This window comes from Haemaphysalis longicornis, unplaced genomic scaffold, assembly GCF_048455015.1.
Source record: "Haemaphysalis longicornis isolate Haplotype H1 unplaced genomic scaffold, Haemaphysalis longicornis Haplotype H1 scaffold_9, whole genome shotgun sequence".
NCBI lineage: Eukaryota > Metazoa > Arthropoda > Arachnida > Ixodida > Ixodidae > Haemaphysalis > Haemaphysalis longicornis.
The window spans coordinates 107,912,506-108,056,684 of NW_027526460.1; the positions used below are offsets into that span (position 1 = coordinate 107,912,506).

The following is a 144,179-nucleotide window of genomic DNA, read 5'->3' on the forward strand; positions in this document are numbered from 1 at the left end:
GGCCATGTCTGCCCGCACGACCCACGAAGCTGCTCGAACTTCGCAGGCCGCGGCTACAACAGCTTGACGCCGCTTTTCAAACTCACTGACCCCTACAAAGAAGTTCCACGTGCGCTAAAGTGGATTTTCGTGTGTTGAAAATTTGTTGTAGGGTATTTCATCGGAAATGATTTTGAAAGCGGCGATAAATACCTCCCTCAACGCTCAGCCTAGATTTCTCTACGCCGGTTCCTCACGGAGGCTGCAGAGCTAATCGGCACCGCCGACACTAGCACCTGACCCTCATTATTGAGGAATGGGCATCCCCATTTCATTCTCATTGCATTCCGAAAAATCTAGAAATTGTCGCGATGCCATTCCTTTCAATTCCTCTGAATGACAGAAGTTAACATTCCCACTCATCGAATAGACGGGAAGTTCAATTCCATTCATTTGATTCCTCAAGGTAAAAACTGCCTAACGGGCTATATCAAGTTACTGAGGAACGCATCATGCATCGAATGTTATAATACGCATTGAAAATGGCAAAAGTATGCAAAATGTGCCACTTGTCACCGAAGTTGAAAGGTGGTAGTAGCTTGACTGCATATCTTCCGCTGAACCACCACCCTTCTCATCCAAAAATGTGCCATCCCTTCGTAACGAAGATTAAGAGATGCACCAAAGCTAAAAATGCGTCGAACTTTCTCTGAAAATGCGTCCAACCGATCGTCAAACCTTGAAACGCCGAAATCGCAAGCGCAGAACAAACCCATATGCGACAATTTTCTAGCACTAAGTTATTAATGCATCTACTAAAGATCTAAATGTAGACCGTGGCGTTGTTTATGGATTAAAGGCTATGGTCTGCACTTCACAATATGCGTAACCCATGAATTCCGCAAGGCATGCAATCATACACACTGGGAGGTACAACCGTCGGCTAGTCAAGCATGTCCACGGTTAAGCCTAGTTAGGCCTAGTTAATCAGGCTTTCGAGCTAGTTGAGCACGCTCACGAGACTGAAACGCCACCGCGCCAACTGAACACCACCTGTATTGGGAAGGTGGAGTAGGGGTGGCAAAGAAATATGCCCAGGGTACAGAGCGAAGACGTCAAGTGCACGCCAACCTCCCGATTACATTAGTGACATGTATGTACAGAGGAGCAAAATTTTTACACTAAATGTGCAAGAGCTCCTCTAACAATTATTAAGCAGTTTACTAATTTTTTTCTAATACGGAATCTTTTCAGATAGACCAAGTACAATTCTCAGTTGTGGGTTGGAATCAACTAATTCACCCAAACGACAACGAGTACAACGTGCACGTTATTGATGCTTACAAAGGTTTGATACTGACGATTGCCATGTTTATACGACCAGAAATGAGTACATCCAAGATACGCGAACTGGCCGACACGCTAGTCGACTTCGAAGGACAGCTGGCTAACGTGAGAAAACCAGTTTTTCTTGCCACGGCTCTGTTGTTTGTTGTTTAGTGTCGTGTAGTGTTTCACTTACAGAGAAAGCTGTTCCTGAAATATGATATTTGAATATGCATGAGTGTGTTTTTACAACTGATGGGCATCGCTTCATAGCGGCTGTCTTGTAGACAGCCGCCAATGTAATTACTACCACCTGGAGATAAACGCACTTTCCCAACACCACATTTTTCTGTAAACTATAAAATATATCTATCGCTTGTGATAGTAATTCTGGGATAAGCTAACATTTATCAGGCCTCTCTAGACTCACCAATATCATCTTGGAGCTTCTATAATAAACCGCATGCTCAAACACCACAGTATCTATAGCTGTGCTGCAGATTCACTAGGCGATACCGAGGTTTTTTACCGCGCGGAATAATTTCACTTCCGCGCTTCCAAAAAGAATCGTGTTCACTTCTCTAATAAAAGATCTCGTTCATTCGTCCCGAAGCGGACTCCTGTGACACAAAACTTTACTGCCGCTTAGCAACTAGCCTGAGCGAGCGCAGCAAAAAGTACCCGTTTCATTTGAGTATCCGTCTTCTCACCCCCGTTGGATCCCACTTTACTAAAACAATGCAATTTGTATAGTTGTTACTTGGTGGCGGAACCTGCGTGTTTAAAAATTACCGTGATCAATTTAGGTGAAATGATTTCTCTGTCAACTGCGGTACAAGTGTGTCAAGAATACTTGTAGGGGACATCGTTATTTTGGGAATTGCTACGCAGGTTACACAAAATAATTATGTTATGACAAGTTACTCATCACAAGCATTATTGCATTTCTTTTTCTTTTTTTGCAAACCCCCGGCGCTGGTTTGGCACACGGTACACCAGCGTTGAAGAGAATCAACTTACTATAGCCCGCGTTGTCATAAATTCCAGGTTCATCTACATTTACTGTCTTCTTTAAACGAGTATTGCAATTTGACCCCTGCCAATGCGTGCGATAGGAAGAAGTCGGGACAGGAAGAGGGGGAGAGGATAATTGGAAGCAAAGAACCGGTGCGAAGAGGATTTGGTTGTTTCTCCCCAGCAACGATGAAGCCGACACGTGCTAGGAATGTCACCTGCGAATAATCATACCCCTTCAAACACCCCATTCCTTCACAGTTTGTATATGTCATTTCCAAATTCATGGAAGGTGCAATTGAGAAGTAGTAAAGTACAAATAAAACCAGGATGGGTGAAGTCCTACTAGAGCTCCATAATCAGCAGCAGTAAACAACTCCTCGCTCAATCACGCATGAGATCACAGTCACACCTCACCACTGCCTTTACAGCTCCCAGCGTGTGATATCTGCGCAAGATTATATGAACAAGACTCGGGGGCGTCAAAGACGAAGGCGTTACAGCAGCGAGGTGCATCGTCATGAGAACAAATAGTAAAGAAATGCCCACCACCCACCTAATCCTCACTGTTGACTGCGCACACTCGCCGAACACATTCATGCAGGTTTAATTCCTTTTTCTGCCCGACCTCATATCCCGACCCCGCGCCGTTTGAAGTCCCAAAGGTTCGGACATGGCACCAGCTCCTGTCCGGGAAGAACATGTCCCAATCCTATTACTGTGATCATATAACCAAAACCTTTAATGCAATTATTTCACATCCCCACACTGCAGGGACCACAGCAGGAATACTCTCACGTTTGTGGCACGTTCCATGTTCAGAAAAAGTCGTAAACTAAAGGTAACAGAGAACATCTCCTTCCAGGAAGAGTGGGAGAGGTTCGCCACTTTTTCCCAGGAAATGTACGCCGAAGCATCTCGCAGGAGGGAAGAATGGCGTCTTGTCTCAGCAGCGACCGTGCCACGTGGCCGAACCGCATAGCTGAACCGGCGGTAGCTGAACCTTGTAGCTAAACCGGCGGTAAACGAGAGGAGCAGAATACACAGTGCGTGCCAGCAGACGGCGATAGCTCATCTATACCATTCAAACCATTTCTTTTAACCGGGCTTCGAGCGTTGTGAGGAGAACACTGGGCTCGGTGATGGCGCTGATAGCAGAGGAGCTCCTCGGAACACTTCAAGCACACTCGAGCTGCCATAGAAGCGGAGCGCTATCTGAGCAGTGTGCAGTGACAGCTTTGTTTTAGGTGCGGAGTACTTTAGGACCGCGCAATGTCCGTCCGCGTTCGTGCGCATAGCACTTATAATCGCAAAAAATCACGCAGGCACCGGCACGATTCGAGCCTGTGTCAGGTAGACCAGACAGAGTTAGTGTCAGTCGTCTTACCCATTGGGCTACGACCGTGAGTTAGCATCCTAGAGTCAAGCGGCTAACTCCCTCGCCTGTAACGGTGCGTAGTACCTTAGGAGCTCCATATATCCGTCCGCGTACATCCGTGCGCACGCCACCATCAAGCGAAAACCTAGCGAAATTCGATTCCAAAATGCAGACATTCCAAAATGCAGAACCGGAACTCAAAGTAACCGAAACCTGAACCGAGCCGGTAGTTTTAACAGCCCAGCTGTTTAAGCTCTTCGTTGCCATGTCAATGAACAAAAAAACTACCCCCACCTCCCCGAAGGGGATCGTGCGGAAATGCGAATGCATTGGGTGCACCGATGAGTGCGCTGCGGCAAGCAGTCACGGAGAGAGGTGCGCGCTCCACTGCATTTATATATTTTTTTCCGAGCGCAGCGAGCGGAGAGAGGGTACGCGGAGAGGAGAGAGAGACCCGCGCAACACGCCTGCCCCACGCGCGAGCTCTCTCCGCCGAGCTCCGCGATGCGAGCGCCCTCACACGCCGAGCGCGCTCCTCCTCTCCTCTTGCCCTCCGCTACTCCCGCCCGAGCTACCATGTGCTCCGGTTGCTAGGCGCTCCACAGCTGTTGCTAGGCGCACGCCGGCCAACGCACGACAACCTCCGACTAAGAAATGCATTCGCATTTAAAAAATGCCAAGAAAATGCCGAGCCCACGTGAACGTGCGTCTCGTGACAGCGCCTTGCGGCACGGGGCCGCGCGGGGATTGGCCAGGAATTGGGCATAAGGAGGGCTAATGCACCCACTACAAACAATTGTAAATATAAAAATTATAAATTTTACTGAAGGAAGAGCATATAATCACCAACGAGCAGTGGCGAAAAATTCGGACGTACAAATTTGAACAAAGGAATGAGCTTTGGGTCTCGCAAGAAGGCCTTCCCACACGTACGCACGTGGGGGATTGGCAAGAAATCGGGCGTATGGAGGGTTTGTGCACTGGTTACACAAAACTGTAAATTAAAAACTTAAGCCTTTGAATGAAGAAAAAGCATATAGTCACAAGCGAGAATTCGTCAGAAATTGGAAGTAGAGTTTGAAACACAAGAATTTAGGTAGGTTAACTGGTTGATTCATTGGAGAGGCTGGAAGTGAATATGCCCCGGCTACTCTATTTCACCGAATAAAGGTACCTAGACCTGGTGAAACAAATCCCAAGTTCACGACAACGTTCGTGATATCTAGATGGTGTCCATAAAATGTCCTCCTGGGTTAATATTGTTACGGAGAGGAATACGTGAAAATGAAGGTGTATTTCACACACGCATGCACAGGGCAGCAAGCACCGCGTAGGACCTAGCCCGAACCTCTTCTTCTTCCCAACTGAGACCTAGCACATGTCCGCAATGCTTAGGGCTATGTACTGACATTTCGTTCTTTGGCTACTGACACACTGTAACATAACCCCCGCGGCAAAAAGCGCCGTCTCGGTGCTTCCTAGGGGGATGTTGTGCGAGGGCGATGGTACGGCTTGAGGCGGGAAACATGGACAATGTCTGTTTTGCCGGTGCCAAGGTGGTAAGTTGGCGAAGGGGCGGCTTGGGAGATTTCGTAGTTGACTGGGGTCACTTGACGGACCACATAATAGGGTCCCGTGTAAGGGAACAGCAGTTTTTCTGAGAGCTACCCGCGGCGGGACGGTGACCACAGAAGAACAAGAGACCCATGTGAGAACTGGAGGTCTCGGTGGCGGGAATCGTAAAGCGCCTTTTGGGAAAACTGCGATGAGCATAGGCGAGAGCGGGCAACTTGTCGAGCATGGTCGGCACGGTCAACTGTGGCTCGGGCATATTCGGAAGTTGGAACTGAAGGCGGCAAGAGAGTGTCCAATGGCAAAAAAACAGGCTCGCCACCGTAGAGCAGGTAAAAGGGAGAATACCCAGCGGTGTCGTGACGGGACGACTTGTACGCAAATGTAACTTACGGTAACGCCACGTCCCAATCACGATGGTCGTCGGAGACATACATTGAGAGCATGTCGGTAAGTGTTCTATTGAGTCTCTTAGTGAGACCATTCGTGTGAGGATGGTAAGAAGTCGCGATGTTGTGTTGCGTTGAGGAAGCACGAAGAATATCGGCGACAACGCGAGACAAGAAATAGCGGCCCCGATCAGTAAGGAGCTGATGAAGAGCGCCATGATGAAGAGTGACGTCGTGGAGAAGAAAATCGGCAACGTCAGAGGCACAGCTGGTGGGGAGAGCGCGTGTAATTGCGTAACGTGTGACGTAATCAGTGTCGACCGCGATCCGCTTGTTGCCCGAAGTGGATACCGCGAAAGGACCAAGGAGATCGACGCCTACGCGAAAATATGGTTCGGTGGGTATGTCCACCGGTTGGAGAAGCCTGCTGGGGATGTCGTAGGCTTTTTACGGCGTTGGCAGAGGTTGCAAGAGGCCACATAACGCCATACAGGACGATAAAGGCCTGGCCAGAAGTAGCGACGACGCACACGGACGTAGGTGCGGGAAACTCCGAGGTGGCCTGCAGTGGGTTCGTCGTGGAGTTGCTGGAGAACGTCCGAGCGCAGACGTTCAGGAAGGACCGGAAGCAACTCTGGACCCTCGGGGCGGATGTTGTAGCGATAGAGGACCCCATTGCGTAACTTAAAGAGGTGCAGTGATGGGTCATGGGAGCCAGAGTTGAGACGGTTCATTATTGCGCTGAGAGATGGATCGCGGCGCTGCTCGTCCCCAAGGCGTAAAAAATCCGTTATTTCGAGCACACTACTTGAATTTCTCGAAACAGCAAGGTCGGGGTTGTCAACCGGGTAACGGGACAGGCAATCGGCGTCTTGATGCAAGCGGCCGGACTTATAAACTATGGTGTACGAATACTCCTGCAGACGCAGAGCCCAGCCGGCCCAGTGACCTAGGCGTCCTGTAGGATCTTTCAGAGAAGAAAGCCAACAGAGCGCGCGGTGCTCTGTTATCACCAAAAAGGGAAGTCCATACAGGTACAGGCGAAATTTTGCTATAGCTCACACCAGTGTGAAGCACTCCCTCTCCGTGATTGAGTAGTTCTGCTCAGCGGACGCCAGGAGGCGGCTGGCGTATGCAATAACACGGACTCTACCGGTCTGTCGCTGAGCGAGGATAGCGCCAATGCCATGTCCGCTAGCGTCAGTCCGGACTTCGGTGGCGGCAGTGGGATCGAAGTGGGCCAGGATAGGTGAAGTGGTGAGAGCGGATATCAATTTAGCAAACGCTTCTGCTTGAGATGCACCACAATGGAACTCAGCGTCCTTTTTAAGAAGGTCTGTCAGAGGGCGCGCAATGTCAGCAAACCCCTGTATAAAACGCCGGAAGTAAGAGCATAGGCCAATAAAACTGCGGAGGTCCTTGGATGAGCGAGGCTCGGGGAATTGCTTGACTGCGCGTACTTTGTCAGGGTCGGGTTGAGGAGGAGGAGGAGGAACAACTTTATTGGAATCACCGGCACTAGGACGTGGCCGCTACGTCGCGGAAGCCTGCCTGGTGCCCGGGCCTACTCACGCTTCCGAGGTGGGGTTGCGTTTTCGGGCCGCTGGCGTGCCAGGGAAGCCTTCGCCTGCTGGACGGCCTGGATTTGTGCACTGTAGTCTTTAGCGTTCATGGCTTCTGTGATATGAGAGGGCAGACTTCCTTGCGCTGCCTCGGCAGGCTGTGTCCTGCAGTTCCAGAGTATATGGCTGAGTGTCGCACGCGCACTATCACATACACGGCACATTTCACTTTCGTATACACCGGGGCACAGATGTTTTCCAAGCACTGGGGTAAGGAGCGATTCGTTCTGTAATTGTCTGCAGAGAACTGCTTCTTCCCGATTTAAATTTGGGTGAGGTGGCGGACGTCGCCTTCGGATCTGCCGGTACCACTCCAAGATGTCCCCGTATGTGGTTAGGGGGTCGGGCAGCTCTATGTCGCCGGACGGGTCCGGTGAGGCATAAAGATAATATACTGACTCTAAAGGGAAAGCGCGCCGCTGAGCCAATGCATTGGAACCGTACGACACACGGTGGCAGACATGATACAACGATTTGAACGTCGCCAGCTGAGCTTTTGCTTACTAAAAACGGCGAAAGTGATGGGTTGTAATCTGGCAACGTGCTACTGTGGCGTTTCCGCGTCCGGTTAGCGAAGCATGCCGGGATTATTTGTAACATGGGGGACCGCTGGCCACGCGGCTTTTCTGTAGGCGGCGTCGACAGCATTGCGTAGTTTATCTCCGGTGGGTAGGTAACCGACGTGTTTTCGGTTGAGCGTGTGACTTATATGTACTGAGACTATTTGAGCAGGATGTGGCAACGCTCACACAACACTTGCGCGCAAGCTCGAATGCGACTGATCGAATGCGCGAGGACGCCAAGGAATCAGCTGGTCCGTACAGGGGCGTACAGAAAAATGAATCTCCGTCATGATCTCCGTGATTTTTGTGATGTGCCGCTTTATTTGCCATTCTGTGACATTTTGCGAGTCGCTCAATGCTTTTCAAACGAAGTGAAGTGAACTGTAGCTTTAGCTGAATGTAAAACCTTTATTGACGCACACAAAAAAAAATTCGTTATCGCTGGGCCAACGATGATATTGGCGGTGAGTCACAGCCCTTTGAAGCGCAGGAATGAAACAGCGCGGTCGATCGCACGCCAACGGAGTGGCAGACTGCCTGCCAAAGGAGTATGCGAAATACAGTCAGCTGCGTGTCTCGTTTTTTTTTCTGTCTGTATTCGTCAAGTTCTAGATGCTTTCCACCACTTCAAAGAGAAAGCTTGCGGGACTGAATGGGCAGGAATTTGCCGCACAGAGCGCGTGAGGAAAGAACATTGACTTATTGACTTATTGTGAATGATTAAAAAATAAAACGCATTTCGTTACCTATATTTTCGTTCTACCTTCACGAACGTTTGCGCGAAAGTTCGAAGCACGGAGAGCTGTAAGAAGTTCCATCAATAAAACAACTGGAACCGAACGATTATAAAAGCTCCTTTTATTTCTCTTCCAACGGGAACGGTCGCTGGCTGCCACTCCGTAGCCTGTAGTGAAATTGCGGTAGTCAAGGTCAGATCGGAATCGCTGTTCCGGCGTCAGTTCAGGGGCAATAGATAAGGTGCGTAACGTGAAGAAACGAATTACACCCTCGCAAGCGCCCGGGGAGGCACTTGCTCAGCGCGTGCATCCGAGTTGTACCAGTTGTACACGTTTTGCACGCACGCAGATCTGAGCTGGAGACTGCCCACACACACACTGCGCAAGTCAGGCGCAAGGACCTGGCCACTTCATAGCACATAAAGAAAATCGAAACCAAAGCTGAACTACGCACTTACTCTTTGCTCGCTAATTAGAGCCTAATTACCATAAATGTTTTTTTATAGCTAGTTTTAATTACTGAGGCAAATATTTGTAACTATTTTGCTTCAGTTCTTTATTTTAGTTAAATAATTACGAAACGACTTTTTAGAGGGCTGAATACAATTGATCTGGCAACCATGGGAATTGTATCATGTCAGCGCCCACGATTCGTACGGTCTCGGAGCTCGCTTTACCCCCCTGCGGTGAGGAGGCCAGACTCGTGGACGCCGCGCATCTGGTGAGCTCGCGCGCGGCGGAGTCTGCCTCCTCGTTCCGGTTCGTCAGTCCGCCGCGGAGGTCCAAGGGACCCACGTGGGCGGGGAACCATCTGAGTGCCACCGGCAGCCCGTTAGTACGCGCGCTGCACAGCACTTTAACAGTGTTTGGGTTCACTTGGTTGTTGCGTATGCCAGCATTGCCAACTTGGAGTCACTTAGTACCGTGGTTGTTTGCGGGTCCACGATGGCCAAGGCTATAGCCATCTCTTCGGCTTGCTTCACATTCTGCGCGTTGAAGCTGCTTTCTGACTTTACTGTACCGTCCGTGGCCGCCATCGCCACGGCAACGTAAGTATTGGGTCTTCCCGGATAGGCCGCCACGTCCACGTAGAAAGCGCCAGTGTCTGCGGCGTACGTAGATGTGAGGGCCCTGGACCGAGCCAAGAAAATCGCCAAGATCACCCGCGAGATCGAGAAGCACTGCGCCGTTCGTGTCGGCAGCAGTGGCACGCGGTCTGCCAGGAAGCGCACGGACAGATGCATAAGAGCCGCACCTGGAACCTCCTACGCTACCTACTTGACGAGACTAAATCCAAGGGTACGCAACGCCACAATTTGGCACGAACCCTGCACCGAGCCACGAAAGAGCTCGGAGAAGTCGAAGTCCGAAAACGCTTAGATGCACGTTACCTGCCTGCCACCCAACCCGAGGCGTTACCGGGATACGCGGAGGACGTAAACGCCCTCCTCGATCTGGACATTGAGGAGTGGTAGGTACGAGCGGTGTTACAAACTATCAACTGCAAATTGGCGGCTGGTCTCGACATCACAAACAAGATCCTGTGAAACCTGCTGGACTCGGGCGTTACAGCGCACACTCGCTGCTTCAATGAGTGCTGGCGTTCGGGCAGGCTACCTAGACAATGGAAAGAAGCAAAGACAGTCCTGATCCCCAAACCGGGCAGACCCCCGCACGTCGACAATCTTCGTCCGATATCGCTCACGTCCTGCGTGGGCAAAGTGCTCGAACACGTGTTACTGAACAGATGGCAGCTATACCTAGAAACGGCAGAACTGTACCCCAACACCCTTGTGGGCTTCAGAGCAAAGCTAGGCACGCAAGACGCGATGCTACTGCTCAAACACGAGCTAGTCGACTCCCCGACCCTCTACAATCGAACGGTGCTGGGGTTAGATCTACAAAGCACCTTCGACAGGGTCCGCCACGCGGCGATACTGACCCAGGTCTCGCGGCTAAACATGGGTGAAAATATATTTAATTACATCAAAGACTTCCTGTCAAACCGCACCCCAACCATCCATGCCGGACACTCAACTATCACCTAAGACCTTAGGCAGTGTTGGGACCCCGCAAGGCGCGGTGATCTCCCCCATTTTGTTCAACTAAGTAATGATCGACGTGGCCAACCACCTCGCACGCATCACGGACCATGGTCATACCAACTATGCCTACGATATTACGCTCTGGGTAGCGAAGGGAAGCGACGGCCACACCGAAGAAACCCTGCAACGTGCCATCGAAGTAGTGGAGACCCGCCTAGAAGGCACGGGTCTGGTCTGTTCGCCGGCCAAATCAGAGTTGCTAGTTCTACCGCATCGAGAACGCACGCCATGCGCTTGGAAGGCTGACAACATAAGGCTACACACAAGAGACGGTACCACCATCCCACGGGTCCAGACCCTCCGCATCCTAGGCCTCTACCTCGACGCCCATCGACGGAACGGTCTGACGATCCACAAGCTGGAGGCGAAGGCCACGGCGGCCATTCGTCTCATGCGCAAAATCTCCAACCGCCACACCGGAATAAAAGAAGCAAACCTGCTGCGCCTGGTTCAATCGTTCGTCGTCAGTCACATTGCGTACGTCGCGGCCTTCCACAACTGGCAAGCCACCGAGCGAAGTAAGATTGCGGCGCTCATCCACAAAGCATACAAGGCAGCCCTAGGGCTATATGCTTGTACTCGCACAGACAAGATCCTAGAACTACGGGTGCACAACACCCTAGAGGAGATTGCCGAAGCCCAGCAAACAGCACAACTCGAGAGGCTGACGACCACCCAGACAGGCCATTACATCCTACAGCGCCTGGGCTTGCGCCCACAGCAGCAACCAAGGCAGCTCCAGTCTGACCACGAAGCTTCCCTGCCTAAGGGCACGCTCGAGAGGCTGCACGTGCACCCACTTCCCAAGCATATGCACTCGGAACACAACAAAGGGTCGGGTGTAACCCCGTTATTGCCAAATCTGATGGCCAAGGATGGTTATCTGGCGGCGGCCAAAGCGACATTTTTTTTAGTTCAGCTGGAGGCCCGCACGTCGAAATATTATGAGGATGTCTGAAAGGTACTGAAGATGCGTTTCAAAAGAGGGTGAAAACACTATCACATCGTCCAGGTAGCATAACCATGTTGACCATTCGAAACCGCGAAGAAGAGAGTCCATCACGCTCGAACGTTGCGGGAGCATTCAATAGTCCGAACGCCATTACTTTGAACTGGTAAAGGCCATCTGGTGTGACGAAAGCGGTCTTCTCTCGGTCCAACTCATCAACAGCTATCTGCCAGTAGCCAGATCGAAGGTCAATAGAAGAGAAATATTTAGCACCGTGTAAAGAGTCGAGAGCATCGTCAATCCTGGGTAGGGGGTAGACGTCTTTTTTGTAATATGATTAAGATGCCGGTAATCAGCGCAGAATGGCCAGGTGCCGTCTTTCTTTTTTACCAGCACCACTGGTGAGACCTAGGGGCTGCACGAAGGCTCGATAATATCGTTGGAGAACATCTTGTCAACTTCGGCTTGGATGACGTCCCGTTCAACGCAAAATACCCTACACGGGCGCCTGCGGATGGGGATGGCGTCAGCGGTGTCGATTCGATTAGTCACGAGGCTATTTCGACCCACCACTGGATTGTCAGTCGAAAATGTCACCATACGAAGCCAAGAGCTCACGCAGAAGGTGTACCTGATCTGGGGAAAGGTCAGGGCTAATCATAGCGTCGAATTGAGTAGTGGGCGGAGGTGTAGCAGGCGAAGTGGGCGAATGGGATATGGGGTCTACGTAAGAGCAGAAATATGAAAATCGGAGACCGGACAAAGAGTAGCGACAGTCATTCCTTGAGGAAGAACCTCGGTGTGGAAAGCGAAGTTCAGGAAAGGCAAGGAGACGTGGTTCTGCTGTATGGAGACAATAGTATGCGGAAGGGCGACGTTTCGGGTGAGTGGAACGTCAAGGACGGGCGCAACGACGTAGTCTCCATTTGGGACGGGCATGCTTGAAGAGAGGACATAAGTAGCGGCTTGAGGCGGCGGGCGAACGTGCTCATCAGTGCGTAAGTGGAGGGAAGGTGGGGCGTGGTCGTCGGAGGAAAGCGGGAGCTCGAGTCGAAGCAGACCCGTCAAACAGTCGATTAGTGCGGAATGGTCTGAGAGGAAATCACGGCCGAGAATGACGTCATGAGGGCATTTGTCCAGAACAAAGAACATAACAGTGACGGGGTGGTCAGCTATGCTCACTCGGGCGGTGCACATACCCGCGACAGCCGAAATTCCCCCGTCAGCAACGCGAACGTGCGAAAAGGCAGGGGTGAGTACCTTGTGGAGACGAGAGCGCAGCTGTGCACTCATGACGGAGATGTGGGCACCAGAGTCGATTAGGGCATTAACAGGGATGCCATCAATTTCAACTGCTAGCAAATTGTCTTTAGTCGACAACGTCAAGAGAGGGTTTGCGTGGTCGGTCGTTGATGCAGCGTCACCTCCGGGAGCTGCATCAGCTAGTTTCCCGGAGATGAACGGCGAGAGTGGTGCGGCGAAAGTCGATGAGGTTCCGGAGAGCGAGACGGGCGATGGCGTTGGGAGGTTGTACTCTCCGGTGAAGCATCTACTGGTAATTGGGTCTCAAGGTGGGGCTGCGAGCGATAGTAGGCTGGGCGCGGTGTCCATCGTTGCGGCGAGAGTCGTGCCAAAAGGTACTCCTGGAGGACTAGCGGTGCCGAGAGTAGCGCGCGACGTGCCCAACACGCGTGCACGTGAAACAAATCGGCCTGTCATCCGGAGTTCGCCATGCAGCGGGGTTTCGATAGCGCGTAGGGCCGTACACATTGCGTGGTCCGGGTGGGGCATAACTGCGGCGGAGAGCAGGAGTTACGGCGCATACTGGCTGCAAGCCCATGTTGGTAATTTCGTCGCGAACGACAGCTTGAATGAGCGAAATGGCTGGAACAGGACTGGTGACGGCATGGGGCATAGTTTCGGCAGGAGCTGTCGCTTCAAGTTTTCTCGGCGTACTATCTTTTGGACGGTGTGCTCTAGGGCGTCGCGGTAAGATGGCGCGGGCGAAAACGACTGAGGGGCTGGTGCGTCGCAAGAAGAAGTAGCAGCGGTGTTGGGCAGCCGTTGGAACTGCTGCGTGATGCGCCAGCTCTTCGCTTGCTCGAAGCGCCGGCATTCTTTCAGGATAGTATCGACTGTAGTACAGTCCTTGCATATTAGCAAGGAAAAGGCGTCGTCAGCTATTCCTTTGAGCACACGTCCGACCTTGTCCTGCTCGTTCATGCTCGCATCGACCTTACGGCAGAGAGCTAGAACGTCGTAGGTGTAGGCGACGTACGGCTCGGTCGACGTTTGGACACGGGAGGCAAGTGCACTTTTTGCGCGTAGCTGGCGGGCGACAGGGTTGCCGAACTCTCGCAAAAGCTTGGCTTTACAATCGTCCCAGCTGGTGAGCGTGGATTCATTGGTCTCATACCAAGTGATGTCCGTACCTCTGAAGCAGCAAGGGAGGTTGGCGAGCATGATAGTGGGGTCCCAACGGTTGTGGGTGCTGATCCGCTCGTAGTGCTAGATCCAATCTTCGACGTCGACGGTGTCAGTGTCGGTGAAGAAACCAGGCTCGCGGGGCTGAGTAACGACGACCAGCGGAGTCGCCAAGTCGCTGGGCGGAGCCATGGTGGCAGGGTAAATATGACGCCCGCTGCGGAGTAACGTGATGAAGGGCCACGAAGCCTCGAGGATTTGAGCGCCAAGACGAGAGGTAAGGGATGTCGGGCAACCTCCAACAAGATGTTACGGAGAGGAATACGTGAAAATGAAAGTGTATTTCACACATGCATGCACAGGGAAGCGAGCACCGCGTTGGACCTAGCCCGAACCTCTTCTTCCCAGCTTAGACCCAGCGCATGTCCGCAATGCTTGGGGCTATGTACTGACATTTCGTTCTTTGGCTACTGACACACTGTAACAATATTCCCGGATTCATGGTGAAAGTCCTATTACGTAAGTTAATACTTTGCCGCGAGACCTGTCGAGGTAAAGAACGTATTCAAAGCACGAACAACCTTTTTTGAAGACCAGCGTCTGGCCATGGAATGAGCTTTCCGTCTCGTGAGAGCGCTCGGAAGTACCTACCCACGTGTACAATTGTCCAGAGACTACGCGTAAGGAGGGTTGTGCCCACTCAACAAACCTCTAAGTCCGAACCTTAAGCAATTTAAAGAAGAAAGAGCATATAATCACAAGCAAGAATCGGTAAAAAATTTTGAAGTTGAGGTTGGAAAAAAGAGATCTTTCTGAACTGGAAAAGAATAACACCTATCAGGGCCGGCGCCTAATCTTAGATGCGGCTTCAGGACTGCAGCTGGGCTTCCGCGACATCGGAAGCTCGCAAAAAGAAAATAAAAAATTCAGAGTGCACAGGTCAGTCAGTGTTGGTGCAAACAGCGTCACCTACCAAACAACTTTATTCTGCTCCTGACGTCACTCAGTCCGCGTTGCTAGAAACCATAACCTGTGCAGTCATAACACTTCGACCCGCGCGGAGGTTGCGGGAAAACTCTCTCCTAGTCTGTGTTTCGCACATCGCGTATGGCGGACCTAAGAAGATCTAGACGCCTTTCAGGCGAGAATGTAATCGCCTAGAAGAAGAAGAAGAAGAAGAAGAAGAAGAAGAAAAGAAGAAGAAGAAGAAGAAGAAGAAGAAGAAGAAGAAGAAGACATAGGAGGAGGAGTAGCAGGAGGAGGAGGAGGACGTGGAGGAGGAGGGGGAGGAGGAGAAGGAGGAGCAGGAAGAAGAAACAAGAAGAAAAAGAAAAAGAAGACGACGAAGACGAAGAAGAAGAAGAAGAAGAATGAGAAGAAGAGAAAGCTTTCAACGGGAAGAGAGCACTCGACGCAGACAAGGCTCAGTAAACTAAATTCCACCCTCTTGGCAGCCTTGGCGCGATATAAAACATCAGGCTCCCCCTTACCTCGTTGCGACTATGTAGATGCAATAAGGCCGCATGATTGCTGCACTGCGCAGCGGCAATGGCCCGCACGGAAATATTCTTGCTTGTTACATTTCGTACCTTGCCTAAATGGGTCACACTCTAGAAAGTGTGGATACTAAACAAGTGTGACTCGCAGGAATTATTTACTGGCTAAGCCTTTGGCTGATTACTACAATGAAGGGGTTACTGTCGCGGCCCCGTGAGCGTTTTTTTTTGCATGCCAGGAAAAACAAAAAACGTCACTTAGGCAGATTTCGCCACACGTTAAAGGTACTCGGGTGTTCTGAATTAATTGGTCACGCGGCGCTTCGTAACACAATTGTAACTTTATGGCGACAAACGCGACAACATTTTTGCACACGTGTTTACACGGGCATGACATCCTATATTTTAGGGGCGAAGCTCCTAAAGCCATGGGTCTGTCCATCCCTTGTGTCTCGTGGTACGTGACCGCCGCATGCTTTCGGAGATGTCGCAAAGTGGGCCGCGTTGCACGCGCAAGAACCGGCTGCAACCGGCAGCGCAAACTCGGCACCGGGAGCGCGAGCTTGTCTGTGTCCGCCAACGGAGGCGCGAGCGCACGTACACTGCGAGGGGGAGATCACGCAAGAGATCACGCCACGAACGCTGACCTATCCCTAGTTAAAAATAGTAGAGACGCTACTTGGGAAAACCTGGAGGAGACACTCGGTAGCGATCACTGCCTCCTTAGGATCACCCTCTTGGCGAAGGCTGCTAGAAGAAAGTGGGGCCAGGCCAAACTAACCAACTGGCATGAATTTAGGCAGCAAGAAGTTCCACCTGTTCTCCTCACAGGCAGCTATACGGAGTGGGCGAAACAGATCACCGCTTTACAACAGCAACACGTTGCAACAATTCAGACCACCGAAAAGAACCCAACTGTGGACAACCATCTGATGCATATATGGGAGGCACGCCGGAGCCTTACTAAAAGATGGAACAAACAGAAACTTAATCGCAAGCTTCGAGCCCGCATCAGTGAACTGACTGAAAAAGCGGCAGAATACGCTGTCCAACTTAGCGACGCAAATTGGATAGAGAAATGCAATTCAGCTGCGCGTCAAATGGGATCCAAGGGGACATGGCGCCTTTTTCGCAGTCTTATTGACCCAACTCCGACGAGAGGGGAAACACAACGTCAACTCCGAAGAGCCCTACACGGGTACCAAGGTACGACGACCCAACTCGCGAATACTCTATGTGACAGATATCTCTGCCGCACGGAAGACCCCAATGGACCTGAGTATCAATACGCAGGCAAGCAGAACCCAGACATGGATGCCCCCTTTACACTACAAGATCTTCGGGCAGCTTTAGCTAAGATGCGCCGAGGTACGGCCCCAGGAAGAGACCGTATAACAGTCCAACTATTGGCGAACCTCTCGGACTCGGCCTACTTGCAACTGTTAGATTACATAAATCAAATCTGGGACGGCCGTCCACTCCCCCCAGAATGGAAGACCTCCTTGGTCACCTTTATACCCAAAGCAAGAAAAATTGTTAATATTGATAATCTGAGGCCAATTTCGCTCACCTCATGCGCGGGTAAGCTCATGGAGGCGATGGTCCGGGATCGTCTCTCTCCACACATTGAGTCCACGGGCCTCTTTGCTGACACTATGTTCGGGTTCCGCCCACATATGTCAGCACAGGACGTCCTTCTCCAGCTACACCGCGACGTAATTCGGCCAACTACAATGCGACAAAACGATAAAGCCATCCTTGCCCTAGATCTCAAGGGGGCATTTGACAACGTCCGGCACAGCAGCATACTAGAAAACTTAAGTAGAACGGATTGTGGTCAGAAAGCCTTCACGTACGTCGGAGATTTCCTCTCCAAACGTCAAGCATTCCTGAGGATCGAGGATGAGGAGCACGGTCCATATTACATGGGTACAAGGGGTACTCCACAATGAGCGGTCCTATCGCCGCTACTCTTTAACATCGCTATGATGCAGCTGCCGCACAAATTAGCTCGGGTAGAGGGTATACAACATGCCCTTTACGCCGATGACATAACAATCTGGAGCACAGAAGGCAGCCTTGGGGAAATGGAGGACCGCCTTCAAAGGGCTGCCAGCATTGTCGAAAGCTATGCTAATGACTGCGGCCTCCAATGTGCCCCAACAAAATCGGAACTTTTGCACATTAAACCCAATCCTAAAGAGAACACAAGGCTTTGCATCTCTTTAACAGGTGGTTCTATCAGAGAAGTGGAAGAAATTAGGATCCTGGGCCTGCTTATTCACAACAAACTTAGTCCAGAGACCACCATTGCCAAACTGAAGCGAACAGGGGAACAGGTCAGACGGATGATACAACGCGTATCCAACAAGCGCGGCGGGTTACGGGGCAGGGACGCACTCCGGCTCGCCCATGCCTTTGTAACCAGTAGGATCCTCTTCTCCGTACCCTACCTCCGTACGAACAAACAACACGAGAACAGCATTGACGTCATCATTAGGAAGGCCACAAAACGAGCCCTTGACCTCCCGGTGGCTACCTACAACACCAGGTTATCGGCGCTGGGAGTGCTCAATTCGTATCAAGAGCTGAAAGAGGCTCATCTCACAAATCAGTACACTAGACTCGCACAAACGGCGTCCGGGCGCCACTTGCTTAATCGCCTACAAATCAAACATGAGTGCATCCCAGAGGAGACGTGCAAACTCCCAGAGTTGTGATGGCACAGGCTCTGGGTGCATCCACTTCCGCGTAACATGGAAAAGCACACTCACGAAGGCAGGAGGGAAGCACGCGCTAAGACCCTGGAAAGGAAATACGGAAATGGGCGAGGTGTGTTCTACGTTGATGTGGCAGGACCGTCGCCTCTAGGGTTCTTTACTGCCGCTGTAATTCACAGGGACCAGCAAGTCGATGGGCTCTCCTACCGGGCTCTTAACTCCACGCAAGCCGAGGCGATTGCCATAGCGCTCGCCGCCTCGGACCCGAAGTCAAGGACAATAATCACGGACTCTCGCCGAGCCTGTGAAAGCTATTTAGAGGGCACGGTACCACCCTTGGCCTACAGAATTTTAAAACGAGTGGTGCGGTTCGTAGACCCCGCACCTAAAGAAATTGTGTGGTCTCCGGGGCATCAGGGTCTGAGAGGTAACGAGGCCGCGCACGCGGCTGCCCGAGCGCTTACACACCGGGCGCCTCACCCATGCTCTCCCGGCTCGGAGATTAGCAAACCACTTCTGCGGTTTAGCGAAATCGTAAAACATTACTGCGATAACCGCCGGCTTTACTCAGCCCCTGCAAAGGGTCTGAGCAAGGCCGATGAGCGAATACTGCGGCGCCTGCAGACGAACACATTTATGTGCCCTGCAGTAGCAAAGCATTTCGACCCTAAAACCGATGGGCGGTGTCTGCACTGTGGGGAGGTGTCCGACACCTTCCACATGGTGTGGGCATGCCAGCGCAACCCTGCGTTATCCCCCAACCCTTCCCCTACCAGAGAGGCATGGGAGGCAGCCCTGCTCAATTGCTCGGGGCTGGAGTCTCAAAGGGCTCTAGTTCGACGGGCGAGAGTGGCGGCCTTGACCAATGGGGTCCCGGAATAGGGACTGCACCTGTGCGGAGGGCCACATGCCCTAACTCTCTTTTATTCTGATCAAAAATAAAGTTTCACTCCTCCTCCTCCTCAGGCAGTCGTTCTCGGAGATCGAACGAGACGCAAGGACCTTTGCTCGTTTCTTTCTTTACCGTTCTTTCTTTACCGTTGTGTCCCATCCTATGTTGTGGTGGAGGTGCGGGGTAGTCCTCGATGGCGCGGGGTCTTTCACCAGGTCTGGGCCTGGGAGCATTGACTCCGAAAATAAAAGTTGATTTGTACAATGTACGCACACAGTCTTACGTCTTTCTTAATGATGTAATGGGCGAACTTTCACGGGGGAGTTACGATTACCGATGATCTCCCCCTCTCGAGCTTCGCCCTACTTATCATCATTCAGTGGATATGGCGTGATTTTTTTTTCCAACAAAACGCGTTTGCAGCTTTATGGTGGTAACACGCATTTATTTTATTTACAAGAGATAAAAAGATACCATGTTACGCTTTAGTAAATTAGGGGAGAGGGATTAGGTAATAGGGATTGAAAAAAAATACATACATCCATTCTGGTACGAAACTAAAGAAATGGTGGAGGCCAGATGTCAAGACGAAGTTTCGTGTAGCGGTGATCAAGCGCCGTTCATCGCTGGGATTGAGAACACTTTGTTAAAGCCAATCGTCGGTGAGTGGGTGAGATTGCCAATCCTACGTTTTTGAAGGCTTGTTGTCAACAATCGGCAAAGCGAGGGCAGTACCACAGAATGTGTGCAGTGTCGTTATTGGCCGAGCTCCATGAACTCTCGGTATCATCTAGACCGCAGTATCTTGTAGCGCGAAAGTGTCTTGCCAACCCCGTTCTAATCTTATGAATAATAGTGTGCCAGTTCCTGGGCCAATGCTGAGGAATGTCGGGATGGTTCACACCTAGAGCCGCTCGTAGCTGCGACTTCCTTTCCACCTTGCTGTGAGGTCTAGATTTCCGAGCTCGAAGTAGGTGAAGATTTTTTCGCTGTGCTATCAAAGTTCACATCCATCTGCGCGTCCTGAGATGCAGATTTTCAGAAGGGCGTCCATGCTCAGACAAGGAGGGGTGAGCCCGGGTGATGCACCTTGACCAGTTCATGAGTCCCTTGTGGGTTGTTGCGCAAGTGCGTGGTCTTTGCCATTGCCTGAGATGTCCGCGTCAGCAGGCATACAGAAAAAGGTCACAAGACGTACGCGGTTTCACAGCGTTCTGACTCGTTGCCGGATATTGACGATGACTTCGGAGGTTTCCTCTGGTCGTTTTAGATACCATAGGACGTTGATCGCGTCTGTAAGGATAACTTATTCTTGAATCGTTCTTGCGTTTCTAGACATTGAACAGATCGTTGAGTGGCTATCAGCTCGGCCATCTCAGGTGTCGTGTTGTCGGAAAGGTGTATCTTATGCTTTCATCGCACTGTGGACACACGAATGCAGCACCCGCCCGCCCAGTGACTGGGTCAGCTGAGCCGTCATTGAAAACCGTAAACCCGTGTTGTAATCTTCATCCAGTAGCTTAATTGCCGAGTATTCTCAGTCCAGTTTCTGTTGTTCTGCCCACCAGCCATGAAAGCCGGTGCGGTGTCCAGGGATTGGAGCGCATGCGGGCACATCTGCTGTCCACGGTGTTTGCGGGACTTGCGTTCTTGGTGCTTGCGGTTGCGGTTTGATATGTTGATTGATGATGCAACCTCCGGATGGTGTCATAGCTAGGCGGTGCAGCTGCGCTGGATGCCTGTCGGTGGTGAGGTCGACAAGAGTGTTCGTGCCAGCCTCAGTGTAGAGGTCCAGGATGGGAGTCTGTGCTGGAAGACGAAGTGTTAGTTTTATGCGCCGCCTGTTCAAAACGTCGAGCTTATTAGCCTCGGACTTGGTAGGGCAGAGGTACGGTAGGATATATAGTATCCGAGACTGAATGAGTCATCGGTGTAGGCGAAGAAGCGTCTTAGTAGAACAACCGCACTCATAAACTGGCCCACATTGAGAATCTCAAGAAGGCGTAGGCAGGTATCCCGTAGTGCGCCAACTTCACTTTAGCTTGCACAGCTTTGCGTCGATTATGAAGCCCAGTATGCGGCCTTCAAAAACTATGTGCACAGCTTGGCCATGAAGGGGGAGTTGGATGTTCAGCGGTCTTCGCAAACGTGTATATACCATCAAGACCACGATTGCAAAGAAAGTCCACTGTAACGTCAATACATTTCTGGATAGTTCGTTAATGTGTTATATCACCTTTTGTCGTCCAGAGCGTCACGTCATCGGCACGAATAGTAGTTCTTAGCCATAAACCTTGCCAAGCACCCTGGGAAGGTCAGCCATCAAGACTTTGAATAGTATCGGGCCTGAGGCGGCACCATAGGGAACACCCCGCTCGAGCACTGGAGGGCTAGAGAACTCTTGTCCAACCCAAATTTTATAAGAAAGCCCCAGCAGAAAGCCTTCCAGAAAGCTACTTGGCCGCCAGTCCCCTCTCTCTCAAGAGACGTATTGGGGTTGCTGGAGGGGCATTATCGAACGCTTTCTTAACGCCTATAAGGACCAAAATGCCGACGCCACCTGGTTGCTTTGCGGCCTCAAGGTCATCAGTGATCATCATCAGGCTGTCCGAAGGTGATAGGTCTGTTCGAAAACCTGTTTAAACAAGAGTGAACACCCGATACTTTTGTAGTTGCCAAATCACGGTGGTTTGATTCCACGATTGCATTCGATTTGCTTCTTCATCGCTACCACAATGACCTTTAATCCATCTTTTTTGCGATAGCGGCGAGAAGAAGCAAATCGAAGAAGCATAGCGAACGAATGAAACGCGCACACTTAAACTGGGGGACCGCAACTGCAACGTGTACCCTACAAAGTATTCTCTGTCGAGCAGCGGGCGTGATTCCTCTTCCCAGAGGCACAGCCGAGTGAGTTAGCCGTTTCACTCTCGGGTAGTAACTCACGCTCGTAGCCCATTGGTTTCGACGAACCCGCAATGGAGCTTTAGCGCTGACAAACCGGTTTGTAAGACAACTTGGAATGAATTTTTGTTTTTGCGGGATGTTAAAGACCCTTTCCGGCGCACAGTAGTTCAAGTGCTGCTAATGCGGGCTTTGGCCGAATTTGTAGTTTCTACGGATAGTATGAAAGGGGAGATTTATGGATACTTTAAAGAGAATATTAAGTCACCCAGTTTTTGTTTGCTCGTTTTAGATGCACTATTTGGCAAATGTTAGACGGAAAAAATTATATAAGGATGTATACAATGTAGTCTTACATGAACCAATGTAGAGTTTTATACAGTGCTGGCCCGGTGCAAGGTGTTCTAAAAAGGGTGAAGCGAATGGAAGTATCATAAGGAGCGAAGTCTTTCTTTTTTAAACATCATACGGGCACTCTTTTTTTGTAACATGGACGAAATATAACCGAATTTCTATGCAATAAAGAACTTACTGTTTTATTTGCAAACGGCCGAAAAGTATGGAGCATGTATTTCTCCATTTTTGGGCAGCAGCGTTTTTATGGGATGTTTTCCGAAGGACACTTTGAAAGGACTTTCCGCTGAATCTCCGTGGCATGCGGTTTTTGTGAATACAAAGGAAGGATGGGGTGCCGTGTGATCTCGTCATTTTGTCGGGCCTGCACAGTATTTGGTGGTCACGAATGACATAGCGAAATTGTGATGCAGACGCGCGACCGACGCGACAATATCTCCGCCAAACTGTTACCCAGTACAGAGCGCCGTCTTCTATCAGACTGGCTGCCAAGGGTGGAACCGTTCGCCACGCTTAGGGAATTTTAAAAGAGAACGCCAGCCCGCGGCCTTATTGTTGATTGTGTGTTTTCCTTTGTACATTTCGATTGTATTGTATTGTCGAAGACCGGCGAAAAAGAAAAAAAAAAATGGTCGTAGCCGAGGTGGTAAGACAACTCACTTCGTCGGCATGGGTGGGGCGAGAACTTTCTGTATTTGCCCGTGCGCAACTCTACAATGTCTTCTTGGTAGCAAAGCTTGTTTATGTGCTTCAGGTACTGCACTGTGCGTGGGCAAAAGTCAAGGCTCTACACAGAGTATTTGCTACACTCGTGTGGGGATCTGAATGGGAGCCAATCCGCACAGATAATTTTTTTCTTCCTTTAGGGTCTGGTGGTGTTGGGTTAATGCATTTGTTTGTGCACCAACTTGTGTCTTGGTTTTTCTTCTACAAGTTGGCGGAGCATCCACGTTTACTTACCATAATTCAAGAGCGCATAAGTTACCATTTACTTTTCGCCTTGTTTCTATGGGTGAGGTGAACAAGAAGCTGCCATGGGGTTTTCTAAATGAAGTTGTAGATACTTTTCATTTAATTACTGCGCGGGGTTCTTTGGAGTACCTGTTTTGTCTTTCAAGGAAGGCTATGATGAACACTTCAATTCATCATCTCTTCCTCATGCCTCTTTGTCACCAGCCATACTTGCCGGACAATAAGAATAATGTTTTATACCGTGACAAGCGTATGTGCGTGCCGCCAAAAGCCAAAATGTTTTTCTCTAAGCTTCACTCCCAAACTTTTGTAGTTAAAACACGGCTGCGCGAAAAAGGAATGTCGATTCGTTGGTCAGACAACTGCCGCTGGTGCAATCAACCAGAGACTATTGACCATTGTTTTGTGTAGTGCCGTGACGCAGTGTTTTTCTGGGACATTTTTCAAGGGGCACTAAAAAAGAACAGTGGCATAACCCCGTACACCATTCGCTTCTTACCATCTGGTGCCATATGACATTTTTTTTCTCGTAGGATTGTTTAGCTTATGGAAGTGCCGCATGACTGATCGGCATGCGGAACTCCCTAGGCCAACCAAGTGCATTTTTCGGGAACAGGCGGCATTGGTACGGAGAGTTTATGCGGCGCATAGTGATCCACTGCACTGGCTTCATCTTTTGGATGCGTGCGTTTGCTTGCCCGAGATTTGAAACTGTGCGTACCATCTGACGTGCTTAGCCTTTGCAGTATGATAGTGTTTTTATTGTCTGGTAATTGTCTTGTCTGAGTTTTTTTTTAATTTTCATGCTTTAAGAAAAAAAAAAGGAAAACTAACTCTGACTGCGTTCATCTACTAGACGCAGGTGCGAAACCTGCCGATATCGGCCGTTGATCTACCAGACGCAGGTTAGAAACCTGCCGATGCCAGAGATTTTTTTTTCTTGGACTGTTGTACTGAATTTTATTAGGCGCCTGACTCAACAAATTGCTAAGCAGCTTCGCTGTTAAAAAATACAAGATAACACTAAGTGAGTTCAGGCACATCAGTCATTGATGAAACTCCCGGCTACAGCTGCTGTGTGAGGCCAGTCGTCTCCAGGTAATGTATCAGATGGTGTAAGACTTCCGTTCGGTTTCCGGAGGCCCCTTCGGGAACTGAAGGCCCTCCTAGCTGGTGCAGGGAAGCCATTGACGGTGGACCGAACGGTGGAGCTCTGCTCTCGACGCCGCGGGGTGAGGGCACAAGCCCAGTAGATGCTCGCGTGTTTCTGGTCCGTTACCACTTTCCACACGCGTCACCCCAAGACAAACCCGTAGAGCACTGGGAATGCCAGCAATTGCCGGAGAGTAACAAGAGAAAGGCCGCCCTGGGCTGATGTTTTTGGCATTGAAAAAATACTGGAGGCTATTCCACAACGAAAACCAAAAAAGAAAAGACCCTTCGCGTAGTTTTTAATTACTGTACCCAGAGCATACACACGAATCATTTCCGCTCCTTTCGCTACCTTCAGCCATCGAATAAGCAAAACACCAAAAGGTAGATTTTCCTGTTGACCCCCCTTTCTTTGGATAACCTTTCATAACCCAACTTGCCATCACTACGAAGCCAGCAAGCGCCCGCGTGCATGCCATAGTGGTCAACGTTTCAGTAAGCGTAGAGCAGACGAGTGTGCGTTTTTCTGATGTATCCGAATAATCATGCCAGATATAGCTGACCAAACTGTCGTCGCAAAACACTCGCTTCATCTTTTTGCAAGAAACAGTATCCGCAACTCTTGAAGGCGCTACATATTACGTCTTTGAACAAAAAAAAAGCTCTAAAACGGATGGCACATGCAGTATAGGCACCCTAAACCTGACTGAGGCCTTTGTGAGCGCAACATTTTTTCTAGTAAACTTGCCTGTAGCGCACGCTACGGCATTGAGAAAGGAGTGAAGGAGTGGCGGTTTTTGGACCCGTGGTCACCCACTGCGTGCAGCGTGCCGTGCCAACGATCTATGGGGCTTCAACTAAGACAAGGCGTAAAGACAGACAGGTGCGGTGAATGTCTCGGTTACTGCTTGACTGTTTATTACCTGCAATCTGATTGGTCGGCTACAATATCAGCGACTGACGTGTTGTCACTTGTGCCGGTTAAACTGTTCGTTCGTCCTGCCTTTGTTACGACATTACCAAGAGCCGTTTGGGTGTGGGCGCCATGTGGTTTCACTCATGATAATAATGCCTGTCAGAATCTAAATCAGGGTGGCGACGCGCACTTAAATTAAATGTTACGACCATAATTCGTGATGAGCATGGCATCTTTCATAATATAAATGACGCCCTGAACCACCATGACATGGGAAATGTCCCTGCTGCTTGTGCGGCAAACAGCAGCGGAATGGGCCTATAAGCCAAGCATGTCGTGCACAGTTCCATTTGAATGTCTCATCCTTTCTTCTCGTTCCGCTGTTTCGTCGTTTTCAGCACTGCCTTGTTTTCGTATATAAGCTTTCACTGAATAGTCTATCTACCCAAATTCAAAGAGCGTCGTCCAAAACCAGGTCCATGTCGTTTATCAAGCTTAAACCAGCCTTTAAATTTGAAATCGAATATCTCTAACAAGATTCCTCGACGTAGCGGTAGCAAAGACGGCGGGGTTCGGGAGCAACAGGAAGATTCATAGAGAGACACGCACCCGTTATATCTATCTGAGAACTCTGCCCTGCGACCAGAGCATTAATACGGTGATTCATTATTAACAACAACTTACGTTTCACAAGATTTTCACTTACACGATCCAGAAAGTGCCCGGCTAGGAGTTATACCAGATGCCTAAACAATGGAATGTGTAGGAAGCATACTGCGTGGGTTCTTTGAGATGTCTTTCTTACGCTTCAACTGATGGAAAAAGTATACCAGTAGTATTTAAGCATGTCCTTTGCTAATTATTGAAAGGTGACACGCCAGCACTTTGGCCTAACTCTATTAGCTTGATGGTGAGCGTGGTGGGCTTGAGATAATTATGATTTCCACAACAACATCAAAGAGGAATACGCGGTAGACAATATATTCCTCATAGTTGTCTCTAGGCTGCGGCTTTATGTGGTCACTAGGACAGCAAAAAAGCTAGGGAACAAAGTGTGTGGTAAGTCGTTGAGACAACGCCACAACATTTTCTCAAATTTGTCAAAATTGTCGCGCAAATAACTGCAACCTTGTACCTGATTTTGCCCCTCCACTTTCCAAGCCTGCATTTGTCTTCAGTAGTCAAACTTGTTTTTGAGCAGGGCTGATATCACCTTGTGCCTATTTTGTTCCTACCGGCAAAATGCAACTTCACTTATATAGACCCTTCGGCACACCGCCCTTGCCGCGTGGTGCAAGTGGAAATGTTTTTACTTCGAAGCAGTATATGTCTAACCCCCTCCCCCCGTTTTCATTCTGATGAAGCCGATTTACTTGGCGCCGCTGTGGCGCTCCCCCTTGCAACCACCGATGCCTCTATCACACACGGCGCAATCGGCTGATAATGGCGGTAGCGCCCTTATCAGGCGTTACCAAAGCAGCTTTCCCGCTTTGAATGCCGACGTGAGCCCATAATTCTTTTTCAACATGCAAGGCTCTCAGCGTGACATTTTCGCACGTATATTCTACGCCTAAGCACGAGCGCATCATGGGTTGCCTGATTATACCTGCTCTGGTTGGGCGTGGAAGCAAGGGGATGTGTATGCACAGCTAGTTTTCATGCCGCTACTGATGACAAGCGCGTTATGCTGGCGGCAAATATTAACGTGGAAGTCTCACTGCTCAGTACAACCTGTCAGCTGTCCTCAATGGTCGAGCGGTTTCGGTTTGGCTGGATGTGTTAAACAGATAATGAGATGCCTACGACGCAGGACACAAACGCATAGCCTCATGTTTGTTTGCTAGAATAAAGCTGCAGCCCCTCCAGGTTCTTTCTCCCTATGGAGAGGCGCGTGCCTTTCGCTCAAGGGAAGAACCGAGGGAATCGAAGGGGCGTCTGCCAGAACAGAAGCGCGAATGGGGGTGCATACAACAGAAAGCCGCTTCCACCGCCGCTCCCAGCGCAAGTTCCAGCTCGCCGAACAGCTGGGAATCACTCCCGGGTGAATAGAAACGTGGACGTGAGGCAATATTTATTGTTTAGCTTGAAGGCATTTCAGAGCGACAATTTTGACGGTGCCTTTCACTTAGAAGCACGCGCACGTAACTGGTTGCTGGTTTATCAGACACGAGTTGGGAGTCGAGGAAAGGGGCGGGGGGGGGGGGTGTCGTGCCCGTGGCGGATAGAGGTTTCATGCCCTCACTAATGATGACATGTCCGTTGTGCTGGCGAGAGGTACAAACGTGATTGTTCACCGCTCCAATGCAAACTTTGCGGGGTCCTCAGTGGTCGAGAGGATTGGGTTAGTGTGTTACGCAAACAGTAAGATGCCTACGACGCGGGAGGGAAACACACAGCCCCAAGTTTGTCCACTAGAATAAATCTCGAGCCCTTCAAAGTTTGATTGGGCTAAGTGCAAACAGCTCGATGACCAATTACAAACAAGCGTGTCTTGTTTAGCGTATTTCGTATACTGCGTCCAGCTTCCCAGGTCATTCTTCTTCACAGAGTAAAAGGGCGCTAATTTTTTTGGAAATCTCCTTGACTATAGTTGCCAATATGGCGCGATGTGATGGACATGTAGTCAAGTTATTTAGTATTCGGAACAAAAGAAAGACGCCATATTCCTGCGCCGATGATATATTGTTTGTTGTTTTTGCGTGATAATTGTAAAAACACCTATAACGAATTCCCTAAAATCATTCTGCCTTGCTATTCATTTCTGATCCTTGCAGCTAACCACACCTCCAGAACACAGCCAGGATATATCCACAGTTTATAAGCGGGTAAACATAAGCGTTCTCGAGTCGGATTTCCCCATGGTGAGTTTCTTTATATATCATGGTATTTATCAATACCAACATTTTTTACTAACATATTTCATCAGAATAAGCAATAGTCCTCTGAATAGCTTTGTTTGTACAGTAGATGGGAACGCTACGATATGATAAATAGTGGCATCTCTTAAAAACATTTTTGGAAAAAACGCTGTACAAGTGCGACAAATTCTTGCCAATCATTTTTTGTGCCTGTGAAAGCCATTCCCGAAGTTTTTTTATATAGCTAAAGGGAAAGATAAAAGTTTACTTCTTCTCATTATTTCGGGTAAAAACAATTTATTTATTTTGAGCGGATATCAACTTCTTAATTTCACGTCTCTTCGCACTTCTGCGGAAGTATGAACCGGGCAAGGTCCATACTTCTTTTATATAACGCTGTACAAAAAGATCTCGGCATTTACATACAAAGAAAGTGTCTTGATGCTTTAGTTACATTACGAATGTTGCCGCACTTTGTAGGAACCTCGATAACACTTCGCTGGCAATGTATTCAATGTTAACAGGTGATGAGAAAAATGCTGAAATGGGTTAAAGGAGCCATGAAGAGAAAACACAAGTTTGGTTCATTCAAAACATTGTCTCGTTAGAATCATACTGACACCACTTTTAACGTAAACTTCGCTCAAATAAGCTACATAATTAGGAAAAACGGGAATGGTCATGCGACCCTCCAGCTCATTTCCCGCAACAGAACCTATGTCGTCACATGAGCTAAGCTCTGCGATTGGCGGAGGCTGGCAGAAGCAGACGCAAATTAGGTAGAACTTACAAACTAGACGAACGAGCGATTTGCGCTTAAATTTAGGGCACATTCTTTACAAAGCAATAAGAATGATGGGACAAACAGTGGAAGTTACGAAAGCACATGTAAACATAGAAGTACTGATGCGTTCTGCTGTTCGTACTGCGCACAGCATGCTGGTTTAGCTGCACAGCACTACGGGGCTTGGGGTTGTCTCAGACGACACTGGCCGATTGACGCAAGCAACGGTGTCTTACGTGACCCCATTTGTCGAGCGAGCACTGTTTCAGGGAACAAATATTTTCTCCCAGAACAAAAACAAGCCAGGTTTAAATGCGGGCAAAAACAAACCAAACGCTTGCCACGGTATGGTGGCGCCATCTAGATTACGGAACGTAAAGAAACGCGGGAACAAACCAACACCGCTGTACAGGGTGGAGACAACCTTTGAACGGTCCCGTGCCGCCGCAATTGGGCCAACGGGCTGAACGCGTTATTCTTTTCGTTTCCCACGAGACCTAGCAAAGCGAAACAGCCAATATGATTCAAACTTCTTCAGTAAACCGCGTTGCGGTGATAATTTTAGCGCGGTTTTGACACAATGACTTGCTTCGGCGGCGAGCGAGCAACCGAAAATGGCGGCGCCAGCGTATACGTGTCTCTACCCTGTACGGCAGATGCGTGAATGAAGGTACTCTAGGCTGCAGAGCGGTCGGTTCTAGCGATGTCACTTGGGACCACGAAAACGCACGATTGAGCGGGAAAATCAAAATTTTAACCTAAAGTGTTTAATTTCTCAGTGAATAAAGCACCGTTTGTATCCGGACAAGCGCTGGGGGCACTATAAAACACGAAATCTTTCGAATAAAACCAACTTGCATTTTCTCTTCATGGCTCCTTTAATAATAAACTCACTCTTTTTTGTCACTCTTTGTGATGAGAACGTATTTTTGTCACTGTTTGTGACCAGAATTTAGCTCTATACCTGTAGTCAAAATTTTGGAGTTTAGAATTTTATAAAATGATGTGCGCTGTGGTATACATTGTTCAGGCTGCGATGGCACGTGCTCAGTCTGCATGACGGCTAAGAAGTGTGGTGCCGCAAATGATTTAAGTAACCTGTTGCTCGTAATTGCGTTTTGTAGCCTCGACACACGTGAATTTTTATTTACCGCTTCTGTAAAAAAGGCGGAAGCACCGCGCAAATGTACCCATCACCTTAGCTAACAGTGAGAGAACACTTTGCAGGGGCGCAAAGTAGTCACCAGAGTATTTGCCTTTTCACGCGCTAATAAGACAGCCGCATCAGGTCACAAGATATGCGACGCTCGCGCCAAAATCGTACAGCCTACGGTCGCTGAAGAACACATAGGATAGTAATTCTAGTGTTCCGAAAAAAAAGCATATCTTTGTAAGCCGCAGTAATGCACTGTCAAGGCTTGAAGGTTCGAAGGTCAGGTGCAACGTGTGAAATTCCATCTACTTGGTGTATAGACCGTTAAGTGCGAGAAGTTGGGCTGACCGTCAACAGGTGACACTAAAGCCACACTCGCCATGACTGCTCTTTAGCATGGAGCGCTTCACAGTTTCCGATGTAGGCTTCCACGAATGTCAGTGAAGTGCTCAGTTAGAAAATGTGGATATCACAGAAAAAACCTTACACCCTATTCGGCCGTACAAGCTGCGATTCGGACCTACATGTGTGGTACGAACCGCCATGCGAGCCTCACGGGCCGTAGCTTTATAAATACTCTCCGTGTTGCGGCCTTTCGCAATGCACCCTTTTCGGCACGGTGAGCGCGACACTGAGACCTGGGCTCGCTGGATCACCATTCTTCAACTTAGGTATTTTGTGCCACGCAAATCCGCAAGGGGGACATTTTCACACCGTTATGGAAATCAGCAAGCTTGGTGTAGTGTACACCAATCTCGCCTCCTGTTTTGCTTGCGCTTTTGAGTGCGTGTCGTCACAGCCCCGCGTTTACTATTATGATTCGCTACATGCATAGCGAGGGCCTCTGTTCTGGCAGTCTTGGTGTGATAGGAAGCTTAAGAGGGTTCAACGCTGGTCGACCACTCTGGACATGTCGTAGACACTCGAGTCATGGCCCGGGGGTTAAAAAGAAGGTCCCCTTCACCCCGAGTAGTCCGAGAGGCGCTGGCTACCACCCCTAAGCACAGGAAAAAATTACATTGACATAAATACCCCTGAAAGTGGAGGGGAAAAATAGCTCCGCCGGTAGCGTTAGCCGGTAGCCCCGCCGGTAGCGCTACATGCATAGCGAGGGCCTCTTTTCTGGCAGTCTTGGTGCCATAGGAGACTTAAGAGGGTTCAACGCTGGTCGACCACTCTAGACATGTCATAGACACTCGAATCACGGCCCGGGGGTTAAAAAGAAGGTCCCCTTCACCCCCAATAGTCCAAGTGGCGCTGGCTACCACCCCCAAGCACAGGAAACAAAAATACCTAAACATAAATACCCCAGAAAGGGGAGGGGAAAATCGCCCCGCCGGTAGCGTAGCGGTTATCGCACCAGACCGGTATTCTGGAGGTCGTCGGTTGGTATCCCACCTGGCGGGCATTTTTCTCCACTTTCTTTCAAAATTCTTTATATGTTTCAAAGACCTACCTCATCCTCCCCTTTGCTTTCCAAGGTTTTCTTGACTGCCAACTCTTATTTCTGTGTTATTTTCAACGAGCCCCTCGTTTCCTATTCTGATTCGCTATATATATATATATATATATATATATATATGTATATACACACAGAAAGATAGGTCGGCAGTCTTCAACACCTAAGGAGGCATAGGGGAATGATTAGGCTATTTTTTTATTGTTAATAGCCTAATCATTCCCCTATGCCTCCTTAGGTGTTGAAGACTGCCGACCTATCTTTCTGTATTTTACTCTACGAGCCCCTCATTTCCTAATCCTAAATATATATATAGCCGATAAAAATTTAAAAAAAGTTCCTGCGTTTTTGCAGCCACCCCTTTCCATAGGGGCGATTTCCCGCGCAAGCCGGGTGAACTTCCCAAGTGTTATAGTCCCACACTAGGGCCGAGCGCCAGACCGGGAAGTCGTTTGTACCTATTTTACCGATAGGTGCCCGGCTCTACCAAGGAACATGAATTCACATGGTGCCTTCCACAGCCACGATGGACGCTCAACTCGCAGCCACCTGTGGCAGGACATGCCGCAGACTCTTTCACCCCCGGCAATGGCGCAACGCGGCATGATGGCCGGGGGCCCCGCCAGATGGACAAGGGTCAGGGGCCCCTCGATGGGGTAAAGGCAGCTTTCCAGGCGTGGATTCCCCTTTCAAGGCTCCGAACTCGACCAGGGACGCCTGTACCCATTAAAGAAACCGGTGGGTGTCCGGCGGTACCAGGATTCGAACCCAGTACCTCCCGCATACGAGGCGAGTGCTGTACCTCTGAGCCATCGCTGCGGTAAAGTTACGACCGAGGCATTTCCCTACAAAGTCGGGTAACTTCCCAAGCACAAGATCCCCTGTGCAGGGGGTGCCTGTACCAATTTTTCACTGGTTGGTGCCCAGCGGTACCGAAGTACCCCCCACATTCTCGTACCCCATGTTACAAACCGAGGGGGGAACGGTTTCCAGTACACTGGATCCCCGTACGGGGGGGCGCCTGTCCCCATTTTTATTCTGGTGGGTGACCAGTGGCTCCAGAGGAACCTACCACGTCTGCCGCAGTGGTAGTGCGTGTCCAAGCCCTTCATCGCCCGCCGAGACAGGGGGCACTTGTACCCTTTGAACTGGTGGGTGCCCAGAGGTCCCAGACCTCACCCGAAGGGGTTCGAGGGACCTACCACATGGCCTCCCATGGCTTCTTGTGGTCAAGCTACAAGAGTTTGTTCCACCGTCAAGACAGGCTACGGTACGGGGACGCTTGTACCCTTTAAATAAACCGTGGGTATCCGGCTCAGTGAGTTTACATGCGCGTCACCGGTAACAAGGATGCCGGTGATGCGCATGTAAACTCACTGCTCGTGGCGGCGTGTGCTTTGTTGTTCTATCCTCTTGGAGACACCGGATGTTTTTAGGCCTTTCGCCACCCATAAACTTGCCGCATTTCCTGTCATCCCCACAACTCGCATTCATGCAGTATGTTCCTCCACGCCCCCCCCCCCCCCCCATCTTTCTTTCGTTTTTGTGTTTTTTTTGTTTGATTGATTTGTTTGTTTTGGGGGGTCTTTATCGTTAGCCTTTACAGAATAAGCTCTGTATGGTGTGTGTGGTCGTTTGTGTGTTTGTTTCTCATGTGGCTAACGTCACGTCACGTCACGTGCGCGCATGCAGGCAAACATGCTTCGCATGGGCTCTGAGATCTTTCCTTATTGTGGCGTAAATTCCACGACCAACCTGTTGAAAGCTCTGTCATCGGTTACCGAAGTCATCCAGGTCTTCGAGGAACCAACTCCGACAAATCCTGGCCCGCCGGTAGGCTTTTTACACCCAATTTACCGAGCGGCCACGCCGCAGGAAGCTATCCCTAACCAGCGCTTTGGAACCGCCGCCGTGCCTGGTCGATGGCGCCGGGCGCCACGGGGCCTCCGGACGTGACCGCGGGGAGGACGCCACCCCAAACAGCGCCGCTGGCTTCTTCGTCGCGCAATATGGACGTCGTTGAAGTAGAGGGTGACACTATTTCACCCGAAGACTTCGAAAATGATACCGGTTGGCTCTCGAGTCACCGGAAAAGAAGTGGCAAGGCACTCGCACGGCTAAACCAAGCCCAGAACGACTCTCAGAGGCAACCAGGCACCGGTAGTGCCTCATCTGTCAGCAAGACTCCAGAGCCAAAGCGCAAGCAAGCAATACGGTTGCCGCCCCAGCCGCGGCTGCCGAAAGAGGACATAAAGATCGTCCTCCGACCGCGGGAAGGACTTGACGTCGCCAAATTGAATGACGCACAGATCAGAGACGGTGTTCTCTCCGCCGCAGCAATCAAGAAGGAAGAAGCCGAAGACGATTTACTTCGGACAAGCCCCAAACAAAACATCATAGTCGTCAGCACCCCAAAGATGGCCCACGCCGAAAAGTACAACGGAATCCGACAGCTCTGTTTCGGCGAGCACAGTTACGAGATCACCGCATACGCCGCCCCCCCCCCCCCCCGGAGGACACTACAAAGGGAGTGATTCATAATAAGAACCCAGCGGTTTTACAGGCCCGACGCATGGGCAAAACGAACTCAGTCATTATCGTCTTCGAAGGCCACCGCGTCCCATACTACGTCTACTATAGAGGTGCAGAGTATCGCTGCTTCCTCCATAAGAAGAAGCACGAATTCTGCACGAGCTGTGGTCGAATCGGACACCGCGCAGATGTTTGCCCCCCAACCGGACAAGCCCTTCTGCAAGAGCTGCAATCTCGAGAACCCACCAGACAATCATGTTTGTGAACTGAACTGTGCAATCTGTGGCGAAGGCCACACGACTGGTGGCAAGAAGTGCCGTAAAAGGTTTAAGACTCATTTTCTCATCAAACAGCGTCAGTGGGAGAAACAGCATCGTGGTTCGAGACCCAAGGACAGCTCCACGGAGACGAGCAACACCGACAACAGTGCCGGCCCGGAAGGGTACCACCAAGAAGCAAGAATCGCGGAGAAGAGGAACCGCTCTGGTTCGTTTCCTCGACTCCCTCCCCCAGCCGCAGAGAAGGAGAGCACTGGAGGCCGGCGCAGATCCCGTTCCAAGTCTCGTCACCGGGAGGCGAAGCGGAGAGAGTCGTGCTCTGCCTCACGCTCCAGACTCAACGACAAGTCTATGGTGGATCACAGCAAGGTGCGCTGGGCCAGCACGGTCTCCCGAACTGCTCCATACAACACACAATATAAATCAGGGCTACCTTCTGCAGTTGAAGCAGAGCTAACGCATTTCAAGCAAACGCTTGAGTTAGTTATCAGAGAAAACCAACAGCTTAAAGCAGAGAATGCCCAACTCAAGGCCAAAAACCTCCCACCACGGGTAGCGCGACCTAACGGCCCCATTGCTGAACCCGTAACGCCAATCCCAGTTTCCGTTAATGCAGCAGCAGAAGTTATGTGCGAGTCCGAGGCGGATGCACCGCCCCTTAAGCGAAAAGCGGGAACTGAACCCGGTGACCCGACAACGCAAAAGTTTATCGAGGAGCTGGAAACAAAAATAGATGCTCGTCTCGAAAAACTGCAAGACATGTTCTCCGAATTTGCGGAGTCGGTGAACAAGCAATTAGAAAACTTGAACACTAGTGTCCTCGCTATTGAAAACGCCCAAACAATAGCACAACAGACACCAGGCGTAGGCGCATACAAATCCAAGCCCTATTCGAGGCCCAACATGGGGGAAGGTGCCAGAACATTCGATAACACCAGCGGACACAATGGCCCGGAGTAACAATGCAAATATGTACGTCATTTGGCAATGGAACAGCCGCGGGTTCAAACAAAAACGGGTAAATTTGTGGCAGTTTTTAAGTAATCAGCAGCAACCGGAGACGCCAGACTTAATCGCTCTCCAGGAAACGGGAGGCGAGGCTAAATTATCAGGCTATAAATCGTACTACGACTTGAACTCGGGTGAATACAAAAAAACCGTTACTACCCTAGTGAAACGTAACATCGCGACCATTCAACACGATACTGGCTTTGCGACCGTAGGCCACGTCCTCGTCGAAATTTTATCGGGCAAAAAACGCGCAGAGGGCAGCCTTTTTGTGCTTAACTTGTACAGCAGCCCCCGCCAAAAGCACCGATTTGCAAATCTTTTTCGCAAAACATTAGACATAGCCCGAAAACAGGCACTTATTATTGTGGGTGACTTTAATGCACCGCACTCTGCTTGGGGGTATAAGAAGGAGCTCAGCAAGGGCCGGCAGCTTTGGCAAGATGCCCAACAGATGGACCTCACCCTGGTCACTGATTCTACTTGCCCCACAAGGAAAGGCAACAGTATTAGCGTGGACACCACACCAGATCTTACATTCACAAGGAACACACGGAACGTCACATGGCTGAACACTCAAGAAAACCTAGGGAGTGATCACTGCATTTTAAGAACTACCATCCAATCCTCGCCAACTAGGCCCACGGGTAAGCAACTCAAAATCACAGACTGGGACACTTTCCGGCAAATTAGAGCTGCTGAACAAAATTCGACTTGTGCAGTGATAGAGGACATCGCCGCATGGACATCAGATATTCATGCACATTTCCAGGCAGCAACCAAAATTATACCCGAGGAAGCCAACATACATCAAGCAGACTCTAGGCTACTACACATGTGGCAAGCCAAGGCGGGCCTTGAAAAACGCCTTAATAAGCAGAAACTCAACCGCAGCCTCCGCAGGCGGCTCGCCTTACTAACTAGAGATATTGAGGATTACGCCAACCAACTCACGCGTCAAAACTGGGACTCTACTTGCGATGGGATGGAGCTCCAGATGGGACTCGCGAGAACGTGGAACATCCTGAGATGCCTGCTAGATCCAGAAAAGAGCAAACTTACTCAGAGACACAATCTCAGTAAAATACTGCATGAATACAAGGGCACCGACGGCGAACTTATTCAAGAAATCAGAAACCGTTACCTTGGTACTAACCCTACAGAGACTCTCCCACCCTACAAAGGACCACCAAATCCAGAACTAGAGCGTCCCATCACTGCAGCAAAAGTGCGATATGCCATACACTGCCTACGTACCAAGTCTGCCCCGGGTCCTGATGGAATAACTAACAAAATGCTTAGAAATCTGGACGACGACTCAATAGACGCACTCTCCAAGCACATGAACCACTGCTGGAAAAGGGGAACCTTACCACCTCAATGGAAATCAGCTAGGATTGTTTTTATTCCTAAACCAGGCAAGAAACTCCACCTCGAAAACTTAAGACCTATATCGCTTACCTCGTGTGTAGGCAAACTATTGGAACACGTCATTCTCAATAGGCTCAACAAATTCATGGAGGAGAAAGATTTGTATCCCCACAGCATGATAGGGTTCCGACATAAGCTTTCAACTCAGGACATTATGCTCCGACTTAAGCACCAAATTATTGATGCAGACGGGTGCTCACGACTAGATACCAGGGCAGTACTAGGCGTCGACCTAACAAAAGCCTTCGACAATGTGCGACATGATGCAGTGCTCTCCAACCTCGCCCAGCTTGACGTAGGAAATAAAGTCTATGACTATGTCAAAGATTTCCTCTCTGGGCGGACTGCACAACTACTTATTGGAGGATTGGAATCTGGCGAGATCAAAATTGGTAGCAGAGGGACGCCGCAAGGGTCTGTTCTCTCTCCCTTTCTCTTTAATGTCGCCATGATTAATCTGCCACAGCAGCTAAACAAAATAGAAGGACTGCACCACAGCATTTATCCTGATAACGTCACACTGTGGGTTGCCGGTGGCACTGACGGAGAAATTCAAGAAAATCTACAACAGGCGATAGACGTGGTAGCGGCTTATGTGACCCCCAAGGGCCTTAGCTGCTCGCCACAAAAATCTGAATTGCTCATTTGCAGACCAACCAGGAAAGGTTGCAAACGAGACCGCGATGTTGCCAATATCCAGCTATATGCGGAGGGCAGACCCATTCCCATGGTACAGAACACCAGAGTCCTTGGTCTTCGCATACAGGACAATGGTTGCAATACAGAGACCATAAAGGCTCTCGAAACGAGTGTACACCAGAACGTCCGCCTCATCTCCAGAATTGCCAACCGGCATCATGGTATGAAAGAAGGTAACCTCGTCAGATTAGTGCAGGCTTTTGTTCTTAGCCGCATAGTCTACGCGACGCCCTTCGTGGCACTAAAGGCCGATGAAAGAAAAAAAAATCAATAAGATCATTAAGTGAGCCTACAAGCAGGCACTAGGTATACCCATTACAGCACCAAATGAACGCTTTGGAGAGATGGGGCTGCACAATACCATAGACGAGCTTGTAGAAGCCCAAAAAATAGCACAGCAACCGCAACAGGCAGACCGCAACAGGCAGACCGCAACAGGCAGACACATCCTACAAGAGCTTCAAATCACCTATGCGGCTCAACAAGGAAAAAAGGTGGATATCCTTAGCGAGCAGAGGGCACGTATATACACAACCCCTCTGCCCAGCAATATTCATCCCGTGCATAACCTACAACGCAGGAATGAAAGAGCCAAAGCCCTCCAAAAGCGATTCGAACGATCTGATGACGTGGTCTACGTGGACGCGGCCGAGTACTGTGGACACAACGCCATGGCCGTGGCAGTAGTCGATCGGCAGGGCCATTGCATAGCCTCCGCAACGATCCGCACGGACACTCCGGAGGTAGGAGAAGAGGCAGCCATTGCACTGGCGCTTTCTTCTACAAGAGCGAAATACATAATAAGCGATTCCAAATCTGCAATCGTAAACTTCGCAAAGGGAAGGATCTCACCCGAGGCCCAAGGAATCCTTGGAGGATTCAAAGAATTAAGACTCCGAGAGGTCCAAATTATATGGGCACCGGCGCACTCTGCACTTCCGGGGAACGAAAACGCTCACGAGGCAGCTCGAGGTCTGAGCTTCCGAGACTGCCCAGAAACACCTGAGGCATCGTTTTGCACGGGGGGTAGGGACCGCATGGTGACCTACAGGGAGATAATCGACCATTACAGATTAGGGAGGGCCAGATATCCCGCAGCTCATCGAACCTTGGGAATGTGGCAGTCAGTAGCATGGCGTCTACTTCAGTCCTACACTTTTCCGAACCCGGTGACGTATAGTCATTGTTACCCCGGTCTATACGAAAATAAGTGTAAATTATGTTCAAGCAAGGGCCGAACTTGAACACATTTTATGGGCCTGCCGCCTTAAAGTGAACACCACACCTCAAGCACTAGACATCACTTCTTCAGAGCAGTGGGAGACCGTGCTGCTCAGTTCAGACCCGGGCGTTCCATTCCGGGCCGTCCAGATGGCCGAAGACGCCGCCAGGGAGCAAGGACTCCTGGCCGCCGTCTGAGGGGGGAAGAATGAAGGGGACTACCATCTCACTTCTTCCCTTACCCCTGTCTCGGGCTCAATAAAATTATGCACTCACTCACTCACTCATGTGGCTTTTGTTTCGGGGGCGCCGCCCCTACCCTGAGTCCGTACGATTTTTTCTCAAAGCTTTCATTCCTGAGGAAGACCTGTCTCAGGTCGAAACGTTGGAAATAAAGTCTCCGAAGAGCGTACTTTTACTTTGTGCGTATTCCTGCAGCAACTAAGGACGCTACTTCACGACTATGTATATATATATATATATATATATATATATATATATATATATATATATATATATATATATATATATATATATATATATATATATATATATATATTCTCCCCGTGTAGTCTGAGTGGCGCTGGCTACCACCCTCAAGCGTCAGATACACTTCTAGTCAATATAAATAGCCCAGAAAGTGAAGGAGAACACAGTCGCTCAGATAGCCGAATTGGTAAGGCATTCGAGATCTAATCGAAAGGCGTGGGTTCGGTCCCCACTCTGGGCGCGTGTTTTTCTTTCTTTCTTTCTTCTGTATATTAAAAAAAATGTTAACTTCTTTAACCGTAGAAAATAAAGAGCCTAACCACACCCCTATGCCTCCTTTGGCGTTGTAGACTGCCGACCTATCTTTCTGTATATATATATATATATATATATATATATATATATATATATATATATATATATATATATATATATATATATATATATATATATATAAGAGAAGAAAAACTTCGAACAAGGTAAAAGCACGATTGTGGCCTACGTTTCAGCAAAGAGAACTTGCTTTCCTTATGACCATCGAGGCCATGAAAACTCTTGTTCACGATGTTCAGACCAACAGGCCCAAAGCAAAGATAACCCTGACAACAGTACTTCCCAGGATCGAAAACAAACACAAGCCAGACATACCCCAGACACACAGACTTCTAGCTCACTCACAAAGGTCAGCTAAGCTTAACGACTTCCTCATGTACCTTGGACACAACACAGGAAACGTTGACATCATCCACCACGCAAAAATTCACCACGACCCCATAGGACACCTGGCCAAGGACGGACTACACCCTAACTTTCGAGGCGTCCGACTGATTTCCGAAAACATCAAGCACAGGCTGAGGAACACATTTAAGGTGACGCTCCCAACCTCACGTATCAACCTCCCGTCTCCGGCCAGCACAGAACAACAGAACCAACCCAACACCCCCAACGGTAGCGAAATGCCATGTCCACCTAAGAACAGCACATGTGACGCCAGCACACAAACCGTGGACGTGGCCGCAACACCAGCTGTACAGCACGTGAGCGAACAACAACCCGACCCACCAAAGACAACACGCTCATGGTTCACGCAGACCCCAACACGCAGTATAACGCAAACAGGCACCCAAACAGGCATCGATGTGGACCTCACCTCTAGCAGCCCCCCTAAACTACTGACTCCAAGCAAAAAAGTGTCACCCCGGAGGTCTGCTCGGAACAAACACAAATGACTACCACCGAGTAGGCCGTATGCTCCAACCCCTAAATCCCGCTCTTTCCTCAAAGCTCGAAAACTAGCCGGCAAACAAACCAACTACAGATTTCATCTAAAAAAAAAATAATAAGGCCCTGAGGAAAGCAAGTTCTCTTTGCTGAAACGTAGGCCACAATCGTGCTTTTACCTTGTTCGAAGTTTTTCTTCTCTTGTGTTCTCTACCATCTTCAAAGTTCTACTACTCCCTATATATATACATATATATATATATATATATATATATATATATATATATATATATATATATATATATATATATATATATATATATATATAATTAAAACACGTCAGTTTAAATTTGACGCTTTAGATTGCTCGAGCTTGAAACTGTTGTAGGATTCTGTCCGCTTAGATTCTTACTCAAACTTTGCAGCTAAAATTTTTGAATATTTAAAACAATGAATTTTTAACGAAAGTAAAATGTCTTAGATCTAACTTAGGATAGATTTGTGGAGGCTTCCTGTCCTCGCTAATAGACGTATGAGGCATTCAACACCACATAATATAGAGTTCTCTAATTTTTTCACATTTTTATATTTCGTGCCCCAGGGGGGTGCTTTGAGAGAGAATAAACGTTCATTTTACTGTTTTAAGTGCGAATGCACTTCTTAAGCGACCCTGAACCTGCGTCCACCGGAGATGTCTGCGCACGTGGAGATGGGCGCTCGCAGCCTGGCCGCTGACATGGCACATACCCACGTGGGGGATTGGCCAGGAATCTCCTCGTCTTCCTTGGCAACGGGGGGAGGTGGGCACGCGCTGCCTGGCCGCTAACATGGCACATACCCACGTGGGGGATTGGCCAAGAATCGGGCGTGAGAAGAGCTAATGCACCTGCTTAAAGGAGTACTGACACGAAATTTCAAAGCTGAGATCCGCTCTAGCAATCAAGTACAACGACAACACAAATAGGTGTCTGTGAATAAATGCATCTTTCTTTCTTTGTAGTTGTGTGTGTGTGTGTGATCTCTCTTTCGCGAACATTACCGAACCGCGCAAATTCAACTCGTGCATTCGCACTTTCACATTCTTCCCCTCGGGGAAATGCGGGGAATTTTTTACTGAGGCTCTTATAACGATGAACCTATTTCCTTAATTTCAGTTTCCTTTGCTACAATTGCTTCAAAAAGAGTTCAATCTTGTTAATATCACAATCAAAGCCGGGGAGGTAATAGAATTTTACTGTTCGGACTATTACGAGAAATTGATAAAATTCCTTGAAGAGGCAGACAGGTAAGTATACTCCCTAGTTATTTTTAGTTATAGAGAGGGAGGAAGAGTCTACGCCCCGCACTTTTTCTGAAGAAAAGATCCTTTTGATATATAATTTATTACAAGTTTTTCTATTTATAGATAACATTCATGGCGGGAACTGGGATTTTTCACAACTTCCGTGTAATGCGGTAAAATTGCCTAGTCGAAGTTTTGTTCTATTAACTCTTTCTCGTACGCTAACTTTTCTTTTAAGTCTACCATGCGCTAGTCTCGCTCTTCCTCATCTCACACCACTTCGCTAACTGCCCATCTTTGCTGTCTCAGTCTCAGATTCTTACTCTAATACAGCTCCGACATCTCTGCGTAAGACAATCCCAAACTAATTGCCAACGTCATAAGTTTTTCTAGATCCATGTCTACCATAGTGGTAAAAAAAACTGACAACGAAGGAAGCGATGATCGCCGGCTCGACAAATGTTGGTGTCACGAACGAGTCATCTAGGACAAAAGCAGTCGACTATATAGGACACAGGGGCGTAAAGCATGAAAGAGACTTTATGATAGCATTCGGAAAAAGAGGTAGAAAAGATTGCAAGATAGCAGGTAGATAACACATGCACATACAAATAAATGTATTCTAAAAAATTAAATGTCCTCTCGGTCTTAACAGCACAAATGTCAAAGCGCTCTATCACTATTCGTCCTTACGTGACAGTGTCCTACAGTACTTTGCTACGCCCTTGCTGAGTTGTCGCTTGCGTCAGTTAGACAGGGTCACTCACTGAGGTCTAGTCAGTGGGCCTGTCCGAGAGATGATAGTGGAGCCAGCGGCGCGAAGCGCTGACGCATGAGCGTGCACGCGCGAGTCGCTGATGAGGCCAGCGATTCGGATCCGCTGTTGCATTGGTGCACCCGTTTAAGTTTCTCGAAGGGGCCAGCGGGGCAGTTTCGCGGGTGTCTTGTGGGTTTTCAGAGCTGGAGTGCTGCTTCGTACAGTCGCCTTGAACACCGATCACTCCTCCCGGCCGCAAATTTCCCCACGCTTCGCGGCACAGTTTGCCACGTCACGTGTTTCTCCGCGCGATCCAGAAAGTTAACTAAACATGGTGATAAGCTGCGCCCCGAACCTAAAGCCACCTAAAGCATACCAAATCACCGTTATTAGCAAAAAAAAAAACAACTCGTATAATTGAGTTAAGAAAAAAATTATCAACAAAAATTTAGAGTAGACACGCCGGGGCTCGAACGTAGGCCGTCAACGCCAGCACGCTGACCTCTATCTCGACGACGAAACAGCGGGCTGCTTTTAGCAGGAACTCAATAGAGTTGCGCGGGCAGCGACATCACATATGTCACGTGGGGCGCTGTGCAGTGAAGCATTGGAAACGTGCCTCCCGGCTCCTCCTCCTTCTTTCTTTCTTTCTTTCTTTCTTTCTTTCTTTATTCTTCTTTCTCTTCTTCTTCTTCTTTTTCTCCTTGTTTTTCTTCTTCTTCTGCACCTTCTTCTTCTTCTTCTTCTTCTTCTTCTTCTTCTTCTTCTTCTTCTTCCTCTTCTTCTTCCTCTTCTTCTTCTTCTTCTTCTCCTCCTCCTCCTCCTCCTCCTCCTCCTTCTGCTTCTTCTTCTTCTTTTCCTTCTTTTCCTTCTTCTTCTTTTCCTCCTCCTCCTCCTCCTCTTCTTGTTCTTCTCCTCCTCCTCCTCCTTCTTCTTCTTCTTCTTCTTCTTCGTCTTCTTCTTACTGTTTTGACTTGTACCCCCACAGGGAGTTTGGGCTGGACTTGTGGGCCGCACAAGCTTCTGGGGCCCTGAAAAAAAGACTCCACCCACGTTTCTCCCTTTCATCCCTTCTTCAACGTCACTAAAGTTTTACTGAACTGTACTATAGGCACCGGACACTGCAGTTTGCGCGCGACTCCAGCGCCGCCTCTCGCCGCCGCTTAGCAACTCTGGGTCGGTGGATGTCGCGACCGGCCGTTCAGCGCACGTAAAAACACACGCGCTGCGTGCGGTTCGATGTTGTGTGGCAGAAGTTTTTTTAAGAAGCATAGTTATAATTGCAAGTTGCAGGGTCCGAAAGGATCAAAAAGCTGCAGGAAAGAATTAGTGGCGCAGCGCCGCTACTGCTGCGCGAAGGACAGCCACAATCGCGAAAGGCAGCCTGCCATCGTTCTGTACAGGTTTCTCGCTCGGGAAGCCGTGGGAGAATAAGCTTCGCAAGAAATGATTTTAGCAGTAAGAAAAGTCAAGGAAGTAAGAAAGTCATGACATTTTTTTGTCAGTGGAAGGAGTAAACTTATGAGTACGATTACCGTTTATGCGCAGCACCGACGCAAAGGTCCGTAAAACTAAAACGTTTGCTTTCAGTGTTCATACACATCACGCGCTGCGATGAATCGCATGCCGTCGTAGTAGTTGCATAACACAAGGTATTACCGCTTCCGCCACTATTGTTTTATCAGCAGTAGCCTTTTTTTAGCGACATTCACGGCACCGAATGGACACCAAAAGGCGGCACAAGAATATGCATTCACAGAACTTCGTGGGTGATAACAAAAGCAATGACAAGACAATCAATACGCATCCCGCTTACTGCCCTACTTTGTTCCCCGAAGTGTACATAGTTCGGCCACGCATGCCAAGCCAGAGCGTGGAAAGCTATCAAAGGCAAGGTTGCATTCACTCGCGGTGACTTCTTTAATGCGTTTTGCGTACTCTGAAAATTGAGGATATTATTGTTTAAGCAGAGGATGAGAAGGAGACTTCTTTAATGCGTTTTGCGTACTCTGAAAGTTGAGGTTATTATTGTTTAAGCAGAGGGTGGGGAGGATGAGGAAATACTTTTTTGGAGAATTCCGAACGGCCTGAACAAACTGTATCACAATTAGCCGCTAAGACGACTCTAACATTACTCACAAGATAGAAGCCGAAACTAAACGAAATCTTCGTAAAGACAACCGCCGCTCCGCAGCAGATTTCGAACTGTGTGGAACTGCGTTTACTTTGTCAACAGCTAATAACGTTTGGAATTCGTTGTTAATTAGTGACAACACCAACCGAACTGAAGAAAGGCAACCGAAAAAGTAACTGTAGTGTGGTTGCGCGAACAGAGGAAACAATAACAAATACGCTTCTGTCGTGGAGTGCCGTTGTATACGCTGGCTACTGACCTGAATTGGCGCTGTAAATAACCTTCCCTTGCTGAGAATGGGACTTCGCAACGATGCCTGTCCCGTAAATTTCTTTCACGGCGCACACGCGCGCGGGAACGTACAATCTCTGTAACGTTTCGCGCACAGAAGCACTTGAGACACGGGGAAACTATTTGCCAGAACAATTTTCATGGTCGAGACACCTCTCAAAAACAATTGCAGAATCGCAAAAACAAACCGAGAGGTGCCTAATATGTGAACGCGCGGCCGCCGTCTGCCTCTCACCGACCCAAAGTTAGCTCAAGTTTTCGCGGGGCGGCGCTGGGTGTACTTATTCGTCGCGCCCTCTGAGCAGTGACCGGTGCCTATAAAATGGCAAATACAGTAAAGAAAAAAATCGAGAATCACCAGATTCACACCACTGGGGCGGGGAGCCCGGATGAAAAGATAGATTTAACAAAGGCGTCTTATGGTGGCAGTAATAAATTTGGGAAGTCAGAAGTAAATTTCTTTTTTCTGTGTTTCTGACACTGCTAGCTCCTTACTTCACTTCCTCTGCCCACGTCTCCCTCGTCCTCTTCCAGCCCCTCGAAATTCCATGCTGATTGCGGTATCCAATTTCGTGTTTTTCTCTTCTATCCCCTCCTTTTTTCCTGATAATATTAGATAAAAATAAATAACTCAAAAATATTCCGTGAAAACCTGGTCACCTGCGACTGCGTGTTTTCTGGAAAGAGAAGCAGCAGGAAAATTCAGAAAATACTGCAGACTTAATCTACCTTCAACAAGAAGTTCTTCTTGTATGTCGTGCGTTTTTATAATAAAATTTAGATAATTTCAATTTTGCATTGCCTAGAATAACTCCGCCTCCTTCCATCATGCTTCTAGTTGACCTTAGATTTTCAACAAGCCGTTAATGCGCTTGCGCAGCTTACAACTTCATTGAGGCGAAGTTAGTGAAGCGTCACAATGTAACCCAAATTTAACATGCGCTACTGTGGAGTTTTTCAACTTCATAGGATTAATGAACTGAACGTCATCTACAAAGTAAAAATAATCAAGACAAATTTTATCAGGGCAGAAATATTGTCGGAGCTCAGTGTTCCTTTCGTGATCCATTGCCTATTGGTCGCCAGCGCCAGGGTCAGCCGACATATGTTGACAGTAGTTCCGCTAGCCACGCAGTGGGTGTAGTCAAGGCATTCAGTGAAAAACCTTTGCGTCAGAAAAAACAGCACCAAATCTGCAAAGAGAAGGGCAAAAGGGAGAGAGCACTTTAGGATCAATTTTTCTACTAAATAATGTAGCGTAAACGCACCCGGGATGTTCAGAAGATCTCTTAGGGACTCCCGACTCCATGTACCCAAATTTTACAGAATGCTTAAAGGTCCATTCACTGTCTTCTAATGGTTTCTTTTTCTTACGTAATTTATTGGAGTTCTTTTTGTCGGAAGTAAAATTTACACTACCGCATTTATAAACGTTTTCTTTCAGCACTACGTTCTTCAATTACGTAGGTATGAAGTTGCTGCTCGGTGTGGCAGCCTTTGCTTCCAAAGGTGTCCACGAGGCCCAATTCGCGATTGAAAAAATGCAGTATGGAGTGGAGACTTACGTGCCTAGGTGGAGAGAATGCATGGACTTCGTGAACTCTGAACTGGCAGTCATCGCTGGCTATTTCTACGTGCAGCACAAGTTCACTCCTCATGCCAAAAAAGAGGTAATTACGATGATTTTGAAAACAATTGGTTATAATTTTTAGCTCCTGGAAGAAAACAAATTGCCTTACACGCTAAAAATCGGAGCTAGTACTGTAGCCTTAATCTTTTTTGTTCTGATTTGGTAAGTATACGACGCCGCCAGTAACAGCCTTTGTCGAACCAATCTGTTTTTTGTGACGCATGTATTACACTTCAATAACATTTAGTGCGTTTACAAAGGTTACAACAAAAAAAATTGCCCGCGCATTTGCTTACTCCACTGCAAATGCCGTCGAAAGACAATAGTCGTCTGCCGCGTACTTGTTCCCTGCTCTCCGCTACTGCACCTCATGCTCCCACCCCCCTTTTCGTCCATCTCGGGATGAATTGAACGGAGGTTTGTTCATTACAATTCAATTTTTCAGCCTGCGCATGGCTCCCGCGCCTTCTTCTGCGACAGGCACATCTTTTCTGTATCTTTTGTTGTTTTTTTCCTGCCTGGAACAGCACGAGCAGCGGGAATTTTTTTTTTGTGTGCCTGCTTTCATGTCGTACGTGATGGAGCCTTTCTGCGCCATTTTAGGGGATCGTTTTTTGCCTTCCGCCGCCCTTTTTTTCGTTTACTTTAGTAAAAATTAACCGAATGTCTATTCCTAACTGAAAAAACACCGGATGTGCCGAGAACTGCTTCAAATGTGCCTGAAGTTGTCATTGCGAAAATCAATGGGGACATATATGACCTATGCCAGTTGTTCCAAGAGTTTAGAACGGGTCTGCCTATAAAAGCACTTGTACAGGTATTCTTTTATATTTCGCCGGAAGGTTGAGGTGAGGAACATACCGTTGTCAGTGTCTGTGCATAGCTGTAGGCATTATACATCAATTTTCTGTGTCCTGTGTTTGTAATATAAGGTTTTGTGTGTATTGTCACTTTTTCTAAACGACAGGCAGCCAGACGTTCAGACAGACCAAACTTTTTGTATTTGAATAGCCCGAGAAAGACTATCGTATTTAAAAACTGTATGCCCCATGGGCATCTGGATGAAAATATTTGCAAGTGTAATTTACGTTAGGTAATGCATTAAAAACTTGAAATAATTTTTTTAGGTGGCACAGAAATTTCGGTTTCGTCGTAAAAATATGTAGGTGTCCGACGAAACACCAGTGGAATTTTTCATTAAATCACATATATATGCGTTGTCCTGCTCAACATAAGCTTATTGTCGAGGATTTTCTCTAGGGTGACACTACTAAAGCGTTATTTTTTTTATGTTCCGAGCGTTCGCGCACTATTTACCTAAGTAAACATACCCATCTCCAAAACCATCCATGAGTTGTAAAATTGAGCCTTTATTCTCAGTCTCTGCTAGGAAACACCTAACTCTTACCCGTTGTGATGCGGATCTGTAAATTATAAAGTAAGCAGACCGAATGACATTACCATTCTACACCAACGGCCTACATTGCGGAAAATCGCACCCTTTTAATAACTAAAAATACGTACACACGCGCCTATTTATGTACCTGAACAGTCATCTGGGGCAAAGGTCCAGCACTGCGTATTAGGGTTGCGTATTCCTCGATGGCTTTCAACACTGATAACCATGCGAAATACCGATTTATGCAACAATAGTAATTGCTTTGAGCCTATGGTCGCCGAAAGGCTAATGTATTACAAAGCAAGAAATCTAATTAACTGGCAACATTTCGGAGATCGCTGTTATGCAGTTCATCAAAACACTGATTACCAACAGCAAGCCTATGGTTCTCGTAGTTAACAACAAAAATCAAACTTTTTTGTCGTTTTATTTCTCACAATATAGAAATCTGGCTAATACTAAACGTCCGGGCTGTCGGCACAACTGGCCAAAAAAAAAATGGAAGAAATGGCCACTCTTCGCTGCAAAGTCACAAAAAGGGACGCGTAAAGCACAAACAAAAAACTACAAACGTCCGTCATAAAATGCTCTATAAATGCACACTTTTAAGTGATTCGAACCAAATTCAATACAAATACGCGATGTAAGTTTTTATGGTCTCCATTGTCCAATCGACAAATCTGTCATGGTCACAAGCGATACGAAATGACGTGATCGGATGACAATAATATGTGGCAATGCAGTTTATCGATTGAAAATAAAGTTCTTCTTCAGGGTTTAAACAAATCAAGTCTCTAAAAACCTGTATTATATGAAGGATGACTTTTCTGTATCTCGTAGAGGTAGGTATAGTGCATTCACCGAAATTAATCCGTTACAATACCACCGCGGGTTATGGTCAATGTTTCACAGCAACAATATTTCCAGCAACAAAACCCAGGGGCATACGTGTATAAATACATAAGATATTGACGTTCATCGAATAGAAACAACGTCCGGGTTCGGGTAAACGAAATAGCTAATTTACACACAAAAATAAATGTGCGAACCGAGAAATCAAAAAGTGCAAAAATATATTCGCGGTGCATTTTAAATTATTATCTATTGTTTCCTGTGTAGGTAGAAGATCTCATCGAAAGGCTGAAACGGGTTTTTCAGAAAAATCTTCGGGATAGCAAGTGGATGGATGAAAAGACTAAAAGTCATGCTGTAGACAAGGTGCGTAAATGGCCTTTTCATTTCACGGCGTGCATGCGTAAATGTGACCTACACCTGTTGTTATTTCTCTCGGAACTGAAATTTTAACATCCCTCTGTTCATCCTGCGTTTTAAAATGCCGCTTTTTGCTGCGACGCTTCATATGTATGCGATCCAGGGGATCGCTCTGACGGCAAAAATTTACTAGGTGGCGGGCGTTCGGCGTGTGGAAACATTTGTAAAAAAGAGGGTCCTATGGCCTCAGTACTTTGATATAAGGCTGCTTATATTGAATCTAGGCGATTGCCTTATAGCAATGCATTTCCATTTAAATGTGAAGACGACTTCAGGCGGATTACTGTAAGCTTGGTTCGTATAAGCTGGCTTTCTCACTCTCTAGATTGATTCATTGGTTCTAGGTTTTAACGCGCCGACGGAACGCAGGCAATGAGGCGCGCCGTAGTCGAAGGGTCCGGATTAAATTTGACCACAGGGGATATTTAACGTGCGCCGAAATCCCGTAGACGCCGTTGTTTCTGCTTTTCGCCTCCACCAGAAAAGCGGTCACCGCGGCCGGGAATCGAACCCGCATCCTCGTGCTCAGCAGCACAACGCCTTAGCCACAGATTGTAGACTACACAGTGAAAAATGGCCATCTATGGAGGGAGTATGGTCACAGCGCCAATTTATACTCCTCTCCAGCGCACCCCCTCTTTCCCGAGTCGTTCATGGGGACCGGGCAGCTGGACGGGTGGCACCACCACACGGCGCTCCCCTAGTCAGTGTAATGAGCCGGTGCATTGGACTACACAGCCTCCCGTTGTTTTTGTCGTGTTTGCTTCGGTTCTTTGAATGTTTTGGTGATGTTGTGAGCGTATATGTGCGGTGAAACAAAGTCTAGACAGATGTGTTGGGTTCTTAGATGCAGTAATGATTACGAAACTTGTAGGACGCTTCGAGAGTTGGGTATCGGCTGCAATGGCATGAGCGCTTTTTGCAGCGATCTGCGCTTGGCTACAGCACTTCTGAGTACACTATTAGTAGTGTTATTTTGTTCTCAAATGCACTAACGGCTACGCAAACTTTTTGGATGCTTGTAAGGTTGGGAATGGGCTTCATCGACACGAGCGCTTTTTGCAGCGATCTGCGCCTGGCTCCGCGCGATCTGAGTAGGAATAAAACTATTCGCAATATTATTATTCATTTTTACCACTTTAAATTATCTTCACTGGGTTCAATGGCTACGGTTTCCACACCAGCCTTAGCGCTGGGATACATCGATACGTGTGCTTTAAATAGAAAGGCACCTGCATACGAGATGGATTACCGTGTAGCCGTAGAAAAGTTGAGGTAGTTTACACTTTCTGTAACCGTGAGCTTTGTGCCTTCGGTTTTGGTGAGCGACACTGTGAAAGCATGGGAGCCTGAAAGCCGCAGTGGAAATCGCACATTTGTGGTGGTCATTTTATCAAGAGCCAAAGTTATTCACCAACTCAACAGCCCAAGCTACAAACCATCCCTCCTCCCCTTCCCGTTTTACCACCTGCGTAGAATAAAGGCTGGCACCGATAGTTGAAAAATGCGGCAGCGTTAACGTCAGCCGGTGTTTTTGAATGCTTAAGTATTCTTTACAGAGTACCTAAAAAATCCTGTAATGCCTGGTGAAGACACCAAAAACGCGCGATTAGTTGCTTCAGATATGGGTGCAGCAGCCCGAGTCCTCCAGCACAGACACATTTCCGACACGCTGGACAAAGTTTAGATTTGGAGAGGGGGGCATGGAAGTTCAAAATTAAGCAGCAAAATCATCTAGCCCTCCGTCTAATGATTATGATGGTTAAACGCAAAGCTTTCTTCCTCCGAAATCGAATGGAAAATGGTCAAAGTCAAAGACGCTGCGGTCAAAAGACCAAACTGCGTGCTGGTCAAAATCGACTCTCAACTAGTTAAAGGTTAAATCCAGAAGGCAACCGAGGAAACGCATACGATAGAGCTTTGCGATAAACCCTCATCGTCATTAGACGAAGGTGTGCCTGATTTTTCAAGCGTAGGTGGCAGCCTGTAAACCGACCGCAGCATTCAGTTTTGAAGCTGAGTACAGGTTTCGGGCACCCTCCTGTCTTGCGTCCTTCAGCCAAGCAGGAATTGGTTTTAGATGAGACGCATCTCTTGCTCGGGGGCATGTCCCTCCGCCATCGGCATCGGCGTCCGCACACCACCTGCGCATGCGCAACTCTCCCCCGTTCTTCTCTCCGACAGCTGTGCGCAACGCTCTCACTCCGTCGCATTAGCATGACACCAACAGCTGCGCGCGCGCTTCGCTCCGCTTGCGTCTGCTCCGGTGCGCAAGTGCGCGCATGCGCGCCTCTCCTCCGCTGTCTCCTCTCCTTCAGGCGCTGTGAATATAAAGCGGGTAGCGTGCTGCGGCGGTTCAGTCAGCGCTCGCTCTCGTTCGACTCCGCGTGACTTGCTTGACGACTTCCTGCTTGGCTTGATTCTTCCAATGAAGACGTGATGGAAGCGATGGTCCCTTCAGCGAGTGGGCTGACACGATCCAATACTAGCGTCAGCGCAAGAGAATCAACCCAATGGAAACACCAATTCAACCCCCCGATTTGTCGCATCACATCAGGGTTCCCTCGCGGGAAGATGGGCGTAATTTTTGAAAAACAATTTACCAACTAGCCAGTAACCATTGCAATTCTTGTAAAGCAAATGCCTCTCTACGACAAGCAATAACGTTCTACTATCATGCTGTGTTTATTCTATCAACGATTCCCGATGACTGCAGTAAGAGCACTTCTCTGAAATTAAACACGTTTAAGCCGTAGGTAATGAAGTTACGGAAGCGTCGTCCATCACAATTTCTGTTTTGAGGTAAATCTTAGAAGACACCCCCCAACTTTGTCGTTCGCTTGTGCACGACGTCGACGCCGTTTCGTCATCAACTGCCCAAGACCAGCGCCGCAGCATTCCTTGATCGGTTGCACACACCGGCTTTGTGAGAGCATTTAGGTGCAGTATACTTCTCGATACGCGAAACTGCATGCAGGCATAAACAAATTGCATGAAGCAACGAACTTTCACTTCCAGCTTGACTTTTAGCTTGGCGCATTGCGCGTCTTCTGCTATTTGTAAATACTGAGTATGGGCGTAAATCACACACATGGCATGCCTCGTAAACGTCACATCCATGCTCAAGATTTACCGATCTGGAAAATGCACGTGGGGTTACGTACGCTTTGCAAGCCGCACCGCACAAAAACGACAGAAAGCCATGCACAGTTACGCTGCGCTGACCGCCCCCGGCATTCCACTGACGAGCGGTTCGCCACGGGCGGCGCTGTTCGCTGTAGCGACGGTGGTGCCATACAACGGCCGCCCGGTCCCTATACTCCTCGCCACGCGCGGAATCGCTCTCTTCTCTGATATTGCGCAATGCCGCACGCTCCTTAATAGTGCAGTCCCAAGATCGTGCGATAATCTTGGCCCTGCACTGTGATTGGCGTAGCCCTTGATAACAAAACGCGTGGCATTTAACCACTCCCTGTCTGTGTCGTTAGTCGGAGTAGAGCTCGCGGAACTGTCCTTATTTCGTTTGTTTATTATCTATCTTTATTTACAGATACCTCCAGGGCCTTATTGGGGGCGGTTTTATATGCGAGGGGTGGTTAAGCGCGAAAGGTTACAAAACAGTACAGCAAACACAGTAAAAAAAAAAACAAAAAAAACTCAAGGAAGCACAATTACAAATGGTTTCAAGTGCGCTATGTTTAAAAAGGGCGTACAAAACAACGCAAGCGAAAACATGAATCCAGTGTTAATAATGACACATAACAAAAAAAAACGAGTAATCAATACGCTTCGATGCCAGCTTTGAACTCCGGCTTTCAACTGATAATTCATCATAGACGCGATCCGCGGCTATGTGGACAGAAGAACGTCACGGCCAATCCAGAAAATCACGTAAGACATGGGTACGAGTCCACATTTACATGAATACATGCAGCCCGGCTAGTACAACGGGCGGCGCTATGTGCATTACGAATGGCTAGCGGTGAGTCAGTGGAAATGTCAAGTTTGACCCCACTAGGCGGTGTCTATGCTACTGCCTGAATACAATTTCGAATGGCAGTAATTTCTGCCAATAGACAATGTTACGATATAAGGTTGCGATGGAGTTACGTCCGCGGCGTTCATGAAAGTCCGCACAACTCACGGTTGCGTCGCAGGCGCGCAATCAGTTGTGAAGAATGGAATGCGTCAGGGGGCTGATAAAAGCCAAAGGAAAGGACATGCACCCTGCCCAGAGGCTAGTTGTCCGTCAAATCACGTTAAAACCACGGCGGCCTAGTACTCAAAGAATTGCGTATCTATAAAGCAATTTTATTTCACACATCATTCTCTTATCAAACTACGAGCTGCTTCTATATTTCTAATGATTTTTAAACGATTCTGCATCCTGGCCAAGGACCTCAATACCCCAGCCGCACATGAACATGGGTTTCTGGTTTTTTGTGCTTCGTTTGCCTTACCTAAAACATTTCTTATTACCTCTTGATTTAACAGTGGTTATGCCGCAATAAAGCAAACACAATAGTCGGGTAAACACTGTGAAAGCTCAAACACCAAATCTCGCGATAATTCCGTTTTTCTGGCTTCAAAATCTTCGACATAAATGGGGTTACGAACGCAATAAAAGCAACCAACACTTTAAATTCATTCGTAACTTTACTAATAAAGCAAAATTTTCTGGATCAGATCATGAGATTACCGAAGAGAGTAATTACTCATCAACAAAAATTAAGAAAATCGAACAGCCTGGAAAAGCGAACATCTCCTTCGTCCCTTTAGGCCCAACTTCTTGAAGAAAATTAGTGCATGAAAATGTTTTTTACCACTACTTATGCTGATAGGGAAGATGATAACCCTCCTAAAAAGGCTTAAAAACTGCTTATTGCTTTACATTGTGGAATTCGTTGTGGGGAATGTAGTAGGCAGCGCGAAACGTTTCCTCATTTCAACTGTTCTGTTTTGACCTTCTGTCATGATAAAACATTACTAAAACACGGCGGACAAGTTTGAGAATATTTAACATCTGATAGCGTTATTTCGATGCTTTCCGGTTTAAAATATATACCTTCGGGGCCTCCCCGTGGAGAAGTAAAATGGTCGTGGCAACACGAATAATATACCACAAGATCCTAAACTTAGCAGAGGGAAACGGCCTCCTTCTAATCCTAACTTACACAGGCATCAACCAGTATTAATAACAAAAATGCAGACTAACACCACATGCACCACAGTTATACGCAGGGCAGAACCAGCAGCATGCAGAAGCTGTTGTGGGTATACAAACCAGCAACTCGTCATAAGCGAACCTGACTTACCGATACCGACGCAGTTGTCATATCCGATAGACCCGACCTGGCGACTCTCGCCTCCTGCTTCGAGGAGCAGCTAGCTCTATTGCTTTACATTCAAATTAGAGTAAAGCTGAGTTTAGCATTCAGTGAAAACGACTTGTAGTCGGGTAGTCTGTACCGCTTTTTGTTTTCAGTAAGGCTCTCTCTGTATATATATCTTGTGGCGAGACAAAACGCTCAGGCTTTTACCATGCCGTGATGCCAAACCACTAGGGCGGTTCGAAATGGCTATTAGTGGGAAACCTTTTTAAAATGTCCCTACCCTTAGGACGGCGCACCACACAAGATGTCTTCAAGCATAAAATACAAGATAAGCATTCAGGGATCCTGGGCTGTTTTTGTTTAGTATTTTACTACCACATTATTGCTTACTTAGTACTACTAGATGGATAAATCATTTATGCTTTCTCCTTTCTGGCAGAATGCTCACCAAGGTTCTTCCTATCTACAGAAATAATTTTCGCTTTTCATTCCTCTTCTTGCGCAATGAATGATTATGGATGAATATGTAATAGTTCTATACTTTAATAAATCCTTCCACAAAATTTTGCAATCCAATAGACATGTCACTGAGACCATTGCTTTTTCTGGTCAGCAGTCAGTAACACCTCATAGAACTGTAACTAAGGCAAACGTTTTTTTTCTTTGTCAATTACTTGATCCCTTACCCGTCAATTCCGCCATCCCAAAAGGAGCATGCCCGAACAAGTCCTTTCCTAATTTACAGCTTCTTTAACAGTTCGTAGCTTAAGGGCTGTCAATAAGTGCGTAATAAAGATTTCTGCCTCCTCTGTAAAAGAACACGAGGAGTGCACGAGCTACAAGTTAAACACAAACGTCTTGCGCCGGCAGCGCGCAAAATGTTTGTCTTCCTCTGGTTGTTTCTCTGTCATTATCCAGGAACCTTGGGCTTTCCCGTGGTTTTCTTTAGAAGGAGGTTATTATTTGAACCACGGCGTCCCAATATTCCTCCTTTATTGTAGAACATATAGCGTAAGAATTTAGGAAAACGCATAGAAGTCATTCTTGTTTTTGTATACCTGAATAATATAGAAAATAGATCAGCTTCCTCACTTTGCCGCAAACGTCGAAACACAGTAGAACTATGCTTAATGCTGACATTCTTTTTTCGCAGTTGCTAAAAATGGAAGCAAAAATTGGATATCCAGACTGGTTGTTAAACACGTCTTATCTTGAAGAACTTGGAAATTTTGTAAGTAAAAAAAAACATTCCAAAAAGTTGGGCATTCCGGTATACCGCGGCTGCGTAGCCAGAATTTACGAAAGTGTTCTATCAAACCAGTATACGACGTGGTGCATTGCAAGGACATTGTTATTATAAGAATTTATTTTCCTGTTAGTAGGCGCATACGAAGCTGTCCTCGCTAGCACAGAAACGAAATAGGGGATAGACCTAATCTCTCCGTGCACTGCTATCACTGCTGCTGTTTTAGAGCGGCGGCTCTCTAACTGCAGGTACAAATCGACAAAACAGCTCGCCCCCGTAGCGTCAACCTGGCGTTCAAGCTCAGCTAAGGTCAAGGCAGCGCCTCGTGTGGTATAGGGGTCAAACCGTCTAATCTCTCGTTCGTTCTAAGGGCAGGCTTGCGAAAAAAAGGGCAGCAGAAAAACGTAACGGCGCGTGACATCAGGATTTGCTACAAGGAAACGCTGCCTGCATCCAAGTGCACTGCGCGTTTGCACGTACAGCGCTAACCACCGCCGAGCAACATTAGAACTTTTTATGCGGTGCCCTTGTGTTCTCGTTCACTACGCACACTTTCCCCCCCGCGCTCTCGCTAGACACACTTGGTTTGACAACTTTTAACAACAGGGAAATTTAATGTTTCCTCAAAGATAAAATAAAGTTCAACAAAGCCTTCCTGATTGTGTGCGATGTTTAATGGCTTTTTGTGACGACTATGTGATTTTTTTTGTTTTCTAGATTCCACAACTGGACCACAACGGCCCTTATATTGATATCCGGCTCGCAAAAAGAAACAACAACCTGATCCATTCCTTGAAACTTCTGCGGAAACCGTATAACAAGAGCGCAGAGTAAGCATTTCAGAAATTTTAGTTTTTATCCCACCTCTTTCTTTGGTGTTACGGGGATCGCAAAGGGGACGTTAAACGTTGGAGAAAATTTCCCTCTTAACTTCAGGCAAGCATGCATTCTATCTATTTATGGCTTCACGGGGAACCGAAGGTACGTTAAAACAGTACCGACATGTTTTCCCGTCCTATAGCGCATTTTAATGTTTCATGCGAGTGGTCACAAGGCTCATACAAACGACAATACGTATGTAAACAAACAACAATATCCCATATTGCCAACTTACCGGGCACTTCCTGAGGTTAGATAACGGCGGAATGAATGTTTTGAAGCAATTTATGGAGTCTAATTGGTACTTAGTAATAACGTCACTGTAGCTGCCATGTTGGTGTTATTTTATCCGTTCTTATCTTGGTTTTTTCTTGCCTTAACCTATATACGGCTCTTATCTAAAGCAGAGTAGAAAAAATCGGAGAGCAATACAGCAGAATGAACGGGGATGACGTCAGGTGCAAGCCATGTGTATCTAGCTTTACGTCACAGAACCCGTAAGTACACAGCATTAAAATGCAGCAAAAGAACAAATAACATTTAAATAAACAATATGTGCCAGCCCGTCAGGCACTAGTCATAAAGGTTTTTAGACGGGAATAATGAACTGGAATGAGCACTAGTTTGTTTTTTGTAAGTTTGTATTTACAACTTATAATCAATGGCAATTGCGCTACAGACTTTGGTTATGCACAGACACTCATATTATGATATTGTAAACCACATACAGTCAAACCCGGCTATAACGAACCCGAATAGAGCGAATTATGCTATATATCGTATGTATTGTATTGTGTATTGTGTAACACTGTGTATTTTTCACCTGTTTACCTGCCACCCCTTCTACAGCCATCAAGGACTAGCAATATTGTAAATAAATAAAAATAAAAATGATCTGAGGCTGGTGGATTAACAACTCTTTCATTGAAATGTTTTAAGCGTCGGCGTATTTTGCTTTCCTTATTCTATGTACAGTACAGAGAAATATACTGGTTGCGTCCGCTGAAACATGACCAATTACGAACAAGTTACAGTCAAACCCGGCTATAACGAACCCGGATAGAGCGAATTATGCTATATATCGAACAAAAATAATTCAGTTACGAAAATACATGGGGAACATACTCCTTATAACGAAGTTCACATCCGATATATCGAACTCTGGGCGCCTAGATTGGCCGCCGAAATTCTTGATCTCGAGCGGAGATTGAGATGTGGATTGGCCGCGACCACGGAGCAAGAGCCGCGACTGAGACATTGCGCCTCGCACGGAGCGACGTGACGCCCAATACTTTCCGTAACTGTTTCCGATGCGCGGGACCCGCGACGGAACCCGCCCAGTCAGCGAGTCCGGACCAAGACAGCAGCATCGGTGAACGGTGGGAGGAGCTCGCCAACGTTCCCGGTGATGTCGCGAGTGAAATCCGTCCGACGCTTATAATAAAGCGCTTTCGGCAGTCGATGTGCTGCGCCAATACTCCTTAGATTTTTGAGGATGCGGACTCGAACTGGTGCAAACAATGTTTCGTGTAGAGAATGCTATGCTAGTTGAAGCCGCCAAAACGAAAGGGAAAACAAAAATCACCGTTTTTTTTTTTTTTTTGCAACGAGGGCAGTTAAGGAGGAATGTAGCTTTATTACTTCCAATAAATGGATTATTTTGGTATGGTAATGGCTACTGTACTGTGTTCGTTTCTGCATACGCGGATGGCGGAGTTGGGGAGGGGGCGCGGGGCTCTCGCGGATTGCGATCTCGTAACAATAGGCTCGTTATAGGCGGGTTCGGCTATATCGAACTAACCGCGGTGCATATTGCGGTTCGCTATAAACGGGTTTGACTGTATGATCGCGTTTTTGCTTATACACTTGCGTCCACCAATGGCGGTATGTATCGACACAAAAACCGCTCATATTTGAAATATTCTACACAAGCGTCGACCTGAGTGTTGGTTTTCTCTGAATATATTCATTACTTCGCTCGGTTACATTTTGCTTTGTCGCAAAACAGATTTGCCAAAACAATTCTATACTATAATCCTTTTTTTTTACTGAAGCTTCCATTGATTACGGACGCGTTCGGAAAGTGCTGCGTGAATTTTAACATCTATGTCACGAAATCTGCAATGTGAGTTCTTACCCTTTTTCACTTCTCCTTCATTAATTTCTAAAGCACCGTCGTATTAAACTTGAATCTCACAGTAGGAATAGTTTTAGAGATATAAACGTTTTCTTTTGTTGTTGTTGGCGCGGGGGAAGCCGCGTGCGTTCAGTCCCAGGCAAGTCAAACGAACCGAGCTTGCTTCCGCCAGCCACAAGGAGACCCTTTAAATGGCATACTAGCGTTATCGCGTTGCTGTGTGGATAGTTTGACGAGTTAAATCAGCTCGCTAGTTGGATTTTTGGTAAAGTAAACCAAAAGCTGAAATAGCGACCAACCACAGTCGCCATAACTATAATCGGGATAGCCGCCGGTGCAAATTACAGAATAAAAAAGTAATCATCCTGGTGGGACCTTTAAACAATTGAAATAGATTAAAAACTCTTCTACTACATCGGACAGGCACTTAGAAAGAAGGAAAGGCCGAATATTACAGCACTCATATAAACGCGACGTAAACAAACTGCAGAACCACAACCGTAACCGTCCAGCCACCGGGGTTAATTTTGAAATAAAAAAGGGAATTATTAGCTGGGCAGGGGTCAAAGATTGTTCGAAAAGCTAAGGAAGACCTTGGCACCGACGTTCTGAACAAACTTTTTCTGTGGTTGAGGTAGGGAGCAAACCACTCGCAGAAAGCCGGAGACAAACCATGCGCAGCCAGCTGGCGAAGCAGCGAATCATGGTTTGCGCTGTCAGTGGCTTTACTCCAATATAAGTTTTTTTTTAGCGTCCATATGTTGACGTGCAAGCATGGATTTGCTGGCATCACTCAGAAAGCAGGCAGGGTTCGACTCGACAGACCGTGCAGGCATGAAACAACCGTGCTGATTACTGTGAATCAACCGGCGGACTTTAGTCAAGAAATAACCATGTACTACTTTTTTAATACATTTGAGAAAGAAGAGAGGAGAGAAATTGGTGGGTAGTTCTCAGGTTCCGACTAGCTTCCGGACTTACTGAGACGAAAAGCAACGCCTGGCTTCCAATCTGTTGGAAAGTATCGCTTTCCTAGCGAAATATAAGAAATGTGGCAGAGCAACGGCGAGAGAACGTCAGAGCAGCCTTTTACAATGAAGCATGGGATATTACCGTCACCGGATGACTTCTTGGAAGGCAGACCATGGATAGCAGCCGTGACAATCTCAACTGATATTTTGGTAGTCTGTATGACATCATCTAGCGGCGCGAATCCGAGTGGGGAGCCACTGTCCTGTGACGAGGAATACGCAGACGAGGAGTGATTTCTGAATATTTCGCATATTCTGGCTGTGTCGAAGTGATTGTGTCGACATCCTGGAGAGTAATAACTTCAGGGGTTTCTGATGGAGGCGAAAAGCAAAAACACCCGTGTGTGCGAGATTTCGGCGCACGTTAAAGATAACCAGGTGGTCAAAATTAATCCGGAGCCCTCCACTACGGCGCGCCTCATCGCCTGCGTTGCGTCGGCGCGTTAAACCCTACAATCAATCAATCAACAACTTCAGGGGCCTTTCTTGTGCGCATTTTTGCGATCTGCCCGAAGTCATCCGGCGAACGGGTCAGCGAAGATTCCGTGAAGTCTGAAAAATATTTTTTTCGCGAGCGTAGAGTGCTTCCATAAGTGAACACTGTTCTTTAAAGCGCATGCAGGTGGACTTATTGTTAGAGGCTTTCATTAGCTTGCGGAGTCGATGATTTTTACACAAAGCGCTACAGAGTTGATTTTGATTTTGATCCATTGATTTTGGGCAATTTTTAAGAGCTGCTGCACTGCTGTGTTTAAGTTAGGCGAAGTGTAGGGGAACTCCCAGTTTGTCTTCTCGAGCGTCTGCATAGCGCGTTATAAGTTCCATTGGGAAAATAAAAAAATGGGGTCTACATGTGCCGCTGATGAGCGGCCGGTACTGATGCCGTGACCGTGAAAGGTTCATGCCATCTCGAACCTGCTCAAGATCGAAAAGAATCAAGTTGGAGAAAGCGAGTTTCCTGCGGAAGTTTCCTGCGAGGTCATGAGGTAGGGCAGTATATACCAATACGGCGAAGAGAAAAGGTTAAACTGGCAAGCTGCGTCGAGCTTGGCGGGTGATGTTGCTTTCCAACAAACGTTGCAGTGGAAAAGAAGCTCCCCAAAGCGAACAAGTTGGAGATCTTGGTCGGGCCAGGCAATACACGCAGTGTGCCGGCACTTGCCACACGACGCACAGCGAAACGATTGCTGTTTTGCTGTGACAGCCTGCGAACAGGCGCGTAACTGGCTCTACCCGCCATCTTGGACGCCTCGATGCTGCAGCCGCCGGCGGGACACGATTCCCCAAACGCCGATAGAGATTTTAAACAGTGATTGCGGAAGGTGAAAAAACACTCACCGGATGTCTCGAGTGTTTAGTAGTCGCTGCAATTGTTGTCGTCGGCTTTGGAGGAAAATTTCTTGGTGTTTTGGGCAAAATTTGTAGGCGCGGGGAGCGCGTCGACTTCTTCCATGCGCCCCGATGCTAGTTTACAGCAAGGGGATCAACCTAGTACTCTCGATACAGGTGAGCAGTGAGGGCAGTATTAGGCTGGTGATGCGGCTGCTCAACGATGCCGTCGGCAAAGTGCTGGTATGCCGTGGCGCGGCAGTGTTTAGTCCCCAGCAGGCGGTTGAGGGACGCAAAGAGAGCACATTGGAATTGCCTCTCTCATATCCGTGGTAACAATGCCGGGGCAGCCGAAGCGCCAAACCATAGTTAAAACAAAGGCTTTGGCGATAGTTTCTGCAGTGATGTAAGGAATAGACACAGCTTCGGGCCAACGGGTAGAACGGTCATTTCATTGTCAGAATAACCGGCAGTCATTAGAGGGCGCAAATTGTCCAACCAAATTAAGATGTACAGTTATGCATAAATTACGCGCAAACACACCAATATATATACCAGAACACGCAGAATGAACGAATATGGATTTGTGGAAGTTGAATACCGGCCCGCTAGTGGAACATTTTGAAAGGTATTATAACAAACTTTGTTACAGTTATAAAGCCACGCGACAAGTTGACATAGAAAGGAATCGCGCTATTTGTGGGTTCTGGTTCATATTTTCTTGTTCACAAATAGGGGAACAGCGCAAACACAGACAAAACACAAGAAGAAGAAGGTGACAACCACGAGCGCTGTAGCATCGGTAGCAGAATCAATATTGTAGAGATTAAAAAGAGAGGAACGGGACAGTCAAGCAGATATAGAAGGCAATAAACGTGATAAACTTACTGTTATTCCTTACATGCACCGGATAGCGCACAACTTGAAAAAGATAGGAAAAAGAGCTAGTGTAGAAGTTGGATTTTCTGCTCCCAACAAGCTTTCCTCCATGTGTTCGAGAGTAAACAAAAGCAAAAGAACAGTGCAGTCTTGCTCCGTAAAGCACGATAACCGGTTTGTTGAATGCGTTAAAGGCGTCGTCTATTCTGTTCCGCTGTCGTGTGGGAAAACGTACGTAGGCCAAACTTGACGACGCCTCAATGAAAGATTAAAAGAACATAACTATAACGTACATAAGGTGATTAGTGGTTACTTAGGAGTCCACTGTCGGGATTGCCGCGGCTGCGCCCCAATCTTTCAAAAAACACAGGTCATTTCAAGACAAAAAATAAAATAACCAGAGAAGAAATTAAAGCCGCAAAAATATTGCGCAGAAAAGAAAATTGTGTCAGCGTTCCCTCCTTGTCCCTCTCGAAGAAAAAGATTAATTATCTGTCCCTCAGTAGTACGGCAAGTGTTTGTGGCACATGGCGTCGGTGAAGTGTGACAAGCGGTTTGGTTATCTCCCGCTTTCGTATTATTTTTCTGCTTTTCTTGTGTTTTTGACTATTGGCATATCTATGTGAAAAGCCGAGGAATAAAGTCAGTTGTAAGTCAGCGCTCGTGGTTGTCACCTTCTTCTTCTTGTGTTTTCTCGGTGTTTGCGCTGTTCCTTATTTGTAATCATGCACCAACTCGCCCAAACCTTAACCCTTACAAGCTTTGTTTTGTTGTTCGTATTTCATTTCTTCATAACTGTAGTTGGTGAAAGTAACAGCTTGGTGGCAAAATAATCTGTGTGGGACTCTCTGTGTGGTTGGTCCTTTGGCGGCCTTGCAAGTGAAGTACGAGCGGTCCCACTGGCGGGAACCAGCGTTAATGCCCGGCCAGAGGTACCGATTTGTAACGAGGCGTTGAGTGGCTCGGATTATAAGCGGACAGATGTGCAGTAATTAAAAAACACCTCGACTAAGGGAGCCGCAACAAAGGGGCGAGGTGCGGTCGCTGGTACGTCGAACCACAGTAGGGCAGGCACCAGCGGATGAGACACGAGCCGTAGACGGAGAGAACTTGGGTGGTCATTCAGTCTTTGCAGCTCAAGGTCTGCCATCTGCGCCGGAGCTAGACATTTCGAGTCTACTGCGGATGCGTAAAGCCGATGGATGTAATGCAGGAGAGGAGAGCCGGCTGCCTCGTTGTTGGTGCCTTTGATGTGTTGGATATCCTCTATGGATTCTGATACACATGCAGGAAAGTTGATGAAGTTCACGTTCCACGTACTTGAATGAGTTTGTACGAATGGCGTACATTATGAGCTTATAGACCGTGGGAACGTCAAACGGCCAGCCCTCCAAAAACTACCAAATGTGCTGGATGATGGAGTAAGTGACGAGTAGCTCAGGGCCAAAGACGCTGTAGCCAGACACGGCAGGTTGAAGCTTCCGAAAAAAGAAACCTAACCGGTGCCTCTCGGCGTCAATTTCATGCTGGAGAACAGCGCCGATTGCAACGCTCGAGGTGTCCACCAGGTCTTCGGGTGAATGAGAAGCACTGATTCGGCGGCAGCTTCTTTAACAGTGTCAAAAGCGGCTTGACGTTCGGGTAACCGGGTAATGGCGGATGAGGAGCTCTTGGTTGTGCAAAGAAGTTCAGTCTTTACATGCAGAAGCTAGGTGCAGTGGGGAGCTTGCGAGAAATATACAATGGCAATGAACTCACTAAGCTGACAGAAGCTGGTGGGTGCTGGAAAAACCTTCACGGCCTGCACGTGAGAGTGCAAAGGGCCAATTTTGTGCGCTGAGATGTGATGGCCGAGAAACGCGACCTCCGAAGAGCGGAACACGTATTTCTGGGCTTTTACACACCAGGCCTTGTTGAAGGCTTTGAAAGAGCTCTGGGTGGTGATGCTCGTTTTCTCTTGTTTTTTTTTTTTTTGTAGCGCTGGACTAGAACGTGGATACGTCAATGTATGCAAATACAGCCGGTAGACCACGTGTTACATCGGCAATAAATTTTTAAGAAGTTTTAGCATGCGCACGTATTCAAATATGCCGAAGGGTGTAGTGATAGCCGTCTACGGAATATCGGCAGTCTTGACGGGAATTTGGGGATACGTCTTGACGAGGTCAACTTTGCTAAAGACCTTTCATCCTTCCAAGTGGCCTGTGAAATCCTGCATTTGTGGTGATGGCTAGCTTTCATGCACCGTGTGAGCCTTTAGCGCTTTGTAGTCGCCACTTTGGGGGACCATATGTAGTGGAGACCCGTGGTTGGTACATGCGTCTGCAAGAATATAAAAACTGTGAAAAATCAAAGCAGGGCTCCCTACCATTGGAACACTGCACCACGCATGGGTGTTCGCCCATCTTCTACGATACCACAGTTTTCTCACGGCATCGACATAAAACCACTTCAGAGCAGGTAATAGAAGCATTTCGCATTAAAAGGTCCGTAGATAGATGTGTTAGTGCCCCGTAAATTTTTATAACCCCTCATTGCGGTCGTAGCGGTTTCTTGATATGTTATAGTTTTGCTGTTTTAATGCCCTTACCCTTCGATTGTCGCGTGTACGCGGGTATGTAATTAATCTCCGTAAAAAGTGACTTCATGGTTTTATCTTGGGCGAGATGAACGCGCCCCGTGAGATGTTGAAAATATATATTTGTGTTTCTTTTCAATAAACAAATACTTGCGAGTTAGCGTCGTGTTGACTCTGTTTTTTTCTACTTTCATCCCTGTTGTGTGAGCGCTTCCACCTTACAGATGAGGTAATAATTTTATCGAAATCTGAAAAGCGCCGTACTCCTTCGAAATGAGAAGCTGCGGCGGTGGACTTGAACGTATTCCATAATCGGTGAGGTTAAAGTGCTTAAAACTAGGCATATGGCCTTAATATTAGTAGCTGTAATCAAATAGCAAACACCCGTTCCACACCCTTCAAACACCGTACAGAAAACTAGGGGTGTTGCGCTCTGTCAACGCCCCTTTTATTACATAAAATGAGTGTAAACTATAAATTGGGCTGCTGGAATCGAAAAAAAGAGAATTTGATGATGTTCGAACGCCGCTATTACCATTGTACTACAATTCCCTGGCGATAAAGGTGTATAAAAGGTTAGTCCGTATCTGACGGCCACTGTGGGTCAATGTTGGGTGGGCGCACTGCGTTTTATTCAGCTGGGAATGAAGACCAATCTGAAAGCAGCTATTTGATGCTTCTCGGCTGAATTGGTGCAGGGAACAACGCTTCGCCTTCCAGGAGAGTTTTTGGCTGACCGTAAAGACGGACACGTCCACATTAACACTCACTGCACCCTACGACGGCGGGACACCATGCGCAAGCTGCGCGCTATGGCTGCGCGTCCGCCAGCCGCCCGGACGGTCCATGTGCACCGTGATCTATTTTGCTCTGACATGTTTCTCAGGCGCAAATTTCTGCAACACCAGTTCTGTCCCTGTATGACGGGCCGCTACAGGTGGTGAAACGTAGGGACGAGCACATTGCTATCGGCACAGATGGCCACCACCAGGCGGTTTCGCTGGACCGCGTGAACCAGCACACGTGGACTGCGGCAGTGAAGTGCCTGCATCACCTTAAGCTCCATCACCACAGGGACCCCCAGCAGCCCCTACAAATCCTCAAAAGGTTCACGCGGAATGGACGGTTCACGAGACTTCGTGCTTGAATTAACGTATGAACCACACAGTGTGGTACGATGGCGCCCATTGCTCGCGCAATACCTAAGGGGGAGTACTGCAGCGACGTAAAGCGGCACTTCGAAATTTAGTGCCAAGAGAGCATGCACGCGGGGCAGCAAGTTATCTTCCACAGAAGCTCATTACTGAATTTTCAGTTGATCTGGACGCCCGTAGTTCCTTCCAATGGCTCTGCAAGGAGTGCGTTACGACAAGAGTAAGTGACGTTTAGAAAATATGCGATTTATTATGCTCCACTCCATTATAGGGTCCTTTCTTGTTGTGTTTAAAGGAAGCAAGGGGTAGGTTTCAGGTATTGTGGATTTTATATGTTCATACGCTTGTAATCCCTTGGGCATGAGCAGACGCGAGTTTTTGATCTCTTTATACAAAAGAAACATTTTCACAAAAATGCATGTAATGTTCCTTCTTTTAGTTCCTAGAACTGAACGGCTTCATTCCGGGCTTTCCGGGCACAGCTATGAAATATATTTATGATAGCAATTTATCATAGGGCTGTCTATATGTACCAGTGTCATACGGAGGTCAATACGCCGCAATATATCTGTATACGTTTTAGAAACATAACAACCAGACAAGAAAGGTGAGATACGGGAATGTAGGCTGATACTACACTAAAAACCAACTGCACAAAAGCGGCAACATTTTTTGTCGCATAATTGGTTCTTACCGAGATACTCCAAAAAACTTCATTTCCCAAAACGTGCTTTGAGCAATGAGCATTTTCAATAAATCTTTCTGAGTAACCTTTACAGCAATATTAACATCTTTGAAAACAGCATCAAAATAACGCAAAGCAGGATGTAGTTTGGAGGAGCAGGAAGGGCTCAAGCACGTCTTTTTCGTCTGCTGAGTGTGCCCGCAATTCCCCCCTGCCCATCTATTCCCGGTTTGTTGAAACCACCGTCACTGCATCCAAAAAATGGAAGCTGAATGCAACCCTTCGTAAGAGTTCATACGGTGTGGAAATATAAACTACCATTCGTAATATACACAATAAATATTTTGTCTAACATCCAAGCATTCTGGACTCGTAGCGCTATGCAGTAACGACATCCTTGAAAGTTCCTGCTGCTACGGCTCACACTATTCTATTCTAATGCCACCGTTCCTCTCTCATAATGCAGGTGGGCGGCTCTTCCGACTGTTGTGAATGCCTTCCACAATTGGCATGCCAACGAAATGGGTAAGGATTTCAGAATATCTCACTTTTACCACTAGTGTTGGTATAAAAACTTTACGAAAGCCTATTTCCCACAACATTGCCGAAGAGGATCAAGTTAAGCTCCATTTTTTCCAAATAAATTTATAACATTCCCGCTATAAACTAGAAGCTTACTTTTTCTAAACAGAATTGCAACTTTCTTTAAACTATACTCAAGATGAAGACTGGTCCTCCAGTCGAAACGTCAGTAAACCACTGTTTTTGTTTTGAATCGTGCGTCTGCCATTTTCTCAACTATTTCTTCTGGCTCGTCCAGAAGTTTCTTCTACTGCCTATATATATATATATATATCTAGACGCCCAGTACCCAGCTCATGCAGTCTCCGCCGCGTGCAGAAAATACGCTGCGTGTTTAGAGAACAAGGTTACGGTATGTGCCCCCGGGCAACTTTTTATTTTTCTCTTTCTTAGTAGACCACTGGCCCCTGATCGAATGAATTCTAAAGAAGGCACGCGCGCATTCGCGTTCGCACAGACGCCGAGGACCCGGCTCATGCAGTCTCCGCCGCGTGCAGAAAATACGGTGCGTATTCAGAGAACAAGGTTACGGTATGTGCCCCCGGGCAACTTTTTATTTTTCTCTTTCTTAGTAGGCCACTGTCCCCTCAGCGAAGGGATTCTAATCCCGAAACTTCTCGAGCGCGTTAATCCCCTGACGTGTATTTAAAAGCCAACTAAGAAGGCACGTGCGCATTTGCGTTCGCACAGACGCCCAGGACCTAGCTCATGCCGTCTCCGCCGCGTGAAGAAAATACGCTCCGTGTTTAGGGAACAACGTTACGGTATGTGCCCCCGGGCAACTTTTGATTTTTCTCTTTCTTAGTAGGCCACTGACCCCTCAGCGAAGGAATTCTAATCCCGAAACTTCTCGAGCGGATTAATCCCCTGACGTGTATTTAAAAGCACACTCAGAAGGAACGTGCGCATTCGTGTTCGCACAGACTCCCGGGACCCAGCTCAGTCTCCGCCGCGGAAAGAAAATAGGCTGCGTGTTTTGTTACGATATGTGCCCCGGGCAACTTTTAATTTCCCGCCTCGCGTGTAGACAGACCGTGGTTCGAATCCCGGTGCCGGACAATCCACCCCCCCCCCCAAACAAAAAAAACTCGCAATTCTAGAATTGCAGTTGGCGCTTGGGGTGCGGCCTTACCCCGGCGACCATTGCCAGTAACGCACTCCCTCAAGAGAGCAGGATTGGCCACCCTGGTGTAGTAGTGGCCACAACCTCCCATGAATACGCCAATTAACCCACGGCCCTCAGTCTCCAGTGGCTGCGAAGCAACTGACCACGGCGGCGGTCAGACCTGTGACGAAGCAGGGGGTGCTAAGAATACCTGGACCCGGACATGCCACCTTTGCCATCTGAACCTGGCAACGTTTAACACGAGAACCTTATCTAGAGAAGCGAGTCTAGAGGGGTTGTTCGAGGAATCAAAGGGCATAAAATGGGATGTCATAGGGCTTAGTGAGGTTAGAAGAAAAGGTGAAGCCTTCACGGTGCTAAAAAATGGACACGTTCTATGTTACCGTGGTCTAGAGGACAGAAGAGAACTGGGCGAGGGATTTCTAGTCAATAAAAGCATAGCTGGCAACATAGAAGAATACTAGCATTAACGAAAGGACAGCAGGTCTTGTAATTAGGCTCAATAAGAGGTACAAGCTCAAAGTGGTACAGGGCTATGCCCCCACATCCAGCCATGATGATCACGTAGTGGAACGCTTCTATGAAGATGTGGAATCGGCAATGGCTAAAGTAAAAACACAGTATACCGTAGTTATGGGAGATTTCAATGCTAAAGTAGGCAAGCATCAGGCTGGAGACAAGGCAGTTGGGAACTATGGTCTGGGGTGTAGAAATAGCAGGGGGGACCTACTAGTTAAGTTTGCAGAACGGAATAACCTACGCATGATGAATACCTTTTACTGTAAACGGGAGAGCCGGAAGTGGACGTGGAGGAGTCCGAATGGGGACCATAAATATTCCTCGACTCGCGCAGTGCCTTACAAGCGCTCCGAAAGCTTAACAACAACCGCAGTCAGCTTGTATGTGAAATTGCCGAAATTCACACAATGGCAGTGCGCGAAGGCCATGAAATCACTCTTCAGTGGGTACCTGGTCACTCGGACATACAAGGCAATATTAGATCCGACGCAGCCGCCAGCGCAGGCCACTTGCTGAGCAACACAACCCAGCTTCCTTTCTCCCGAGAGGACAGCAACGCCCTTATCCTCGCAAGTGGATGGGCTGCACAAAGGTCGGAGTGGCAGGACCCTCACCGCAGGTATCTGCCACTGCGCGCTATTGACCCGCATTGTGACTTCCGTTTTCCACGCGGCCTCAACAAGCGGTGTGAAGGAGTTCTGCACCGACTGCGCCTGAATGTGGCGTTTACTCGGAGTTTTAGGTTTAAGATTGGTTGGGAAGATTCCCCCCTGTGCCGGACTTGCGGTGTGCGCGAGACTGTAAATCACTTGCTCTGCGTCTGCCCTCGATACGCTGCTGCGCGAAAAACTGCAGCGAGCTCCCTCTCTCGTGTACGTCATGGAGGCAGCCTCGAACTTTTTCATTTTCTTGGGCCTTGGGCCAATAGTGCTGACAGTACCTTAGGTACAAAAGTACTGCTCCAGTTCCTACGAGAGACTGAACTGGACAAATCTCTCTAGATCAGAGACAGAGCAAGTGTGTCACGATATCTTCTCTTTCGCACTGTGGCGTTCATCTATTTATTTTTCTTGGGTTGGTGTTGTTACTTTTTTTCCCGTCGTTTACTTTTCATTTTGTTTAAGCGTTTCCATTAACGATTTCCTTTTCAATTGTATTTTTTTTTGTCCGGACTCTGTTGGCAGCAATCTCTTGTTTTTCTTGTCCTTTTTTTTCATTTTTTTTAACGCTTCATGTTTGTCTTCTTCCTACTGTAACCCTGATGTCTGATATGCACCACTCATCAACGTAGTCACCCCCCATCTGGTGTAGCAAGCCTTGTCCCTAGCAGGGCTGACCTCACCAGTTCACATTAAAGAGCATTCTCTCTCTCTCTCTAGCTGCCTATACGTGCACATTATTTAAAAAATTGCGCCCACCTCCCCGCGAGGGGAACCCTGTGTAGATGCGACGCATCGTGGGGTTCACTTGGTGTTTCCGTTGGATTGATTCTGAAATCGCGTGAAACGTGTTGGGAACGCGTATGATTATTATGTTTTATGATTATTATTATGTCTTGTTGGCCAATCTTGGTCAATCTTGCTAAGTGGTATGCTTGGGGCTTCGCTGTCGCAACGACCTTTACTCCATCATTGTTGCTGTAAGTGGGAGCTTCTTTTCTTTTATTGCAAGTGTTAATCATTGCCCCATCATGTGTTGTATCAGTAGCTTCTTGACGTAGTTTGAATGAGTCAAGGATATAAGGCGCGTTCGTAGCATTTGATTCTGTCTCCATTTTGTGGCGCAGTGGGTAGAGCACCATGTACCTCGCGTTCCGCCCACAGGGTCGTGGGATCAAAACCGGGCGCCACTAACTATTATTTTTTTATAGTGTAGGGGGAGGGGTGTGGACGGACAACAACGCCGTATGGAGGGACAAGGCGAGTGAATGAGATGCAGCCGCATCTAATAATGCGACCACAGTTCCCAGTATCCCGAACAGTGTTCAGAAAAGCGAAGACACAAACACGAGACCGTCGTTACTAAGGAAATATAAATTTTCGATCAATGTAACCTCATAAGGACATGAAGAGTACTTCGTAGCGAGATTCCCTTCCCTTGTGGGTACAAGCCCAGCGTTTCCTGTGCGCACCCAGCGCCATCTACTGCTTCGTTCGGAACACTGCTTCAATTCTTTCACGCAACTGCTAACAGGGTTCGACTGATCTGTCTCAGCAGCCAAGAGGTAGAAGCGTGGGTTTTGGAACGAGACCTCCGGGTTTGAACCCCAGCAATACCAATGCTTTTTTATAAGACACGAGAATGACATTGTCGTAAAATGTTCTCTTATCTATTCTGGGCCCCATTTTCGTAACTACGAGTGGTTTGGTATCTTGTGGGTCGGTTTTGGGGTGGGATGCGGCACATCACCACGTTTAATTAAGGTTCTGCATGGCAAGTGCCACGCCTGTAGGTATCTTCAAAATGAATATCGCTGCTGTAGGATGGAGTGGAGGCAATGAAGGCATCGCAGGATGAACTGGAGGTCCCGTAGTTCTGCTAACAGTGACAGACGAAAAGATGGAGAAGATAAGGACGCTTACGGCGCCCGGTTGATGAGTGCAACGCTACCACCCAAATTTACTTCCGTTCCGTTCGTTGGAAGGAGAACTTTGTTAGATGCGAAGCATCTCATGGTCGGGGCTATGTCCCTTGTTGTTGTTGCGCCGTTCACACCCCCACTGCGCATGCTCGGCTTGCTGAACGCCCGGTGGTGTCTTACCCTTTAATGGCTCCTGGAGCGACAGTGTTGCCGGTGTCTTCCTGGGCCGTCACGAGACGAGCACGCTTCCCTCTCCTCCTCACAGCCGTATAAACCAGGTGTGCACACGCGCTGCGCGCTACTCCACTGCGCATGCGCGTCTCTCCTCCATTCTCCTCCTACCAGCCGTATAAACCAGGCGTGCACACGCGCTGCGCGCCGTTCAGTCCGCTTCCAACCCCCGTCTTCACCGGTTCTGCTACGCTGCTGAGGATAAGGGCCGATGTCAACGCCAGTGCCAACATCCCCGTCAACGTGAGTGCTGACGTACAACCAACAGCATCAGCCCCAACGACTGCAACATCCACTGACGTTCTACTTCACGGACCACAAAGCAGTCGTACTCAAGGCGAAACGACAGCCACAACTAGACGTTACCTACATTGCCTAATTAAAGACATTCATACCACCCTACCCACGCGTCTCCTTACTCTAACACCACACACCGACTCTACTCACACTGCTTACTTCAACTCTACTTACACACCAACCAACCCCCACTGCTGCTTCGCATCCTCCTCAGGGTTCCCCCCACGGGAACATGGCGTAATGTTTTTGCAAGGGCTCTCTTTAATGTACAGGGGGGATTAAAAACATCCCCCTCGCGAGGGGCACGATCAAATGCAGAGCATTTCCGCGGGGGGCGTGCCTGCAAGTCTTATGGATTACGTAGTGGTTGTTGTTGTTGTAATTGTTGTCTTCCAGCGTAGACATTGTCGATAAAGTCGATGGTGAAACGTGAAACGTGCCGTGAACCCCCTGCCGCGGCTATTACGCAACGTGGAGAGGCTACGACGCAACGTGGCGCGGCTATGACGCAACACAATCCAACACAATCCACTTTAATCCAACCCAATCCAAATCCAATCCAAGCCAAGCCAAGCCAAGCCAATCCAATCCAATCCAATCCAATCCAATCCAATCCAATGCCCTTGGCGAGAGAGTGTTATAGCGCCGAAATCGCGCCACCACATGAACGTGAACCGAACGCGGCGAGAGCGGAGAGAAGGCGAGGAGGACGCGGGGGAGAGGGCGCACCTGTGGCCGACGATTGAATGAGTCAAGGATAAGGGGCGTGCGTAACCTTCCATTCTGTGTCGGCTCCGTGGAGCAGTCGGTAAAGTGCCGTGTACCTTGCGTTCCGCCCGCAGAGTCGTGGGATCGAAACCTGGCGCCGGAAGGTATTATTTCTTTATATAGTGTAGGGTGCGGACTACGTAGTGATGCGGACTACGGGCGCCAACGCGGGTGACATCGTGAGTTACTAAAATGCTCTGCATTTAAAATGCAATAGACTTCATATTATGCGATAACCCTGTCGTTGTGAAGGATGTGTGTTGTGTTAACGTTGTTCGTGCGAAGGAGAAGACAAGTTTCCATGAGTGAGCGACGTTTATTTCCACATGCTCGACAGAGCGTGGCTGGTCGAGATAAGCGCGATGGCCGGTTGCGGTGCGCGCCTTTTATTCTTTTGGCGCGCATGCGCCTTATCGTCCTGACGATAAACTGCGGCGCTCGGCCGGACACCACATCCCTCCCCTTTTATATTGGGTAAATTAACAAGCTAGACTCCAGCTTGGTATCTGTCCGGTGGTCGACGGTCTCTAGTGGGGTAGCGTCTTGCACCCGCCGTCTGGATCTCTTGCGAAGCGGCTGGCCCACTGGTGGCAAGGATGGAGGGGGTCAACGGGTCGGCGCTTGGTTGAGACGCCAGGAACTCGTCTTCCTCCTGGTCAGCGTCTCCGCGGTCTGGATCCATGGTCCGCGCGAGCAGCTGGTCCTTGTGACGACGCCAGGTGAAGCTGCCTCTGGATGTGGTAACATGAACGGTAAAAGACACAGGGCCGGACTGTCCCACAACAACACCAGGAACCCAGTTTGGCCTACCTCGATAGTTGCGAACCATCACCAGGTCACCGACTGCCATGTCGCGATCACGACGCGGGCGCGCCACGGTTTGCTTGAACTGGTTATACGCAACCCTTCCTCCCACCGCTGGCTTGACAACATCGAGTCGATTTCGCAGCCGTCGTCCTAGTAACAAATTCGCTGGTGACTCATTTGTTGTCGCATGAGGCGAGTTGCGATAGGCAAGCAAGAACTTTTGAAGTCTCAGATGCAACGTGTCCGTTCCGCTAGGTTTACGAAGTGCGTTCTTAAGCGTCTGAATAAAACGCTCTGCAAGCCCATTAGAGCTGGTGTGATACGGTGCTGTAAGCACGTGACGAGAGCCCATCTCTTTCACAAAAAGCTTGAACTCTTCGGAAGCGAACTGCGGGCCGTTATCTGTGACAATGGTTTCTGGGAAACCGAAACGAGCAAACAGCTCTCTCAAAGTGTCAATTGTAGCCTCCGCAGTAGTCGAGCGCTGAATACAAACTTCGGGCCACTTGGAGTGCGCGTCCACGACTACAAGAAACATTGCGTGCAAAAAGGGGCCAGCAAAATCGATATGCACGCGCTGCCACGGTGCTGTTGGCTAGGACCAAGGATGCAGGGGCGCTTTGCACGGCTCGCAACGCTGCTCTTGACAACTTACGCAGGCCTTGACGCGCTGCTCCAGGTACACCTCGATGGACGGCCACCACACGTAGCTGCGGGCCAGTTGTTTGCTGCGCACGATGCCTGGGTGCCCTTCGTGGAGTTCGTCCAGCAGCAAGTTACGCAACTTTTCCGGCACGATCACTCGCATCCCGAACATGATGCAGCCTTGGTGAACTGTGAGGTCGTTGCGTCTGTCAAAAAAAGGCTTCAAATCTTTTTCAGTCACAGACGACGGCCACCCCACACTTACGAACTCTTTCACTTTACAAAGCATGGGATCCCGAGCTGTTGTTCGGGCAATGTCGTGGCTTGAAACGGGCATTGATTGCAACCGCAATGAATAAAAAGTCTCTTCGCTTTCTTGCGTTTCATCTTTCGCTACTGAAAGCGGGAGGCGCGAACAGAAATCGGCTTCGGTGTTCTCGCTTGACCTTCTGAAGATGAGCAAATACCGATAAGCTGATAGCGTGACTGCCCAGCGCTGCAAACGCGCTGCTGCTATCGTCGGAATGCCGGTTTTCGGGCCCAAAATTGTTTGAAGTGGTTTATGGTCGGTGATTAAAGTGAAAGCACGACCGTAAACATAGAAATGAAACTTTTTGACACCGAATATTATTGCAAGAGCCTCTTTCTCAAGTTGGCTATATTTCTTTTCGGCATCGGACAGGGTACGCGATGCGAAGGCGATTGGCTTTGTGCTGCCATCCTCGAAAACACGAGAAAGGACTGCGCCTAGACCGTACTGCGATGCGTCACATGATAGCTGTAACGGCTTACACAGGTCGTAGTGCGCCAAAGTCGGTGGAGACGCAAGCAAGCTCTTTAACTTGGCAAACGCTTCCTGGCAACGCGCGTCCCAGCACCACGGGGCGTTTTTACGTAGCAGCCCGAAAAATGGTTGTGCCAGCGTTGCTAGGTTAGGAAGGAACTTGCCGTAGAAAGTGACGACTCCCAGAAACGACCGCAGCTGCTGCTTGTCTTTAGGGGCTGGAACCTTGAGGAGTGCGTCAACCTTCTCCGTCGTTTCCGAGATGCCTTCTGCGCTGATTCTGTGTCCGAGGTAGCGAAGCTCCTGTTGGAAAAACGAACACTTCTCTTTCTTGACGCTGACGCCTCTTAGAAGAAGTCGTTTTAACACAGCTTCCAGATTGGTGAAATGCTCTTCGTCATTTTTACCCGTCACCAAAATGTCGTCTAGGTAGCAGCAAACCCCGGGTAGGCCTTAGCATGGTGTCAATTATTCTTTGGAAAATCCCAGGTGCGGAAGAAATTCCAAACGCCAATCGATTCACAGCAACCCATCCTTTCTGCGTGTTCAACGTGAGGTATTGTTTTGACGACTCCGACATGAGCACTTGCTGATAGGCCCGGTTTAGATCAATCTTCGAGAAATGCTTACCTACCGACAAGGCTGCGAACAGGTCGTCCACCCTCGGTAAAGGATAGCGGTCGACATCAAGGCACGGGTTAACTGTCGTCTTGTCACCGCAAATCCGTATGCTACCATCTTGCTTGATTACTGGTACTGCTGGAGTAGCGTATTCTGACATCGTAACGGGCGATATAATTCCCAGTGTTTCCATTTTAGCCAGTTCAGCGTCGAAAGCTTTTTGCAACGCGTACGGAACATTCCTTGCCTTAAGGAATCTCGGCTTCATGTCAGGTATAAGAAAAAGTTCGGCTCGCTCTTCCGTTATCGTGCCTAACTCGTATTTGAAAAGGGATTGGTACTTCGCCAGCAATGCGTCAAGCCTTTTTTTTACGCCAATATGAGGAAAAGTGCCTGACCTTGTGATGTTGTTCAGGTTCCAGATTTTCGTCCACTCCAGCTGGACGGCGTGCAGCCACTCCCGGCCTAGTAAAGGGGGTCCCTTGTGGTCCACAACGTAGAGCGGGAGACTTGCAGAATAGTCGCCGTGCTGCACGTTGACCAAAGAGACGCCCTGAGGTTGTACCAGTGCTCCTGTGTATGTCCGAAGTTTTACTCTGGTGGGCTCCAGTACCGCCGAAGGAAACAGCTGACAGAACTGCGTCGTTGACATGACGGAAACAGCCGCTCCCGTGTCGAGTTCCATGTTCACCAAGACGCCGTTGATGGTCATCTGCACAATGACAGGGTCGTGTTGAGCCGCCGACACGCCATTTAGACTGAGAGTCGCAGATTTCCTCGGCACAACCTCCAGTGTCTTCACGTTCCTTTTTACCCGCTTTTTCTTAGAACCAGTCTTACTACCACTTCGGCAGGCTCTCTGGATATGCCCTTTTCTATCACAGTTGAAACAGGTTGGGTCCAAATGAGGGCACGCTTCACTCCTGTGTTTCGGCGAACCACAGCGAAAACAGGTTTTACCTGCGTTCAGTGATTCTGCTTGCACCTTGTGCACGTCGCCGACTGTGGCGTCGCTGCCCCGTGCCTCCGCAGCACTCTTCTTGGCTGCTTCCATGGCAAGAGCGCGCTCCACCGCCTTCTGATTGATTTTGATTGTGGGGTTTAACGCGCCGACGCAACGCAGGCGATGAGGCGCGCCGTAGTGGAGGGCTCCGGATTAATTTTGACCACCTGGGGATCTTTAACGTGCGCCGAAATCTCGTACACACGGGCGTTTTTGCTTTTCGCCTCCATCAGAAAAGCGACCGCCGCGGCCGGGAATCGAACCCGCGACCTCGTGCTCAGCAGCACAACGCCTTAGCCACTGAGCCACCGCGGCGGGTCCCACCGCCTTCTGGAACGTAAGCTTGCTATCCTCAGTGAAAAGCACTCGCTGAATGTCTTCTCATAGCAAGCCACACACGAAGCGGTCCCGAAGCAACTCGTCAAGGGCGCTTCCAAACTCGCACGTTTGCGACAGTTTACGCAGCTCGGCCACAAAATTACTTATGGACTCGCCTTCTCGTTGACACCTCCGGTGAAACTTCGCCCGCTCTCCAATGACGGATGGCTTCGGGGACAGGTGGTCGCTCAAAACTTTCTTGAGGGCTTCGAAACTCTTCGTAGAAGGCAGTTCCGGAGCTGGCAATGACTTCAACAAACCGTAGGTCTTTGGACCAATAATGCTCAAGAAAGCGTGTACCTTGTCGCTGTCGGGTACCCGGTTGACAATCAGAAACGACGTAAGCCGCTCTTCGTACGAAGCCCAATCAGTGCCGGACTTGTCAAAAGGTTCCAACTGGCCCAGTCGCCCAACGAAGTGCGTTCCGGCGGCCTCGGCTCCAGTCATGACAGTCCACTGGCTTCGCACACTGCAAAAACACAGTCTTCTTCACTGAGCGAATTTCGGAAACACTTGCCTTCCAAACTGAAGAACGACGCCTTCAAATCCCATCCTCGTCGCCAGTTGTTGTGTTAACGTGGTTCGTGCGAAGGAGCAGGCAAGATTCCATGAGTGAGCGACGTTTATTTCCACATGCTCGACAGAGCGTAGCTGGTCGAGATCAGCGCGATGGCCGGTTGCGGTGCGCGCCTTTTATTCTTTTGGCGCGCATGCGCCTTATCGTCCTGACGATAAACTGCGGCGCTCGGCCGGACACCACAATGTGGAAGTGCTCGGAAGGGTAAGGTATTGTGACCATCGTTAGGTAAGATCTCGAATTAAGCTAGATTTGAGGAGGCACCGTAACAAGCTACTACGAAAGAAGCCGATTAATGAGCTAACAATAAGGCGTAAAGTAGAAGAATTCAGGATCGCGCAGCAGAACCGACACTCAGCTCTTACCGAGGAAGCCGAGCTTACGACACAGGAAGCCAGCGATAACCTTACACGCATTATCATGGAGTGTGCAGTAGACGTCGGGGGCACGATGGCTAGACAGGATACTGGTTAACTTTCCCAGGGGACGAAAGATCTAATTAGGAAACGGCCAACCATGACAATCTCCACCCCAGCTGACAGAATAGAACTAACGCAGCTTTCTAAATTAATCAATAAGTGTAATACCGCTGACATACGGAAGTATAATATGGAGAGGATCGAATACGCTATAAAGAATGGAGGTAACCTGAAAGCAGTAAAGAGGGGTCTTGGCGTGAGGAAAAATCAGATGTATGCACCTAAAGACAAGCAAGGCAATGTCATCACAAATAGGGATAACATAGACGCAGTGGCCGAGGAGTTCTATAGGGATCTGTTCAGTAGCCAGGACATCCAGGATAATGCCGAACGAGAAAGTAGTTCAGAGGAGATATACATCCCACCAGTAACGACCGAAGAAGTAAGGAAGGCTTTGAAAGAAATGAAAGGGGGCAAAGCACCTGGTGAGGATCAGATAACAGCAGACCTCTTGAAGGATGGAGGATAAATTGTACTTAAAAAACTGGCAAACCTGTATAAGCAATGCCTAATTACCGCAAGCGTACCAGAATCTTGGAAGAACGCGAACATCATCCTAACCCATAAGAAAGGTGACATGAAGGACTGAAAAATTACAGGCCGATCAGCTTACTGTCAATCGTCATCAAGGTACTTACCAAAGTAATCGCTAACAGAATTTCTGCAACCTTAGATGTCAGTCAACCTAAAGAACAAGCAGGGTGCCGTAGAGGTTATTCAACAATAGACCATATTCACACGATCAATCAGGTGATACAGAAGTGCGCTGAGTATTCTGAACCCCTATATATAGCCTTCATAGACTATGAGAAAGCATTCGACTCGGTCGAAACCTTAGCGGTTATTCAGGCATTACGGAACCAGGGAGTAGATGAGCATCCTGGAGTGGGCATGGAAGCGCGACCACGATGAGACGCTTACACGCATTCTTCTTCGTAATCCAGATTAGTGGCCATTACCAACTGAAATGCACTTGTTTTAAGTCTGATGATGTCTTTGTAGTCGTGCTTCCATGCCCCGAAGCGTTGTTAGAACCGTTTTGTTCTCTGTTCTTGCTTTTGTGTGGGGATGTTGAGAGCAACCCCGGTCCCGATGATGTACTTCACGAGGTCCTAAAAACCGTTCAAGTTATGAATGAGCGTTCTATCAGAATGGAAAGTGTCCAAAGCACAATGGCGGATTCTATTGCAGAATTAAAAGTACAACAAAGTACGGTTTTCGAGGCGGTATCCGACATGAAAATAAGACTAGAGAACGTGGAAGCTCAGACAGCTATGCTAGAAAAGTGGCAATCCGATCTTAGTGAAGTTCGCGAAAGTGTCAGCCGTATCGAAAAAGACACGCACAGCCTCCGGACACGGCTAGATGACGCAGAAGACCGCTCTCGCCGCGACAACCTCATTTTTCATGGCCTACCGGATGTTGCCAAGGAATCCGCCGAAGAATCAGAAGAAAAAATCTTATCACTGTTTAAAAACACCCTAAAACTAAACATACCAGAAGACAGAATATCACGTGCCCACAGAATCGGTCAATTCACATCGGAAAAATGTCGACCAATCATTGTCAAATTTTCCACTTAAAAGACGAAGGAACTTGTTCTGTCTAAACGTGCACTTCTTAAGGATAGTGACATTGCCATGAACGAAGATTTTTGCTTGGCAACCCGAAATGCGAGGAAAAAATTGACAGAATATGGCAAAGAGCAAAATGTTTCTTTTAACCTTCGGCATAACAAACTTGTCATGAACGGCAAACGATACGGGTACAGTCCAGATAATGACTCCGTTTATGAAATAGGCCCTGCTGGTCCAACCCTTCGCTCTGGCCGCGTACTCGAGGCAAATGACTAGGGAAACGAGAGGGGTGGTGCTTGCGTTTTCAAACAACAGTTTCTTTCAATCCTTTACACTAACATTCGCAGTTTATTCCGCAAAAGAGACGATCTAAGTGCAATAATTAATGACTGTAGCGCCGATATAATCGCTTTAACCGAGACTTGGTTGACGAGTAAAATATCTAATACAGAGTTATTTAGCTGTAAGGATAGGTATTTGATTTATCGCAGTGATCGATGCGATAGAACTGGTGGTGGTGTGTTGCTAGCTGTTAAAGAATGTTATGAATGTTTCCTTATTCCCATCTCTTCTGAACTCGAAGCAATGTGGTGCTGTGTGAAAGTGAATTTTAAGAAAATAATTATAGGTGTTATTTATCGCTCACCCTCAACTGATTCATCATTTAATGATGCGTTGCACGACTTATTAAACGTTATCACGGTTCGATACCCCGGAATAGGAATTCTTTTGATGGGTGACTTTAACTTTGCTAACATTGTATGGCCCGCATCATGTCCGTTTTCTGATCCTTTTTCTTCCGAGGCTGGCAATTTCATCACTGTTTGTTCTGACTTCGGCTTGTCGCAGCTTGTTATCAACCCTACACGTGTTACACAGAATTCGTCATCCCTTCTACACCTAATACTTACGTCATCACCTGATATCGTTTCAACCATAACGCACTTGCCTGGTTTAAGTGACCATGATGTACTGCAATTTTCGCTTATTTTCCCCCGTTCGGTATCACAAAAAGGTTTCAACAAGATTAGAGATTATAGCAAAGCTAACTATTCAGCGATAAACAGTGAACTGGCCGGTTTTCTTGACATATTTTTGCCTGATCACCTCGAACGTTCAATTGTAGTTAACTGGAACATGTTTAAAAACAAAATAAACGAGCTAATTATTCGGCACGTTTCTCTCAGACGTGTATTTAATAACAAAAAGGCACCCTGGTTCAACCGAAATTTGTTACGTCTCTCTAACAAAAAGAAACGGCTTTTCCGGAAGACAAAGCATTCATGCAATGCCACACACCGGTTAGCCTACACGGCAGCTGGGGCAGCCTATTCACTTGCCTTAAAAGTAGCTAAATCGACCTTTTATAAAACCACACTACCGAATATTCTTAAAACAAACCCTAAGCGTTTTTGGACAATTGTTAAAGGCGAAGAGACTAACAAAATTTCTTTGGCTACACCTTCAGGTGAATTTATTCCAAGCAGCTTATGTTCTGAAGTGCTCAATAACACGTTTGCCCATTCATTCTCGTCGCCCATAAACACCGACATTCGTCCCGAGCTGGAGCCTAGAAATCATTTTCAAATGGATCCAATAGTTTTTTCCTATGCTGGCCTTAAAGCAATAATTGATAATTTAAAGCTAACTTCATCTTGCGGAATTGACGGAATTAACAAGTTTTTGAAAAATACGCGTGCAAATTGTTCCATAATTTTACAATGCTTATTTTCTCAATCCTATAATTCTGGTACTTTGCCCAAAGACTGGAAAACTGGAAAAATAGTACCTCTTTACAAATCCGGTGATGCTAATAACCCATCAAATTACAGACCGATAACTTTAACCTCTGTTCCAAGCAAAATAATGGAACACGTCATTTTTTCACATCTGGTAAAATTTCTGGAAGAAAATTGTTTCTTTTCCTTAAATCAGCACGGATTCCGAAAAGGTTTCTCCTGTGAGACACAGCTCCTAAATCTTACTAATGACTTAAATGTTTGCCTCGACTTTGGTTATTCGGTTGATTGTATATTTCTCGATTTTGCCAAGGCTTTCGATAAAGTTAACCACTCACTCCTCCTGTACAAAATGAGCGCGCTAACAATTGACCCCACACTCCTTAATTGGGTACGCCACTTTCTCACATCACGCGTCCAATTCGTTACGGCAAATGACATTGACTCACCTCTAATTCCAGTTGATTCTGGCGTTCCCCAAGGGTCTGTCTTGGGTCCGTTATTGTTTTTAATTTACGTTAATGACCTGCCTCACAACATATCCTATCAAATATGCCTCTTTGCTGACGACTGCGTGATCTACCGTAAAGTTTCAAATGATACCGACACCTTATCCATCCAAGCAGACCTCAACAACATTTCCCAGTGGTGTCGCGTATGGAAAATGGACCTCAATACTAACAAGTCTAAATCCATGCGTGTTTCCCGTACTAACTTGGAGTGCGCAAGGTATTACCTTAACAATAATTGCCTAGAATCAGTCAAGTCTTACCGTTACCTGGGCGTCCACATTACTAACACCCTTTCATGGAAACCACATGTAGAATACATAACGGCCAAGGCTAATCGCACTTTAGGATACCTCAAAAAACATTTTTACTTAGCTCCGTTATCATTAAAATTACTGCTGTTCACCACGTACGTTCGTCCACAGTTAGAGTATGCATCTTCAATATGGGATCCAGGCCATGCTACACTAACACACGCAGTCGAAGCCATACAAAACCGTTCAGCTCGTTTCATCTTGGCTAACCATCATCGTACAGCTAGCGTAACTGTCATGAAGGCGACTTTACATCTTCCATTGCTTGCTACCCGCCGGAAGCAGTCTCGAATTCTCCTCTTCCACAAAATATTCTATCAAAATCCTTCTTTGCGTTCCCTTTGGATTAAACCTGCACGATTCATATCATGTCGACGCGATCATTTACAAAAGGTCAACGTGCCTCGCTGTAACACGTCAGCATACCAACAGTCCTTCTTTCCCAGAACCAGCAATGAGTGGAATTGTCTACCAGCCACCCTAACAAGCATAACCGACGCCATACTATTCAAAAATGCATTGTCAAACCTGGTTTAGTTGTTTCATGTATCATGCACTTCTATGTTTCTTATTTATTTTCTCTCTTGCTGTCGATATTTTTAAATGTTGCATCTGCTTCCTTGTATACTTTTGTGTATATTTATTGTATCCTTGCCCCTCCCCTCTGCAATGTACTTCAATGTACCCTGAGGGTATTATCAATAAATAAATAAATAAATTATGTAAAAATACTAGAGAATATCTACAATGGGTCCACAGCTACCATCGTCCTTCATAAGGAGAGCAGTAAAATACCTATAAGGAAGGGCGCCAGACAAGGAGACACAACTTCTCCAATGTTATTCACAGCATATTTACAAAAAGTATTCAGAACGTTGGATTGGGAACAGGTGGGAGTAAGGGTTAATGGAGAATACCTCAGAAACCTCAGATTTGCCGATGACGTTGCCTTGCTAAGTAACTCGGGGGACGAATTGCAAAGCATACATTCCGCACTACACGAACGGAGTAGAACAGTGGGCCTGAAAATCAATATGTAGAAAACTCAAGGAATGATGAATAACCTAGGGACAGCACAACAGTTTGGGATAGGGGGCGAGGTAGTGGAAGTGGTAAAAGATCTACTTAGGCCAAGTTGTGACCCCGGATCCCAACCATGAGGCAGAGATAATTAGAAGGATCAGAATGGGGTGGAGTGCATACGTCAGACATTCTCAGATAATGAATAACAGCCTACCCTTGTCCCTGAAGAAGAAAGTGTATAACAGCTGCATCTTACCGGTACTCACCTACGGGGCTGAAACTTGGAGGCTCACTTAGAGGATTCAACTTAAATTGAGAACGACTCAAAGGGCAATAGAGTGGAAAATGATAGGTGTAACATTAAGGGACAAGAAGAGAGCGGAGAAAAAGCGCGTGTTAAGGACATACTAGAAGAAATTAAGGAAAAATGGACGTAGGCAGGGCATGTAATGCGCAGGCAAGATAACCGTTGGTCATTAAGGGTAACAGAGTGGATCCCTAGAGAAAGCAAGCGTAGCAGGGGGCCGCAGAAAGTTAGATTGGCCGATGACATCAAGAAGTTTGCAGGGACAAATTGGTCACAGTTGGCACACGACCGGTGTAATTGGAAAATAATGGTAGAGGCCTTTGCCCTGCAGTGGGCGTAGATAAGCTTGGGATATATATATATATATATATACATATAGTAACTAGGATAATGAACATATGCAATAGACGCCACATGCCATCAAGACATCGGGGTATGTGCCTCACCAGCATAGCCCATATAGGATTATGCCCAATCCCCACACGGGGATATGCGCCGAAGAGGTGTCAGGGAAGACGAAGAATCCCAGGACGTGCATGCGCCAGAAACGCGCTTCGTGATCGGAACGCTCAGACCTGCGTTATTCGTCGGCTTCGCTCCTGCAATTAATTAAACAACCTCAACCGGCTACCGGCGTGTCGGCTGTCTTCTTAACAATATATATATATACACAGAGGTGAAATGAGTGCAGACACTTGGGCAACACTGAACAAGGGTTTTATTGTTACAAACAGTTTCGAAAGGTGGACTTTTTTTCTTCGGGGGTTATCTTAGAATATACAGAAACATGCTTATACACACTTTGCCTCCGAGGGCTTCCCTTTCTCCTCACCCTGGCCAATGAGAGCACCCGGGAAGAGTAAAAGAGCGGGAGAGTAACAATAACATGTCGTAACTATACTACAGAAGGTATGAACAAGGAAGAAAAGGGGAAGGAAGAGAGGAAAGTTGTAATTGGAAAGGAGGCACCGTTGCGACATTGATAGGCAGAAAAGAGACGCATAAAGTTCAACCAATGTGCGTCTTCCGAAAAAATGGCGTGCTGCGTCTGGGTGCAGAGAGAGAGAGAAAGAGAGAGAGAGAGAGAGAGATACATAACATTTGGAGAGTCGAAGCTGAAAAACCTGCACGAAAAGGCTCTGGATGGCAGAAAAGCATGCCAACTTCTGCCTACTGGTGATCAATGGTAAAAAAAGAACGAAAAAGAGCATTTGTTAACAGCGGTTTGAGACCGTCGTTAGACAGAGACAAGTGCCACATGGCCCGCAGGTGGCCGAAGGAAGCTTATAGGGAAACAAAACACGTGTTAACAGCCTTGAAAAAAAGGTTCAGCGAGTCCACGGCTGTCCACGAATGCTGTGAGTCCACGGCTGTCCACGAGTCCACACAGCGCGTTTTTCCCAAGCGGAAGCCGAGAACTTCTGCACCAGGAATGATGGTGTGGATGGTGCCGAGCAGCCGATGAGATCTGCCATGATGCTGATTGTGGCTGCGTGGCTGTGATCAGACGAAGAAGTCCCACATGAGGGAATCCCAATCGCACCATGGCGCTTTCATGCGTGCTCAGACTCGGCGTTACAATTCCGCACAGATTTGTGCGTCCCACATTTCCCCTCGGAGCCGATCACGAAACGCAGCCGATCACGAAACGCGAGTCGTGAAAAATTTTAACCTGGACACGTGCACGATTTGGTTGTCCCGGTACCGGCGGTCCGTGAGAGCAGGACAACGAACTACGGGATAGTCCACGGTGGAAGTTTCTTCAATGATGGTGTACTGGCCAGCGAATCGATCCAAAATTTGCCATTTAGTCCTCGCTTGCGAACAGGTGTCCAAAGTAGACTTTATCGCTGGGGTGGAACTGAGCAACACGATGCGTGGAATCATAGCGACGCTTTCTATCGAATTGGGAGGCCTGGGTGTGTAGGTGAGCATAGCGACGGCAGTGGTTCAGGCGAGTGAGGAACTGTTCGGAAATGGGGCTTGCGCTAGACACAGGGGCAGAAAAGAAGGCTGTGTCAAGCACGAGGGACGGTAGGCGGCCATACACCAAGACAAAATGCCAATAGCCAGTAGTTTTTTGAGCCGCACTGTTGTAGGCAAAAGTAACAAGCGGAAAATTGTGTCACAATCTTTATGGTCAGGCTGAATGTACATGGTAATTATGTCAGGCAGAGTACGGTACATCGTAAGTAGCGCATGAAACGGGACACAGAAGAGAAGACACACACGACACACAAACCAGCTCGGTTAGCTGGTTTGTCTGCGGGTGGCAAGCAGACGTAAATTTGTAACAGTGTTCGAGGTGCTAAGAATTTCCTCGACAAGGCTGGACACGAATATCCTGCCGGGATCACTTATTAGGACTCGGGAGGTGCCATGACGCAAGAGGATTCCACGCAAAAAGTCGTCGACTTCAGCGGTGCTGCCCGAACAAACGGGCGTGGTCTCCGCGTACCTCGTCAGGTGATCAACGGCTGTTATTTCCGGGAGGTACCTGGCGGGAGTAGAAGGTAACGGTCCATAGAGCTCTATTCTGGCAGTTTAAAATGGCGCAGAGGGTCAAGGAAGTGGCTGTAGCAGGCCAGCAGGCGCGGAATTGGACCGTTTGCGATGTTGGAACTTGTCGCACGAAGTAAATAGGTAGCGACCCTGCTGGCAAGCCCTGGCCAAAATAACCGGCTGAGAACCCGATCATAAGTCTTTGGAAACCCCAAGTGGCCAGCTGTAGCGTCATCGTGAAGACCTTCCAATAGCTTTTGGCCGGAGGGAGTTCGCCACAACGGGAACCCATTTTTTTTGCCTGAAGAGTGGTGATTGGAGTGCTGAAAAACACCGTCTAGAAGGTGGAATTGTTGAGGCTGACGGCGGCTACGGCTCTTCACACGTTGTTTGAGGCCGGTGAGGTGGTCAATTATTCTACAGCAGTAGGTGTCTGATTCCTGACGGGTGGTCAAGTCAGAGAGGTAGTCAGCTCCAGTGTTGTTGAGAGGGGAACGGTAAGCGCCCGTAGAGCGGAATGCCGGAAGGAAGACTTTCAGATGACCCCAGCGAAAACCGCGGGAGGGCATCTGCGTCTCAGGTGCTTTCTGCCTGACCTGTATTTGACATTGAGCTCCAATTCCTGAATTCGAAGAACCCAGCACTGGAGGCGGCGTCCTGTTAGGTTTTCTAGTTACTGCAACCAACAAAGAGCATGTTGGTTTCTGGCGACTCTTAAGTGGCGGCTGTAGAGGTATGGTCGAAATTTTTAAACCACCCATACAACAGAAAGGCACTCTTGCTCCGTGATTGTCTACTTCTTCCCAGCATTACTGAGAGAACGGCTGGCGTACTATACAAATTTACTATGCTTACTATACTATACTATATCTTCCTCCGTGTTTGTCGTCGGACTGCAAGAGAACAGCCCTTATCCCGTGAAGCTCGTGCTGTTGCCATGTTGAGGTGCCTCAACCATAGAAGGAGGGGAATGCGCCGTGATTCTCTTCTGATGGAATACCGTATGTACATGCGCCCTATTTTAGAGTTCGGGTGTGTTCTATTCTCGGGGTGTGCAACGTATAAGCTACATCGCCCAGATCTTCTGGAACGCCAGGCTCTTCGCGGCTGTAAGGGCTACCTAAGAATGCAGCTAATGCGTTATTTTATTTGGAAGCCCGAGTTCCCCCTTCGTTACACCGATTTAGAATACTCACTGTGGATACTTTTCTGAGAGCCTATGGCGCGGGGGTTAACAGGGCACAATTTATCTTTGTGGCTGCGCCAGCTGTGTTCCTGGCGGCCCAGTGGCCCAGGTCCTAGCTGCTCTAGCACTAAGCTTGCTGTCTCCATTAGGGGTTGCGCTCAATAACGTACTTCCATCTTCAGATAGGGGTAATACGTTAACGGTCAACTTCCGGAACATCTTCCCCGAAAATGCTAAAATGCTACCTGCCCGACTGCTCAATGGTATCCTACAATATCATTTGGCCTCAATTCAGCAAGGTACAATCATATATTCAGATGCGTCTCAACGAGATGAAAAATCCGGAATAGCTATAGTTTCCCCTTCCTTAAGTTGGTCCTTTTCGGTTCGTCTGGTGGATTTTATCCCTATATTCTATGCGGAATTCTTCGCAATTGTCTTGACACTACGAAAGCTTGACATATCGATATCGTCTCCACTCATAATTATAGATTCCCTATCCGTAGGTTTAGCCCTTTCTTCTCCTAAAGCCTCACCTCTTCTACGGACATTTCGATCAATTCTACCACTTCACATTACTGACGGTGACCTTCTTTGGGTCACTGGGCATGCGGGAATCACCTTTAATGAAACCGCAGATTCACTTGCAAGGGTAGCACTCTCACGGCCTGTTGTCTAAGTCATTGAGACAACGCCTTTCTTAGGCCCCGCAAGGTTCCGGAGATTCTTAAAGCTGCAAGGGCAGCACGAATAAGTCTTATTGTCGTTGAAAGATTTTTGTCATCTAAAATTCTCCTGGAGACCAAATTGGTGCCCTGCACGTGACATGGAGGTGATTGTAACGAGCCTTCGATGTCGTATGGCCAAGTTGAATAGATACCTCCACAGGTCTCATCTGCCGCGGTCTGCTATGTGCAGTTACTGTAATGAAGAAGAGTCTGTCGACGCCTTCCGTTTGTCCTGTCGACGATTTTCAAGCCTCAGACGTCAGCTCCTTGAGGTGCTGCTTCATGGCATGGGATTGGCATTATCAGTGGAGGCTCCATTATGACTTGGGGCCTCAGAAACGGGATATTGCCGCCGGGATGTCTGCTCTGCTCTTCTGCGCTTCATAGAAGATTCCAAAAGATTCACAACGTAATTCGGTTGCTATTCTGGCACCAAACAAAGCCCTCCAAAAGCCTTCATTTCTGAACATTTTCCTAATATTCTTCTCCCTCCCCCTTCTTCTTCTCCTCCTTCTCCTTCTTCTTTTTTATTATTCATTTATTTATTTCTCTCGCTTTTTTGTTGTATTATAATATTGACTAACTTGCAAACTCGATTCTTCAAACACAAGAACAAAAAAGCTTCCAAATTTCTCTAATTTTGGTCGAGTAATCTAACTGGGCCGTTATCCCTTTCGGGTTAACGACTGATGTTTGGCCGATACCATGATTGTGTATACGCCAATAATGTTAAGCAACAACAACAACAACAAGCAAAATTTTCTTATTGAGGAAGAAAGAACCGCCTGACGCCCGCCTGTTTCGCGTTCACATCTGGCCCGCAAAAAGCGTTCTCCAGCTGCTAAGTGCATGGCATAAATTGATGGTGGCCATGTCTACATTCTGTCTTGCTGCAAACGAGGTTCAGCGTCTTTGTTGGTTCGGTTGTTGAAGGCACTCCTTGGGGCTCTTCTAGGTCCTTATGATCAGCTGCGTCGTCCAGAGCTCCTTCCGCAATGTAGGTGCCGGACAGCAGTTCAATAACGGGAGCATGGGCCTCCTACAGTGTAAATTTGCCGTCCACGATCGCGTTGAACGCGTACTGGGAGCAAAGGGCTCGAATGAAAGCATATTAGTTGTCCCTAAGGAGGTCTGCTTTTTGTCCTCTCCGTAGGAATTTGGAGATACCTGCCTTCCCCCCACCGAAGCATAGATTCGAGATTAAATGGGGTAAATACGTGGCAGGAATGGCAGGTAAATACACGGCGAGATAGATAGATAGATGTAACTTTATTAGGGAAAGGGCTGGCTCAGAGGCCTATAGGAATGGTAGGGCGGAAAAGGAAGGAGTAAAATTAAGTCCTGCTCAGAATGTCAGCCTCGCGTGCGAAGTCCCAGAGGGAACGCAGCACTCGGGCTGCGTGCGTGTGCTGTGGTGGCGAGATCCAGTACTGGTACGTCGGCACTTGGTGGCGATGGCGCGCGCGAATAGCCTCAAGTCCGGGACACTTCCATACAAGATGCTGCATAGTGGGGCGGACCCCCAGGTCGCATGTTCAACAGGTGACGTCGGGATGGGAGGGCTCAGCGTCTCCAGGTTGCTGGCGTCCACGACGAGGGATGTACGCTCGCCATTTAGCAATGACGTCTTCGGTGAGTGCTGCTCCAGCTCGAGCCTTATAAATGAAAACCTCGGCAGCACGCGGCAGTCCGCTCGGCAATGGATGGGGGTCAAGAGTTACCGATGCGAGGAGCACTTGCCGTCCGCGTTGCTTCAGGAAGTCACGCTGGTCGTCGGGGTCCTGGTGTGGACGGGCGGTAGTGAACCCGTGTTCCAGCGACGGCGAGCGGGAGTGGAGAAGCGCGCTCGCCAAAGCCTGAGCGGCCTCATTTCCGAAGCCGCCCGCGTGTCCGGGAACCCAGGTCACATGTACGTCCACATTGTTTTGTACGTAAAGTGCACGGCAACTGCTCTTAATTTGATGAGTTAGGCAGCCGTTCCGTGGGATCTGCTGTAGTTTTTTGTTGGCCTGAAGGGAACCTGTGTAAATGGTCAGGCGCGTCTCTGGGGGAAAGGCGCCTTAAGACTCTTGTTGCGATAAAAAGTCCAGGGCCATGTCAATAGCGCACAACTCCAGTTCACAAGACGTGGGGCACTCCTGATCATTGTACTGGAGCACCAGGCCACGGCGCACGTCACATTGAGGGTGGTAGAAAACAATGCCTGCGCGGTGGGTGGTCGAATCCCAGGAGGCGCCTGTGAAAATGGCCCCAGGATCGGCATCGGCGCGGGCAGCCTGAGCGGATCGCTGGAAAGTGTGATCGGCACGGCGAGATAAAGTTTCAACTTAAGCGATATTTCGAGGTATCCGAGTTCGAGTTAAGGAGGGGTGTATTAAAATATATAGATATATTTATAAATACATATATATATTGTCACAGGCTTCGGGCAGATTCCCGAGAAACGTACACGGGGCAATCTCTCCCTATCGGGGTATGGGCTCCAGTGGAAAGACGCTGGGCGATGTCGAACGGAATGAAGAGGAAGTAGACGAAGCCCGAGCTCCCGCTGGGTTTGCGCCATCAACCCGTATTTTCGCCCGGTGGCTACGGTGACCTTTGTAAATACACCTCCTTCCTGACTACCCATCTCCGCGTTGTCACGTGACAATATATATATGGATGGACACTGTGGAGTTATGGCAAGCGGGAGAATTGCCGCAAGGGCAAGTTCGTCATTGACAGATCCAATCATGCAGCAAGATTGGATCTGCCAATGACGAACTTTCCCTTGCCGCCATTCTCCCGCCTGCCATAACTGCACATGGATGCCAGCGGTCAAGGCCTTGGCGCTGTGCTTGTCCAGCGGGACACCCAGAATCAGGAAAAAGTAGTTGCCTATGCCAGACGTTCACTGACAAGCGCTGAACATAACTACACCATCACGGAGCACGATTGTCTGGCAGTGGTGTGGGCTGTTAGAAAATTCCGCCCATGCCTTTACGGCCGCCACTTCACCATCGTGACAGATTTCCATGTCCTGTGCTGGTTTTCTTCCCTCAACAACTTGTGTGGACGCCTAGGCAGCTGGGTTCCCCGCCTCTAGCAGTATGATTTCGTCGGCACACATAAGACTCGCCGTGAACACCTCGATGTGGGCGCTCTGTCTCGATACCCACTGACCTCCATTACGTCACCTGCTGTGGAGGTCCCGAAAACCGCACTCCCAGTAGCGCCCGTTACGTCTCTGACCGTGCAAGACCCTTCAGAGCTTCTTTAATTGCAGAGGGCGGGCGCATACTGTCCTATCATTGACCACCTTCCCCGCCACGCACCCCCTCCTAACAGTAGTGCTCGCCGTCAACTCGACAAGTTCCAGCTCCTGCATGGCACGCTTCACCGTCGCAACCACCACTCTACCACCCACAAATGGGTCACTGTCGTACGCTGTTCCCTTTGCACTTCTATTTTGGAAGCTCGTGACGATGATGCCAGGGCTGGGCAACTTAGATTTGCGAAGACATATGACCGAGTCCGCAGCCGCTACTTCTGGCCTGGCATCTCAACAGCTTTCGCAAAATACGTCATCTTGCCAGCGTAGCAAACATTTGACGGCTCCCCCAGCCGGCTTGCTTCAGCCCTTACCTTGTCCCTTCGCGCATTTGCAGACTGTCGGAATCGACTTGTATGGACCTTTGCCTATCACGCAGTCCGGTGACTGGTAGATAGTAAGTGCGGTCGATCACTTGACCAGATATGCTGAAACTGCACCTATACGCTCCGGAACAGCTTCGGAAGTCACCGAATTCATCTTACATGACATAATTTACGTCATGGTGCACCACGCATACTTCTGAGCGCCCGGGGGCGAACCTTCCTGGCAACCATTCTTGAGGAGCTCCTGCGTGCCTCCATCATTGTACAAAAGACTACTTCCGGTTACCACCCCCAGACAAACGGCTGAACCAAACTTTCCACCCAATCCTTTCTGACATGATCTCTATGTATATAAGCCCCGACTATCGCAACTTGGACATTATCCTACCCTTTGTCACCTTTGCTTATAACAGTGCGCTTTAGCGTACCACTGGCTACTCTGCATTTTTTCTCGTCTTCGGCCGCATACCTTCCTATACCTTCGAGTCAACTTTCTTCGCCGTTCCTATTTCCTCCAGCGCACCAACCCATGAGCAGCATATTTCACGGTTCGAATATGGCCGAGAACAAGCACGCTTGCACACTAAAGCTCTTCAGAAGTCAGGAAGACAAGATACGACTTGACACATTCCTCCATTCGTTTTCCCACTGGTGATGAAGTGCTCCTCTGGACCCCCGAACGGAAGCCCGGTCTTGGTGAGAAGTTCCTTCGGCGTTTCCTCGGCCCGTACTTCATCCTCAAAGAGGCTTCTCCAGTTAATAACCGCATAGCACCGATAGGCCCCGTAACAGACCGTCATCGCTATGGCGTCGAAATAGTCCAAGTACTTCAAGTCCAAGTCCTCAAGTCCTCAATAGTCTAAGCCTCAAGCCCTTCAGACGCCGGATTCCAGAGTGACTCGCGGCTCTAGAGGGTAGGGACTCCGTTTGTAGTTAACGCCGTTTGTAGTTAACGCCAGAGGCGTTCTCCCTCTAGAGTAAGGGATGAGTGGGTGGGGGGGAACCTTGCGCTGGGAGAGGCGGTAATGCTGCGTGACTTCTCTGAAGGTCAGAAGACTATACCTGGTTGATCTGGCTCCATGGAGGGAAGAGTCCACATCGTATGCCTTGATGACAGGTGCTCGGGCTGCCTTGTGGGCCGTCTCTATCCCTCCAATTCCTGTGCGAGCCGGGAACCATTGCAGCTCGACCGTGTGGGATGACGAATTTCGACACAAATTTTGTCTGCCTGGGCCGAATCGAGACCTTTGGCGAAATTTTGGATGGCCATTTTCGAAGCGGAGAATATAATCTGCGGGGTGGGCCTTTGTGTTAATGCCAGTGCGATTGCCGCCTCTTCTGCTACATGCGGGCGTCGGGTACGAAGGGTGAGGGTAGCAAGAGGAGGACGTGTGAGCATTATTGGGCAATCTAGGGGTACCGAGCAATCTACCGGTACCGGGAAAGTGTGAGCATCCTTGGTACCAGTTGGCCCCGTCGTTAAAAATTAAAAAAAAAATGTTTACTTAATTATCCGTAGTGAAAAAGAAAAGAGACTAACCACACCCCTATGCCTCCTTTGGCGTTGTAGACTGCTGACCTATCTTTCTGTATTTCCTCAACGAGCCCCTCATTTTCTTACTATATTATTCTGCGAAAGCCTAGCGAGGGTCTCGGTTCTGGCAGCCTTGATGCCTAGGTAGCATAAGAGGGCTTCCCGCCAGTAACCCGCTCATGACAGGCTGTAGACGTTCGAGTCACGCCCCGGGGGTTAAAAAAGAAGGTCCCCTTCTCCCCGTGTAGTCAGAGTGGCGCTGGCTACCACCCTCAAGCGTCAGATACACTTCTAGTAAATATAAATAGCCCAGAAAGTGAAGGAGAACACAGTCGCCCAGATAGCCGAATTGGTAAGGCATTCGACATGTAATCGAAAGGCGTGGGTTCGGTCCCCACTCTGGGCGCGTGTTTTTCTTTCTTTCTTTCTTCTGTATAATTAAAAAAAATGTTTACTTAATTATCCGTAGTGAAAAAGAAAAGAGACTAACCACACCCCTATGCCTCCTTTGGCGTTGTAGACTGCTGACCTATCTTTCTGTATTTCCTCAACGAGCCCCTCATTTCCTTACTATATATATATGTATATATATATAAGACAGGAATAAGGGTTGGAAGTCAAGAGAAGCTCGGAAAGCAAAGGGGAGGCTGTGGTAGGTCATTCAAACAGATAAAAATTTGGAAAGACAGAGAAAGTGGAGAATACATGCCCACCGGGTGAGATCCGGCGGGAATGTGTTTCCCTAAGAAAGCTTTTAACGCTTAGCCGCATGCTTTGTATGCCGCCCCGTGTTCCGGAGGGTCAGGGCGTCTCAAGCTGTTTCCACAGCTTTTACCAGTTCTCCTCGTAACATCTTATTGTTGCCGAACAAATTTCAATTTCAAATCTTGTTATGTTTTTTTTGCTATGGCAAATCAACCTGATACTTAAACGTTATAGCCTGGAACCTTTTTCAGAGTCATACACTGAATATCTCAATCGTCATTTCTTGTTTGCCGGCTGCTCTATGTGTTCACTTTCGTCACGTCTGTGTCTTCCCGACACCGCACCCCGATTACTTTAGCGGAGTATAATCCATACCCCGCTATTGTTTCTTACAGTGTACCCTTCCGCAATACTTCAAATTCCAATTTACGAGTATGGACTTCCACGGTAAGTTTCTTACAACAACCACATGAAATCGAGTGCTTAACTGACGATAAAGTAAAGTCCAAAATTCATGGTATTGATAACAATGGTCATCAAGCGGTTGCTTACTGAAGCTGTAATATTTTTATTACTACTCTGGAAGCCATGTCAAAATGTAAATATCTAATTTATGTAGAATGCTACGTTGGCAAAGTTGTTTATACGTTCGGCAACTTTTCTTGAAAAGTCAAACACGGTGGTCCCTGGGAAATTCCTTGCTATATATTCAAACAAGTTAGCTTTTTTCACGTATAGTGCGATCACATTTGTTGCTTAGGTGGCGCTTAACGCGTCGCTGGCAAGTCACACGACTACGCAATTTAGGGATTGAGGCATAGTCACTGAGCGCAAAATAGGTACGGATTTTCGGCAAAGGGTTCAGCGAAAGCATCAACATTTACTGTAACCACCGTCAGGCGCTTGTGAGTGGGCTTCCGCTCGGGAGGACGAGAGCACTCCTCTAGTCCGGGAATCCCTGCTCTGTGTTGGCTGACTGGGCCCTATCCAGAATGCACGGTACGTTGACTCCATGGTCGGTCATGTCCAGCTGCCTAGCGCATTGCTCGTAGTTTGAGTAAGGACTGGGATAGGACATGAGTTTAGCTGACGTTCGGTGGTCGGCATGAGGTTAGGCGGTCGCTTCAGCTCTGGAAACACAAGGGTGCAGGGCTAAAAGCTATTGCATTTCGTGGTGGTTTTGCGGTTTTATTATTTACGGCGATTTACGGCTTTTTTCAGGCTCCGTGTAGGAAAGCATTCTAGAAGTCAGCCGCGAGAAAATAACAAAGTAACATGATGTGCAGGGGCTAGCGCGAGCTTTAGCAGTGCTTCCACACATGAAGGGAATCCCAAGATGGGCGCCATTCAGCCCGTTTCAAGGCCAGTTTATTGTATAAAGATATTCACACGCGGTTTTGCTGACCCCATTGCTCGTAGTTTGAGTAAGGACTGGGATAGGACATGAGTTTAGCTGACGTTCGGTGGTCGGCATGAGGTTAGGCGGTCGCTTCAGCTCTGGAAACACAAGGGTGCAGGGCTAAAAGCTATTGCATTTCGTGGTGGTTTTGCGGTTTTATTATTTACGGCGATTTACGGCTTTTTTCAGGCTCCGTGTAGGAAAGCATTCTAGAAGTCAGCCGCGAGAAAATAACAAAGTAACATGATGTGCAGGGGCTAGCGCGAGCTTTAGCAGTGCTTCCACACATGAAGGGAATCCCAAGATGGGCGCCATTCAGCCCGTTTCAAGGCCAGTTTATTGTATAAAGATATTCACACGCGGTTTTGCTGACCCCATGCTTGGAAGTCAGTGCAAGAGCCAAATAACCACTCCAGGGTTATTAGAATATTCAGTGAATCACGAAAGTATAAAGGTCTTTATAGCAGTTGTTCAAGGTAACCTTGGCTTTGTACCTACTACGTATACATCTTCGAAGATGTTGCATCCGTGCTAAGATTAGTGGCTCTTCTATTACAGTTCTCTCAATTTTGGAGCAATCGGCTCGATTGTTGGACACGAAATGACGCATGGCTTCGACGCTCAAGGTGAATACTCCACCCTAATATTAACGAAGTCGCTGTTTGCTTATTCGTAAGAGCAGAGACAAAATAGCGATTTACAACAACCCGCATATTCAGAAGATTTTTCTACTGACGGTGATTGTTATTTTTGCAGCACACTCATCACTTGTTTCGCCTATTTGTAATTATTATATGAATTTTGTATGTTTTAACTAGTACACAATCATCGTAAAAAGAGCTTTTCTGCCATTTTAGAGCTAGTATTGCTTCAATAAAACGTTTAATGAACGAAGCATAAAATACCTTATATATTTCTAAGGCTAATGGTTGTGCTCGCGGCTGTGCACATGCGCAAATCTCAAAATGTTTAGGATCATATGCGGACATAGCAGACAGCGATTTTTTTTTTGCAAGGCTGCATTTCAGCCCTGTATAAACCGTCCTACAGTCGCCACTAGAACAGCCAGGTTATAAAAACACGCGAAGGGAGCCACTACTTTTTCAAGCGTCTAATATTTATGCCGTAGTTAATATTACAACTATTAGGGATATATTCTGTAATGTTGGCGGGGTTATCAAGTCTTGCTTCAAGTTTCTGTCATTTTCAGGAAGTGAGTTTGATAGCAACAGAGAGCTGCGAAACTGGTGGACCAACAGCAGCCGCCAAGTATTTGAGGAGAAAGCCATGTGCTTTGTACGTCAGTACAGCAATATTTCCGACCCTGAAGCTGAAACGCAGGTAAGACCTGGTGAAATGCTTTCTTTGGTTCTTAAGAAATCTCCAATTACAGAATGTGGCTGTCGAGCGCATGTGCATTTCTAAACCATGCTTATGACCCTCACTGCAGTACCTTGTTCCAACGTCGTCGCAACTCTGGTTGTTAAATTTTATACCACAAAATAATTTCACGCTGCACATTGTTCAATGGTGCGCAACATTTATAACTAGTCTCTGAAGTTTTGCGCTAAGGAGCTTGTGGCGCTTCCATGAGTATATTTGTCTCAACAAGCCTGAGTACTATGCTTATCAAAAAACACCGCCTGAAATCATATGAATCTCCCCGAGGATCTGTCGTCAGGGGAAACTTTCTGACGCTGCCTTTTCCCGTGAGTTGCCTCCCGTTCTGTCTCTCCCGGGTGCGCTCAGGTGATACCGGGCTGCGCTTATCCGGATTATTATAGCACGTGGCAGCCAAAATCGTCCTGCTGAGCCGCTGCTTGCGAATGGCCTGAGCAACCCTTCGATAAGAGTTTGTTTTATTTTTAATAAATGCCACGCAGTCACAAGTATAACCAGAGAAAGCCATGGGGAGGCAGAGGTGTGTAGTGATGGACAAAGTGTGCGCTCGTGTGCTTTGTGCCTTCACTGAACACTAACTGCCGGGCCCTTACCCGCTCCTAGGGAGTTGTTGAAACCATGGAAACCACTTTTTAACAGCGAAGCTGTTGAGAAAATCGCTTGTGTATGTTGCCCGCAGTTTCAAAAATAGCAAGAAAATGCCGAGAGCTCGTGCACACGTCCCTCGAGCGCGTGCTCATCAAGCTAAGCATACCCAGCCAGGGAAATTGGCTAACATTGGCCACAAAACTCCAGCCTTCGCCGCATCGTGGTAACACTTGCTCAGACCTACAAAGACGCGTCATAGCGTACGCCTCTCGTTTGTTCTTTCTTGTGACGGCGTGCGCATGCGCATGTCGAAGTTGTTGGAGTTGATACTTGACTCCACATGGCCCGACAGCGGGTAGTTCGCACGGCCGACGAAGAGACCGCGCTTTGATAGGCTTGGCTTGCAAAGCATTCACTACAGACGATACCTCGCTCTTGCTGACTGGCGTACGAAAACGCCGTTCAAAACCACGAGCTCACTCTGGCCTTGCTCAACATACGGTCATTGAAATGCCCTTCCACCGAAATCAACCAGGACACCACAAGGATACTAAAACTCAACTTTCTGTCCGTCAATAATGACCTACAACAGGTTCGCCATTAAAGTCTTGCACATGAGCGCAAGCTTCCCCGAATTTTTTAAGGCTTGTTTTACGGTTCAGGGCCCTCAGTTCTTCTCAAGGCAAGGATATTAGCATGCAGTAGGCAGTCACCGGAGACGTCGAGGTATGGGCCAATGTACCAATAAGTGCAACACATCTTAAGTTATTCGTTATTGCTGTAATAAGTTCACACTGTAGATGCACAGAGTTAAGAATTCCCGCATACTGTCAGTACATGGGTTCCTACCGGAGCCGTGTGGGCGCAGAGATTGGCCGGTAGTGCTGTTTTATTGTAATTATATACGTTGTTGCGCTGAAATGTCCACATACATACTGGAAGTGTCATCTCAGTAGATGTAATGGATAGCTATAAGTAACAGGAAGCATGTGAGCCTAAAACACCACGCGCTGTCTGAACAGACTGAATACGTCTTGTGAGTTGTGGAGGGGAGTAGCGTGAGGTGTCGCTAGGGAAGAAATATAAGGTAGGTAATTAAAACAAGTAACATGGCTTCAAACTGGAGACGTGAAGCTTTAGAAGAACCGCTGCGCTGCCCGACATATGGCGAGAGAGCCAGGCAAATGCGGACAAAGTAAACGATTTTTTTCTTGCGAGAGAATGTCCTACGGCATAAGAAAAGCTTTCACAATTAAAACACTGCACCCATTTCCGGCAAAAATACAAGAAGAGACCGATGCTGGGAACCCTATATTCAGCGCTTGAGATCTGGGGTTCTCCCAGAAGCCCTGTGCCTCTGAGGTGTTGCGTTGGCAGGTACACAGCAGGTGTTCAACTTCAGCTCCTGACGCAGAAGGCAAACATAAAGGGCAGGTGTCTGCAAACAACGCGTGACAACGAGCAGACCAAGCGTGGGTAACTGCTGGGGATACCACCACCCCAACTCGAAGCCTCTGCAGCACGAACTCCTCCCAACGACCGTGCCTACTGGGCAGGTTGGTTCCACCCGGTAAAGAAGTTCCTCTATGGTGGAAGTTGAAAGAAGTGGTAGGGGCTGTGGGGGGTCTATGTGTCAGGCAAGTGACAAAGTGAATTGAAGTGAAGACAAACTTAATCTAACTGAAACAACCTGTGCCGTATTCATAATCCAAGTTGCAAAAGCAGATGGAAAGAGCGTGAGGGGAATAGAGGTACTAATTATTTCAAATGAAGGCTGAATCACCGATTCAAACTATCGTATTTTTTTTTTGCACATATTTGGTGGACGTACCTTGATGGGGGAAGAGGAAGAAAAAAGCGGTACTTACGTAACACATACGTCTGAAACCTCATACTCCGTCGATATTTCCAGCGAAGCGCGAATATACCCAGCAAATTGTTGTAACTTTGTGAGTGATCTTATAAAAGAAATAGAGCTTATTTGATCTCCTTCGCCATAACGGAAATGCACTTCCGAATTTTAACATCTCGATGCCCACAATATTTTGCTTGGTGCTGATATCGCATTTTAGCCATTGTCGCTTAGCGAATAAGGTAATTTCTAAACTCAAGTTCACACCTACGATTCGATTCGATGGTTCTTTATTGCCCACAGAAGAAGCAGCACGCAGTGTTTACACACAGGAGGAGGTTCTGAAGTCCTGAAGAAATTCCTCCTATAATACAAGCGTCAACAAGTAAATGTTTTAACACACAGTGGTTACAGTGTTATTTTTTTTAAATAGACAAACGGAGATGTTAAAAACTCGGGTTTTACAATTACTGTAAAAAAGGTATAGAAAGAAGGGTATAGAAGCAAACAAAATGAATTAAAATGGACTGAACATGTGCGCGTAAGCTATTCTTTCAAGAATCAATTTTCCAAGCACTTTTTGTCAAATGAGGCAGACAGTTTCACTCGTAAGCAACAAAAAAATGCACAGATTGTTTACTGTAATTAGCTTGAGCTTTAGGTAAAGCTTCCTATGGAAGGCAAAACGAGTGCAGCTCTGAAGTGGAAGGGGGTTAGAAGTAATATTTTAAATAGGAAGCCTTCCGCTTAAGAATTAAAATGCAATGATGCAAAGAGAATGCTTCACCAAATTAGAAACAGCCACAATATTATGCGCACGAAGCAGAGGTACAGCACTGCAACGGGAATTAGTATGATTAATGATCCATATTGCATGATTCTGGGTATGTTGCAACTGTGACAGGTGCATTGGGTGTGTATTGCCCAGAGACGACATGCAATAACTAATGTGCCTATGAACGGAAGCACAGTACAATATAATGTCTTTCACCCAAAATAAGGACAAAACTAAATTATTAGTCGTGTTCCATATGCTACTTTTTTGGTTACCAACGTGAGGTATTTTTGAAATTTAAAATGTACATCATGCTTGACGCCCGAAAATGTGCCGTAGTGAGAGCACGGAAGTCGAGTCCCATTTAGAAAAATGGTAGAGTTTTCCGTTATTATCTATGGTGTTGTAATGAATTTTAGCCGCCGCATCGTCGACGCTCGGCGTCGTTGCATCGCGCCCGTGGAGGAGGAAAAAGGGGGTTTCGTTGGTGCCCTCATGAACCGCGGTGTTGTAAGCGAACATCGTGAAAGGAAGCCACTAATTCGAATCTCGTTGGTCATGAGCGACAAAATGAGACAACATGCCCACCAACGTTCGGTTCAGCCTTTCGACGGCGCCGTTACATTCAGGATGATACGCGGTCGCTTGTAGCTTCTTTATACCTAAGATATCGTAGACCTCTTTCATGACCAGGGAGACAAAGTTTGTACCCTGATTGGTCAATAGCTGTTCAGGCACACCGTGTCGCAGTACTACCTTTTCTACAAATACTCTCGCAACTGTTTCTGCTTTCTGGTCAACTTAATTAAGGAACAGCTTCCGCGTAGCGGCTCAAATGGTCCACGAAGACCAATATGTACTTGCTCCCGGCTGAAGTAGTCGGCAGTGGACCCACTATGTCCATCGCCGTGCGCTTAAATGGAGTGCTAAGCCTCTCAAGCACCTGTAAAGGAGCACGCTTCTGATTCTTGGGCGTTTTGTGAACGGCGCAGGAGAGGCATTTGCGACAGTACTCCACAACGTCTCGTCGAATCCCTGGCCAAAAATCTGTAATAAAGCATTCAAAACCATAACCATTTAGAATATTAGTCCATTCTATGTAAGAAGGAGTGGTAACGGAGTATTTTTTCTTTTAAAATGATACGGTGTACAGGGCACTATTTTACGCTTTGCAGAAGTCTGTAAGATATGATGAAGGCGAACGATAACTGCAGCCGATAACTAATTGTTTAGTGCCTTTTGGAAGGAATGCATAAAGAATTCAATCCAAACAGATTCGCACTTAAATACGTCATGCGACAACTCAACGAAACGCGATAAGATAAAGTGGAAGAGATATCAATTGCTGCCCCACAATGTCCGCTATTTTCACGATGACCGTATTCAGAAGTGTACCCACAAACACGAATAGATTTCTTTCTCTCGGTGTCAACCACGTTTCACTCAAGCAGATAAGAGAAAAATGGTGGCGAGAAGATGATAACCGACATGTTATTTCATCAAAGTGCCTTCTTAAACTACGCGCGTTGAGGTGAATGATGGAAGTGGAAGGAAAGATAGGCGATTTGCAAGTTCAGAAGGGCGAAAGTAGTCTGCCATGAAGGTGACGGCACTCAATCAGCATAAGCGGCAGGATTCAATAGAAGATAGCCAGGTAGTATACAGATGAAATATGGAAGGAGCGGATGTCTTCAGTTTGACGGGATTTTATTTGGAAGTTTTTCGCCTAAAGGAACAGCCACCCTCTTTCTTTTTTCAGTTTCAGGGCTTGCGGGAACGGCCGTCCAGTCTCCTGGGTTAGATTCTAGTTAGATGCTCCTGGCTAGGCTTGTTAGGACAAGGACTTAAATTAATTTTTATGCGCCTGTTTGGGTAATATGTGTAATCAAAACAAATGGAATATATAAACAGTCGGAACAGTTGTCGAGAAATCCGGAATAACGCGTAGTTTTCTCCAAATCTAAATTCGGGTATATATGATTATTAGCCAAAGCCCGCAAAGCGATTTTCTGACATTCGAGAAGGTTACTTGGGCCTGCGATTTATTGACAGATCTATGAAAAAAATCTGGCTTACGATAATGATATCATGCAAAATGTCAGCGAATCGCGAACTGCAGACTTTTCTCGGCGTCGGCTCATATTTGCCGCTATGGCGGCGCGCCCCTCTGTATTTTGGCATCGCCGGCGCTAAGGCTTTGCTTCGACAATACTTCCATCGTCCGAGGAACTGATTGCGTCATTAACAGACGCAGGACGCCGCGTGACTCAGCCGCTATATTGTAGCGCGACGCCACCGCGGAGCACGGCCCGCAAGGCTCCCTGGGATAACCGCCCTCCCCCTCAAACATTCCGTCTCCACATTGCTGCGCATTCTATCTTCGCTGTCCTACTCATTCTCTTTGCTCAAACGAGGTCGACGGCTGCGGGCGACGTGAAACAAGAACCGTCCTTCTTTTTCACTCTTTCAGAGACGTAGTTTTTCAAAACTTTGGCATACGACGTACCTACAGGATGACAGATATATACTGCCAGAATTGAAAGCATCTACGGTGGTAATTTATGTGTACGCGTTTGAATTACCTCTTAGGCCTTTCCAGCCCGTTAGCGGAGTGATTTCTAAAAATCTTTTTCACCCTTTAAGCGGCGTGCTAGGGCGAAATTTTCAATATTGTTTTTGTGTGTTTCTATCAGTAACGTTTAACCGTAAAAAACAATTGGGTATACCAATAGGTCGAGCTATATGTGTGTGCCAACACTCAATATTTTCCACAAGGCCGAGGAAGAAAGCAAACTACGTTTAGGGATTTTTCAGGCTACATATATCACCACAAACAACTCCGATATCTCAAAGTTCTAGTGGCACAATCACGAATTTGAAAAAAGCACAAGTTCCCCCTTTTCTTCTATTACGCCTAAATGTTACGAACATGTAGGCATAGTGTGCCCCGACGCCATGATAGAAATGTGCTCCCGAAATTTCAAGCCTTCCGTTTCAGTTGTTTTGGATGTGTATATAATTAGTTGTTCAGTAAGTGGGTAAGTCAGTGAGTGTGGTATTTCTATACATACGCCTAGATAACTTGTTTTCATTTTTACCTGCTTTCAACGAAATGTTGTCACGTTCATCCACATGAATTGAACGAAGCTGGACGGGTATCACACAGTCAACGAGGACATTGCTGACAACGGAGGGTTACGCACAGCGTTTCAGGTAAGAAGGGGTACGTTTTGCACTATAGGCACGTTTTAAAGCAAATATTTCTTGCCATACATGCGTTAGTTTTGTTTAACGGCTACGCTCTAGCATCAGTAACAAGTGTTCGTCAGTTTCGCGCTGTTTCACAACGTGTAAAATTAAATCCGTGGGGAAGCGTTTTATATGAATATTTATTTCCTGGCGTCGCCATGCGAAATTTTACATCGACGTGGCCGAGCTCCACACGCATAAAAGCCAGCACCAAAATCCCAACATCACATTGATCGTAATATAGTGGGGTCACGCGTCAAAGCGACGCGCAAAACGACCACAGTTAGTGCGCGTCTTTTTTCGCGTTGCTTTGCGCAGTGCTACACGTGGTCTACCTCGCCAAGCTCCGTGCAATTTCCACCACTGCACGCCACCTCCAAGCGACGCCCCAACCCCAGTACACATGCATATGCATGCCAACACCACGTTGCTTCAAAATGAGGGGCGTTGTTTTAGGGAATTCAGCCTAACAACAAAAGAATGCTGACGGGAGAGACGCTAGACATCAAGTGAATGTTAGAAAACACAAAACCGTAAATTTGCCGCTACACCGAACCCATTGCTCGGTGCACACTACATTAATATGCACTATTCTTGTTAAGACAACCGAGTTCCTTTTTAAATGCAGAGCATTTCTTTAACTCCCATGTAGCGTCCGCCGTCCGTCCGCAACAGCTCAGCCCGCAGGTGCGCCCTCTCCTCCACTCCTCCCCTCCCGCATCACGCTACCCTCCTCGCTCTCAACAACAGATCCGCACCCCTCCCCCTACATATATAAAAAAATAATACTTATCGGCGCCTGGTTTCGATCCCACGACCCTGCGGGCGGAACGCAAGGCACATGGTGCTCTTCCCACTGCGCCACAAAGCCGACACAGATTCAAATGCTACGAACGCGTCTTATATCCTTGACTCATTCAAACTACGTCAAGAAGCTGCTGATACAACGCATTCACTACCTGTGGGCGGAACGCGAGGTACATGGTGCTCTTCCCACTCCGCCACAAAACCGACACAGAATCAAAGGCTACGAACGCGCTTTATATCCTTGACTCATTCAAACTACGTCAAGAAGCTGCTGATACAACGCATTCACTACCACCAACTCCGCAAACACTAAACGTTAACGCAATACACCCGCCCCCTATGCGACGCATTTACTCGAGTCCCTCTCGCAGGGAGATGGGCCCAATTTTTCACAGTGTTGTTTTTTACTTTTTGACAGTGTTATGTAACATTCAGTTGATGCCTAGCGTCTATCCCATCCGCATCGTGTATTGTGCTTGTGCCTCTTTTTTGCCCCAGGAAAGACACCCCACTTTTCCGTGATATTATCGTTCTGTATGTGGAGGCGTGCTTGTGATTCCGTTGGGATGTAGGGTTGTCGAGTGGGTGAGCAGGTGCCTCAGTATGTCTCGTGTCTTCCTTTCTTTGCTGAGGCTCTCAGACGCCCAAAGCGCTGGTTTGTATGCAGTGATGCTCCATTCAGCGCTTTGAGGGGGTAATTTCTTGCTGCAGCTTCCGCTTCTGGCGTTCAGTGTCCAGTCCCTTTTTTGAGGGCCGGGGGTACCTGAAGCAGCGCATGAACTTAGGATATAGAGTAACGAAGCGTGTTGAAGCTAGGAGTGTACAGTTGGTTTCCTTGATGCCGGTGTGTATTGTGTATTCTGCGTTTTCAGTCTGTTAGGTTGAAATCGTGACGTGCTGGTAGTGTGTGTGCGGGTAGTTCCGATTTGTACCAGTTCAATAGCGTGTGCGGTCATGATTGTATCGCTATAGTGGCGTCGTGGTAGTTGGGATATTGAGGATGCAATGGTCGCTCCCGAGGGAATGGGCCAAACGTTTCCGAGTGGTGGGGCGGGTGTTTATGGTACTTGACAAGTGTGGTTTCTTGTCGTGTTGTATATATCAGGGCTGTAGGTATGAGGCTACGACTGTAGGTATCTGGGGACAGATGTTTACGTGGCTAAGTGACTATCTTTGAGGCAGGACGGTATATATTACCACATCCAGCGGGGTGACTACCCGCCACGGTATTAGACAAGGTGTTCTGCAAGGCGGTGTCCTTATCCCCACTCTCTGAACACCTGTCTTGTTGGACTCCCAAACGTATTACCTCCTGGAGTAAATATTTAATTGCATGCTGTCGACACCTGTGCCTGGTTCTCGAGGACAAACCGACGAAGCATACGAGCAAAGCTACAACTGGCGATCCTAAAATTGGCACGATACCTAACAAATTGTGCTCTGGTTCTTTCGCCTGGAAGTTGCGCTGCGATGGCATTTACAAGACGCGACATGTCTCTTTATGCCCTGACTATAGCAGGCCGCCCCATGCCAATGTGACGCAATCCATTTTTCGGCATTTTCTTTGATAGGTCAATGTCCTCGACCCATCATACTCGGTACCTCAAAGATAAACTACAGTCTTCCGTGCACATCATACGGGTGCTTGCAGGCACTGCATGGGGTTTCCCGGTTGATTCCCTGCTACGAGCCTACATGACAGCCTTTATTGATCCGCATCACTACAGCCTGCCTGCCGTCGGTGCAATGTCCAAGAGCAACGTCAAGCCACTAGAGGCACTTCAGGCGCAAGCTTCGTGTATTTGCCTGGAACTCCCTAAGTGCACTTCAATGGCCGAGACACTTTGTGAAGCGAGATGCCTCTGGCCAGTCTACTATTAAGGAAAGAAAACATGCGGGGCGTCTGTGAGCCAGAAGCTCAGCCACACGACATCGCCTACAAAAACCTAGGTCGCAGCAGTTAGAGCTGCGCTGCATATTTTCAAGGACTGCTCTCCGAAACCCTGGGCAGTTTTCCTGGACTCTCGATCTGCGCTAAAAACCCTTTTCAAGCGAGGAAGTCATCAAAGCCAGATGATTCATGAAGTCAACATCATACACACTGAGGCACTGCGCAAAGGAAACACTATTTCGTTGCAGTGGTTACCAGGCCACTGTGGCATCACAGGCAGTGTAAGATCTCATCAGCTCGTGCGTGAGGGCCATTCCACGAGCTCAACAGCACACCTCCCTTTATACAAGGTGGAAGTCAACGGTATAGTCACAACACTTGGATGGCGCATGCAATCGCAGCACTGGCGGAACCCGGACCTACAGTACGCCCCCCTTTACGCAGTCGACCCGCAGTGCACCTTTTGTATACCACACGCTTTATCCCGACCAACATAGTGTGCTATACACCGCCTGCGCCTCAAAGTAGCCTATATCAAAAGCTTTCTTAACAAAATCGGTCTGGTAACATGACCTCCGTGCCTTCTTTGCAATGTACGACAGGACACTGAACACGTGTTTTGTGTTTCTCCAAGTTTCTGCTCGGCGCGAATGACGGCGCGAAGTTTCCTACAGGCGAAAAATCTCAACTTGATGAATGTTTGAGGCCCATGAAACAGCAAAAACAGTGCGGTGCGGGGCTTTAAAGCTCCGGTACGTTTCTTTAGAGACTCTGGACTCGACTTCAGCTTTTGACTGCATCTGTGGCTTTTTTGTATATATATGTGTGTGTGTGTGTGTGTGTCTGTATGATGGATATTCTTTCGCTTTTATTTTTATTTCTTATTATTCATTTCACCATTTAACCCTCACTACATGCTCACCAACAATCTGGAGTAGCAAACCCGGCATTATTGTCTCTCTCGTCGTGTTGTGTGGTAGTGCCACCCTGGGTAGGAATGTAGGTTTCATTTTTAATTGTGAGGCGGGGATGTTGCATAGATTCCCATATTATTCTACCCTTTTAGTTTTAAATGGGGTAACCCCACTTTTTGTAAGAAGCATTTAAATCTCAGGTAAGGGGTAAAAGGGCTTTGTTCGCATGTGTCAGTTCTAGTTTCAACCATTCGCGGGCAGTGGAACTCGAGGAGACGAGCGCAGATATGTGTTTAGGGCGTTGGTTGGCTGTGCGGTGTGTGTATTGGATATGAGGCGTTTAAACGTGTGAAGGGGAATGTCGAGTTAAAGTACCACGTACAAGGGCCTCCGCTTTTTATTGACTTCTATAGAGTTGTAGTATTACATTGCACATTTGGAACCTGCACATCTGGAGTCTGGTCCCTGCTGTTGGAGGAATATGGCTTCAGGGTGCCTGTGTGCACCGTCTACGAAGACTTCAAACACTGCGCGTTTACGGCGAAATCCACGAAAATTTATTGACGAACGTCCAAGGTATTTATTACTCCTGTTCCCGTTTTCTCCTTGCACTCCCTTCACCATCTCCTGTCCTTCTTCGTACCTGGAATATAAGTACTCCCTTTCATTTCCGCACTTCCTCTCCCTCTTCATTCATACAGTATACTCCCCCCTGTTCCTCTGACTCCTCTCAACCTGTTGCTCTTGAAATATACCATTATTCTCCCTGTCTCACTATACCATCATCTCGGAGTACTTTTCATCACTCGCCACAGTGGCTAGTGGCCTCGGAGCTGTGCTTGGTTTCCCGATAACGCATGTTCGATTCGCGGCCTTGGCGGCCGCTTTTCCGATGGAGGCGAAAACCGAAAACGCCCGGGTTGTCGAGATTTTGGTACACTTTGAAGACCCCCATGTGGTCAAAATCAATCCAGAGCCCTCCAAAACAGCTCGCCGAATCACCTGTGTAGCGTCGGCGAGTTAAACCCCCACAATCAATCAAAACAATCCTTTTCATCTCCTCTGCTCCCGTCCCATGTTTTTCTTCCTCCTCGTCTCTATTCCCTCTCCCTCGTCTCTCGTCCCCTTCTGTGCCCACTTTCCTCTTCCTGTCCCGTTAACTCCCACGAGAGGCGTTCGCGGGTGGCCCTTGGTTGAGCCCCGGTTAAGTTCACTGGGTCAGTGCCTAATGGCGTCAAGTGGGTCACTTATTCTGGTTACGTGTTGCTGGGCTATGCCAACCCATGGGTAACGCCCAGAAAGCTCTAATTTCCAGTACGTCAAACCAGCAGGGGCCACAGCCACTAATAGCGTTTCTGACTGCTTCGACGAACATACAGAAAGAGCAATTTTTGCGTTTACCTAGTTTTTGAAACATTATAGCCTTAAAAGGTTCAAGCAGCAATGACAAATTGCAGAAAGAAAGAGGATAAACCCTGAAACATTTTCTTTCAGCTTTTTTTAAATACTGTAAATGCTTTCACGGCCTAGTCAACAAACGCACTCAGGGCCTAGGATAGGGGGTCACAAAGTAACACAGCCAAAAAATACGGTTATATGCTCATCAGATAATGTACCCGCCGCGGTGGCTCAGTGGCTAAGGCGTTGTGCTGCTGAGCACGAGGTCGCGGGTTCGATTCCCGGCCGCGGCGGCCCCCTTTCTGATGGAGGCAAAAAGCAAAAACACCCGTGTGTACGAGATTTCAGCGCACGTCAAAGATCCCCAGGTGGTCAGAGTTCATCCGGAGGCCTCCGCTACCGCGCGTCTCATCGCCTGCGTTGCGTCGGCGCATTAAACCCTACAATGAATCAATCAGAGAACGTAAAACCTTCCTCAAAAACGTTTCTCTCTTTCCCGGCCTTCGCGTTCTTCCAGCACTCCTATTACGTCATTGCAGTGACATAGCGGCTATTAGCCGGATTTCTTTCTTTTGCAGCAATAAATTCATTCGAGAGTCACTTTAAAAATGCCACAAAAGCAAAGCAGAAATGCGATGTGCATGTGCGCGACGAGGAAATCGCACGGTGCGGATCCGGGCTGGTGATAACTGCAGCTTTCGCAGTGCTTCCAGACGCGAAGTAATGAGTGAAAGCGTTTATCGGAAGTGATACACGGTCCCTTTAAGCAAGATATTAGGTACTATCGTGATAAATTGAAATACGAACAACGGACCGCGTGTCTTTCACTGCATGCCGCGCATCCTGGCGACATGCCGGGTATGCGCAGTACGAACAAGTTACGAGTCCGAAATTTATATGGAAACCCCGTAGTTCGGCGTGTGAGTGTTTTGGTTTGTTCTGCCACGGCGTTCGGCGTTCGCTCACGCAAGCGTTATCTAACTTTGTTGCTGCGATGAGTGAAAACGATGCAAGCAGCTGCATTCCTTTATTTTTGATTTCGTCCTGAGCGCCCAACGGACGATGGAGATTCACTGGTCTTTCCATATCAAGGTTTCTCACGAACTCTCGTAACTTATTCGCGCTGCGCATACGCAGCCAGCCCCCAGGATGCGGGGCATGTGTTGAACACCACGCACGTCATTGTTCGTATTTCAACTTATCACGATAGTACCTATACAAATATATTTAGCAGCATTGTCGCAACCATAAGAAAACCTATTAAAGCAGTTAGAGCACATGGTAAGAAAGAGATACTAACAGAGAGGTCAAGCATATATGCATGGTCGTAGATGACCAGATACCCTCACCGTCAAGATTCTTGCCTTTGGCCGATAACGGTAATGTCCCAATATTAGTTTATCTAAATTATCAGTGTTATTTCGCAATTTCCTCTGAATCCCACCAATGATTCATAACGATTTCTAGCTTTGTTTATTATAAGTCATATACTGAAGCTTTAGGTGAAATTTCATACCTCTTTATATGTTTTGTTCGGTGTTGTCTTCCTCTGAACTCTCAACGTACCCACTGCGGTGTGTAATGCGTCGTCCGCCGAACAGTGTGGTTAATAAGAATGACTGTCCCTTTGTTTGCACGCTGTTACGATTGGCTGAAACCCTGCCATATTGCTAGGTCTGATATGGCCCGGTAAGCCATCATGAACGTGCTCGCTTCGTTGTTGCAATTGAACGATTCATTGCAATGACACATTTGTCGCGGATAGCGACGCAAGAAGGGAGCCAGACAGCCGGTCGCCCTTTCGCTGCGCTGATCGGGACCCAACTACCCCGAGTACGAGGCGCGAGGTGTACCCGTACGCGTGTGCCCGTCCACAACACCCTCTCCCGTCCGTCGCCAAGGTGCGCATGCGCAGAAGTATGAAAACGAATGGCAGGTTGAAGCCGATGCACAAATCTACCCATGTGCTATGCTGACAACAGGCGTTCAGAGGGGCTCTACGAAGTTCAGCTGGGGAGCAAAGGCAGAGTCACAGGGAAGGAAAGAGTATGTGTGGCGATATACTATCGCCAACATCTCGTCGTCCACCCTGAGTCCATCGGCATAAATTAGGCTGTACCGGTACAGGAAGTAGGAAGCAACCGCAAACCGAGGTAGTCCCACCAGCCGTGGATCATATATCTCCTGCCTATTCATCCACAGCAGCAGGCACAGGTCTGTATCATCTTGTTCAGCTTGCTGCGGCAAGCTTCCTTTGATCCCGCCTGCTAACTTCCCTTCATCATCCTCATCGGGTGATCTTGGTGTGGCTGATCGCAACGGAGCACCCAGGTACTTTTGGTCATGGCTGGAAGCAAGATGATACACGGTGTCTCGATCGCAGTCCTTGTCGCCTCCCGCTCCGCCGTAGCCGCCAGGATCGTAGGGGAACTCATATGGCATTCGAAACGCCAAGGTGACCACGCAGTAGCCCACCGCCAGCTCGCTCACCAAACGCAGACCACAATAGTGATGTCCGGGGCATTTTATTCGCCTCTTAGTGCTCCGTAGCAACCGGGATCATAGGGCAATTCGCCGTGATGGCGGCCCAGTCTTCGGTTAACGGGTGCAGTCGTGTGCCCCTTGCAGGCACGTGCGACGCCAGTACAGGGTGGCATGGCGGGTAGATGTACACCTGTCATCATTCCTTGTGAGCCGCAAAGCTGATGAGCTACACCCCTGTGACTCCGGAAAAATGATCGCGGCACATACAGGTGTGCTCCTGTGATCCTTTCAGGTGGCCGTCGAGCCCGGCCACTAAAGCTGCACGGTGGGCGTTCACGAGCTCGGCGCCACCACGGTCACCTGACAGTTCGCGCGATCCAACTCGGACGGCCGGTGCGATGATCCGAGTCGCGGATACGAGGAAGCGCTGACGCCAGCAGAGATTCCAACGGAGAAGCCAGCGCCCGGAGCAACGCGCCACCGTCGTACAAGTGGGAACGGCGCCCGCTCGCGACACGTAACAACCACATGCTCTCTCATCAAGGCACCCCCACGAACGGCAGCGATGTCGAAAGCGTCGAGAAGCATCACGCTGGACGAATCCGCATCGCCGTACATCGTGGTCATGGGGTCCTTGGAGAGGTCAGTTCCGTGGCCGTCCTGGACGACGACGCAGTCACTGCTGTGCGGGCGGCTGGGTACACCCAGTTGTGCCTCAATGGAATCGGCCGTGCTTTCCGGTGGTCTCTCTGGTGGGTCAGACTCGTTGGCAGCTGTGAGGACATTTTGACGGTCAGAAACGCACGGCTCAAACGCATCGGGAACGTTCGCCACCTTGTCAGGCTCCCCGGCTATCCTGCTCTCACCAGAGGGCACCACGGTGTTGCCGACGGTTTGGTGCTCCGGTGCTCCGAGCAGCCACTAGCGAAGGAACGGCACATGGTCTGCCGAAGTACACCTGTGTGAGGATCGTGACGACCTTTTCGTCGTACTCATACCTCTCCAACAAATCGGCTTCCGCCTCGTCCACATCTATCATCTCATGGATGCGCGCATCGAGGCACGTCAATTCGTCGTACCTACTGTTTACGCCGCGCAGGTGCGATCGAATCTGGCCGGTCGACGTGAGAGGATCCTGCAGCAGCAATTGATTGGCGGCTACGCCCCTTGTGAGGGCTTCCCTTACAATGTCATGGTGGCGGCGTAGTTCCTACATGGCAGATGGCGCGAACGCAGGTGACCGGGTGTCCTAGGCACGAGCACGCGCGGCAGACAGGGTTTGATGATGAGGCTCGCAGAATTGGGTAGCTTCCAGGGGACCCCAGGCCTAGCGTCCTCGAATACAGCGCCGCATCAGGTCAGGTCTGCTCGTGGGTTGTCTCCCGGGTGTAACGGCAGCAGAATGTCGCGGATAGCGACGCAAGAAGGGAGCCAGACAGCCGGTCGCCCTTTCGCTGCGCTGATCAGGACTCAACTTTCCCGAGCACGAGGCGCGACCTATGCCCGTACCCGCGTGCCCGTGCAGCCTTCCTCCTTTATTCATTATCCACAACAACATTTTCGCCTCCTTCGAGCCTGCGCTCAAATAACAAAAGTAAGACGCTAAGACAAATGCACCGCTAAACCCAAAAACAACTGTAAAAGAAAAAATTCTTCACTTAAGAAGCTAAATGCTTTTATTTTCAGGCCTACAAAAAATTCTTGAAAGAAGAATGTGATGGTCACGACACCAGGCTGCCAGGGTTAGAAAATTTGTCGGGGAAACAGTTGTTCTTCATAGCGAATGCAATGGTAGGTTTACGTTACCAAGTAAAAATTTTGTTATTTTCACCGAGCTTAAGCTACATGAATAAAATGAGGGGCAAAATGTTTTCTCTGATCTCTCTTTCAGACGTGGTGCAGTTTAAACACGAAGAAAGATTTGAAATGGCGAATTCAGTATGACCAGCACAGTCTAAATCGATACAGGTAAGTTGAATGTCTTATGATGGCAACTAACGAACGCCACCAGGTTGTAAAGCATCCGCAAATATTCTAGAATTTCATTTGGCATTTAGGGCGAGAAAGACACAAGCAATATGTTACGACTCAACTCTAGAGTGCCGAAAGGACTGCCCGTATTATTTGACACCACCAAATGAAGGTTGATTTTTTTGTGAACAGTAACATCGGCATTGCACAACTTCCAAACCCCAACTTTACGTCCATTCGTGTACATGCCATAACAAGGCCACTCATCCAAAACAAACTCAAAAGGATTTATAGCCACACCGCTGGCAGACTCCATTCATTCTAATACTGGGATTCTGTTCTGCAGGTACAAAAGGCAATAAGTAAAAGGCATCAGAATTCGCACTGATTTCCTTTTACCACGACGTTTTTACCCATCTTTGTTGTTTATGAGTGTGAGAACACATGTATAGGGAATAAAAATATTTCTGTCAACAACAACGGCAGTCCCGTATACTCGATTGGGGAGCACAAAAATACAGTCAAAGCTGTTATCTGTTACGTTAGGCTTGTTAGCTGTCCAAGCATCTAACATGCCTGTAGAGTCTGGGTGCCATTCCACGGCCGTACTGTCACACAAAAACAAGGAATTGTTTGAGGAACATCTGTGATAACAAGGTTTTTTGTGATTGCTGTAGATGCACGAACACCAAAAAAAATTTTAAACATCTGCAAGTGATTGTTAGAAGAAAGAGATGTTTAAAGGATCACTGACACAAAAAATTTGCATCTTGTTTTTTTTTTTGTTGCGATAAGTAGCTAGTGACCTACTTATCACCTGTAGAAACCTCATTTGCTTCATCGTGCAACCGTTGTTTAATTAGAGGCATTTTCAATGCGGCCAGTCGCAGTTTCGGTTTCAGCGGGTGCCGCGAAACGGTGGATTTTGTGTGAACAAAGCTGACCACGTGACTGTCGGAGGGATATCACAGAGCAAAGCTGCCGTAGCCCTGTCGAATCCCTGTCGCCGGCAGTTTCTGCCAATGGCCACACGTACTGATCTCGTGAGCCGCTTAATTAAAAAACGACCATGGACGTGACGCAGGCGCTGCGAGTGCAAGTGCTGCCGCGGCTAGAGAACGACGCGCGCTGGGAGCAGCCGGGCGGTCTGCCTACAGGTCCGCCTACAGATGTGTTCGGCTTAGCACTGCGGTGGATATTCGATTGCCGCTCTCGTAAGCGGTGCAGATGACAATTTTTAATGCAACCCGCCATCACATCATTAACTCCTTTCTCATGTAAGCCACCACGGTCGGGACTTGGGTGCAATTTCGCGCAGCTGTAACAAGCGATCACTCGAGCTACCGGCGCCGGACTTCGCGGCCGTGGCCGCCGCCTGCACAGCGACCTTGCGGCTCGCTCAGTGGGCTTTTCGTGCCTCTGGCGCGTTTTCGCGTTCAATGTAAATCAAAATACAAACAGAGTGCCTGGAATCGCTGCAGAACTTTGGTCGCGGCAAGCTGCCCGATGAGCTGACGAATTCACGGCGCCTCCGCCGCCAACGATCGGGGCGTTCGTTCTCGAGAGCTGAAGCTCCGCCCTCCGGCCCTCCGATTGGAGCGACGAGCCCGGAGAGCCGGCGAAAAGGGCCGGCAGTGCGGAAGAGGTAAACACAAACTCGTGACGTGTGTGGATGCTGTTTATTTACAAAATACCCACGGGATGTCGATTGCGCGTGGTCCTCTGCTGGCTGCTCGGTTGCATTTCTCACAGTTTAAAATTGATTTTAAATATGTTCTAGGCTGTATTCGCCGCTGATATTTTGCAGATGATGTATATGTGTCCACACCACTCTATTTGCGAAGTTATCTCGCCTTCAAAATTTTGTCTCAGTACCCCTTTAAAAGGTGGTGATACTTATAAGAAAAGCTTTCGAAGTAATAAGACATGCTTCCTAAGTCACGACATTTTCTTGCCTACCGTTCCCAAGCTAATTCGTTTAAGGGCTTGGTTGAGTCGCTCTGCTTTATGAAGTCGCTGTGTCGCTACACTGTACGCCAGTGTTGCGCAGCAGCCCTGAGAAATTGCGTCATATCACAACCTTCATGAAGATTAGAATATTCCCTTACAAGCTTCGCACTGCCATGTGGTTTTGAAGAAACAGTCAATCGATTCTCTCATTACAAACATATTTTGACCGGACCACCTTCCAGCGGCTTTGAATGGCGTGTAAGTGACTTTGCCACGTGGGGTGCGAAATCACGCTTGCCGATATGGAGCTGATTATCGTTTAATACTCGTCGCAACTCCAACAACGTCCCGATATTTACAATCTTGTGAGGCACCAATGTCGTCGAATTCCTCCAAAATTTCAAGCAGCATTAAAGAAGTGTAATTGTGAAGACTCCCGGCTTATTCAGCTCCGTCAATGTCAGTACAAAAATAGTTTTGTTCCAGTCGTCAAGAATTTTTAACGTGTTTTATTTTTTAACATGTTTCATTTTTAACATTTTTCACTAGTTCCGTCCGTTGCGGGAGAAGCTGTGGAACACTATCCTAAAACGAATCACTTTCAAATTTCAATTGTTCGCGTGCTATGCCTCAGAGGACATTTGGTGGTTTAGCTACCATTCTTATTGTCAAAATATATGTTGCAAAGAACATGAGGCAGCTCCTTACAAAGCAGTGTTTACTGATGGCACTTTGCCCTGGAAACTCACGAAATTGAAAAGGCTAACAAGGCCATCCTGAAACTTTTATACCGCCTTCATTAATTTAAAACCTGTGGGTTGAAACAAAAGAAGTAGTTTGGTGCTTACCAACAACACAAGCTTGCTGAGCGGTATTTAGTGATGGTTTTGATAAAAAAACACGCTGTTTATTAAGCAGATGAACCGCCAGCAGATCCATGTTCGTGCAAGGCGCTTGGACACCACTCTCAGCAGAAATAAGAAATAGCCATGGTAATAAAGACACAACGAGGTGGAAAAAAAATGTATAAAAAGCATTTTAAAACCGGCACCATTGACTGCTCATCCCAGATGGTGCTATTTCCTACGATTTTTCTAGTACCACAATTTTGTGTTAAAGGGATAAAATTTGAAGTTCAAGGGATAAAAGGGATAAATAAAAATGCAGATAAAATTTTGTTTTTTTAGGAAGATCTGGTGTTTTAGAGTGCCCCAGCGCTAGTGCGGCAGCAAACGGTGCTTTATATTCACTGAGAAATTAATCAATATAAGTTAAAAGTTTGATTCTCCCGGCCAATCGTGTGTTTCGTGGCATGTGCGATGACGTAACCTGGACAGGTCTTCACGCGAACGTTACTACCTATTGAGTCTGCAGCGGACTGCGGTGCGCCTTGTTTGCCGTCAATCTTCCTAGATAGCGCCACCCTACTGAGCGGACCGATGTCCGCCCTCGCTTTGTTTCTGACCGTATCGGCAAGTGGCTTGTGTTTGTTACGGTCGGTAGTAATGATTTCGCGGGACATTGGGTATTCTCTGCAAACAGGGTCACGTAAGAGTATGTCGCTTACGCCAATCAGCCAGTGTCGGGTGCGATAACCCCAAATTGCTGGAATGATGTGCAGGTATTACAAGCCTAGTGCGCGAAGTACGAACAGCAGCAGTACGCACTGGTGCTTATATTTTTGCGTGTACTTGCTTAACTTCCATTTTTCACCCCACCATTATTACTGCTATGAAATGAATATGCATTGTATGTAAGGGAAAACAGCTCGTTATGCCAGCTTATACGCCTCGAGCGCGGCCTGTAGGGGCGCCACTGAAATCCCCCTAGCGGCCCGTTTCGAAAGCAGCCGCGGGAGTCGCCGGCCCGCTCCCTACTGTCACCGTTGCTTTCGGTGCCCGTTCACGACTGAGATTTACCGTTTGTAGGCGTTGGAAATACATATTTATGTGGAGCAGTCACTCTGTTCGCAAATGTGGTGTGTTTACGAGAGTGTAAATGTGTGTGACGCGATCTTAGTCTGGTACATTCGGTCTGTACAAGCGCCAAGTGTGCGTCACAGGTCGGCGTCGCGAAACCGGGATATGCATATGGAGATGATTGTCATTCCACTGCCCTGAAATTTACTAACAGTGTCTCCGTAAGCATAATATCCCCAGATGGTCATGCCATGGCTATACACTACGATGTAAATCAGTTTTGTGCCCTTATATAACCTAGTGGAGCGCTCATACCTGACAACACGCCGGTTATGCTTGCCAATATCATACCTCAGATATTGATCACTACCCTGGACATAAATTTCACGAACATTCTACGAAATAAGTGCGGTGGATAGTCCAAAATTATACCCGGGATCAGCGCACGACAAAAAAAAATGCTGGGGCGTCTTGTCGTGAGCTAGCGCCCGCAAACATTCATATATGTTACATATATCCTCCGCGAGCAGGCCGGAGAATGGCTTCTACAGTAATGCCCGTTCGCGACTAAACGTTTCTTCGAAGCATAGTCATATGACGCAGGGAGCCTGCAGAATCTAGCACAAACGGAAATCAGAAGGCCTTATCCGATATCCCACTCTTCTAACGACACCTTTTATCAGTTTTGAACTTGTATACCTCAAAAAATGCGTTCGCCGAGGGATCAGCTGTTAGTTGAAGTCTAAAAACTAGAGTGACGTGAATGAGTAGCTTGTGAGTGTGATTAATAAAACGTTCTTTCCTTGATTTCGCTCCACAATCGTACACTACGATACGTAAGCGTCCCCCTCTCCTCCTCCTCCTCATGTCTCGCGAAATATCAGTGCATTTCGCACACTATAGTTGGTCTCGTAAGTCCTACCCGGTTTAAGTTTATACAAATGTCTTTAGCATTTCCGAAGCTGCACTGAGTTTTTTTTTTTTCATTTCTGTACGAGCTATTTTGTTTCTTCCGGACTTGATTGATTGATTCTGGGGTTTAACGCGCCGACGCAACGCAGGCGATGAGGCGCGCCGTAGTGGAGGGCTCCGGATTAATTTTGACCACCTGGGGATCTTTATCGTGCGCCGAAATCTCGTTCACACGGGCGTTTTTGCTTTTCGCCTCCATCAGAAAAGCGGCCGCCGCGGCCGGGAATCGAACCCGCGACCTCGTGCACAGCAGCGCAACGCCTTAGCCACTGAGCCACCGCGGCGGGTGTTTCTTCCGGACTTGCAGACTATTAATTTTTCAGTGGTTTAATTCACTTTTCTTGGTTCTTGCTATAAGGCATGAGTGCACATTTTTCACGATGCAGAGCCTTGGAACATACTTAACATTTTCGCGTGGCTTATATTCTTATTAAAGGCACAAGTTATTATCAGGTATTGGGTAATAGCATCCCCGAAATATATTTTTCTACGCGCATATATTCGTAATGAGGCCGCATTCGTTGTCCGCGCTATAAAACAAAACACACCTCTCACTGTGCCAGTATCAGGTATAGACGAGGCGACAATAAAATTCACTTGTGCCGGACGTATTCGGAGGGGACAGTGGTGGTATGCTGCTGCAATTCGCCGACGCCCGTAACAGCGGCCGAGAAGGACGCAGAGCAGCTTTCCCGGATAGAGAGAGAAGTGATTGGATGGAGGAAAGGAAAGGAAAGTGCTATTGTTGGTGTTTGAGCACTCTACCAAGACGCAGCGGCTTTTGAAGTGACCTAAACCTACTACTTACAGACGTCACCATAACAAGTTTTTGTAGCGCTTGGAAGGGCAAAAAGATGCGATGGAGAACCAAAACACTGCATGAGCCCCTATGGGCCGCGCAGCGCTAATCCCGTCAACTGCGCGGAGAAGCGGCGGAAGGCGGCGCAGCGATCGCAAAGCTCGAGGCGTATACGCCCCGCCTAACGTGCGTCTGCTTTTGCAGGCCTCACCCAATCGCACAGCGGCCCATATTACGTCATTGGTTCGAGTGCGGGAAATGAGCTAGCGGGCCGCAAGGCCGTTTTTTTCTTAACTACATAGCCTATTTGAATGAAGTTTGCATTGGAAAGGAGTATCAGGGTTATTCTAAGGAGGCAATCTTCCGAATCAACCAAACTTACATTTTGTTTGCATGGCCCCTTTTAACCCCAGTGAAAGAGCCACAAATTGTGACTCTTTACATAGGCACCGAATTCAAACGCCATTGCACTGCCTGTGTCTGCCAATAAATTATAAAGTTTTGACACGACACGCCGCCTAAAGTACGCTTCAGACACGCCGGAATGCTTCTTTTTTCACCAACTGTGGCTGTTGGGTTTTTTATCATTCTGGTGCGGGCGGCCATGTTATGGAGTACTTATATTTTCTTTCAGCGTGTTGCGAAAACCCCTCAGACGCCTAGCCCAGGCATGGGCAGAAATGCAATGTACTAAGCTGAAGTAAGCACGAAACTCTATTGGAAACTTGTGTGACGTAATACATGTAGTACATATGAGGTAATGCTATAAACTTTAGCTGTATGAGAACATAAATGATTTCTTGAGTTCAATTTCTTTTTCGAGTAGCAATTCATAGCTTCACACTAGCCTTCGGTATCACCTCCTGGCAAGACAGTAGAAAATCGACGCACGTTCTGCACTCTACGTGCACGTTTCTCCTAATCATTTCTTCATTCGCAATTTTGTGCTGCCGCATTTTCTCCTTTTAAAAGTGGTGGTTGAAGACTGCTAAAAATTAAATGAAATATTATGGTACTTGCTATGCTATGAGCACCTGACAGCCCGTCGAGTTTTTGTGTTCGCTCAGCACAAAAATATCTTCCCACACATGTCCTTCGATTGCCGCCACCGTCACGCGACAATATCCAATAATGCCTACATCAGTGTCCATACGGAATAATAGGATTTACGTCACCGTGTGTTTAACCTCGTTTCCGATAGTCTAACATACACTAATCGCAAAGGTACCAAGTCTACCCTTCCGCTCTCCGCATCTTATAAGTATGTGCGGAATCGTGCTCATGGCAGAAAATATGGCGCTACGAATGACAGTTGTTGATATTCACCGTAGTAACACCCAACATTCCACGCCCGATGGTCTCTGTTTCTTGTATAATAAATCTTTGCAAATTTAAACGACAGCCAACGTTAACAGCACCTTAAAAGAAAATGGAGCTGTAAGAACCAAGCTACAATACCGTTTGAGTGCAAGAAATATCAGGACTACATCTTGCCTACATTCTGGTGTCCGCATTTATTTATATATATTTTCAAGGCGTATTTAGGAAAATGAGCAACCTTTACGGTTTGCGCTAAATTTTTACAATCTTCAGCGTACTCTTATGGAAACACTGACTCCAATTACCTTTCAATAATTGACTCAAATTCACAAACCCTAAATCTGCAAATACCGTGTTCTACTTACTGGTTGCCTCATGAGCGCAAGAGCGCGAATATTTGTGTTTCTATTAATAAATACCATCTTATTATTTTATCTCAGAGTCAACGTGCCGATGAAAAACATGGAGGAGTTCTCTAATGTGTTTAAGTGCCAGCCCGGGGATCCAATGAACCCAAAGCACAATGATAGATGCATTCTGTGGTGAATCATATCTTCGACGAACGAAAGCGACAATCCTCTTTAACCTTGTCCTTATTACACCTCGACATCGAAAGTGTTCACCAGAAGCGACAGAAAACGTGCACGGAACTGAACTTCTGAATAAAGTAGAAGTATCCAGCTAAATCGTTCGGTGTTTCTTCATTTGCAAGTCTATCCTGAACGACCTGGCACCCTTCTGAATAGGTAGAATCAGTTTGGAGGCCAGCATACAACTTTTGCTTTTTTCTAACTACGTGGTGAAGCAGCTAGAAATTTGAAAATACGCCCTGTGCTTCCGCGACCTAGACTTAGACTAAAGCTCACGTGACCTAGACTTAGCAGTCACGCCACAAAAACACCTCAATAATCAAAGTAGTTTTGTTTTGTCGTTATATATATCATCAATAACTCTGTTCACAGACAACACGCTGCAGGCGTTGCACATACGAGCGCCGCATATCGCTGCGAGTTCAAAAAGTCTTGCAAACTCGCAAAAGTCTTGCGAGTTCAAACAGTTCGTACCACATATAACAGTTCGTACCACATATAACATATAACAGTTCGCAACAACAGTTCGACAGGTATTCCCTAGGAGTGAATGGGTGTCACTTTCTTCCCGATTAGGTTATTTTCACGCTCGCCCCCTATTAAGTGCGATGCACTTCTTAAGCGACCCTGAACCTGCGTCCACCGGCGATGTCCGCATAGCATACCCACGTGGGGGGATTGGCCAGGAATCTCCTCGTCTTCCTTGGCAACGGGGGGAGATGGGCGCGCGCTGCCTGGCCGCTGACATGGCACATACCCACGTGGGGGATTGGCCAGGAATCGGGCGTGAGAAGGGCTAATGCACCCGCTTAAAGGAGTACTGACACGAAATTTCAAAGCTGAGATCCGCTCTAGCAATCAATTGGCGATGTCCGCATAGCATACCCACATGGGGGATTGGCCAGGAATCTCCTCGTCTTCCTTGGCAACGGGGGGAGATGGGTGCGCGCTGCCTGGCCGCTGACATGGCACATACCCACGTGGGGGATTGGCCAGGAATCGGGCGTGAGAAGGGCTAATGCACCCGCTTAAAGGAGTACTGACACGAAATTTCAAAGCTGAGATCCGCTCTAGCAATCAAGTACAACGACAACACAAATAGGTGTATGTGAATAAATGCATCTTTCTTTCTTTGTAGTTGTGTGTGTGTGTGTGATCTCTCTTTTGCGAACATTACCGAACCGCGCAAATTCAACTCATGCATTCGCACTTTCACATTCTTCCCCTCGGGGAAATGCGGGGAATTTTTTTTACCCTAGTTTTCACTACACTGTGTCGCCACCGTCTTTGTATGGGATTCCAGTTTGGTTTTAATGCGTAGTTTTGTGTGCTTCAATAGGCCGTGCGAGTATACATGGGTCTATACGTACTAAACGTTTCCCATGCCTTGGAGAGCCGAAGAGGCGCGGGTGTACTATGCACACTCAATCCCTTTAAGCATAGATGATCTATGAGTTATATACATCTGAACCTCCTCTAGAAAAGGCAGTTGTGAATAAAATGTGGCAGCTGTTTCTTCAGCCGCTCAGTTTCATTATTGTAGATGAACCGGCATGATTAAAGATCGCAGCAACCGCAAGAACTCACTCTTTGTTTTCTATCTGGTCCCAACAATATATTGAAGGCAGTAAAATTTTATTGGTATGCTCGAAAAGCCTTGGCACGCAGCTCTGGTCTTGCTAGAGATGATCAGGTTCTGTGAGATAAGGGGCTGTATGATACCTATTTTACATTCTGTATCTCCAAGGTGAAGATGACGTTGTACGAAAACATCATGCACTATCACACGAAATAGAACAAGGTGAAAGGTGATGGAATTGGATGCATTCCCATGAAATCGTGGTTTCCTTTCTATGTTACACAAATCACATTGAATGAGAGTCATAAGCATAAAAATGTTAACGTCTCTATGGTGGCAGTGGGGCTTGTATGCGTCTGCCAAAAGCAATGAATGCGTAAAGCTTTTGCAGCCACATGCAAGTCTGTATATTTCTACATCTAGAAATCTGGCCTATTCCGCAGAAGACGCCTTCTCTAATATACATTTAGGGACATAAAGTTTATTATCTATTTCTTTGACCTGCTGTTTCTTCCGGTGGCCAAACAGCTTCTTTTATATTTAAGGCTAGACTCCCTCATATGGATCTCTATTCACATATATATGTTACCTCGAAGAGCGTTGCTTCGAAGAGCGAATAGCACCCCACGGTGGATAGGAACTCAGCATACCGTAGCACGATCTTCCGATTACACGTGGAGGACCGAGCCTTTAGGCTCCACTAAATTTGAGTTGTGCTAGTCTTTACGGATAAAATTTGGTAACACTCAATAAGTATGTACATACACGCGAGTTTCTCGACTTTTTTAAGCGAGTGGTTCAAAGTCGCAAGAACAGCTCTCGTCTCTGCAATAAACGCACTGGTCTCCGTGTCCATTGTTTTATACAATGAAACAATGGGTCATATCCACGGCAAGATGTGGTTGTTTAAATCTTTTTGGTGTCTGTGTGGAATGGAGCTGCCGTGTTTTTGACGAAGACTGAAGAAGGGCGGCCGAGAGATTACGAAGTTTGATAAATTTTACGCACGAACATGAGTGACCTTTATTTGAAAACATTGTTCTTATGTTTGATTCCTCCCGGAATTCGCACTTTAAAACTCGCCCTTGCAAGGATGGCGCCTAAAACCGGGCGAGGGCGACGACGGTATATTGCTAACTTTTCGCTGTGAGATTTAACGTCGTCACCCGTCCCGCTGACCTCGACGTATGATCAGTATGCCCTTGCTAGGCGTGTCATTAGACTACCCTTGACAGTTTGTTGGCGCTAAACTGCAGTGTACTAGAAGAAAGAGGTGTGTCGTTCGGCGTCGTTTGGGGAAGGGGGAAGAGGGGGTCTCTTTTGCGATGAAAGTTTCTACTGAGAAAAGCCTGTTTTACACAGCTCTCCTGGCGGCCTCTGCTTACGAGTTGACTTCAGAAGTTTGTTGGTAAATTCATCCTTATTTACTGCATTATATAGTCTTATTTCCTCATGTTACGGCATAAAGTTTTGTAAAATGCTTTAAATGACTGTTGAGTTTGAGTTAAAAATTTCTAGGAGTTAACAAGAGGAGTTCATCGAAGAACGCTTCGCTCCATGCAATTTTTTCATAGAAAAAGGGACCCCCGCTCTCCATTGGTTTGCCGCCCGCACAACGCACTTAAACCTACTACTACAGTAGGCTCTCGATAAACGGAACTTCAAGGGACCGGAAAAATTAGTTCCGTTTAACAGGAGTTCAGTTTACTGAGAGAGATGTTCTAAGGTGCAAATTTATGTGCGTACACACTTCTAATGGCATTTCATGGAACTCTAACCACTAGAAAGTGACTGTAGCTCATAATTTTCAGAAAGCAAGAAAACTACAAGAAGCGTAGGCACAGCATTCACAAAGTTGATTTGGCAACAATGAGTGCTGTGCACTAAAAAATGCGTCAATTATTTTTGTTTGAGTCCTTGCAACTGCATCTTCACGGAGGCTAGAGGCCTCAACTTCGCGAGTGCTTACGAGCCACCAAATTTAGAAGACGGCAACGTGGTAATGAAGGACGAATAGCACAACGATGGCACGAACGAGGCGACAGGAGGTGAGCCCTGTAGCCTCGGCGTCCAGAATCGAGACCGAACGACTGTAACAAGAACTGCGATGTTGCATTCGTTGCGCTAACACGGCTGACCACTTACGAGACAAGGCTTACGAGGCCAACATGTATAAGAACGCATGGAGGAAGAAAAAAAACAAGAACAAAACAGTCGGAACCGTAAAAAGCTGATTCTCATGCCAGTGGATTTCACAAGAAGTTCCATTTCTGGTTCCGTTTACACGGTGATGCGGAAATTTAAGTTGCGATTACCGAGAGTTTTTTTACGTTATCTGAATACAAAACCAACCAAATTCCAGGCAACTGTTCCGTTTAAGCGGCAATTCCGTTTAAGCGATTTCCGTTTATCGAGATTCCACTGTACATTGTAGCTAAACCTAGAACCGTAGCACCAACGCTACGCTGTAGGGTTTAACGCCTCCAAGCGGCACCCATCAAAAAATGTACACATAGTTCAGACTCCGGTTTACGTGACACAGCATAAAAGAGCGATGTTAGTATTGGCTTCGGCGCTTGAGCGCATTCCGGACAATTTCTGCTGTTCAACTAGCAAATAAAATGGAGTAAACTAAATTCTGCGTCCTTCGCCCCCCTCCCTCCCCCTCAAATGCAGCTGTTTCATTCCACGTAATTTTGCTCGCTTTGCTGCCTCTGTGGAAAACCCAAGAACCTCAAACACATGGTGACTGCCTGAAAACTTTACCCTAGGCCCGCCCCACATAGATTTGTGAGGGAGACTTGGGCGGCACCGGGATCCAAGTTCAGCTGCGCCTAATCGGAAGGGCTGTAAACGCTGTCCAACCTTAATGCAAACTGTAATGAGGTGGCCTCTCTGAAGCCTTTCCTCGACTTTCTTAAAGTTTATTCTCTCTCTCTCTCTCTCTCTCTCTCTCTCTCTCTCTCTCTCTCTATCTCTCTCTCTCTCTCTCTCTCTCTCTCTCTCCCCCTCTCTATAAGTTTTGCGATCTTTGTTACTTTGAAAAATGAATCCATAAAAATCCACGACAGAGCAACCCACCACGTTGAAAATGACAAAACGGTGTGACCCCGACGACACAACGACCCATTTTTCAGGCTCCTAATTAAGCCCCAAGGGGGTTATATCAATCAATTCCCCGTGACGTTCCGCATCGTTTCTCTGAAATTGCATCCGCGGAAGTTCGGCACTAGCGAATCCAGAGAGGGCTAAATTTCTCGTGGAAAGAAAAAGTACTTCTTTGGCGAGAAACAGCCAGCCGCCTGGTTCTGGCTGCCTGGAAGCGGCGCTATCGCTTCCTTCCAGGCAGCGAACGCAGTCCACGTCGAAGGCTTTTACAGCCAGGATTAGGAGGCTTGTTTAACGCGCATTCACGTCACTTTCTTTTCGTTACTAACCGTTCTAATAGCCCCCCCTCCCCCCCCCCCTCCCCTCCTCCAAGAATCTGATTTTGGCAGCTTACATCTTAAATCACCGCTTATCAAAACTTTACTCCTGACTTCATTTTCCCACTTCTTTGAACTGCAAGTGTGGTATAACGAACATTTCTAACGTTGCAATGAAATCACCAAATGAGAGGTGTACACGATTTCGCGATGGTAGTAGTGTAATTATGAAAGATGCTGTACGAATTTTGATGTACATGGCTTTGAGTTAAACTACTCCGCGCTCGGTCTTAGGAACACATGGTAGATCTACCTTAGCAAGAGAAATTAGCAAGATATGTTGAACTTTGCTCACGTGGAGCTGTAATCATGCGGAGGTTCTTGCCCAGCCGCTTTCGAACACATAGATTGGAAATAAGGGAACAGGGCTTGGACAGAGATCAGCTGTCTGTCCCATTTTGCCGTGGAAGGCAACTTTTACCGGTGGTTCCCGCCCATGTACTGCCAGAGCAAATAAACAGATGTTCAAATGTTCACTGCTCAAATTTGTGAACAAGATACGAGAACAGTTTGGATAGAAATAACTTCTAGTAGAAAATGAACAACGTTGAACTAATACACTCCGCCCCTCCTGGAAATGAGTAGGTTCCAGTTTCGGCAAGGAAGATTCGGCGTTGTTTCCCCACGGCCGCGTATTTGTGTATATCGGCAAGTAATAATGCGGTTATGGTTGACCGGGCCGGTTAAGACAGTCTTTTGTGGGGAATACGCTTGCAAAGGTTTTTTTTGGGGGGAAAAATAGCGGACAGTGCAATGCTATAACGACGTCGCTTGCACATTGCGAAGTCAATAAGCGCAATTGATGAGCTATATAATTTTGGGCGACGTCGTCAGAAGCATGAGCTGATCTTCGAAGACTCCAAGTCCTCGACGAGGTCGAACGCCGGCCACACTGAACGCTCCGCTCATTTACCCTATTGAATGTGGCTACTTTGGGGTTATTATCTTTTCCCATTTTACCGCAGATGCGAGTGTCGTAAATCCTACAAATGGCTAAGACAGCGGGCACTTTAAAAAAGTTTTGTAATGCGAAAGCATTATTCCTTCCTTTACGAATCGTTGTTAATACCCCGTTGCCGTTATGTGCTATTGAATGGGAACGCAACACTTTCGTTGGTTTTAGAGCACGCACACACGATTAAGAGTAGGGACGCATATATCTTGTGGTCGATTCTCGTACTGTTCGCGCTGGAAAGAATTGATTGATTTAACTAGTAATTTAACTAGTAAGCTTGGTGCATGCCGCAGCATGCACCAAGCTTTTAGAGCACCGTGCACCACGCAACTGCGTGCAGCCATTTTCCGTTCTCCCGGAGGTAGTTACACTCTGGGCACTTCCGGCGCGACGCGAACGTTAGTTAAACGTGTTGATATTCCGCGCCCCGCATTCAGACCGATGTAAAGCATACCACACCACCTTTATTTACGAAAAGAGTGCGTGAAGTTAAGCGACAGAACATTTTTTTAGTAAATAAAGGTCAAGACATATTATCAGGGCCGCTCAAGTATATGTTCGATGTTGCATAACACGATTCCTAATTGTTTCTACATTACTGGCCTCTTTATCACAAGGACCAGGTGAAGAAGACAGTTTAAATTGCACTGACCAGCCTAGGCACAAACCATCGCGCAGGAGGAAAAGCACTTCTCTCTTCCGCTGCAGAAATTATATCTCAAGAAATGAGACAACCGTGTTTCCACGCCATCGCAAGCAAAGGACGGGAAGCGTCCACGTTCAGACAGCTGCAGACGAATTCACTGATGACCCCGGTCCTCATAAAACACATACAGCCAGAACTTCATACGGACGACACGTGCGTGTTGTGTAACAACGCTAGGGCCTCGACCGCCCACTTACTGTGGGATGGTGAAGTGCGACCTAACATGGTGATGATACCTGCCGTCACAAGCTCATGTCCGGATCATAGGTATGTATTAATAGTGTGAAATATACATACAAAGCAATCTTCTTATATGTATATGCAAGACATCAAAGAAGCCGTAAATGACTTTCTGAATGATTTGTTTGTTCGTCGGCGGAGTTTGGACGTATTTGCAGCATTTCTGCCGTGACGTGCATGAGGACTCTTCGCCACTTTCTTTTGGCGCGTACACGGCACGATGTCGAGCAGTGGTATCTAAATAATGTTCACTAAAATCGCTGTCTTACGCTGGCTAAATGGCCAATGCCTTCTGGCGTATGCTATGACAGAAAACACAGAAAGAAGAGTCTTTATTCAGAAACGCAGAGAGTATTTCCGGCGTTTACAGTCACTAGCATGCTTCCTTGCTGCGGACGTGGTATGTAGGGGAAAAATCTGTATAAAGAGGTGGTCAGGCAGGGAAACAAAAGGACTGGCGCGACCTTACGTGGTTGAGTGAATATTTTCATATGGAGGAATAGAATTAACAATTTTGAAACGTGACCAACGTTTTCCAAATAAGAAAACATAATTTTCAGAGCCTGGTGCTGCCTGGAGTTAAAACAGCGCCAAGATCTGAAACGTTTGTTTGTGGCAATCGCAATTTTAACAGAGAAGAAGGACTCCTTATGTGTTTTCTTGCATTTAGTTTTGCTGTGCGACACCACGTGAAATAACATATGGAATGATGCGGACAAAAAAAACGACGTTTTGTTTGTGGAAGCTCACATACAATATTTTTCGATAAAATGCTTCCCAAAGCTCAAGCTTTAAAAACAAAGAACGCTTTCATTTCTATGCCACGATTTTATTCAAAGGCTTCCAAGCATCTGATACTATTTTGACAACAATATTTTTCTATGTTCGCCCTGTAAACAATATTTTGGGGAAATTCATTCGACTTTTGAGGAACCACTTAATATATAGAAATCTGCATATTGCACGAGTGCTAGCCATAAATACGTATTTTGAAATGTTTGACCTCAGTTGAGAAGCTGTATGCTATTTTTTCAAATGGGGAGCAAATATTATTCATCAGGCACTCCACTTTCACTTCAGTAAGGCAACAGAAAGTGAGGGGAAGAGGTGATTGTTAAGCGCAGGTAAATGCAGTGCTCCTGAAAACTGACAATATTTTGAGGAGCATGAAAAGAGAGACTAAACTACTATTTCGAGAAAGCACAAACACCACCATTTTATTTCACTGTATTTAAAGAATATTTGAGATCGCGCTGTATATATTCTGGCTTGGTTCTTGAGTCTTTTCAAATGGACTTTCTTGTTCTGGTACTGTCGATCCCACAACCCTATTGATACTCACGCACTGTACCTGTTTCCTTCGAGGGAAAGTTGCATTCTTGATGATTGACACAAGCACCAGTCAAGAATAATAAGATATGCGCCGACTCCACGCCACCTCTGGTTTACCTGCTTACTCAAAAGGGGACCTCTATTGCATCCAGACGGAAACATATGTTTAGGTGATAACCTTACATGTTGAGTCCACACTATGAGTACGTTTCTGTATGGAGAGTGGGCTTCTGAACGCAAATGTCAAGGTGATTGGCCAATCAATCGGAGTTGAGAGGCCACAATTGTGGATGGGTTTGTTGACATCGCAGACAATTGGGAATTGTTGAACCGTCGCTTTGCGTACAGTGGCAGCTGTCATTGCTGCGGGCCAATTTACCTGATAGGATCGCTAATGATTGTGGGTAGGTGTGTAAGCTGTCTTTGCAGCCATAGAGTTTCATACTAATATACACTAGAGCGAAATCTGGCGCCACTGTCTGGGGAAGCCGCGCTTCAGCGAGCGTTCCCTCATGTACCGGGCAGGCACGTTCCACCTGTCTTTGGCATGGCTCACGAACAGGCTGAAAATTTGCTTCTGGCTGCAAAAATACAACGATATTACTGCAGAAGATTAATCGAATGTATTTCATTATTATAAAACGAAAGCTACAGAAAGATGGATTTGTCAGGTATTATTTAGAAGCTTCATGCAAGATGAACAAAAAAAAACAATGTTACCCGTCTTTATTGATTTTGGCCTCAAGACGAAAAAGAAGCAATGTGGCTAACCAAGCCAAGGAGGCGAGGAACGTCGCTAGCTGCAATGGCGCCGCCCACTGCGGCCCGCGAATGCAGCGCCAGATTTCCGTCTAGTATATATTAGTATGAAACTGTACGTCTGCAGCCATGTTGAAATAGGCGAATAATTTATTAGAGCACCTGCCATCTCACTGTTCAGTCCCCTCTTGGGGTTTCGTAGAATTGTGGGTAGGCAGGCTGCCGTCAGAGCCATGAAGATGGTGTGTTTGTTTGGTTATGCATAAGCCCAGCCATAAACTTTTCCAAGATAAGGACCAGCCGTTCACTTTCACTGCGCGAGGAAGAACTTAATGAAACATGGTGGTATGATTCACGCTGCACTTAAACCAACCGAAAAGATACCAAACCACCTTTATTACATAATGAGTATGAACACTTTAAACTAAAAACCAGGGGTATTGGGAAAAACATTTCAGCATTGCTGGACACGAACCCATGCCGCCCACTCCCAAGCCAGCGGTTCCACCACTAGGATAATAAACCGGAAAATCGGTGTTCTTATAGCAGTGGGTCAACACAATACGCGTGCTCTAAGCGAAGCAGTACACGTCGCTGGACGCGTACAGTAAGTAATGGGAGTTCATCATCACCAGCCTATCTACGCTCAGTGCTGGGCAAAGGCATCTCCCATTAATCTACAATTACCCCGGTCCTGTGCTAACTGCAACGAATTTATCGCCGCGAACTTGTTGATACCATCTGCCCATCAAACTTTGTGCCGCCCCTGCCACGCTTGCCTTCACTAGAGATCCACTCTGTTACCCTTAAAGGCCAACTGCACTCAAAATTTTGACCGCGCGAAATCACTGTTCCTGCATAGCATGACTAAAAAGACCGCGATGTGCGAAGTATGACGCCTAAAATGTGCGTAATTACGCCGCAAGCTACCAGCAAAAATCTACGATTTTGAAAGAGAAACTGGACAAAACGCGGCCATTACGCGCAGGCGGAAGTGACGTATCAGCCGTCGGCGCGAGCGGAAAGACGGCCTGGCCTGACGGCGCGAACTGTGCGGACTGGCCGACACGGCTCCCTGTTCGGTGACGCGGCCGGCTCGGCCAGCCAGGGGGAGAGTGGGAACGCGCGCGGAAAAGCGAGCGCTTGTCCTGCAAGCACGACACTATTCGTGCGCTCCGACAGCAGCACACCGCGTAGGCATGATGTCGCGACGACACTCGAAAAGGAGAGAACCGTACGGTTAACGAAGCCTCTTCGGAGCCATGAGAGCCAGGCGTACCGGCGCGAAATACGAGTTTTCCGGATTCTCCCACTGCTAGGTAGGCCGATCCAACATAACGTTGGGCCGATCGGCCTGGACGGCTTGCATGTCACTTCCGCTAAACGCCTGTTTGCGCGAAACGCCGGCAGGTGTTTTGTCTTCTGCAAGGGCGTTATTTTGAGTGCCTGAAACTGAATAACCACGCATTGCACAGAGCTACCGGTCGCGTTGCAGTGGTTCTCATGGTACCTACTACACATTTCGAAGGCATTTAGCCACCGTGAAACTTGAGTGCAGTTGGCCTTTAATGACCAGCGGTTATCTTGCCTTCGCCTTACATGCCCTTCCCACGTCCCTTTGTTCTTTATTTCTACTAGTATGTCATTAACACGCGTTTGTTCCCTGACCCACTTCGCTCTCTTCTTGTCCCATAATGTTACTCCTATCATCTTTCGCTCCATTGCCCTCTGAGTCGTTCTCAATTTAAGTTGAACCTTCTTAGTGGGCCTCCACGTTTCTGCCCCGTAGGCGAGTACCGGTAAGATTCAGCTGTCGTACACTTTCTTCTTTAGGGACAATGGTAGGCTGCCATTCATTATCTGAGAATGTCGGCCGCATGCACTCCACCCCATTCTTATCCTTCTCATTATCTCTGCCTCATCATTGGGATCCGGGGTGACAACTTGGCCTAAGTAGATATATTCGCTTACCACTTCCACTGCCTCCCCAATTATCGAAACTTCTGTGCTGTCCCCAGGTTATTGATCATTACTTTGGTTTTCTGCATATTAATTTCAGGCCCACGGTTCTACTCTGTTTGCCCAGTGCGGAAAGCATGCTTTGGAATTCGTCCCCCGAATCAGCAAACCTGCCGTTACTGAGGTGTTCTCCATTAACCCTTACTCAAACCTGACGCCCTCCCTTATAGGTATTTTACTGCTCTCCTTATGGAGGATGATGGTATCTGTGGACCCATTGTAGATATCCTCTAGCATTCTCACACAATGCTCATCTAACCCCTGGTTACGTAATGCCTGAATGACTGCTGAGGTTTCGACCGAGTCAAATGCTTTCTCATAATCTATGAAGGCTATATATAGGGGTTCAGTACACCCAGCGCACTTCTCTATCACTTGATTGATTGTGTGAATATGGTTCATTGTTGAATAGCTTTTACGGAACCCTGCTTGTTCTTTAGGTTGACTGAAATCTAATGTGGCAGAAATGCTGTTAGCGATTACCTTGGTACCTTGTTGACGACTGACAGTAAGCTGATAGGGCTGTAATTTTTCTAGTCCTTCATGTCACCTTTCTTATACATTAGGATGATGTTCGCGTTCTTCCAAGATTCCGGTACACGCGCGGTCATTAGGCATTGCGTATACAGGTTTGCCAGTTTTTCAAGTACAATTTCTCCGCTATCCTTCAAGATGTTTGCTGTTATCTCATCCTCACCAGGTGCGGCCCCCTTTCATTTCTTTCAAAGCCTTCCTTACTTCTTCGGTCGTTACTGTGGGATGTTTATCTCCTCTGAACTACTTTCTCGTTCGGCATTATCTTGGATGTCCCGGCTACTGTACAGATCCCTGTAGAACTCCTCGGCTACTGTGAATATTTTATCCCTATTTCTGATGACATTGCCTTGCTTGTCGTTAAGTGCATAAATCTGATTTTTCCCCACGCCAAGACAACTCTTCACTGCTTTCAGGCTACCTCCGTTGTTTACAGCGTATTCGAACCTCTCGATATGTCAGATGTGGTCGGTGGCTTCCTGTGTCGTAACCTCTCCTTCCTCGCTAAGAGCTGAATATCTGTTCTGCCGCGCGATCCTGAATTCTTCTACTTTACGTCTTACTTTTAGCTCATTACTAGGCTTCTTCCGTACTAGCTTGTTGCGGCCCTCCTCAAACATAGCATAATTCGAGATCTTACCATACGGTGGTCACTACACCTTACCCTTCCGAGGCCCTCCACATCCTTTTCGGCGCCAGGGCTGTCGCATAATATGAAGTCTATTTCATTTTTATGCTCCACATTCGGGCTTCTCCACATCCACTTCCGGATCTCCCGTTTGCAGAAGAAAGTATTCATTATGCGTAGGTTATTCCGTTCTGTGAACTCTACTAGCAGGTCCCCCCTGCAATTTGTACAACCCAAACCATAGTTCCCAACTGCCTTGTGTCCAGCCTGATTCTTGCCTACTTTAGCATTGAAGTCCCCCATAACTACGGTATACTGTGTTTTTACTTTTTCCATTGCCGATTCCACATCTTCATAAAAGCGTTCCACTACCTGGTCGTCGTGGCTAGATGTGGGCGTGTAGCCCTGTACCATCTTGAGTTTGCACCTCTTACTGAGCCGAATTACAAGACCTGCTGCCTTTTGGTAATGCTATAGCGTTCTTCTATGCTGCCAGCTATGCATTTATTGACTAGAAATCCCACTCCCAGTCCTCTTCTGTCAATAAGACCATGTTAACATAGGATGTGCCCATTTTTCAGCACCGTAAAGGCTTGACCTGTACTCTTAACCTCACTAAGCCCTATGACATCCCGTTTAATGCCCTTTAATTCCTCAAAGAACCCCTGTAGACTCGCTTCACTAGATAAGGTTCTCGTGTTAAACGTTGCCAGCTTCAGATTAAAATGGCGGCCTGTCATGGTCCGGGTAATCTTCGCACCCTCTGCTACGTCACAGGTCTGACCTCCGCCGTGGTCAATTGCCTCGCAGCTACTGGAGACTAGGGGTCGTAATAAATTGGCCTATTCATGGGAGGTTGTGGTCGTTATTACACCAGGGTGGCTCATCCTGCTCTGGTGAGGGAGTGCGTTACCGGCAATGGTCGCCTGGGTAAGGCCGCACCCCAAGCCCCATTCTACAATTCCATCAATACACGGATTCTTCTTCTTTTTTAAAAAAATCCGTTGGGAATTGTCCGACACCGGGATACGAACCACGGTCCTTCTGCGCGCGAGGCGCATGCTGTACCACTACGCCACCGCAGCTACTAATGGGTGTTAATGGGAGCTAATGGGAGTTTTGGCAGCAATGCATAGCCACAACACCACAGGTCGCAGTGGGATATCCGCAGAAAATGACGTGCAAGGGTATCAAATTATTTAGTGGGCACCGATAGCACGGTTAGCACGAACACCGTAATATGCTCATTACAGAATAAAACATCAGCTCGCGAGTGTCATTCATGCCCTTCGCGCAATGCCAGAGGTAATTTGATTGATACTCTTGACATTTACAATCCGTAACTGAACGCTCAGTCTCAGGATTCATGCTGTTGAAAGGAAAATCTCGTGCGTTGTAAATATTCTTAGGGACATGGTATTGATGGTGTCAAAAAATCCAGAACGAACCCCGCCGAATCACAATTGAGTCTCACTGCAAATTGCCCCACCCCCCTTATTGGCCTATTCTGGAGGCTATGTTTCGGAAAGATGGCTTTCGCACTTTTGAGCCCTAGAAACACAAAACCGCCATGCTTGCGATACAACCTCTGCACGACGTGTTTGAGTGGAACTGTCTTCCTAAATTGCTATTTCATACCGCTACTCTGACAGCGCCACGAACGCAGCCGGAGTGAAACCTAGGAGCAAGCCGCACCGCCAAGAGAAACCGCAAGGTTAACATACATCCTTAAGTGAAACTTAAAATCATAGACTATGAAAACAATCCCGCTCAAACCAAAGGGAAGAAGAGGATGATCTAACCTGTAGCGGCCACCGTGGTTATCCTTAGCACAACTTGTTGAGCTAGTTGGTTCATGCTTGTTGGAAAGACTACAAGGGGGCCCTAAGCAGACGAAGACAAAGTAATACACAAACCTAAAGGCGCAACAACAACAACAACACGCCTGTATGTGGTGTTTGTGTCTTACGTCGTCTTCGTCTGCTTAGCGCCCCCTTGTAGTGGTTATCCTGTTCACCGAACGCAAATTATCCCTGTTCCTGGCCTCGGAACCTGCTCCTTTCTCGGAGGTCTGTGAACACCTTCTGCATTCCGGGATACCCAAATTCTTCATCTGCATCAGGTATCTTCCCGTGTTGGGCCAGTACTGGCTCCAGCTGGCTAACCCTAACTGTGTCTAATAGAGGCCTGGGCTCCGCGTCGCGGCGGCCGTGGCGTCGCTTGGCCGGACCATGAATCCTACCGCCGCATACGTTCCCTGGACCCCCGGCATTACTGCACCCCGCCTACTCTTGCCCCGAACTGTGATCCTGAAGCTCACTGACAACACCAACTTAGCTGAGGCGGACCCCGGCACTATCGGACAGGCCGTCCAACAAGCAGCCCACTTGACGAAGCAAGAATGCCGCGACATCTTCATCAAGCTACGACGCCGTCAAAGTCTGCTAGCGGTGGATGCATATCGAGATTCGGCAGTCGCAAATATTCTTGCACTTCAGCAGATTGCTATCCTAGGCAACTCGCACCCCACCGTGACATACTAGGCCAACAACACCAACAACGCTAAGAGTGTTATACATGGCGTGTCCCTTGACCTCTCAGAAGACTTCCTGCAGTCCGAGCTTCTCGTGCCGTCTCGAAAAATGTTACGCTTCCGCCGGCTTGGTCAGACGACCTCCCTTCTCATCACGATCGAAGGACCTTCCCTACCTCGCCACGCTGTATTCTGTTCAACAGTGTTCAGACTCTACCCGCCCCGCCCCAACAGTCAGCAATGCCTTCACTGCTTCAGCTTGGAGCACCGGACCCTTGTCTGCCCTAGCCGAAATGTGTTCCTGCGCTGCGCGACCTGCGGGACCAAGTTTCCTCCAGACCGGTCACTTTCCGACACTCGTCCCGACTGTGAGTCTCGGTGCGTCCACTGTAGTGGCGAACATCTAGCCACGGACCCCAATTGCCCTGCACGCGACGAGGCCACCCAGGTACTGCGGGGACGCACGAGGACCCTGCAACGGCGGTAAATGAAAACCCAAGAGCAACCTCCATTGATTTCTTCAGCCAACGATTGGCCTGGTTTGCCCACGTCTAATCGGTTTGAACTTCTGGCTTCCTCACACAGCCGGAGCAAAGGACGGGAGAAGTCACCCCATGGCTTGAAGAACCGGAACCAGAGCCGGAGCAAACGGCGGGAAAAGTCCCCCCATGGCTTCAAGAACCGGAACCGGAGCCGCTCCCAAAGGCGCGGGCAACGGGTGGGCCTGAAAGTCAACCACTCCTTGCTGCCCCAAACCCTTGGATTTCCTCTACGCCTGGATTCCAGAAAGCACGTAGTTATCTCCAACGCACCGTGTGTCAACAGCTCGGCACCTCCTCCAACTCGACAGGTGAGTGGCCCTGCTAATCCCTCCTCACCCACATCTACACCCTCCGTCAATCCTCCTGCCGCCAACACTTCGCTCTCCCAAACTATGCATCCAACAACCGCTTCATTACCTTCCCCTAAGCCACAAGTCAACCGCTTGTCTGCCCCTACCTCGTCGTCCCAAGTTGTGCAGCCCATTTTTACGCACATCGGTATTCAAAACATTGTTCGTGCCACCTTGGATCAAATCCTCCCCTCCTTGCTTGAACAAGTAGTCCCTTCCATCGTATCTCAAGCTCTATCTCCGATACTCACTGCTCTTCAGGAGCTTACCGCCCGCCTTGCTTCGCTTGAAGACGACCGCCTTCCGCATAAACGTACAACCACCGCGGCCGAAGATTGCGATTCGATGCAAAATGAATAAAACGGCATTGGCTCCAAACCATCCTCATCTCCGGTAACCCTCATATTCTGGCAATTGAATTGTCGTGGGCTCCGAAGAAAGAAAAACCTTCTCCTTCAGCACATGGAATTCACTGGAACACACCCAGATATCTTAGTTGTTCAAGAAGCTGGAGGGTCATTCCCACTTCACGGCTATGAAGTATTTTCACAACCTATTATTACCCATCGTCGCCGAGGCATCGTAGACACCAGCGCCACACCTACCATGACACTTACCTACGTGCGTAAAGACCTCCCTACCACCCAAAATGACACCACGCATGTTAATACACCCTCGCACGAACATGTCAGCAGCACTACTCTGGTAGGCGACCATCGACTCACGGTCATCAATGTGTACTGGAGCCCCAACCAACCTTCGGCACCTTTGCCTCCGCTACACACCCTCCTTTCTACTGCGAGTTCTCGTGATACTGTCCTCCTCCTTGGTGACTTCAACTGTCCTCATACTACGTGGGGGTACGATCGTGTGGTACCACTCAGCCGTAAATTGGCAAATTTTTTTGACTGTCATCAATTCGCACTCCTCACCGAACCATCTGCCTCTACACGACTGGGGACAGGTCGGGAGTTGGACACCACCCCAGATCTCGCATGGTTCCGAGGACCACTCAGAGCAGCATGGGAGAATACTGAATAAACTCTAAGAAGCGACCATTACATTCTCGAAATGCATGTTCATTTTAGTTCCCGCATCCGTCAAGCTAGCACCAACTTCCGTCGTGCAAAACTCGTCAACTGGTCAGACGCTAGAGCAGCTTTGGACGCCACTGACACGCGTAATCTGCCCATAGCAATGTGGAGTACTGTCATACAATCAACGATTTGCCGACACAGTAAAGCGATCCCCCGCACCGAAGACCATCCACATGTTGACAGCAACCCCCTGTCATTATGGGGCAAGCGTCGCACGTTATTCAAACGCTGGCGCCTTAACAAACGCAATGTGACTCTCCACTCAAGAATCGTAGCCCTAGAGCAGGAATGCCGCGAATACGCCGACAAATTGGCCACACAGCACTGGCTTGACTTTTGCAATGCCCTGAATGGCCATCTTCACATCTCCCGTGTCTGGAACGTTTTCAGGTCCCTCCTTAGAGGGAAAAAACCTCGACTCACCCTTATAAAACTATTATTGGCACAACACCTTGATCAACCTGCCCTCATAGAAGAAATTCGAAACACTTTCTACCCACCATGCACTCATCGAATACCCACTGTCGAGTATATATCTGATCACCCAGAAGGTATGGATACCGGAATTAACTCTGAATTCTCTATGGCAGAAATCCAGAACTCTCTATTTCAACTAAACCGATGCACAGCCCCTTGACCGGATTATAAAATGCTCCGTAACCTTCCTGAGTCTAAATTAGAAGAGCTTCTGACGCATATCAATCGGGTGTGGCTTTCTGGATGTCTGCCGCCAGAATGGAAAGAGGCCCACGTTACCCTCATCCCCAAACCCGGCAATCCAGCAACTTCAACGACGAACCTCCGCCCGATATCGACGACCTCCTGTATCGGCAAATTAATGGAGAAAATGGTCCTCACTCGCCTCGAATGGCATCTAGAGGCCGGAAACCACTTCCTACCTACCCTGGTTGACTTCCGAAAGCATGTCAGCACCCAAGACATAGTACTCCGGATTAAGGAAGACGTGTTTGAAATTCCAAGCACCGCCCAACTCCGCACTATCGTCGGCGTGGTTATAAAAAAGGCCATCGATAACGTTGCCCATGACGCGATCCCCCAAAGCCTTCAAGAAACTCGGCCTGGCACACGCCTTTTCAATTAAATCAAAGATTTTCTATCCAATCGCAATGCCCGCATTATTAGACCCGACAACCAACCATCAGTCCCCTTCTCCGTACGCCGTCGTACGCCTGAAGGCTCCGTCCTATCACCCATTTTGTTTAATTTAAGTATGAAAAAGCCGCCTCTAAGTTATTTTAGGATCCGGATCTCCGCCATGCCATTTATGCCGACGATATTACAATTTGGAGTTTTCGAGGCAGTCCAGGTGCCCAGGAGCGTACCCTCCAAGATGGCTTGGATATTATTCAAGCTCATGCAAAATTCGTGGGCTTGAAATGCTCCCCAGAAAAATCAGAATACGTCGTTTTTCTTAATCAGAGTAACAAACCAACAGACATCTATCGTTCCCTTATCAGCCTCACTGTCAATGGCCACCCAATTCCCCGACGACCCCACATCCGCTTCCTAGGCTTTATATGGCAACAAGATGGGAAGAGCACAGTATGGACCAAAAGTATTACCAATCAGATCAATTTAATCAATAACATGCTGTGTCGAGTCACTCGCCGCACAACAGGCCTTAAGGAACACGAGCTTCGCAAGATAGTAGAAGCAACTATCTTTTTCAGAGTTTTGTACGCCCTTCCCTACCTTAAACTCGCGAAAACTCAAAACAATAAATTGGAGATCGCCATCCGGAAATGCTTACGAACTGAGCTCGGTGTGCCCATGTACGCCCCCAACTATCTTCTTGTCCACACGGCCCCCCACAATACTCTTGAGGAGAAAGTAGCCGCGCACATCGCTGCCCAAGAGCACAGGCTCACGACGTCAACCCAAGGTCGCACCATCCTGGCTGATATAGGGTTTGCGACATCTCACTTATCTCCTCATTCAAAAGAACCTCCACCATGGGACACAATTTCTAGAATAATGGTCAAGCCCATCCCACGCCACATGGACCCGTCTTCAGACTCCGGCAGGCGCCGAAGTAGAGCCCTCCATCTTTCCAGCCCATCACATGACACATATTACACAGACGCCACTTTTACCGACAACATGGCCACAACTGTCAAGGTAGGTCCACGTGAAGAAACCATCCGTCAACATTGTAATGTACATACCTTCTTCTACAGCTGCTGAAATTCAAGCCATTACCGATTCGATCATGCTGCAAACCCATTCAACTGACCAAATTACCATCCGCACGCATTGTCAATCTGCCGTCAGAGAATTCGCAACTAACTCCTTACCTGCGCACATTCATCACGAACTGACATGCTACATGGCAGCCCACAATCACCTGCACGTATTTCTAGAATGGGTCCCCGGACACCAGGGAATTTTAGGGAATGAAAGGGCTCGTGCCCTTGCTCGTGCAAATCAAAACCCGAGCGACCCTCAACCCTGGCCCCAGGACTACAGCCCCAAAGAAGAACGCGCCGCCCATCGCAAGGCCCGGAGGCAGCAGCTGAAGAACCTTCGCAGATCCTGCCGTAATCTTCGTCCTCCCACTTCTGACCTCACACGCCGCGAAGGCACTTACATCCGCCAGGCTCAGACTCTCTCCCTCCCTTGTGACCTCGTTCTTCACTATATCATGGCCCGAGATTGCACGCCCCACTGTCAGGTTTGTAGTGCCTATCCCGACGTTAAACACACCTACTGGACTTATCATCGCGCCAGGCGATCACCTCACTTTCTTCATCCACACCTTTTACCATCCCTATATCCATACTCATGGGAAAACTAAGCCGCTCCTCCGCCTGATCTTCGCCCCATCCTTTGGCCTCGCCTCGCCCGGCACATTGCCCTCGTGCGAGGCACTGACACCTGCGGAATTCCCACCTTAACGTCTTCCAGGCCCACCAGAACCACATTTTTGGCAGCCCGGACATGGGCCGCTTTAAATAAAGATTGATGTTTCTCTCTCTCAAACTAAACTCAAAGTGAATACATTATGTAGTCACGAGACGTTCGTTTATGACATGGGGACAGCGATTTGTTAGGTGACAACAGACTGCCCCGTTTGCTGGTTCCACCGGTGGTTGGCTGGCGCCCTCTGTCCTCTGCTTGTAAAAGCAAAGGTGAAAATCAATTGCATGGTAGCAGTGGGCTAGCTCCCTCTGTCCGCTTTTAAACAAAACCTCAGCGGTTTTTCAAACCTTGCAAGTGGTCGGCTAGTGCCCTCTATATCCCAGTAGTGAAAGGCTAATCAAAACAAATGGGATGGCGCGCGAGAATATTTGGCGTATGCGACACTCACCAACAATAAATTTACAGTCTTCTTTTTTCAACGTCTTTCGAGCTGACCAAATCCCTTGCGAACTTAAATGTGTTTTAAGGGTGGTAAAAGGGTGAACTGCAGGGCTTGTTGGGGCATCATATCGTTTGAAAACAGCGCAGAAGACGGGACTGAGCAAGTAATAGACGAGTAGCCTTTCTTGGGCTACTTATACTAAAAAATATTTCGTCTATAAATGTATATGTCTCTCTCTGTACTTCAATTAGGCCAGCCGGCCAAAACATCGCCGACTTTTTGAAAAAACATCTATATAGGCGAAAACTTTCCAGGCCACTAAGCCTGAACCGACTTCATATCAACATTATTGAACAAAACAAAGCATTCGGCATACTTGAGGCAAAACAACCATATATAAGTGGGATTAGCAGTGTCCTTTTCATTGAACATGGATGTGTACGTGATATTGGATACATCAAATAAAAATATACGTTGGAAATAATGCGTTAATAAAACTACAAAAAGCGTTTATGCGCGAGCCTACATGTCGCGACGGCACTCGAAGTCCAACCGTACAACAGCAACGGATGATTCCAACAGATGCCGCTCGCCAGGGGATCGTATTGGCGGTGAGATCTTTGAGTGGCGCCCCCTGGCTCTGACGTCGGCTTAGGGATTCGTGCCGCTGTCTTCTGCTACACTCCGCTTGTGAGGGGCAACAGTGCCTGGGCTAGAAATCGCCCGCTTCGTTGCTATAGTGCGTTAAAAGCGTATTTCTAGCGACTCAGTTATTTTGCCAGCTTCTGACACATCTCAATAATTTGAAGCTGTATCCCCCACAAGTTTGCAACACGCGAAGAGATAGAAAACAACTTTCTTCGGAGTATCGGTCAGAAGATCGTGTGTAACTCGTCCTTTCTTGCTTATTCGCGACGATCAGCGATCACAGCTTCTCGATAAGTATTCAAAATGCTTATGCTTCCCTGCAGTATTTTTGAGATGCTCCTATGAAGACTCAACAGCCTAATACTACGTACCAAGCAGCGGCCTCTACACGCTCCTCGCACAGCAGGAAATAAAGCGGCTTTCTTCTGTTTCTTTCGTTGTTGTCTTGTATCGGATTAATGTTTCTTGCTTTTTTTTTCTGCGCAACGCATTAATTTTTCTGCGCCGTCACCAACTTCTTATTAAAAGGTTTCGGGATGTTTGGAAGCCTCACAAAGGTCGTGTAGACATTCCCTTCTTCACAAATTGGCTTTCATTACGGCTGCGTGCAAGAAGGTGCATATCCGCAGCGTGCTTTGTTTATTCACATGCAAATACATTGAGAAGGTTTGTGCTACGCCACCGCGATCGCGCCCTAAACAACGTGGTCCACAGTACTCGAAGGCGGCTTTTCTGCTCCGAATTTCTATCGTAATTATATCGTTATCATAACAAACTGACTCTCACCTCGAACAATGATGACATGATTACGGTGTTGAAGGCATGGTATACTCGCTAACTAACGTAATAAATAGTATACCTGCATATATTACAAGACTCGAAACCGAAGAAGAATTCCAAGTAGCTCTTTATAGCTTTTCAACCCTTCCAGGCGCGAAGAACAAATCCTATTCTACTCGGGATGGCATTCAATGATTTGAAGAAAATTACTTTTACTCTCTTCTCCTGGACTGAGGACCCGACCCACTAACCAGATCGATTTAATTGTTAAACAAAAGTTTTCCTCTCCTCTCCTTACTCCTCCTCCTGCTCTTGAGTGCAGTTTTCCTATAACGCATATCCGAATATCGGGAAGATATGGCTGTGCGAAATGTTCCCAAATATCCCTCCAGGTCTTAACAAACAAATATGTGTTACTATAAATTTAACGAAGACGTGACTCGTTTTGCTCAATAAACCTCCATACTGGTTAGATGCCTGGTATAGAATCAGCACGCGCGTATATACACACTGGGTTATTTGGAACTCAACCTACAGTTTTTGCAGTCTATAGTGCATGTCGGCAAACTTTCATGCCTTGACAACGTAAAGTGATGTGACAAAACGCGTTCGAGCGTCCGGCAAGGTAGCAAAGACTGTTTTACCTTACATATGATTACCGGGAATCGTGATGCCTTCTGCCAAAGCCGACAGCCCTGAAGGCCTAGAATTTGTTTTGGTCTTCCTTTTTCCCTGTTGTCGATTATTAGCAGCTGACTGTTCGTTCTGTTCGAATGCTTACATGAGAAGCTGACGCCTAGCTCCGACTCTTCGCGTTCCGCACAGGACCGGCTTCGCGAGGAATGGAGTGGCGCCGGCAATGTTCCTCCCGTAGCGGTATCCAAAACTATACTTTAATTGACACCATGATCTAGTGTATGCGATTTTAAGCCTATTATTACGATAAAATGTTACCCACACGCCAATTCTGGTGCAGATAAGCATCAGACGTTGACCGAGCGCAAAGAAACAGCAGGGAGAGCGATCCTGAGTGAAGCAGACGACAAATGCGAGAATCCCTAAGCTGACGTCACAGAGGCACGCTTCGCAGCGCCGCCTGTGTTCGCGCTCACCGACAATAGGGGGTGGGTGCCATTACCTCTGTACATTTTAGAGACACCCTTTGAACGATCTTACGGCGCCGCTATTGGGTAGAACTGCTAAATGCATAGTTTTAGTGTCCAACACGAATGAATGAATGAATGAATGAATGAATGAATGAATGAATGAATGAATGAATGAATTGTTACAATGGAAAGGAAAGGCCACCAGCAGGCGTAGCCTGTCTCGGCTAACGGTGGGCACCGGAATGCCCGGTGGTGTGGAGGTGTAGGGAATGGGGAACACAGGTACATAGGAAAGGGAAGAGAGAGAGAAGGGGAGGATACATACGTACATATATACAAGACTAAAAAGTACGTATGTGTACAATATACACAAGACTAAAGAGTCAACACTATATATACAATAATAAATAAAGAATAAACGCTAAGAACACTATGAAAAAATTCACGCACCTCCACGAAGTTGATCATGATGAGAGGGCGACGCACTGGGGATCGTTCTTACCCTAAATCACCTGTGAGAGTGCTTAGTGCTGCTAAAACGATTTACAATCCAATTCAATATACTCCAATCTAATTCTTTTCAATCCAATCCAATCGAATGCTCCTCGCGCATGCGCAGCACGACTCTTTAGGAGCTCTTTCTCTATATATAGGATAACCTTTTCTGAAACTTTTATTTTGTTCTTGTTAACCTTTTGTGACCCTTTTGTTCACAGGTGTTTCGAATTACACATGCTGTGCGTCTCTCTCTCTCTCATGCACACACACACTCTATCTCTACCCTTTTGTGAACTTTTTATTTATTTCTTGTTAGCCTTCTCTTCACAGATGTTTCGATTTACACGGTGCTATGCGGTAAGCACGGTCGCCGACCGCCGGACAAGCCTCGGCCTTAGGGGCTTCACCCCTACAATAAAAAGTCCACACACAAACAAAACCACGGACAGTTCAGTTTACCTCAGTAGAAAGCGGAAAGCCGGGAGGAGTCAAGAAGCGTCCAGGTAACACCCCAGGGCCTCATGGACTCCGTCCCGTTCTCAGGCGCTGCACGGCGGCCACCGAGTTTCTTCGAGGGCCGACCCCTTCCCCTGAAGGCTGCCAACAGTTTAGCTCTCCCTGCAGCAAACTGGAGGCACTCGAGGACCAGTTGCGGCAGGGTCTGAACAGCCGCTCGACAGGGCCGCCATGATTGGTCATTGACCAGCTCTCGGCGGTGTTTCCGCTCGATGGTCCACACGCACCCCACGTGGAGGCACAGGACAGAGAGTGTTGCTGTCGTGCTAGCCGTGTGGCCGCACTGGTGCTGGGGCATCTCTAGCGCCAACCTCGGGTCAGGGTGCTGGGGAACACACGCCGCTGAATCAGCAGGCGGGCGTCATCCGCAGCTACTTGGGTTGCCATGGGATAAGGGGGAAGCTCGTGTGCTTCAGCAGCCAGCTCGTCTGCCCGCTCGTTGCCCTCAGCCAGTCGTGCCAGCCGTTGAGCCAGCCGTGCCACCCCGTCCCGCAGGGCCT

The 144,179-nt window shown here is 47.8% G+C and overlaps 1 protein-coding gene and 1 pseudogene across 2 annotated transcripts; both read left to right on the forward strand.

Moving 5' to 3' along the window:
• Positions 1 to 1,236: 1,236 nt before the first annotated feature.
• Positions 1,237 to 120,134, forward strand: LOC144151555 (neprilysin-1-like). Of its 2 annotated transcripts, XM_077682652.1 has the most exons (15): positions 1,237 to 1,431; positions 28,239 to 28,325; positions 41,752 to 41,882; positions 46,506 to 46,731; positions 49,210 to 49,308; positions 55,849 to 55,926; positions 56,659 to 56,771; positions 67,080 to 67,138; positions 94,167 to 94,218; positions 95,729 to 95,796; positions 96,381 to 96,511; positions 102,934 to 102,999; positions 112,216 to 112,320; positions 112,421 to 112,497; positions 119,901 to 120,133. In XM_077682652.1, exons 1-15 carry the CDS (start codon positions 1,348 to 1,350, stop codon positions 120,004 to 120,006), a joined length of 1,482 nt encoding a protein of 493 aa, XP_077538778.1. In that variant the 5' UTR covers positions 1,237 to 1,347; the 3' UTR covers positions 120,007 to 120,133. The 2 variants fall into 2 exon arrangements, with proteins under 2 accessions (XP_077538778.1, XP_077538779.1); XM_077682653.1 differs by lacking the exon at positions 112,216 to 112,320 and having other exon boundaries at positions 119,901 to 120,134.
• Positions 17,480 to 19,228, forward strand: LOC144152769 (uncharacterized; annotated as a pseudogene).
• Positions 120,135 to 144,179: the final 24,045 nt, after the last annotated feature.

What these genes read in the sequence shown, in the direction of transcription:
- LOC144151555 (XM_077682652.1), top strand. Translation starts at nt 1,348, where the DNA reads ATGTTTATACGACCAGAAATGAGTACATCCAAGATACGCGAACTGGCC. An exon ending in TTCCTTGAAGAGGCAGACAG is followed by an intron (nt 41,883 to 46,505) that starts GTAAGTATACTC and finishes GTTTTCTTTCAG; the next exon opens with CACTACGTTCTTCAATTACG. An exon ending in TTGGCATGCCAACGAAATGG is followed by an intron (nt 67,139 to 94,166) that starts GTAAGGATTTCA and finishes TGTTTCTTACAG; the next exon opens with TGTACCCTTCCGCAATACTT.